Source organism: Coregonus lavaretus (assembly GCF_964263955.1).
Source record: "Coregonus lavaretus genome assembly, chromosome: 19".
NCBI classification, from domain to species: Eukaryota; Metazoa; Chordata; class Actinopteri; order Salmoniformes; family Salmonidae; genus Coregonus; species Coregonus lavaretus.
Genome location: NC_140006.1, coordinates 17,379,067 through 17,523,245, shown reverse-complemented (window position 1 = coordinate 17,523,245; position 144,179 = coordinate 17,379,067). Strand labels below are relative to the sequence as shown.

At 41.8% G+C, this 144,179-nt stretch overlaps 4 protein-coding genes across 4 annotated transcripts; 2 read left to right on the top strand and 2 right to left on the bottom strand.

The window, feature by feature from the left end:
• Nucleotides 1-15,419: 15,419 nt before the first annotated feature.
• Nucleotides 15,420-18,297, bottom strand: LOC311146382 (5-beta-cholestane-3-alpha,7-alpha-diol 12-alpha-hydroxylase-like). The gene has a single exon (XM_084182877.1). It carries the CDS (start codon nucleotides 18,249-18,251, stop codon nucleotides 16,722-16,724), a length of 1,530 nt encoding a protein of 509 aa, XP_084039003.1. The 5' UTR covers nucleotides 18,252-18,297; the 3' UTR covers nucleotides 15,420-16,721.
• A 2,120-nt stretch (nucleotides 18,298-20,417) lies between these two features.
• Nucleotides 20,418-25,110, bottom strand: LOC311146383 (5-beta-cholestane-3-alpha,7-alpha-diol 12-alpha-hydroxylase-like). Its single transcript, XM_084182878.1, has one exon. The coding sequence runs from the start codon at nucleotides 23,082-23,084 to the stop codon at nucleotides 21,555-21,557; it is 1,530 nt and encodes a 509-aa protein (XP_084039004.1). The 5' UTR covers nucleotides 23,085-25,110; the 3' UTR covers nucleotides 20,418-21,554.
• Nucleotides 25,111-86,786: 61,676 nt separating this feature from the next.
• Nucleotides 86,787-105,834, top strand: ccdc13 (coiled-coil domain containing 13). The gene is made up of 16 exons (XM_084183178.1): nucleotides 86,787-86,868; nucleotides 89,968-90,188; nucleotides 90,542-90,690; nucleotides 92,324-92,466; nucleotides 93,968-94,054; nucleotides 94,249-94,362; nucleotides 94,448-94,552; nucleotides 94,697-94,867; nucleotides 95,149-95,325; nucleotides 99,432-99,638; nucleotides 99,869-99,966; nucleotides 100,172-100,234; nucleotides 101,989-102,135; nucleotides 102,645-102,799; nucleotides 102,929-103,022; nucleotides 104,519-105,834. The coding sequence occupies exons 2-16, from the start codon at nucleotides 90,004-90,006 to the stop codon at nucleotides 104,691-104,693; spliced, it is 2,070 nt and encodes a 689-aa protein (XP_084039304.1). The 5' UTR covers nucleotides 86,787-86,868; nucleotides 89,968-90,003; the 3' UTR covers nucleotides 104,694-105,834.
• A 10,004-nt stretch (nucleotides 105,835-115,838) lies between these two features.
• On the top strand, nucleotides 115,839-143,853 carry LOC311146552 (transmembrane inner ear expressed protein-like; the record flags this gene model as incomplete). Its single annotated transcript, XM_084183070.1, has 4 exons — nucleotides 115,839-115,958; nucleotides 133,028-133,145; nucleotides 135,866-136,015; nucleotides 143,588-143,853. The coding sequence occupies 4 exons, from the start codon at nucleotides 115,839-115,841 to the stop codon at nucleotides 143,851-143,853; spliced, it is 654 nt and encodes a 217-aa protein (XP_084039196.1).
• Nucleotides 143,854-144,179: the final 326 nt, after the last annotated feature.

Sequence of the window (144,179 nt, the reverse complement as noted above, 5' to 3'; positions counted from 1 at the left end):
AATTAGTCTCTTCCTGATCGATTCTCCTGCGTTTCCTGTGGTGTTGGGGCTTCCCTGGTTGGCCGCTCATGACCCCACTATTTCGTGGCAACAGAGGGCTCTCAAGGGATGGTCACGTCAGTGCTCAGGGAGGTGCTTCTTCACCAAATTAGATCTCAGGAGCGCATACAACCTGGTGCATATCTGGGAGGGGGATGAGTGGAAGACGGCACTATGAGTACCTCGTCATGCCGTCATGCCTCTGGGCACTATGAGTACCTCGTCATGCCGTACGGGTTGATGAATGCTCCATCAGTCTTCCAATACTTTGTAGACGAGATTTTCAGGGACCTGCACGGGCAGGGTGTAGTGGTGTATATAGATGACATTCTAATATACTCCACTACACGCACCGAGCATGTGTCCCTGGTGCGCAAGGTGCTTGGTCGACTGTTGGAGCATGACCTGTACGTCAAGGCTGAGAAATGTCTGTTCTTCCAACAGTCCGTCTCCTTCCTAGGGTACCGCCTGTCCGCGTCAGGGGTGGAGATGGAAAATGACTGCATTTCAGCCGTGCGTAATTAGCCGACTCCACGGTAAAGGAGGTGCAGCGGTTCTTAGGGTTTGCCAACTACTACCGGAGGTTTATCCGGGGCTTTGGTCAGGTAGCGGCTCCCATTACCTCCTTGCTGAAGGGGGGACCGGTGCGACTGCAGTGGTCAGCTGGGGCGGACAGGGCTTTTGGCCACCTGAAGGATCTGTTTACCTCGGCTCCCGTGCTGGCTCATCCTGAGCTTATGTATTTCCTTGCATGGAAATTAGATTTGTTGCTTTTCGAGTAAAGTTAGTCTATTACTCAGTTCTGTGTCCTGCGCCTGACTCCGTCCTAACGCTGCACACTGACACCTGACAGATAACACAATAATTTAAAGAATATATGTGGTGCATAGCCTCATTGAAATCCACTTACTAATGCATTGTTGTATGTTTTTAATTTTTAATTTTGATTGGTCAAAAAATACAATGTATTGTGTTCACAGGTAGGGAGAGAATACACCATGTGCTATATACAAAGAATATAATCGTATTCCTAAATGCAAGAGGTCATATTCGTTGTTAATGGTACAGTTTGTAATTTCGCCATTGCGTCTGTTTTTACCAATGGAGGTTTAAACCACTAGGAGGCATCCATGTATCTGAATGGTCATGCAGGCATTGCTGCCTCAGGGTAGTTGGCCACTGCAACAATATGACAAAGAGCTATCTTGTATCACTACACAACCCTTAGCCTGTAACAAATGCTACAGTAAACGTGTGGTCAGTATTAGGTAATCTGATCATATCAAGCCTACTTAGTAAGAGAATTAACAAGCTTTTGCTCTGCTTGGACTGTAGCTACACTGGAGGGTTTCAAACGTACGTGTTGTTGAGATTCATGGGTCGCAATTGAAAGCTGGTCACTAATTACACATCTACAGCAGATGTTTATGCAAAAGGCTAGAGAAACACATTAGCTATACTTAAATAATGTGTTGAATCTGATAGCTTAGTCTATGGTGCATCTTTCACACAGTCAAAGCCTTCCCACTGGACACACCATGTCATTTCAATGTGGATAATTGGGTAATTTTTGGTTGAAACATTGATCAATGAGATTACAACCTATATTCACCCACTCAAAAAGAGAGCCAAAAGTTTGTTGGATTTCCAATGTGTTATCACTATGCTTTTAACCAAAAACAATGTCTGATTTTTGGTTTAGTTGTCACTCAAATGTCTATCACTGCTCTTTCAACCAATTAAAAGCAAAGTTCAAATGGGAATACAATGTCAGATATTTTGTTTATAGATACAACATACAGTATTAATGTGTTATCACTATGCTTTTCTCTAAAAGCACAAACAAATGATCTGGATTGCAGTGTGCAAGTGATCAAAGCTGTTCGAGATTCTGCGCAGATTATTACAGCAATTGTGAAGATCTCACAGATCTGCGATGACCTATGCATGCTATCTTGAACATGCACACTTTATATAATTACATAAGAAGATATTATGGCCATGGATGTGTTACTAATTTTAAGGTTAAATGTTATATTAGTTTGTAAGGTAGCCGTCACTTTAGGCTATTTACTGTAAAGGTCATATTGAATTGTGTTTGGTTGACAATGCAACAGAATATCAACATTGAAAGGAGATGTATCTACTGCTTGGATAGTTCCATCTGAGCCACTGGCTTAACCCCATTCTTCAACTTTTATATTTTTGGTTGAGTTGGTGACATGAATCCAACATATAATTTGTTAACTTGTCAACAATAAGCTATTTATTTTATTTCAAAAGTGATATTGAATTGTGTTTGGTTGTCAACGCAAGGAGATTTATCTTCTGCTTGGATAGTTCCATCTGTGCCACTGACTTAGTCTGGCTTTAATTCTAGTTTGTCTACAAATTAATAATTGATATGTTAGAATCACGTCTCCATCTCAACAAAAATCTAAGTTAAAGAATAGGACTCAATCAAATCAGACTTTAAATGCACTTTAATCAAAGTTTGATTTGATTGAGTCCTATTCTTTAACTTAGATTTTTGTTGAGATGGAGACGTGATTCTAACATATCAATTGGTTGGCCTGAGGTGAGCCTACACTGAGTATCTTCAGCCCAGGCTGTACAGTAGGACACTGCATGCAATACTGTGAGCAAGGGAGGCCTAGTGACATGCAATCGCCAGTGTAGAAATGCCAGCAGAATAATAAATATGAATCTCAATAGGTTTTGTTGCCATTGAGTAACTATTACCTTGTCAACACACAGCACATGTCTAGAGATTGGCCATACTGAGAATGTTGATTACATACAGACAGACTATCAATGAAGTCATTGAACATGTGCATAACATTACTGAAATGCCCTAATGCTGTATAGCAGCAATGTCCGGCTGAAAAATATGCGAATAGCAATGTGTTTTCTGAGAAGAGAACATTTATTTGAACTTTGTCTGAATTCAAGTGTGCTTCAGAGTGTCAGTTCAATGACCTTGTTGCTTAGCTAATAAATGTACTTTTGTATTGTGCCAACAGGTAACTGGAGGATAACCTGAGGTACCCTTTAACTGGCTGATGACCCAAGGCACCCTTTATCAGGGGCTGTAGAAATACATTGATTTATTCCCCTTTATTCCCCTTCGATTGTAAATAATGTAAATGACCTGGTCTGGTCTAGGAGAACCCAATAAAGTTTTGTTGGATATAACATGTGTTATTCACGTTATTCACACATTTTTTTCCCCGTAGAGGGCGGCTGCCTTATCGTCCTGGTGCCTTTTCTGGCATAACTGCCTGGAGAGTAAACAATATTGTATTTTTCATATATTTAAATATAACTTCTATAATTTTCATATCACATAAAATATCTATAATGATAAAGGAAATATATTAAATATTCTGTAATAAAATAATTAAAACAAAGTAAAAAATATTATTCTGCACATTGCAAGTCAAGAAAGTTTGACTATAAAACCATATGATTATTATAATCGAAATTGCATTACAAGTACTACATGCAACGATAGACTGATGGGACAATACAAAATGATTCTCCACAAGGAGATTGATTCTCCCCCAATATGCTTTAGTGCACTCATATCTAACTACAGTACATAGCATGACATAAAAAAAAAAGACATCACAAGAGCCCCCTGAGGTTAAACAAGAGCATCACAAATGGATAATGGAAAACAGTCACACCTACCTCTCCATGGGGCCGGCAAGGTTTGACCAGACTAGTAGTCTTCACAGTGGAGCATTCTGGGATGGCTTCCATAGACGTTGCTTAGCTTCGCCGAGGCTCGGAAGCAGGATGAGAGAGAGAGACAATGGCTCATTTTTCTTCAAAACTCCTCACCACCAAGTACAGGCAGGACACTCAGGACTGGCCCCATTGTTCTCTGGCTTGGTCAGTCAGTCGCCTTCCTGACTGGCGCCCTAGCTCTACTACTGTAGCTCTACTATTTGTTTATTTCATCCAGGATGACTTCTGTTCTGTTACAGCCATTCATTCAACCAGAAGGTTTTTACTGATGCTGCTCTGAACCTCGAGTACAGAGCCTTGTGACTTTACTAACAGTGTGTGTGTGTCTCACAGAAGAAGCAACTCAGATGGAAAGAATAACCTCTACCGTTTTCTCTAAATATGTACAGTAAAATAGATAACCATTATGTATTAATGTGGAGAAACGTAAAAGGTGAATAGTAATCTGTCATATGCAAATGAGGAGGTTCTATTTCAATTGTATTCAAATGAATACTGTGGTATTTTCAGCTCTCTTTCCAAGGTATAGTTTCTACAGTTTCTAGAATTAACGATGTATACATTTCATACATAATATACATAAATGTTCGGCCATAAGACAACCATTAAAATTAAATCAAATGAATGCCCTATCCAAGATAAAGTACCGACCAACATAACCTTTTTCTCTTATGGTTTAGACAGGGCTGTCAGAAAGATTAGAAAATGTCAGAGTATGGATTTATCCAGAACAAAGATAATCAAAATTAATATAAATGACAGTGTGTCTTTCAAAGGGCACAACATGCGTCCAAGATTGTTATGTTGTTTAAAATTCAAGCTGTTCACTGTTGTAAACAGGTCTTCTACAGTACCTGGCCTAGTTGCCGGTGCTCAGTTATAAGGTGCCAATGGAAAAATGGGAGTAAATATTCTCTGTTGGAACAGATAATAATCTTGTCCCTGGCATCACAACATAATTACACTGTTTGTGATGTTTTCAGTAACCATGGCCCATATTGTTGAACACAATGCAGGCAGCACTATGGAGGCTGAAGTACTGTATATTTCCCTGCCATCTTGGGCTGCCCAACATTAATAAGAAGCCTAATGCAAGGTGACTGCTCAGTCTAACCCTATTAGTGGCCTGTTGTGGGGTCTGTTAGAAGCCATTCCAGGCTAGTAGTGGTCTATTTTAGAAATATGTTTTTATTTCTTTCCCCAAATTATCTATCACAGGAAACCCCCTTGTAAGAAAAATTAAATTAAATTAATACAAACAGACCATAATGATGAATCACAAATAATTCTCAATAAACAATTCAGAATGTGACCTCTGCAATGGGTATAGCCAAATAGTGTGTGCAAGTTATTTTAAGACATTTCATTTCACTGTAGCTATTTATGAGGTAATATTCACCAAATCCAAATGTGTCATGATGAGTGTGTGACTCATGATCCTTTGTGCTCGTTTTGTAAACAAACTCAGATTAACTCAATATGAATTTGAGCCTTGAATGATAGGCCATAATGTTGAACTAAAACAAGGATATGCCATGCCACCTTCTCAACCAAAAATATTAATATTCTACAAATAATTTGTTGATGTATCAGACTGAGACAGAGACCCATACACTTTTGGTTGCTGTTCACAAGTTCTCTACGTATGATGTGGAGTATGATGTGAACTTGAAAGTTCAGATGTAATCACACAGCTTGCCCATTGAGTTGTTTTGATTGAGTTACATTTGGTTGAGTTGTCAACTAACGTGAATTCAACATGAAATCAACAAAACATTTCACCATGTCATTGGATTTAGGTAAAAAATTGGGTGAAAAAAAGACGAAATGCCCTTATGTTGATGACTTTTTGCAAATCCAATCAGTTTTCCACGTTGATTCAAAGTCTGGTCTCATAGACTAGACGTAACATAGTAAGTGTATATTCGAGACACAGTATGTTATGTTACGTTTGGTACGGTTACATAAGACAGATGGTTACTTAAGGCAAACACGAAAGTAGGGTGGTTGGTTCGGGGTGGATGGGTTGGCGTAGAACAAGAACATCTAGCAACCCAAAGGTTGCGAGCTTGAATCTCATCACGGACACCTTTAGTATTTTAGCTAATTAGCAACTTTTCAACTATTTACTACTTTTGCAACTACTTAGCATGTTAGCTAACCCTTCCCCAACCCTAACCTTAACCCTTTTAGCTAACCCTAACCCGAAACTTAACCCTTTAACCTAAGTCCTAAACTTAACCTTAACCCTAACCCCTAACCTTAACCCCTTAGCCTAGATAATGTTAGCCAGCTATCTAACATTAGCCACCTAGCTAGAATTCGTAATATATCATACATTTTCAAAATTCGGAACCTATAATACATTTTGCAAATTCGTAACATATTGTACGTTTTAGCAAATTTGTAACATATAATACAAATTGTAATTCGTAACATATCATACAAAATGGGTGATGAACATCCACAAATTAATATATACCATATGAAACGTAACATCATACAGTACCGTGTAGCTCAGTTGGTAGAGCATGGCACTTGCAATGCCAGGGTTGTGGGGGGACCAGTATGAAGAAATGTATGCACTCACTAACTGTAAGTCGCTCTGGATAAGAGCGTCTGCTAAATGACTCAAATGTAAATGTAAAATACTAAATGGACTGTCTCAGATTTACATACAGAATAATATGAAATGCTCTGAGACCAGGTTGTGATTCAATGCCATCACAAATATTTTTTGGATCGAAATTACGTGGAAACGTTGATTCAACCAGTTTTTGCCCAGTGGGAGAAATCAAAACAGAAACTTGAAAACACATGGATGCAGATGGGGAGCATTAGTGCTGGTTTCTCCTTCTTGTGCTTTCCAAGTAAATTAGATTTTACATCCTGTTTTCTGGCCAATTCCCACCCACAGCCACAAAGGGGAGGTGTTGTAGAGACAAATCTCCAATCTGCCTTTGCTCTTAAAGAACCACTGAACACGCCGATTGGCACGTGTGTTTTTCTGTTGCTCATTAGAAAAACAAGATATCAGTCTTGGAGGTGTGTTTACTGACTGATTCCGTGTTTAGTTAATGATGTTTGTTCCCCATGAGAAACTGTAGATGTGGAGGCCTATTTCGCTTCCTCAAAATCCCCAGAATGAATCTAAGATAACTCAGGAAATCTGTATTTATGTAACATATACGCTGGGAATCAGGAAGCAGGTGCAGAAGGTGAGTTTAATAAAGCCACGATACCGATGACCAAACATGAGAAGCCTACAGAAAGAGAGAAAACAATACTACCTAATGACTGATGTCAACTTAGGGCTAAATAAAGGATGAGTAATCACGGAGTAAATGATGACCAGGTGTGCTTAATTATGGGGAGCAGGTGTCCGTAATAATAGTTGTGAGGGCAGGTGGTTAGTAGACTGGAGACTTCGAGCGCCGGTGGGAGGGAGCAGGGGTAGGCGTGACAATTTCATTTGGACATTTTTGCCAAGGATGTTTTAGTTGTGCAATTTTAGATCTAACTAACGTGTTTGTTGCAGTATTTCTCAAGTTTAAAAAATGCAGGACGTGTTGTCTAATGCAAACAAAGTCATAGCTGCTGGGCAGGTCTATCTCACTGTCTATGCTATTGGATAGAGAGCAATCACTGCAGCTGTTCACCGCATGTTAGTGAGCAAATCAAAACCTAACTTTCATTTACCCGTTGTGACGCACAGATGTTCCAAACTCCATTTTAGACGAGACTGACTTTAGGACCAATATTATCCTATTTACACTTTGCAGTCAATTTTGACACTAGAATAACTGCTTCTGACTCATATCGATGCCACATAGACGGTTATCAAAGGGATTCATTGCTTTTTAAAGGCAGTCACTCTTTAAGGGTACAAATGGGTACAAGTCTCACTGAATAGGCCTAGTAGCGGTTTGTGGTTCAGGGTGGATTAAACTGAATGCTCCCCAAATTATGTAATTCTAGTTACTTTTTCTGAGTAGTCCATGTAGAGTGTGCATTTGGGAACAACTTTAGTAACCTCAGACTGATTTAGACATTTGCTTTCGTATCCACAGTGTGGCCTAGGACATACTGTGCCTTCTGAAAGTATTCATACCCCATGACTTATTCCACATTTTGTTGTGTAACAGCCTGAATTCAAAATAGATTAAATATGTGTTTTTTTTGCCCATCTACACACAATACCCCATAATGACAACATGAAAACATGTTTTTAGAAATTTTAGCACATTTATTGAAAATGAAATACCGAAATATCTAATTTACATAGGTATTCACACCACTGAGTCAATACTTTGTGGAAGCACCTTTGGCAGCGATTACAGCTGTGAGTCTTTCTTGGTAAGTCTCTAAGAGCTTTCCACACCTGGATTGTGCAACATTTGCCCATTATTCTTTTCAAAATTCTTCAATCTCTGTCAAATTGGTTATTGATCATTGCTAGACAACCATTTTCAGGTCTTGCCATAGATTTTCAATTAGATTTAAGTAAACTGTAACTCGGCCACTCAGGAACATTCACTTTCTTCTTGGTAAGCAACTCCAGTGTAGATTTGGCCTTGTGTTTTAGGTTATTGTCCTGCTGAAAGGTCAATTAATCTCCCAGTGTCTGGTGGAAAGCAGACTGAACCAGGTTTTCCTCTAGGATTTTGCCTGTGCTTAGCTCCATTCTGTTTCTTTTTTATCCTGAAAAACTCCCCAATCCTTAACAATTACAAGCATACCCATAAAATGGTGCAGCCACCACTATGCTTGAAAATATGGAGAGTGGTACTCAGTAATGTGTTGAATGGGGTTTGCCCCAAACATAACACTTTGTATTCAGGACAAAAAGTGAATTGCTTTGCCACATTTTTTGCATTATTACTTTAGAGCCTTGTTGAAAACAGGATGCATGTTTTGGAATATTTTTATTCTGTACAGGCTTCCTTCTTTTCACTCTGTCAATTAGGTTAGTATTGTTGAGTAACTACAATGTTGTTGATCCATGCTCAGTTTTCTCCTATTACAGCCATTAAACTCTGTAACTGTTTTAGAGTCACCATTGGCCTCATGGTGAAATCCCTGAATGGTTTCCTTCCTCTCCGGGAACTGAGTTTGGAAGGACGCCTGTATCTTTGTAGTGACTGGGTGTATTGATGTAAGGGTTGGTTTGAGGTGTGACCCAGGTGCGGTGCAGGATAGACAGTAGGCAGTAGGCAGAGATGGTGAAACAAGGATTTTTACTGGTGGTCCCGAAGCCAAGATACAAAACAACGGACTTAACACGATAAAAGAAAGGTGGAGCAAATAAGTCTCCAAAAACAGACTGACAGCCAAAATATGAAATAAAACTATGACTGAAATAATAAAAAAACAGGGAGAACACTTCTCGAGTACCTGTACATATTTCTCTGATCAGACACTGATTAGTACTGCTGAGCATAGAGAAAACTGAGCACGGGAAGTGAGGGCATAAATACACAGGTGAACAGGTAGACACAGGTGACACCAATAGGAAAATTATTACAGAACAGCGCGCCGAAGAAGATGGCTGCCGTTTTACAGCCCTCTAACCAATTGTACTATTATGTGTGTTTTTCCGCGTTATTTGTAATTTATTTTGTACATAATGTTTCTGCCATCGTCTCTTATGACCAAAAAGAGCTTCTGGATATCAGGACAGCGATTACTCACCTCGTATTGGACGAAGATTTTTTATTCAACGAGGCGGCCGCAAAGGATATCATACAGACACCCGACAAGGCCCAAATCCCCATCATGCGCATGAGGAAGAGACGGAGATATCGTGGACGTAGATCGGGGTGCCTTGTAAGGATCCGACGGCGAGCGAGTAAACTGCCTCTTCCATCAATCCTATTAGCCAATCTTCAATCATTGGATAACAAATTGGATGACCTAAGATTACGGTTATCCTACCAACGGGACATTAAAAACTGTAATATCTTATGTTTCACCGAGTCGTGGCTGAACGACGACATGGATAACATACAGCTAGCGGGCTATACGCTACATCGGCAGGATAGAACGGCTGACTCCGGTAAGACAAGGGGTGGCGGTCTGTGTATATTTGTAAACAACAGCTGGTGCACAAAATCAAATACTAAGGAAGTCTCGAGGTTTTGCTCGCCTGAGGTAGAGTATCTGATGATAAGCTGTAGACCACACTATTTACCAAGAGAGTTTTCATAGCTGTCTATTTACCACCACAAACCAATGCTGGCATTAAAGATTGCACTGAATGAGTTGTACAAGGCCATAAATCAACAGGAAAACGCTCATCCAGATGCAGCACTCCTAGTGGCCGGGGACTTTAATGCAGGGAAACTTAAATCCATTCTACCTCATTTCTACCAGCATGTTAAATGTGCAACCAGAGGAAAATAAACTCTAGACCACCTTTACTCCACACACAGAGACGCATACAAAGCTCTCCCTCGCCCTCCATTTGGCAAATCTGACCATAACTCTATCCTCCTGATTCCTGCTTATAAGCAAAAACTAAAGCAGGAAGCACCAGTGACTCGGTTAATAAAAAAGTGGTCAGATGACGCAGATGCTAAGCTACAGGACTGTTTTGCTAGCACAGACTGGAACATGTTCCGGGATTCTTCAGACAGCATTGAGGAGTACACCACATCAGTCACTGGCTTCATCAATAAGTGCATCGATGATGTCGTCCCCACAGTGACCGTACGTACATACCCCAACCAGAAGCCATGGATTACAGGAAACATCCGCACTGAGCTAAAGGGTAGAGCTGCCGCTTTCAAGGAACGGGACTCTAACCCGGACGCTTATAAGAAATCCCGCTATGCCCTCCGACGAACCATCAAACAGGCAAAGAGTCAATACAGAACTAAGATTGAATCGTACTACACTGGCTCTGACGTTCCTCGGATGTGGCAGGGCATGAAAACTATTACAGACTACAAAGGGAAGCACAGCCGCGAGCTGCCCATTGACACAAGCCTACCAGACGAGCTAAACCACTTCTATGCTCGCTTCGAGGCAAGCAACACTGAAGCATGCATGAGAGCACCAGCTGTTCCGGATGACTATGTGATCACGCTCTCCGTAGCCGATGTGAGTAAGACTTTTAAGCAGGTCAACATTCACAAGGCCGCAGGGCCAGACGGATTACCAGGACGTGTACTCCGAGCATGTGCTGACCAACTGGCAAGTGTCTTCACTGACATTTTCAACATGTCCCTGACTGAGTCTGTAATACCAACATGTTTCAAGCAGACCACCATAGTCCTTGTGCCCAAGGACTCTAAGATAACCTGCCTAAATGACTACCGACCCGTAGCACTGACGTCTGTAGCCATAAAGTGCTTTAAAAGGCTGGTCATGGCTCACATCAACAGCATTATCCCAGAAACCCTAGACCCACTCCAATTTGCATACCGCCCCAACAGATCCACAGATGATGCAATCTCTATTGCACTCCACACTGCCCTTTCCCACCTGGACAAGAGGAACATCTACGTGAGAATGCTATTCATTGACTACAGCTCAGCATTCAACACCATAGTGCCCTCTAAGCTCATCACTAAGGTAAGGATCCTGGGACTAAACACCTCCCTCTGCAACTGGATCCTGGACTTCCTGACGGGCCGCCCCCAGGTGGTAAGGGTAGGTAACAACACATCTGCCACACTGATCCTCAACACGGGGGCCCCTCAGGGGTGCGTGCTCAGTCCCCTCCTGTAATCTCTGTTCACCCATGACTGCATGGCCAGGCACGACTCCAACACCATCATTAAGTTTTCCGACGACACAACAGTGGTAGGCCTGATCACCGACAACGATGAGACAGCCTATAGGGAGGAGGTTAGAGACCTGGCCGTGTGGTGCCAGGACAACAACCTCTCCCTCAACGTGACCAAGACAAAGGAGATGATTGTGGACTACAGGAAAAAAAAGAGGACTGAGCACGCCCCCATTCTCATCGACGGGGCTGTAGTGGAAAAGGTTGAGAGCTTCAAGTTCCTTGGTGTCCACATCACCAACGAACTATCATGGTCCAAACACACCAAGACAGTCGTGAAGAGGGCACGACAATGCCTATTCCCCCTCAGGAGACTGAAAAGATTTGGCATGGGTCCTCAGATCTTCAAAAAATTCTACAGCTGCACCATCAAGAGCATCCTGACTGGTTGCATCACCGCCTGGTATGGCAACTGCTTGGCCTCCGACCGCAAGGCACTACAGAGGGTAGTGCGTATGGCCCAGTACATCACTGGGGCCAAGCTTCCTGCCATCCAGGACCTCTATACCAGGCGGTGTCAGAGGAAGGCCCTCAAAATTGTCAAAGACTCCAGCCACCCTAGTCATAGACTGTTCTCTCTGCTACTGCACGGCAAGCGGTACCGGAGTGCCAAGTCTAGGTCCAAAAGACTTCTCAACAGCTTCTACCCCCAAGCCATAAGACTCCTGAACAGCTAATCATGGCTACCCGGACTATTTGCACTGCCCCCCCACCCCATCCTTTTTACGCTGCTGCTACTCTGTTAATTATTTATGCATAGTCACTTTAACTCTACCCACATGTACATATTACTTCAACTACCTCAACTAGCCGGTGCCCCCGCACATTGACTCTGCACCGGTACCCCCCTGTATATATAGCCTCCCTACTGTTATTTTATTTTACTTCTGCTCTTTTTTTCTAACACTTTTTTTGTTGTTGTTTTATTTGTCCTTTTTTTAATTTTAAAAAATAATAAATGCACTGTTGGTTAAGGGCTGTAAGTAAGCATTTTACTGTAATGTCTGCACCTGTTGTATTCGGCGCATGTGACCAATAAAATTTGATTTGATTTGATTTGATTAGTCCAGACTGTGAGTGAGGAGGTACCTAAGGTTGTCGGAGGATGACACCTAGTGGGTCGTTCTGGAACTGCGACCCCCCTCCTGTAACATATTGATACACTATCCAAAGTGTAATGAATAATTCACCGTGCTCAAAGGGATATTCAATGTCTGTTTTAAAAAATATATATCTACCAATAAGTGCCCTTCTTTGCGAGGCATTGGAAAATCTCTCTGGTCTTTGTGGTTGAATCAATGTTTTTAATTCACTGCTCGACTGAGGGACCTTCCAGATAATTGTATGTGTGAGGTACAGAGATGAGGTAGTCATTTAAAAATCATGTTAAACACTATTATTGCACACGGTGAGTCCATGCAACTTATTATGTGACTTAACGTCCAAAGCGGAAGTCGCGTCACAGGCTCTCTTTCCATTTCCCCTGAAAACCAGATGCATGAGGTTGTTGCCGACTAGCAGAGAGTGCCCATAGACAGGCAAAACATTTTTTTTAAGGCCCAGTGTTTTATATATATTTCCACACTATGTGGTTGGAAAAAGACCCGATACCTGTATTTTGGTTACAGGGTCTAAAAATGCAGGCTTCATGACTAGGTCTCGAGGTGGGATTTAATATACCATGTTTTCTTACCCCCTACCGCTTTCAGATATACAAAAAAGCAGGTAAAAAGGGTGGGATGGTAAAAAACAAGTGGGATATTTGTCTGTGTATGAAAGGGATATAACACTTATACCACAACCAGCATATAAGCATATTTTATTAAATTTACAGGAGGAAAAACACAAATATTCAATGCTTGACGTTACCATGTTATAAAAACAGCAATGATTCTTATATTGCAACTTTTTGACTTAATCATAGGCTGTCCTTGAGGGTCAGAATATGAGTGAACCAGACTAAAAAGATAATAAAAGCAAGAATACAGTACACAGCAGTAGCTTTAAATAAATTAAAATTAATCTCCTACATGGAGTTGGTTTTGAACATCTGTTAGTTTCTTTTGTTGTTGTAAGATTTTATGATTATTTTTTAAACAATACAAAAAATACACATATATCACACAAAAATCAACTACATCACACCTGCCCAGACCCACATGCTCACACCCCCCAGCATCACTCTCCGGCCACATGGCCTCCAACTGCACCATTTTGTTTCTCTCCATTGCCCACACACTTTCAACATTTAGATAATAAAGAATTTGACCTTTCCATTGTGTTAATGTTGGAGGATTGGTTGATTTCAGGTTAAGTATATGTTTTTTAAAGAAGTTGACGAGAAAAGTATCATCCAACGCATTAGGTATCTCACTGCACCCTCATATGCCATGTCGTTAAATATGCGGACAGACGGATTAAAAGTACATCAATCAATCAATCAATCAATTTTATTTTATATAGCCCTTCTTACATCAGCTAATATCTCGAAGTGCTGTACAGAAACCCAGCCTAAAACCCCAAACAGCTAGTAATGCAGGTGTAGAAGCACGGTGGCTAGGAAAAACTCCCTAGAAAGGCAAAACCTAGGAAGAAACCTAGAGAGGAACCAGGCTATGAGGGGTGGCCAGTCCTCTTCTGGCTGTGCCGGGTGGAGATTATAACAGAACCATGCCAAGATGTTCAAAAATGTTCATAAGTGACAAGCATGGTCAAATAATAATCAGGAATAAATCTCAGTTGGCTTTTCATAGCCGATCATTAGAGTTTAAAACAGCAGGTCTGGGACAGGTAGGGGTTCCATAACCGCAGGCAGAACAGTTTAAACTGGAATAGCAGCAAGGCCAGGCGGACTGGGGATAGCAAGGAGTCACCACGGCCGGTAGTCCCGACGTATGGTCCTAGGGCTCAGGTCTCTCAGTTGGCTTTTCATAGCCGATCATTTAGAGTTGAAAACAGCAGGTCTGGGACAGGTAGGGGTTTCGTAGCCGCAGGCAGAACAGTTGAAACTGGAATAGCAGCAAGGCCAGGCGGACTGGGGGCAGCAGGGTGTCATCATGCCCGGTAGTCCTGACGTATGGTCCTAGGGCTCAGGTTCTCAGAGAGAAAGAGAGAACGAGAGAATTAGAGAGAGCATACTTAAATTCACACAGGACACTGGATAAGACAGGAGAAGTACTCCAGGTATAACCAACTAACCCCAGCCCCCCGACACATAAACTACTGCAGCATAAATACTGGAGGCTGAGACAGGAGCGGTCCGGAGACACTGTGGCCCCATCCGAAGAAACCCCCGGACAGGGCCAAACAGGAAGGATATAACCCCACCCACTCCGCCAAAGCACAGCCCCCGCACCACTAGAGGGATATCCCCAACCACCAATGTACATGTACATTGTAATACTTCTGACAGTCAACTTTATAACTCCTCCTATAACTTTTGAACTTTATAACATTCCCAGAAGGCATGGATCTTTTAGTCATTGTTAGTTTTACAATTAATGTGACTTAATTGTAGCCATTGAGCTGTAGAATTTGTGAATGTTGTCTCTTGTATAATGCATTCTATACATTTGCGTTAACTGCAATTTCATTAGCTATTGTGCCAATATAATTTATTTTTAAGTCTTGGTTCCAATGGTTTATATTTTTTTTTCTAAGAGATTGTTAGTTGGATAGGCTCTCTGCAAGGTTTTATATAGCTTACCTATCATATTAATATCCTTTTCTGACTCAAATAGGATTCCCTCAAGATTGCTCTGATGTCCAAAAGATTTCAAATCGAAATTTTGTGATATAAAACTTTGAAGTAGCATGTATTTGAAAATATCTACATTGGTCAATCCAAAATTGCTTTTTAATGCTGTCTTGGAAATAAATGTATATATTGTACCAAGTAATTGTTACAGTAAATTTTAAAATAAATGTACAGTTTCTATGCCTTTAGTTTTCCATTTGGACCAATTTATCGGTGAATTCTGAAAACCTATCCAAGGATTGTTCCATAGGGTTGTGTTTTTAGGGAGTGATATTGTTTCTTGTAGAATACTTTTCATATTCTTCCATGTTGTTTTAGTGTTCTTAACTATGAAGTTGTTAATTTTCTTAGCTTTATCCATTGAAAATAGATACATGAAAATATTCTGGGGATGAGCAGGCGCATCTTCAATATGCAGGCGCATCTTCCTCTTTAGTGCATTTAACTATATAAGGCAAGTAAAATCCTTGGCGAGTTGATACAATTCCAAGTCTGGAAGATGTGAAACTTTCCTTTATATTCTATTAGTTTTATTTGCCCATATAAAGTCTGTTATGACCAAGTATACTTTTTGGGGTAATTGGTATTACCTAGAATACGTATAAAATGTTTAGGAGCCATGCCATTCTGAATAGGTTTATTCTACACTCTAAGAAAAAAGGTGCTATCTAGAACTTAAAAGGGTTCTTCGGCTGTCCCCATAGGTGAACCCTTTGAAGAACCCTTTTTGGTTCCTGGTAAAACCCTTTTAGGTTCAATGTAGAACCCTTTCTACAGAGGGTTCTAAATTGAACCCAAAAGGGTTCTACCTGGAACCAAAAATAGTTATCCTATTGGGACAGCGAAGAACCCATTTGCAACCCTTTTTTCTAAGAGTGTACCTGTTAGATGTACTGTATGGGAAGATTGTTCCATTTAACAAGGTCTGCTTTCATATTGTTGAGTAATGGGATAAAGTTATCTTTATATATTTGTTGTTTGTTGTCACTTATTAAGCATCCTAAGTATTTTATATATTTTGTAGTTCACTTAAAGATAACATATGTGCATTTCTAATACTATCTGTAAACCCTTTCCTATTACTCACCGGCTTTACAATATTTTTTTTTCTTCTGTCCATGTCAGCTTTAAATCTACTTTCCAGTTGACTCTAAGCATAAACAAAAATAATCCTTCCAGTCATTTTCAAAGAGAGAAAAGGTAGAGGATTTTTCATCTAAATTAACACAGTAATTATATCCAGTTATTGTAATACTGTACCACTTTTTGCTGTACCACATGTACTCTAGATAAATTAAAGTTTAGGCACATAGTTTATAACAATCATCAGATGAACAGTTGTCAAAACGTTGTCAAAGGCTGGTTTGTGTCATTCAACCATTTTTAAAACCTGAGTCTGTATCTAAACTGGATGTCTCTGGTTGGATGCATGGACCCAAAGCCCCAGCGCTTGACGTCAATATCAGGGATCTTTTCATCTGGGTTCTTGAGCTCAAAGTCAAAGTATGTGAGCATGAGAAAGACAAACTGCTTCAGCTCATTGGTGGCGAAAAAGCGTCCTGGGCACATGGTGTTCCCAGCACCCCACGGCATGTTGTAGTACTTCAGTTTTTTCCCACCTTTGTAAAAGTCCGTCTTTTTGTCCCCCTCTGCAGTCAGGAAGCGGTCATACTTATAGGTGAGTGGGTCAGGGTGGACTTCCGGGTCTATCTGGACGGCAGTGTAAGGAAACAGGGCCACTCTGTCTCCTTCTCTAATGCGGTACTCGTTTCCGTTGGCCATCTTTAGGGACATGTCCTGGAGCACGGCCCTGGTGAGGACGGGGGCGGAGGTGAGGCGGAGGGTCTCCTCCACAGCGCTGTCCAGGATGGGCGTCTTTTGCAGCATGTCCCGGGTCAGGTTGATGAGGGGGCCTTCGTGCTTCACCTCCTGGCCCGTCTCCTTCAGCACCTCCTCCACCTCCCCCCGCACAGCCCTCATGGCGTCTGGGTGCTTCATGAGGTAGAAGAGCAGCCAGAAGGCAGCAGGGCCTGTGTTGCCCTGTGAGGCCCAAAGGAGAAGAAACATGTACCTGTCCTGCATGAAGTCCTCCATGCCGTGCTCCTCCCTCTCCTGCTGCTGCTCACTCACCCAGATGCTGATGTTCTCCTTGGTCCTCACCTTCTGCACCGACAGCATGTTCCAGAACAGCCTCTTTAGCCTCTCAGCCTCTCTCTTCTCCCCTGGAGGCAGGACCCCATAGGCCAGATTGGGGAAGAGCTGGTCGTACTTACGGAACTCACGGAAGAGCTCTTCGGACTCCACTCTGTCGACCTCTCTGGCTTTCTCCACGCTCCCTGTGGATTTGGGTGTCTCATTACCGAACAGAGCCAGGTAACCTGCCCTGAAGACAATGTTGTAGCTGTAGTTGAACAGACCGTCCTCATTCCAGGTCTTATGGTTATTATCCCCTGTCCCTACACTGTGCAGCATCAGATTCTGTAGGTTGCTCATCATGGCCTGTGTCATGACCACTAAACCGTCCCCCATCAGGTGCTTGTTGCTGGACATCTGAGGAAACCTGTGGTCAGAGTGATAACCGAACACTTTCTGCACCAGCTGCTGTGCAAACTTGCTGAAGTCCAGATTGGTGCGGGCCTCCTTCACAACCGTCCCGAAGGACCGAGGGTCCATGAGGAATGTGAAGTAGAATCCTCCCAGCTGCACGGTGAAAATATCCCCATACTTCCCCTTCATTCTCTCCAGGAACTTTGCTGTGTCCCTGCGGAACTCTAGGACATGGCCCAGCCAGGGGATGGGGCCCCGGTCCAGGGGAGGCTCCCCGGGTCGACGCTGCCTGACAGCCCCCAGGAGGTAGAAGCCGCCCAGGACAGAGGCTATCAGAGAAAGAACGATCAGCAGCAGAAAGGCCATGGTCCTTACCTCTTTGTTCTCACACAGAAAATCTGGGCCCCGGCTAGAATTCGTTTTTTTTATTGAGTACATGGACAGATCAAACCATGACATAATGAAACTACGACATGCTTGTCAGCAGTTAATGACTAACTAGATTGCACAAAAACTAGATCCAACCACAAATGGTACAGAACAGTCTTTGCTGTTTCCAGTTCGATCAAATGTCAATACGTATGAAGGTCAGTACAATTCAAAGAATGAATTGCATATTACAGGAAGTGCTAAATATTTTGTAATTTACAGTCAGTATGTTTCATAATCCCTGTCTTACCTACAGTATTTGAAATATAGGAGTGATAGTACACATGTCTTAAATGGTTAAAACACTTTTACAGTGATAAAAGTAAAAATATAGTATGTTCTTTTTTTCTCTCAACAATGTTAGGCCTAGCTGTTTATGTGGTTCAGCTGTAAAGGTGCTCCCAAATGCACTCTCTACATGGACTACCCCCCCCGAGTAGTCCATGTAGAGAGTGCATTTGGGAGCACCTTTAGTAACCTCAGACTGATTTTAAAAAGAGACAGAATCTAGATAAGCACAGGCAACATCCTAGAAGAAAACCTGGTTCAGTCTGCTTTCCAACAAACACTGGAATATGAATTCACCTTTCAGCAGAACAATAACCCTAAAGCTCAAGGCCAAATCTACACTAGAGTTGCTTACCAAGATGACATTGAATGTTTCTGAGTGGCCTAGTTACAGTTTTGACTTAAATCTGCTTGAAAATATATGGCAAGACTTGAACATGTCTGTCTAGCAATGATCAACAACCAACTTGAAAGAGCTTTAAGCATTTTTTAAATGTATTAATCACATGAAATAAATAATAATCTTCCAAAATGACTTTGTCAAAGCAACAAAATAACTAGGGCTTCACAATGATGTTTTATTATTCATTAGTAAAAAAAAATGTTTTTAAAAAGTCTTCCATTTTGACATTACAGAGTATGTTTTGTAGATTGTTGACAAAAAAATTACAATTAAATGAATATTAACCCCACTTCGTAACACAACAAAATGTGGAAAAAGTCAAGGGTTGTGAATACTTTCTTAAGGCACTGGGTCGTTCCACGAAAAGTTCTTTTGCATCCCTTTGATATGTTAAGTAGAAATTGTTCACCAATATTGCATTTTAAAATCCAGTTATATTAAATGAAGTGCCCTTTAATATAGACCACATTGAGAATTCAATAAATCTGAGTTTTAATATGATAAAGACTTGCTAAAGTGCCAAAATTCAGCATTTGGAGATGTCCCTCCGTGCACCCTCTGTGACTTCTAGGAAGATTTTGACCTACTCAACCCCCAAAACTTTGTTTTCACCATCATTTTAAATCCCTAGTTATTTTGTTGCATTGACAAAGTAATTTCGGAAGATTATTATTTATTTCATTTGATTAGTAAATAATGAACGTCTTTCCCTCATTTTAAGGTCAACCCTGTTACATGAAATGAACTCTCTATTTAACATGGTGAAACTGTTCCTTTAAAATATTTATTTCTAAAGAAACATTGAATAGTCAAATAGTAGTGTAAAAGCTGGTGAGCTGGTTCTACTCTTTTTGGGCAATTTTCTGGTGTTTCGTGGTGGAAACTGAGTGGGTCAAGCATAACATGTCAACCCTGTTACCCATAGATTAACCTAACATAGCAGGCGTAAAAATAAACGTTCTTTCTGGTCCTGATGAGAAAAAAATAATGTTGGGGGAGGTGCACTGTTGAACCAATCCAGTAAATGTGGAGGAGGAGTGTCACCTTGTTAACGTCCAAAAGCTGAAGTCGCGTCACAGGCTCTCTTTCCATTTCCCCTGAAAACCAGATGCATGAGGTTGTTGCCGACCAGCAGAGAGTGCCCATAGACAGGCAAAAAAAAAGTTTTAAGGCCCAGTGTTCTATATTTCCACACTATGAGGTTGGAAAAAGACCCGATACCTGAATTTTGGTTACAGGGTCTAAAAATGCAGGCTTCATGACTAGGTCTCGAGGTGGGATTTAATATACCATGTTTTCATACCCCCTACCGCTTTCAGATATACAAAAAAGCAGGTAAAAAAAGGTGGGATGGTTAAAAAAAAATGGGATTTTTGTCTGTGTATGAAAGGAATATAACACTTATACCACAATCAAGCAATAAGCATATTTTATTACATTTGACAGGAGGAAAAACACAAAGATTCAATGCTTGACATTACAATGTTATAAAAACAGCAATGATTCATATATTGCAACTTTTTGGCACAATCATAGGCAGTCATAATTTATAACATTCCCAGACGGCATGGATCATTGAGTCATTGTTCGTTTTAGAGTTAATGCATGACTCTGCCATTGTGCTGTAGAATTTGTGAATTTTGTCTCTTGTATAATGCATTCTATACATTTGTATATACTAGATTAAGCGTACATTTCCGTTAACAGTAATTTCGTTAGCTATGTTCCAACATTCCCTCCGTCTTGTGCCAACATCAGTTCTTTTTATGTCTTGGTTCCAATAGTTAATTTTTTTCTAAGAGATTGTCAGTTGGATAGGCTCTCTGCAAGGTTTTGTATATCTTACCTATCATATGAACATCCTTTTCTGACTCAAATAGGATTCCCTCAAGATTGCTCTGATGTCCAAAAGATTTCAAATCGAAATTTTGTGATATAAAACTTTGAAGTTGCATGTATTTGAAAATATCTACATTGGTCAATCCAAAATTGCTTTTTAATACTGTAATGGAAATAAATGTATTTCCTATTACCAAGTCATTTACGGTTTCTATGCCTTTAGTTTTCCATGTCGACCAATTTATCTGTGAATTCTGAAAAGCTACCAAGGAATTTTCCCATAGGGTTGTGTTTTTAGGGAGTGATATTGTTTCTTGTACAATACGTCTCCTACATGGAGTTTGTTTTGAACATGTGTGTGTGTTTCTAATGCTATCTACAAATCATTTCCTACTACTCATCATTCAAAATATTTGTTTCTGTCCAGGTCAGCTTTCATTTTAAAATGTCAAATTTCCAGCTGATTCTAAGCATAAACATTCCAGACATTTTCAAAGAGGAAAAGTAGATAATTTTTATTCTCTGAATAAACAAAACAATTATATCCAGTTATTTTAATACTGTAACATTTTTTGATGTACTATGTACTCTAGACACATTTATGTTTAGGCACAAGCTAGTTTATAATAATCAAAGTCAGATTAACAGCTCGTGAGATGGTAGTTTAAAGTCAAAGCATTGTCAAAGGCTGGTTTGTCAGTCACTCAGTTTTAAAACCTAAGTCTGTATCTAAATTGGATGTCTCTGGTTGGTTGCATGGACCCAAAGCCCCAACGCTTGATGTCAATATCAGGTATATTTTCATCTGGGTTCTTGAGCTCAAAGTCAAAGTATGTGAGCATGAGAAAGACAAACTGCTTCAGTTCGTTGGTGGCGAAGAAGCGTCCTGGGCACATGGTGATCCCAGCACCCCACGGCATGTTGTAGTACTTCAGTTTTTCCCCACCTTTGTAAAAGGCTGTCTTTTTGCCCCCCTCTGCGGTCAGGAAGCGGTCATACTTATAGGTGAGTGGGTCAGGGTGGACTTCCGGGTCTATCTGGACGGCAGTGTAAGGAAACAGGGCCACTCTGTCTCCTTCTCTGATGCGGTACTCATTTCCGTTGGACATCTTGAGGGACATGTCCTGGAGCACGGCCCTGGTGAGGATGGGGGCGGAGGTGAGGCGGAGGGTCTCCTCCACAGCGCTGTCCAGGATGGGCGTCTTCAGCAGCATGTCCCAGGTCAGGTCGATGAGGGGGCCTTCATGCTTCACTTCCTGGCCTGTCTCCTTCAGCACCTTCTCCACCTCCCTCTTCACAGCCCTCATGGCATCTGGGTGCTTCATGAGGTAGAGGAGGAGCCAGAAGGCAGCAGGGCCTGTGTTGCCCTGTGATGCCCAGAGGAGAAGAAACATGTACCTGTCTTGCATGAAGTCCTCCATGCCGTGCTCCTCCCTCTCCTGCTGCTGCTCACTCACCCAGATACTGATGTTCTCCTTGGTCCTCACCTTCTGCACTGACAGCATGTTCCAGAACAGCCTCTTTAGCCTCTCAGCCTCTCTCTTCTCCCCTGGAGGCAGGACCCCATAAGCCAAATTGGGGAAGAGCTGGTCGTACTTACGGAACTCACGGAAGAGCTCTTCGGACTCTACTCTGTCGACCTCTATGGCTTTCTCCACACTCCCTGTGGATTTGGGTGTCTCATTACCGAACAGAGCCAGGTAACCTGCCCTGAACACAATGTTGTAGCTGTAGTTGAACAGACCGTCCTCATTCCAGGTCTTATGATTATTATCCCCTGTCCCTACACTGTGCAGCATCAGATTCTGTAGGTTGCTCATCATGGCCTGTGTCATAACCACTAAACCGTCCCCCATCAGGTGCTTGTTGCTGGACATCTGCGGAAACTTGTGGTCAGAGTGATAACCGAACACTTTCTGAACCAGCTGCTGTGCAAACTTGCTGAAGTCCAGTTTGGTGCGGGCCTCCTTCACAACCGTCCCGAAGGACCGAGGGTCCATGAGGAATGTGAAATAGAATCCTCCCAGCTGCACGGTGAAAATATCCCCATACTTCCCCTTCATCCTCTCCAGAAACTTCGCTGTATCCCTGCGGAACTCAAGGACGTGGCCCAGCCAGGGGATGGGGCCCCGGTCCAAAGGGGGTTCCCCGGGTCGACGCCACCTGAAGGCCCCCAGGAGGTAGAGTCCCCCCAGGACAGAGGCTAGCAGAGCCAGAAGGATTGGCAGCAGAAAGCCCATTGTCCTTTCCTCTTTGTTCTCACAAAGCACATCTGCTCCCCGGCTGAAATTTATTTTGTGTTTACGTTACCCATGACTCATACTCCTCCCCCTCCCCTATCACAGTGAGAGTGCCATTAGTATTCTAAGCACTAAGCACTTTTATAGACTCAGTAAGGATGTAAGTATTGTCTAGTTTTTTTGACATTTATTTGACACACGTTCCCATGAAACTTGTCTAGAACATTAATATCTTATATTGTATGTTTGGTGTGACGTTGATGGAATATTCTCCTAACCCTCTGAAAACAGGACACAGGAATGTTCTTGCAACGTTCCCATGAAACGTATCTAGAACATTAATATCAAGGAAAAGCATTGTTTATACATAGCTCTGCCTGATGCATATTTATTTAGATGGCTCATGGCCAGGACCATACTGGTTTCAGTTAGGAGCCTACAGAGAGATTAAATGGTAGTAAAAACTTAATAGATCACATGTGTAGAGAGAACCTCTCTCAGATTTGTAATAGTGTTGCATTTTGGGCATTTATGCTGTATCATACCATAAAGAGCAGTGGAGCCAGCCCCGAAACAAGATAATTGAGAAGTGAGGTAAGACTGAAGAAGACATGCACATGTAAATATTTCCAGTGGAGCATACCCAAGATATACCCAAGTCCTCCTGAATTCTTAATGAGACATGAGTGCAAAAACAAAACAATAACCCTAAAATGGTCATGCCATCTATTTGCAACCATCTACAGCCTTTGATGAGATCTGATGATTTTATGGACAGAGGCATACAACTATAATGGCCATGCTCCTTTAAACAATCCATCATTCAAATACTGTTGTTGTTTCTATGTTTCTCCGTTGTGACTAAAGTGACTTTTCGTAGCAGGTTAGGAGAGCATTTTCGTTAACCCTAACCCTTTTCCTAACCTTAACCTAATTCTCCTAACCTACTATGTTAATTCTCCTAACCTGCTATGAAAAAGTAACTTCCAGTCGTAGCTGTATACTACCTAGTCAGAACCATGTTTCTCAACCTCTGACTTTTGTAACATCCAGACCTTGTTGTGTAGGCTACAGTTCTCTACATCTGTTGTTGTTTTACTCTCCCTTTGTATTCGCTTTCGTTAAAGACCTTGTTCCCCTACAACGTTCCAAAGAAACCCACAGACATACAGAGCGATGTGTAACTTGAGTCACTGACAACACACACCGGCATCTCTATCTGGGATTAGTGTAGAGCAGGGGTCGGCAACTAACCCCCCCCCCCCCCCTCCTAAAATCACCAGGAATTCAGCAAAACAATTTTTTTCTGCTTCCACCTTTGGTCTCAGGGAGTATGGAACAGATCTGGCTTCGCAGAATTGTGGGTTTACATCTTCTCTCAGTACGAACTTGGCTGTGAATCCTTTGACCGTTCCCATCTGATCACGGAAAACTGTCATATTTCTTCAGCAAGTGTTTCAGTGTTTGGTCTGTGCCTTTCTCTTTAAGCTGGGAAATTGTAATTATACATTTTCAAGTCACACCAGTTACATTTTATTTTGGACAGCCATTCCCTGACAAATAATGGGGGAATAGTTCCAGGCACCACATACTGCTGCTGTTTTCGCTCTCCATATATCACTCTGACCTGCAAAACAACCATTGGGCTCAATCTCTCTCCTGAGTATGTCTTCAGCAACACATTTGTTTTCTTCGGCTGGATAGCCTTGAAGTGGTCATTGTACAGTTGTGAAAATTATAGAGCTCCATTTTGAGAGGTGTGCTTCTGTTTTCTGGCCTCACCCATATTATGCTACTGCTGGGAGAAGTCACTGGCCGTGTCCGAATACCCATACTTGCGTAATAAATAGTAGGCCATTTGAGTATGCGAAAACATTATGTTTAAACATAATGGTCCTCTGTAGCTCAACTGGTAGAGCACGGCGCTTGAAACGCCAAGGTAGTGGGTTCGAGCCCCGGGACCACCCATACACAAAAATGTATGCATGCATGACTGTAAGTCGCTTTGGATAAAAGCGTCTGCTAAATGGCATATTATATTATTATATTATTATATTATTATTATTATATTATATTATATTATTTTATTATTATTTAATAGTATGCATCATTTAGAAAATCAAGTATACTTTAAATGCCCAGATGTCATACTCATTTCGGCACACTTTTCCACAATGCATTGGAAGAGGTGGACTTCGAGTGATAGGCCCTAGATCTCTTCAAGTAGCCAAACAACAAAACTAAGGCTACTTAATTGGGAAGATTCCAGAAGCGTCTGCGGTGGTGTTCAAATGTAGAATAAGTAGATTTTGTTCTCCTTAAAATTATCACGGGTATTGCGTCGGGTATTGCATCTTTGAAAACATAAATATTTTTATTTTATTTAATCCAAAGTGGATTTCTGTTTTCTCACAGAAAATTGTTTCTTGTTTTGTTGGCCTTCGTCAGAGCTTTCACTAAACCATCTTATGATTTCTGAATGTGTCGGCACCAGGGACTAGGGATGTGGCTGCGTTATTGATGTCATGTTAAACAGGCCTTTTGATTTGAACATATGGATTGTTTTAATTTTGTACGCTAGGCTACCTATTTAATTATTTAATTTATGGATCAAGACATAGCAGTCATTTTGATCTCGTTCCCAATGTTCAGTGCTTTAGTTTATTATGTTGATGTCCAGCTGTTCTGAATTTGCGATGGTCCCGACTGTCAACGTTTTTCTGTGCAATAGCCTTTCGATTTGAACATTTGAAAAGTTTTGGTGTGTGTACTAGGCTATTTGATTTAATTTCTATATGTTACAACACTTTGGTTTCACTAATAAACATGTTGAAATGGAACCAAATGATGTTCCTGTCTTCAGTCCTTTTTAAATAGGATAGATGGGTTATATGGTCTAGTACGTTATAGGTTGAATGTGATAGTCTGCCTATAAACAGCCAGAGTAGGCCTATAACTCTGTTCCTATTCTATTCAGCATTTAGAGAAATTAATCAAATTGGAAATTAGCTATTATAAGGCTGATTAATGCGATGCATGTCTGTTGAATTTGTCAAAATCCACCCGCACTCTGCCCCGCCCCACCTACTCAGCCAATCAGGAGCCGCTACTGCGTTGCGGCTGCGGCATACTGCATACCTTTTACTAAACGGTGCGTGGCAAATAGTATGCGACGAGGAGTAAATAGTATACAGTTTAAGTATGTAGTACTCTAGTATGGGTATTCGGACATGTTCATCTGACTCACAACCACTGTTTTCTAGTGCATTCAAAGACCCATTCATTTTTTCAGTTTTCCTGTTCGGACTGTATTTTGCTCTTCATGCTCTTTGAATGTGCCCCCTTTAATTGCATTTTTGGCAAATTTCGTCTTGAAATTACAGTCCTCTGCTTTGTGACAGGATTGTGGAATCTCTGTCACACCTGCATTTTTCAGCCTGTTCTGTTATCATTATATGTAGCTGAATATAATTCGACAGGCAGCTAAACACCTAGCCATTATCAAACCTCTGGAGACAGGATTTCCTTTTATCTTCAGTTTATTGAGTCAGGAAAGGGTGAAACTAAAGAAAAGGAGACAATCACCAAAATTGTCATGTAGGTTTTGTTTAGAAGTAACCTCCAATAGTATGATATTAAGCCTTAACAAATGACAGCTAAATACAGCTACAACCAAAGTTCCTCAATGTATATTTAACACAAAACTAGCATAGACTTACATAAGAAAACAACATGAAAGTACAGTATGTAGATTCAACATGTAAACCAACAGTGCCAAGGCTAAGTGTAAGAATGGCGCCGGAGAAGATGGCTGCCGTTTTACTGCCCTCTAACCAATTGTACTATTATGTGTGTTTTTTCACGTTATTTGTAATTTATTATGTACATTATGTTTCTGCCACTGTCTCTTATGACCAAAAAGAGCTTCTGGATATCAGGACAGCGATTACTCACCTCGTATTGGACAAATATTTTTTTATTCAACGAGTCGGACGCGAAGGATATCCTACAGACACCCGACAAGGCCCAAATCCCCGTCATTCGCATGAGAAAGAGACGGAGACATCGTGGATGTAGGTCGGGGTGCCTTGTAAGGATCCGACGGCGAGCGAGTAAACTGCCTCTTCATTTAATCCTATTAGCCAATGTTCAATCATTTGAAAATAAATTGGATGACCTATGATTAAGGTTATCCTACCAACGGGACATTAAAAACTGTAATATCTTATGTTTCACCGAGTCGTGGCTGAACGACGACATGGATAACATACAGCTGGCGGGATATACGCTACATCGGCAGGATAGAGCGGCTGACTCCGGTAAGACAAGGGGTGGCGGTCTGTGTATATTTGTAAACAACAGCTGGTGCATACAATCTAATACTAAGGAAGTCTCTAGGTTTTGCTCGCCTGAGGTAGAGCATCTCATGATAAGCTGTAGACCACACTATTTACCAATATCATTTTCATCTATATTTTTGTAGCTGTCTATTTACCACCACAAACCGATGCTGGCACTAAGATTGCTCTCAATGAGCTGTATAAGGCCATAAGTTAACAGGAAAACGCTTATCCAGAGGCAGCGCTCCTAGTGACCGGGGACTTTAATACAGGGAAACTTAAATCCGTTTTACCTAATTTATACCAGCATGTTAAATGTGCAACCAGAGGAAAATAAACTCTAGACCACCTTTACTCCACACACAGAGATGCGTACAAAGCTCTCCCTCGCCCTCCATTTGGATAATCTTACAATAACATTTATATTTACATTTTAGTCATTTACCAGACGCTCTTATCCAGAGCAACTTACAGTTAGTGAGTGCATACATGTTTATTTTTTTTTCATACTGGTCCCCCGTGGGAAACGAACCCACAACCCTGGCGTTGCAAACACCATGCTCTACCAACTGAGCTACACAGGACTAATCACAGCACCACTTGTCCATAGATCCTATGGGTCCTATACAGCACCGCTAGCCCATATATCCTATGGGTCCTATACAGCACCACTAGCCCATATATCCTATGGGTCCTAATCACAGCACTGCTAGCCCATATATCCTATGGGTCCTAATCACAGCACCACTAATCCATAGATCCTATGGGTCTTATACAGCACCACTAGTCCATAGATCCTATGGGTCCTATACAGCACCACTAGCCCATATATCCTATGGGTCCTATACAGCACCACTAGCCCATATATCCTATGGGTCCTAATCACAGCACCACTAGTCCATAGATCCTATGGGTCCTATACAGCACCACTAGTCCATAGATCCTAATCACAGCACCACTAGCCCATAGATCCAATGGGTCCTATACAGCACCACTAGTCCATAGATCCTATGGGTCCTATACAGCAGCACTAGCCCATAGATCATATGGCTCCTATACAGCAGCTAGGAACTGTCCCCTGACAGACAAACCCTCTGGTGAAGGCTTTGTTCTGAAACGCCTTGTGAAATTATAGTGACATAATAACAGCAATGTAAATATGGCTATGGTAGCGAGTAGCAACACCTACATTTTCCTCTGTAGTGACAGCTTGGCAGTTTGGCAGCTTGGCAGTTTTACAGTTGGCAGCGTGGCAGTTTTATAGTTGGCAGCTTGGCAGTTTTACAGTTGGCAGTTTTATAGTTGGCAGCGTGACAGTTTTACAGTTGGCAGTTTGACAATTTGGCAGCTTGGCAGTTTGCAGCTTGGCAGTTTTGCAGTTTTACAGTTGGAAGCGTGGCAGTTTTAGAGTTGGCAGCTTGGCATAGTTGGCAGTTTTACAGTTGGCAGTTTTACAGTTGGCAGCGTGGCAGTTTTATAGTTGGCAGCTTGGCAGCTTTACAGTTGGCAGTTTTACAGTTGGCAGTTTTACAGTTGGCAGTTTGGCTCCAGTCAAACAAGCATTTCCACAGGCTGTAGATGTCTGATGCCATTTTCTCAAGATTCTATATGTAAAATCGGTGTGCACTCAGTTCGCAAATTACAGCTAGCACTCTGTTTGGAGCGGGGGCATCAATTGGGTGTGGCAGGATATGGCAGTACCCTAACTCAACTCCAACCATTTTAAATAGGCTACTAATATTCCAATCCAGTTTTTAGTGGTATAAAAGGCTGACTTTAGGACCATGCCGATGCCTGGGAGCGGGAGGGAAGGATGGATGGCTGACTTAATGGAGAGCTCATTGATGCAGCATCAGGGGACAGCGTGACTTATTCTCAAAACAGTGCAGAGGTAAAGATGGCTCTAGTAGATGGCTTTGGCTACGTAACTGCTAAACTAGAGGTTTAATCCCGGTGCTGAGCTAGTGCATAGCAGCTAATTATTGTATGTGTTTGTAGAATGTTAAGTCTCCTGTTGACTGAGGTGAAAATGGCTGGAGTCAATTTAGCTTGTTTTGGCTGTTCTCCAAAGTGCATTTTAGAGTTTTTAAATTGTGTAGAAATGCAGTAAATTAGATTAAATGTTTGTTTTTTTATCACTTTGCCATACCCTAGGTTTAGCTGAAATGACGCCCCTGGTTCTGAGGTGTTCTCAGCTAGCATACGCTAATGGTGTGTCAGAGCCTCTACAGCGCTCTTTATAGCCAAGCGTTCCCTTACACTAACTTACAGCAGAGGTGGTGGTGTGGTGCCTGATGATGGAGTCCAGATGTTTCTAGAAGGAATGTGTGCTGTAATGGTCTATGGCGTTATAAAGTGAGAGATGTTAGTCCGACCGCCATGGCTCCGCCCTGTTTGACTAGTTACCAGGGTTCTCAGCTCTCTGTGTTTTCAGAACCACATTACTTCACGACCATGAATGCTCTATTTATTCTGGTTTTGTCTGGTAAACCAATATGGAGATGGAAAGTCAAGATGGCTGACAGTTACAGTATAAAGTAATAAAACAGAATTGTCACTGGTTTGAACGAGAGAGTATGGGACAGAGACAGGAAGGACAGTCAACCAACTGATTAAAGCCAATAGGGGAGTCTTCAAGCAGATTGCATGCTTGTTTGTCATTCACTAACTTTTGACTGGGTTGTTTGATTGTTACTGAGGTACACCAAAGACCCTGAGGTTGTGTTGATATAGATTTGGAAATCTGTTTGTTTTAGTTTGCTTCAGGACATCAACAAGAGTGACTGGGCCTGTGTCCACAATAGCACCCTATTCCCTATAGAGTGCACTACTTTTGATGGTTCAAAGTAGTGCACTGCCATTTCGGACGCGACCTGGATCAGATAGTTAGATAAATCCAATGGTCTCTCTCCCATGACCTCATAACCCTCAGCTTGAGTGAAAACACCTGTCAAAACACACGTCAGTCATCACCTTCTAACGGAGAAACCAACATAAATGACCTGGAAAGTCTCTCTCTCTCTCTCTCTCTCTCTCTCTCTCTCTCTCTCTCTCTCTCTCTCTCTCTCTCTCTCTCTCTCTCTCTCTCTCTCTTCTCTCTCTCTCTCTCTCTCTCTCTCTCTCTCTCTCTCTCTCTCTCTCTCTCTCTCTCTCTCTCTCTCTCTCTCTCTCTCTCTCTCTCTCTCTCTCTCTCTCTCTGAGGCCATTTCCAAACCGACGACTTTCCAGTTAGAGAAAGAAAATGAAGAACCATAGATCTTATCTCCCCAACTCAACAAACAGGTTATGGGACTGGTTTTGTAACGGCAGAGAAAGGGCCTGTCCCAAATGACACCCCATTCTCTACCCAGTGCACCACCCCTGACCAGAGCCCTACGGATCCTGGTCAAAAGTAGTGCACTACATATAACCCTATCCTCCTGATTCCTGCTTATAAGCAAAAACTAAAGCAGGAAGCACCAGTGACTCGGTTAATAAGGAAGTGGTCAGATGACTCAGATGCTAAGCTACAGGACTGTTTTGCTAGCACAGACTGGAATATGTTCCGGGATTCTTCCGATAGCATTGAGGAGTACACCACATCAGTCACCGGCTTCATCAATAAGTGCGTCGATGACGTCGTCCCCACAGTGACCGTACGTACATACCCCAACCAGAAGCCATGGATTACAGCTAACATTCGCACTGAGCTAAAGGGTAGAGCTGCCGCTTTCAAGGAGCGGGACTCTAACCCGGACGCTTATAAGAAATCCCGCTGTGCCCTCCGATGAACCATCAAACACGCAAAGAGTTAATACAGGACTAAGACTGAATCGTACTACACCGGCTCTGACGGTGTGTGAGTAACACTTTAAAGCAGGTCAACATTCACAAGGCCGCAGGGCAGGACGGATTACCAGGACGTGTACTCCGAGCATGCGCTGACCAACCGGCATGTGTCTTCACTGACATTTTCAACATGTCCCTGACTGAGTCTGTATTACCAACATGTTTCAAGCAGACCACCATAGTCCCTGTGCCCAAGAACACTAAGATAACCTGCCTAAATTACCACCGACCTGTAGCACTCACTTCTGTAGCCATGAAGTGCTTTGAAAGGCTGGTCATGGCTCACATCAACACTATTATCCCAGAAACCCAAGACCCACTCCAATTTGCATACCGCCCCAACAGATCCACAGATGATGCAATCTCTATTGCACTCCAAACTGCCCTTTCCCACCTGGACAAAAGGAACACCTACGTGAGAATGCTATTCATTGACTACAGCTCAGCGTTCAACACCATAGTGCCCTCAAAGCTCATCACTAAGCTAAGGACCCTGGGACTAAACACCTCCCTCTGCAACTGGATCCTGGACTTCCTGACGGGCCGCCCCCAGGTGGTAAGGGTAAGTAACAACACGTCTGCCGTGCTGATCCTCAACACGGGGACCCCTCAGGGGTGCTTGCTCAGTCCCCTCCTGTACTCCCTGTTCACCCATGACTGCATGGCCAGGAACGACTCCAAAACCATCATTAAGTTTGCCGACGACACAACAGTGGTAGGCCTGATCACCGACAACGATGAGACAGCCTATATGGAGGAGGTCAGAGACCTGGTCGTGTGGTGCCAGGACAACAACCTCTCCCTCAACATGATCAAGACAAAGGAGATGATTGTGGACTACAGGGGAAAAAAAGAGGACTGAGCACACCCCCATTCTCATCGACGGGGCTGTAGTGGAACAGGTTGAGAGCTTCAAGTTCCTTGGTGTCCACATCACCAACAAACTATCATGGTCCAAACACATTAAGACAGTTGTGAAGAGGGCACGACAAGGCCTATTGCCCCTTAGGAGACTGAAAAGATTTGGCATGGGTCCTCAGATCCTCATAATGTTCTACAGCTGCACCATCGAGAGCATCCTGACTGGTTGCATCACCGCCTGGTATGGCAACTGCTCGGCCTCCGACCGCAAGGCACTACAGAGGGTAGTGCGTACGGCCCAGTACATCACTGGGGCCAAGCTTCCTGCCATCCAGGACCTCTTACCAGGTGGTGTCAGAGGAAGTCCCTAAAAATTGTAAAAGACTCCAGCCACCCTAGTCATAGACTGTTCTCTCTGCTACCACATGGCAAGCGGTACTGGAGCGCCAAGTCTAGGTCCAAAAGGCTTCTTAACAGCTTCTACCCCTAAGCCATAAGACTCCTGAACATCTAATCATGGGGCCCGGACTATTTGTATTGCCCCCCTCTTTCTCTCCCCATCACAATGTTGGAGAGGCATATATGGGCTCATAGAACACTTCCCTTTTTGCAGGGAACCATTTCCATGTGTTTGCTCTCAAGGAAGATGGAGGGAATCACTCTACCCTGTGTGCCCTCCGTGCCACGGCTCTCCCCCGGCTCTCATTCAAGCAGCCAGGGCAGGAAGACAGATTGTCAGTCGCCACCAAGCACTTTCTCCATGTTCCAGTTTCAACACTGCCCCTTTCATTAAAAAAAGTATACTCTGTATCCAGGCGTCATGCCAAGGACAAAGAGCAAAAATACAATGAAAGGCCGACTCATTCCCTTGCCACCAGAGGGTCTACTGACCTGTGTGCTACTCTCCACAAGAGCAGGGAACTAGCGCACATTCGCAGTCCAGCCCTGGGTCTTGTCCACAGTCAAGAAGATGTACAGACTGCAGTTCGCTCTGAGACCACCCGTTTTCAACAGAGTTTTGGAATCAGTTGTGACTGGCGACTCGGCATGCATACTAGAGCAGGAAATCTCCTTTATTAAGCAAAGGTACTATCAGGGCGTTACTAGCGGCAGAGAGCAACCTCGGCTTCTACTCCCGGTACTTCTGGTTCCCCAAAAAGGGAGAGGGGAACGCCCCATTCTGGACCTACACTCCAAAAAGCAAGTTCTGCAGGCTCTAGTTTAGTCTAATCTTGATTATTGTCCAGTTGTGTGGTGCAGTGCTGCAAGGAAAGACCTAGTTAAGCTGCAGCTGGCCCTAAACAGAACGGCAGGTCTTGCTCTTCATTGTAATCAGAGGGCTGATATAAATACTATGCATGCAGTCTCTCTTGGCTAAGAGTTGAGGAGAGACTGACTGCATCACTTCTTCTTTTTATAAGAAAGATTAATGTGTTGAAAATCCCAAATTGTTTGCAGGGTCAACTTACACACAGTCAGACACACACAAACTTACCCCACCAGGCATGCCACCAGGGGTCTTTTCACAGTCCCCAAATCCAGAACAAATTCATGAAAGCGTACAGTTTTATATAGAGCATTATTGCATGGAACTCCGTTCCATCTCATTTGCTCAAATAAACAGCTAACCAGATTTTTAAAAACAGATAAAGCAATACCTCACAACACAACGCCTCTCCCCTATTTGATCTAAATAGTGTGTGTGTATGTATTGATGTGTAGGCTACGTGTGCCTTTAAATATATACAGTGGGGAAAAAAAGTATTTAGTCAGCCACCAATTGTGCAAGTTCTCCCACTTAAAAAGATGAGAGAGGCCTGTAATTTTCATCATAGGTACACGTCAACTATGACAGACAAATTGAGAAAAGAAAATCCAGAAAATCACATTGTAGGAGCTTTAATGAATTTATTTGCAAATTATGGTGGAAAATAAGTATTTGGTCACCTACAAACAAGCAAGATTTCTGGCTCTCACAGACCTGTAACTTCTTCTTTAAGAGGTTCCTCTGTCCTCCACTCGTTACCTGTATTAATGGCACCTGTTTGAACTTGTTATCAGTATAAAAGACACCTGTCCACAACCTCAAACAGTCACACTCCAAACTCCACTATGGTCAAGACCAAAGAGCTGTCAAAGGACACCAGAAATAAAATGGTAGACCTGCACCAGGCTGGGAAGACTGATTCTGCAATAGGTAAGCAGCTTGGTTTGAAGAAATCAACTGTGGGAGCAATTATTAGGAAATGGAAGACATACAAGACCACTGATAATCTCCCTCGATCTGGGGCTCCACGCAAGATCTCACCCCGTGGGGTCAAAATGATCACAAGAACGGTGAGCAAAAATCCCAGAACCACACGGGGGGACCTAGTGAATGACCTGCAGAGAGCTGGGACCAAAGTAACAAAGCCTACCATCAGTAACACACTACGCCGCCAGGGACTGAAATCCTGCAGTGCTAGACGTGTCCCCCTGCTTAAGCCAGTACATGTCCAGGCCCGTCTGAAGTTTGCTAGAGTGCATCCAGAAGAGGATTGGGAGAATGTCATATGGTCAGATGAAACCAAAATATAACTTTTTGGTAAAAACTCAACTCGTCGTGTTTGGAGGACAAAGAATGCTGAGTTGCATCCAAAGAACACCATACCTACTGTGAAGCATGGGAGTGAAAACATCAAACTTTGGGGCTGTTTTTCTGCAAAGGGACCAGGACGACTGATCCGTGTAAAGGAAAGAATGAATGGGGCCATGTATCGTGAGATTTTGAGTGAAAACCTCCTTCCATCAGCAAGGGCATTGAAGATGAAACGTGGCTGGGTCTTTCAGCATGACAATGATCCCAAACACACCGCGCGGGCAACGAAGGAGTGGCTTTGTAAGAAGCATTTCAAGATCCTGGAGTCTCCAGATCTCAACCCCATAGAAAATCTTTGGAGGGAGTTGAAAGTCCGTGTTGCCCAGCGACAGCCCCAAAACATCACTGCTCTAGAGGAGATCTGCATGGAGGAATGGGCCAAAATACCAGCAACAGTGTGTGAAAACCTTGTGAAGACTTACAGAAAACGTTTGACCTGTGTCATTGCCAACAAAGGGTATATAACAAAGTATTGAGAAACTTTTGTTATTGACCAAATACTTATTTTCCGCCATAATTTGCAAATAAATTCATTAAAAATCCTACAATGTGATTTTCTGGAATTCTTTTCCTCATTTTGTCTGTCATAGTTGACGTGTACCTATGATGAAAATTACAGGCCTCTCTCATCTTTTTAAGTGGGAGAACTTGCACAATTGGAGGCTGACTAAATACTTTTTTTCCCCACTGTATATATATGTACAGTGCCTCACAAAAGTATTCATCCTCCTTGGCTTTCTTCCTATTTTGTTGCATTACAACCTGTAATTTAAATGGATTTTTATTTGGATTTCATGTAATGGACATACACAAAATAGTCAAAATTGGTGAAGTGAAAAAAATAACTTAGTTTCAAAAAATTCTAAAAATAAATAACGGAAAAGTGGTGAAGCCCCTAAATGAGATCTGGTGCAACCAATTACCTTCAGAAGTCACATAATTAGTTAAATATATTCCACCTGTGTGCAATCTAAGTGTCACATGATCTGCCACATGATCTCAGTATATATACACCTTTTCTGAAAGGCCCCAGAGTCTGCAACACCACTAAGCAAGGGGCACCACCAAGCAAGCGGCACCATGAAGACCAAGGAGCTCTCCGAACAGGTCAGTGACAAAGTTGTGGAGAAGTACAGATCAGGGTTGGGTTATAAAAAAATATCAGAAACTTTGAACATCCCACGGAGCACCATTAAATCCATTATTAAAAAATGGAAAGAATGTGGCACCTTAACAAACCTGCCAAGAGAGGGCCGACCACAAAAACTCACGGACTACGCAAGGAGGGCATTAATCAGAGATGCAACAAAGAGACCAAAGATAACCCTGAAGGAGCTGCAAAGCTCCACAGCGGATTGGAGTATCTGTCCATAGGACCACTTTAAGCTGTACACTCCACAGAGCTGGGCTTTTTTCGGAAGAGTGGCAAGAAAAAAGCCATTGCTTAAAGAAGAAAATAAGCAAACACGTTTGGTGTTGGCCAAAAGGCATGTGGGAGACTCCCCAAACATATGGAAGAAGGTACTCTGGTCAGATGAGACTAAAATTGAGCTTTTTGGCCATCAAGGAAAACGCTACGTCTGGTGCAAACCCAACACCTCTCATCACCCCGAGAACACCATCAGCATGGTGGTGGCAGCATCATGCTGTGGGGATGTTTTTCATCGGCAGTGACTGGGAAACTGGTCAGAATTGAAGGAATGATGGATGGTGCTAAATACAGGGAAATGATTGAGGGAAACCTGTTTCAGTCTTCCAGAAATTTGAGACTGGGACGGAGGTTCACCTTCCAGTAGGACAATGACCCTAAGCATACTGCTAAAGCAACACTCGAGTGGTTTAAGGGGAAACATTTAAATGTCTTTGAATGGCCTAGTCAAAGCCCAGACCTCAATCCAATTGAGAATCTGTGGGGGGGGGGGGGGGGGGGGGGGGGGGGGGGGGGAATTAAATCATTTTTAATTCCAGGTTGTAAGGCAACAAAATAGGAAAAATGCCAAGGGGGGTGAATACTTTCGCAAATCACTGTAGTGCTGTCCTTGAGCTGTTCTTGTCTATTAATGTTCTGCATTATGTCATTATTTCATGTTTTGTGTGGACCCCAGGAAGAGTAGCTGCTGCTTTTGCAACAGCTAATGGGGATCCTAATAAAATACAAAAAAACGGCTATCTGAAAAAGTTCACGTTCCGTATGCTTACATTCAATGTGCTGTCTCGCTATAGTTCTCGAGGTGACTGGTTCACGTCAGTCGACCTGCAGGACGTTTATTTTCACAAAAGCATCCTGCCAGCACACAGACGGTTTCTAAGGTTTACTTTTCAAGGCACAGCCCTCAAATACCTCGCTGTCCCATTCGGGCTAGCGCTAGCTCCCAGAACTTACAGCAACTGTTTACAGGCAGCTCTCACACCCCTGAAAAACAAGGGGCTGAGAGTCTCCGCCTACATAGACGATTACCTGTGTCGTATCGGGTGAATGGTGGCAATTATTGCTGTCAACAAAGAGTCCGCTTATGCTGCACAATGATTTAGAGGCTTTTATTAATATCACAAGGTTACAGCATAAGTTACAGACCCGCGGTGTCCGGAGAACGGCGTCCCAGATTGTCATGGCCGTTCTGCCCTTTCTGTAGTCTAGCCCCTATTTATAAACAATGCAAAAAGATGCTCCCTCTTCTGGCCAATCACCAGTCTCCCCTGTCTACAACACACTTCCTGTCTGTTGTATGTGACGTTACACTAAAACATTCCCTTTTGATACTAACATAAACAACATTCCATTTCTTCATGAAAAACATTTAACAAAGACATAATCTTCATATACGATATTCCCCCCTTCGAGACGAACTAAGTCTCGAAAACAAACAGAATAGGATTATGACCAGTAACAATTTATCTTATTGAGTATCTTTAACATTAAACCAAAAACCATTCTCCTCTAGAGTGTATATACCTTTCTATGAAATATGAATAACTGTTTATGAAGTATGAATACATTACTATGAACTATGAACAAATCTTTATGGAGTGTAAGAGCGAAAAACTGTCCGGCAACCTTCCATCCATCAATCAAGACAGTAAAATTCTCTCACGGTCCCTCTGCCCCAGGCAACCACCTCGGTACTCCAGATAAACTCATAAACCATGTAAATGCATTTGAAACTATGATGCAATTAAATACACATGTAAGCCCCTGCAAACAAAATCCTATCCAAAAACATCCACTTGTAAGGCTGGTCAACCCATTGGACCCTACAGTGAACCTCTCCCTGCCTAAATTCCCTGTCCCTAAACATCACCGAAATAAACAAAAACATCTAAGATCCTCACATGTATTCAATAACATCAAATATCATTCTACAAAAATTAATACCTAAGAATATGACACAATTATGTATTACACATGTCTATATTTCATTGCAGACAATGGAATGTAGTCCACTACACTTCATCTCCCCGTAGTCTCCTCTTCCAATGGACTGTTGATGATGGAATCGGCCACACCCTCCTTGTTTCATCTCCTCCAGTCATATTGTCCCTTCATATTGTCGTTGTTTGAGTATTTCAATCTCCATATGTTCCCCAAATGCTTCTGGAAGAAAAGGAAAAACCAAACAGTATCTTTTGCAAAACAACACTTTCAAATTAAACATCAATATCAACTAAGAATATAAAAATGATATATAAATGATGTATGAATCACATTAACCTCTTCCCCCCTTGATTCATAAAATCATACCAACATCACCCTAATATTGAAAAAAAAATAATAATAATTTGAAAAATCATCAAATAATCAAAAATGATATTTATCCATTCAGTTCCACTGGTCCATCTTCATCCAGATCAGGAACAGTCAACACCGGCATCTGAGTGTTGTCTCCAGGCATCACTCTCCAACCTATCTCAATATCATAGCTTTCTCAAAGGTCAGTAACAAATTACAAACATCACACAGTGCTATCAAAGCTGCCATTAAATGTAACCCATCACTGCCCCTACTGGCCTACCTGATCTTGCAACCAAGTCTTCTCAGATCTCCCAAACGCATCCCTTATATTCTTCAATGCATATATAACCCTAGTGATAATATCTGAACTATCTGGACTCAAAGTATAACTATTATCATCAATAGGATCTTCCCAAATGTTACACCATACCATGGAAAAAGTCCCCCCTTCTCCCTTAGATTTATCCTTCAATGATAGGCTTGAAGACTATGACATGTAGCCATGTCTCTTTTCATCCAATTTCAAACCTAGCTTCAGATTTCTGTGTCCGGTGCTACCCCTCTTATAATGGTAGAAACCTCATATGGAAGCTTCAACGTTGACATGTAACAACATCCTGTCTATCCATAGGGTAAGAATATATATGCTTTATCACCACAAACCCTCCAAATATCTCTAAAATTCCCCATAGTCACATTGTCAGGCAAAAGCTAATCTTTTAACCATCAAAGTCCTGCTGTTCCTACTAACTGGTACATAAAAAGTAACATATTTCTCATTACTACCCTTAAGGTCATGCATACCCAAAGTTATCATATAACATCACAATCTGATATTCCCATAAACATACCCCTTACCTCATATGTTTTATTAGAACAAAAACAACTTTTAGCCCTCAATGGTTACACCTCCAATACTTCAGTTACGCTGTTACCTGATTTTTCTTTACCATCCAACAAATTCACACAAGTTAATTCACTTAACCCAATAACACCTAAACCTAGGCTTAAACAAATGTTTTGACAACGACATTATTTTATCTGTTACTGATTATTGTTGCTGATTCTACAGTCATGACAACGCATAAGATTGACACATACTTGATAGAGGTCGAGCGACCGTCTCTAACATGTTTGTTGCTGGAATTCTCAACAGACATGGACCCTCAAGATTCCTCACTGATCTTACAGAATGAGTTAACCGCTGGAACCAAAGATTCCTACCTGCCATCTATCTCTAACTTTCACAACAGAAGAATCAAACCACATGCATATAGTTTCTCTCTTCCCTAACGAGCGGTACTGATCAGATACCTCTCCTTGTCTGTCATTAAAATCAAAGACCTCATCCTGTACTTCCATGATAGTATCACTATTTCAGATGAATCTATATTCTCTACTACTATCTGTTCTCCTATTTTAACCCTATTCGTCTTGCTATCATTGACAGCACTCTCCATCCGTAACATAACCCCTGAGTCCTTCTTACTACCCCTTTAATTTCAGAAAAGTTGTTGTCGGTGTCATACTTCCTACATTTGCTATTGCCATCGTATCATTAATCCCTTCCAAAGCTACCATTAAAGTAGTTGATTTATTAACCTTAATTATTTCTAGTGGCAAAGCTACCGATATCCTATGTGTATTATTCACTGTTGGAGTGACTACTGTAACATATTCTTCCTGAACTCCTTTGGTGACTGTGGAGGCTACAACAGACCTCAACTCTTCCATTATAAGCGTTACTTTATGAATTACATAGCCTTTTAACCAATAATTCTTAACCGGAACAAATTTTAATGCTTGCACTAGATAAGTACACATATACTTCTTCTCCATAACTATCTCTAATAAGTATTTTTTCCCCTAAAATTGGATTTGTCGGCCCATCATTTTCTAAATGGCCCCCCCGGGGTCTTAAGCGGTACAGTGCCCTAATGAATGCGCATATCTGCCTTAATTGTACACCTGCCAATACTTAATTCCTACCGTTTTATGCTCTAAACTTCCAATTACCTGCCGTTTACAATGGAATAACATTTTAGGCAGCCTCCTAGTCGACAGCAACAACGCCACCCGAGGCACGGTCATATGGTACATCTCTCCAGTGTACACAAGTCGTATCCAATCTAACAAGCTCCGAAGCGGTAAGAAAAACTCACCCTTGTCTGGCCATGCTTCAAAGCGAGTTAGCCTGGCGACTGAATGAACCAAAGGAGAGGTGCAGACCAGCCCCACGTTGGGCGCCATTTGTCGTATCGGGTGAATGGTGGCAATTATTGCTGTCAACAAAGAGTCCGCTTATGCTGCACAATGATTTAGAGGCTTTTATTAATATCACAAGGTTACAGCATAAGTTACAGACCCGCGGTGTCCGGAGAACGGCGTCCCAGATTGTCATGGCCGTTCTGCCCTTTCTGTAGTCTAGCCCCTATTTATAAACAATGCAAAAAGATGCTCCCTCTTCTGGCCAATCACCAGTCTCCCCTGTCTACAACACACTTCCTGTCTGTTGTATGTGACGTTACACTAAAACATTCCCTTTTGATACTAACATAAACAACATTCCATTTCTTCATGAAAAACATTTAACAAAGACATAATCTTCATATACGATACCTGCTTTGCTCCCCATCTCGAGAGCAAGCGTTACGAGACACAGTCAGAAAAAGAGAATAGAATACCTAGGCGTCAGCTGTAATTGTCACGCAAATGACTGCCGGTCTCATGGTAATTGACCGTTAATTAACAAACATGTTTAGCATCTCCTGGCTTCCACGCATACATGCTGCTAATGTACGCCTTTGGAACATCTACAGTTGAATAAATCAATGTAATATACCTTACACCATCACAATAAATTCCATTATTATTTAGTTGTGATAGGCCTTTAAACCCAGCAATGTCTTAGAAATCAAAACATATGGGCTGCATGATGCGACACTATATTGAGGATTTGGAAAGAGTCGCAAAAAAAGGTAATGCGCTCTGATCCTTGCACTTCCCGCAGAGCAAGAGAGACAATTGCATTGCGGCTTTCCTTGTGTGGCAAGCAAGTTAGGGGATAGTTTATCAATGGAAGATGGAATTAAAATGATATAATTAAAAGTGAAATGGGAAAGAGAGGCTACAATGACCAAAAGCCAACAGGTAGGATGCTATTTAGGCTATAATCTGAATGGAGTTGTTATGTGTAGGCTAACTGTAGTATGGGGAGAAGCGCAGTAATGTTATGGCTAGCCTCAATTAGCCTAGTTAGCTAGCTTCTCTCTGTTTGATGCAGCCAAGACAGGTACTATGTAATCATTTTAGTCATTGGGGGGATAATAAATAACTAGCAAGAAGTTAGTCTAGCGCGAGATAATAGTGATTGTGGTCTCTCCCTCTATGCCTGTTCCTGTGCTGCAAGCCTCCAGTGTCTTATTCACACACACAGCACGGCTTCCGCACCCTTATCTCTCTCTCTCGATCTCACTCTCTGGTTTAATAAAGTAGCAAAACAATTGGCTTTTCTGCTGCTTCCCTCACTCGGATTGTCCTTTAGATCCTTTGGGAACTAGTTTTCCAACTGAATTTATAGTGTGTCCGGGGCATTCCCGTGTCCATTTCGGAACGGGAGCTCTAACTCCCATCACCATTTGTCCTCATCATTCCAATTATTCCAATTCAATCATGAAGTGTTTAGAAAGTGATTAGAAGGACAATAGAGCGCTGAGTACCAGGCCATTAGCTAGGGCCATTAGCAAGTTTGGTACGCTACCCATCAGCACCATTCATTTGCACAGTTTTGGATGGGATTACCTTGACCAACGGTGCGGTCGTGACTCGTGACTACTGGTGTGGCAGTAATAAGGTGACAGCCCTAGGCGCAGAGCACACCTAATTTAACTACATGCAACACATGTCCCGGGCGTACTAAACGTAGGAGCGGACTTATTGTCCAGAGGAAATCCCCATCACGGGGAATGGAGACTCCATCCCCAAGTGGTGAAACAGATCTGGGAGAGATACGGTCAAGCATCTGTAGATCTCTTCCCATCCTACTAAAAAAGCGTACTGCCCTCTGTTGTTCATGCTAGCAGGAGACACACCATTGGGTGTGGATGCGCTGGCACTCCATTGGCCGAGGGTGATTTACGCTTTTTCTCCTCAAAGCCTCATACTCCCCACTCTAGTCAGAGTGAGGGAAGAAGGCTCCTCCCTCATTCTGGTAGCTCCTCGATGGCAAGGTAAGCTCTGGGTAGTGAAAATCATTCTCTGGCTGTACGGCGAGCCCTGGCAACTCCCATTACGCAGGGATCTTCTGACCCAAGTGAACTGAGAGAATTTCCACCCTCACCTTGACAACATTACCCTCTGGGTCTGGCCCATGAGAGGTTGAATTTTGGATGCGACAGGCTTGACTCTTGGAGTCATTGAGACTATCCAGAGTGCCAAGGTCCATTCTACATGCTCACTGTATAGAAATACGTTTTTGAGAAGTGATTTGTCCAAAAACAGATCATTCCTTACCACTGCTCTATATCCAGGGTTTAAAGCTTTTTGCAGGACCTTATGGACAGAGGGAAGGCTTTCTCCACTTTTAAAGTCTATCTAGCCGCTATCTCGGCCTGTCATATAGGCTTTGACAACGACACGTGGGAAAACTCCCCATGTTATGACGTTTTATGAAGGGAGCGCGTGCTTACATCCAGTTTCCAAGCCTTTAGCCCCATCTTGCGATCTGTATATTGTGCTTGGGGTTTTTTCACAGAAGCCTTTTGAGTCACTGGAAAGCGTGGAGGTGAAATATTGCTCCTTTAAGACCGCTTTAATGGTCGCCCTTACGTCTGAAAAGCGAGTCAGTTCACCATTTGTGCCTACAGTTTGCCCAGGGTTTTTCCAAGGTTTCCTTGTTGCCCAACCCCGCCTTTATGCCTAAGGTCAGCTGCAATTACAATGGTCTCACCTTCCAGTTTGTGGCATTCCACCCGCCGCCCTTACCTTCTGTGGTAGAATAGAATCTCCACCGCTTTGCGCATACCAATATTTGGATAGAACAAGAGCTTTGCACAAGAGCGACCAACTCTTTGTGTCCTGGGCACCTCCCTACTTTTTTTTTAACCTTTATTTAACCAGGTAAGCCAGTTGAGAACAAGTTCTCATTTACAACTGCGACCTGGCCAAGATAAAGCAAAGCAGTGCGATAAAAACAACAACACAGAGTTACATATGGGGTAAAAAACAAAGTAAAAAAATACAACAGATAATATATATACAGTGTGTGCAAATGTAGCAGGTTATGGAGGTAGGGCAATATATAGGCTATAGTGCAAAATAATTACAATTAGTATTAACACTGGAATGCTAGATGTGCAAGAGATTATGTGCAAATGGAGATACTGGGGTGCAAAAGAGCAAAATAAATAACAATATAGGGATGAGGTAGTTGGGTGGGCTAATTTCAGATGGGCTGTGTACAGGTGCAGTGATCGGTAAGGTGATCTGACAACTGATGCTTAAAGTTAGTGAGGGAGATAAGAGTCCCCAGCTTCAGAGATTTTTGAAATTCGTTCCAGTCATTGGCAGCAGAGAACTGGAAGGAATGGCGGCCAAAGGAGGTGTTGGCTTTGGGGATGACCAGTGAGATATACCTGCTGGAGCGCAGACTACGGGTGGGTGCTGCTATGGTGACCAATGAGCTAAGATAAGGCGGGGATGTGCCTAGCAGTGATTTATAGATGGCCTGGAGCCAGTGGGTTTGACGACGAACATGTAGTGAGGACCAGCCAACAAGAGCGTAGAGGTCACAGTGGTGGGAAGTGTATGGGGCTTTGGAGACAAAACGGATGGCACTGTGATAGACTACATCCAATTTGCTGAGTAGAGTGTTGGAGGCTATTTTGTAAATGACATCGCCGAAGTCAAGGATCGGTAGGATAGTCAGTTTTACGAGGGCATGTTTGGCAGCATGAGTGAAGGAGGCTTTGTTGCGAAATAGGAAGCCGATTCTAGATTTAACTTTGGATTGGAGATTCTTAATGTGAGTCTGGAAGGAGAGTGGAGGCCCTTCTCTAATCAAAGGTTATCACATTGATTGTGGAAGCTATCTATTATATTGGCCTATAATAGTAAGGGGTTACAGCCTCCGGAGGGCCTGATGGCTCACTCCACCAGAGGTATAGCTACCTCTTGGGCACTGTTTATGGGCATCTCCTTACAGGAGATTTGTGATGAGGCTTGTTGGGCATCCCCTCATACTTTTATGAGGTTCTACCAGCTAGACGTCACTGCGCCTTCTTTAGTACATACTGTCCTCAGTGTCGGGGCCTCTGAGGTTTGATACATTGAGACTACCTGGCTTTGGAAAGCATGTTTGCGATACGGGAGTTGGCTATATCCCACTTGTGAGATATCGAAATGAATAATTGAAAGAGAACTCAAGGTTAATTGTGCAAACCAGGTTCTCTGATATCATGAGTGAGATATATCACTGCATTCCCCTACTCGCAAGAGTGTGAGGAAGTTTGGCATGCTCGAGAATGACTAGAGGGTGGGGGAGGGGCTCACCTCATTTTCACTTGAGGCAAACATGTGTGATGGGTATCTTTGAGCTTCTGAGATTCTGGGGAATCCCACATGTGAGATATCTCACTCATAATATTAGAAAACCTGGGTCACACAAGTAACTTTGAGTTTCTTCAGCTCTACTACATATGTACTAACACCCTCCCTCTCGTTCTGGTCTCTCTTACGGAATTGAAAATGCTCTGCGATGACGAGTGGTTTAGGTGATCGGTGATATTGCAATATGTCCACAATCTACTTGAATGTTCTATTGGAGGGCTTCAGAAGGACAGTCAGATCTCTTAGTAAACTGTACGTTTTTGCGCCAATTAAACTCAACAATGTTGGTACTCTCTTGTTATCAGCAATGTCATTTGCAATGAAGTACTGATCCAGTCGTTCAATATAAGTTGCCCAGTTTTCTTGCTTGTCATCAAAAACATATATTTTACATTGTTATAAAGCCATTGTTCTCTTTACCTCCGGCTCTACAGGTCTTTGATCTGCCACCTCATTCTTGTCAGCATTCACTTCGTTGGCTGTGTCAATGTTTGCTAGCTGCTGTGCTACGGAGGCAAAATCATCCTCTCTTTCTATGATTTCCATCCAAATTCCTGATGCACACTGTAGGTATGTCAAGCCCTGACTCAGGGGACGCTTAAATGTTGAGTCAGGGTGTGTATGTTCTATGTTGGGTATTTCTATGTTGGTGTTCTATTATGTGTATTTCTATGTTGGCCGGTGTGGTTCCCAATCAGAGGCAGCTGTAGCTCGTTGTCTCTGATTGGGGACCATACTTAGGCAGCCTATTGGCACTAGTGGGTTGTGGGATCTTGTTCCAGTTAAGGTATGTTGTGCTGCGCTGCCTTGGACTTCACGTTTCAGTTTGTTTGTTGTTTTGTCACAAGCTTCCCACAATAAATTGGGTGAATTTTGGCCCATTCCTCCTGACAGAGCTGGTGTAACTGAGTCAGATTTGTAGGCCTCCTTGCTCGTACATGCTTTTTCAGTTCTGCCCACACACCTGCCTTTGGAAGCAACGTCAGCACAAGAACTGTTAGTTGGGAGCTTCATGAAAATGGGTTTCCATGGCCGAGCAGCCGCAAACAAGCCTAAGATCACCATGCGCAATGCCAAGCATCAGCTGGAGTGGTGCATAGCTTGCCGCCATTGGACTCTGGAGCAGTGGAAACACGTTCTCTGGAGTGATGAATCACGCCTCACCATTGGCGGATGCAAGGAGAACGCTACCTGCCTGAATGCTTAGTGCCAACTGTAAAGTTTGGTGGAGGATGAATAATGGTCTGGGGCTGTTTTTCATGGTTCGGGCTAGGCCCATTAGATCCAGTGAAGGGGAATCTTAACACTACACCATACAATGACATTCTAGACGATTCTGTGCTTCCAACATTGGGGCAACACTTTTGACAATGCCCCCATGCACAAAGTGAGGTCCATACAGAAATGGTTTCTCGAGATCGGTGTTGAAGAACTTGACTGGCCTGCACAGAGCCCTGACCTCAATCCCTTCAAACACCTTTGGGATGAATTGGAACGCCGACTGCGAGCCAGGCCTAATCGGCCAACGTCAGTGCCCGACCTCACTAATGCTCGTGGCTGAATGGAAGGAAGTCCCCACAGCAATGTTCCAACGCCTAGTGGAAAGCCTTCCCAGAAGAGTGGCGGCTGTTATAGCAGCAAAACGGGGACGAACTCCATATTAATGCCCATGATTTTGGAATGAGCTGTTTGACTGACAAGTGTCCACATACTTTTGGTCATGTAGTGTATTTAGCTGACGTTGATTGGACTAAATAGTTTTTGGTATCTTTTATTTGCCACTGTATTAGACTTAGCATCGGTGATTTGATGATGTTGAAATGTTGAAGTTAAAATGGTGCTGGAATAGTGGAGGCAGCTCCTGTTTTCTTTGCAACTGTCAAGACTTCCTCCGAAGCCTTCTCCCCTCCTTGTTCGGGCAGGCTTCGGCGTTCGTCGTCACCGGCCTTCTAGCAACTGCCGCTCCATATCTCATCATTCCATTTGTCTTGTCTTGTCAATTACACACACCTGGTTCATATTCCCCTCATTAGTACGTGTTTAAGTGTTCCCTCTGCCCCCATTGTCCTTGTGGGTGATTGTTCATTGTGAGGATTAATAGCTCGGTTGAGCTCAGTATTTTGTATTGCCGGGGTATTTTCCCCGTGTGCATCCTGAGACCATTCATGTGTGGGGTTGCTTCTCAGCCAAGGGAGTGGGCTCACTCACAATTTTGCCTAAGAACACAGCCATGAATAAAGAATGGTACCAACACATCCTCCGAGAGCAACTTCTCCCAACCATCCAATAACATTTTGGTGACGACCAATGCCTTTTCCAGCATGATGGAACACCTTGCCATAAGGCAAAAGTGATAACTAAGTGGCTCGGGGAACAAAACATCGACATTTTGGGTCCATGACCAGGAAACTCCCCAGACTTTAATCCCATTGAGAACTTGTGGTCAATCCTCAAGAGGCGGATGGACAAACATAAACCCTCAAATTCTGACGAACTCAAAGCATTGATTATGCAAGACTGGGCTGCCATCAGTCAGGATGTGGCCCAGAAGTTAATTGACAGCATGCCAGGGCGGATTGCAGAGGTCTTGAAAAAGAAGGGTCAACACTGCAAATATTGACTCTTTGCATAAACTTAATATCATTGTCAATAAAAGCCTTTGACACTTATGGAATGCTTGTAATTATACTTCAGAATACCATAGTAACATCTGACAAAAATATCTAAAAACACTGAAGTAGCAAACTTTGTAAAGACCAATGCCACGACTGTATAATACTTGCACATTATTATTTCTAAAATTCTTAAAGCTCTGTCATGTTGGATGTTGATCATTGGTAGACAGCCATTTTCAAGTCTTGCCATAGAATTTTTAGTAAAAACTAACTACAATCTAAAAATTAGGGGTTCAACAAAGGTTTTTCTAAGATCCTTAAAGTTCTTTGAAGAACCTTAGGGTTCTTGGCACTGAAAATTGCCCCCAAAAGGTTCTTCCAAGAACTCCGTAGGAGGTGGGGTTCATCTAGGAACCTCCTTAGTTGGTGGGGGTTCTTGCAGGAACCTAACTGCCCAACTGAAACATTTGGATTTTAAAGTACAGCAGGTGCAGGCACTTAACAATTTTTTTAAAGATCTCCTCAATTGAAGGACATTTTTGTCCCTTGTATGATCTAAATTGATATTGACTTATGATGATACCATCTATCTTTTCATATTTGTGCAAATCTTTCTAAAACAGAAAATGGACAGAATTCAATGGATATCAATCAACAAAGAGGTAAGAATATTTGTGCTATAAGAATATGTTGAAGGCTAGCTGTATTGGGTGCAGATGAATGAACTGCTCACTTTTGTGTCTGTGTCTGTAGGTATACAGACGAGGAGGCATACAAAGGTATGTCAATTGGTATTGGTATGTTATGCAGATCACATGTACCATCCTCCTCCCTTACCTCTTCAATGAAAATCCCATAGGCCTCTACATTATGGACAAGGTATGTGTATGAAAACCATTATCAAAACAGTTTTTTTCATTCACATTTACCACAAAAACCAAGGTATGAATACTGTTGTGTGCATGTTTTGTTAAACATCTGTATAATTACTATTTGTTGGATTCACAGACTTCACCCTCCCTACGTCTCTGATGAATATAACAGGAAACCTGTTCGATCACCACACACTGCAAAAATCATTACGGCTATGGATACAGAGAACATCAACACGCCAGAGGAAATACACATCGGACTTGGGGCTCTGCTGGGAGTTGACCTCATATTTGGATTTTTTTATTCTGCTTTGCTACTAAAATCATAATAAACACTGACAACTAAAATATTGTGTTATTGTTGTTATTGTTATGCACATTATTATTAAATAATAATAATAATAATAATAATAATAGGGGAGGGGGTGTAGTTTAAAAATTAACCCCAAAAGGTTCTATAAAAAGGTTATTTGAGGATCCATTAAAAGGGGTTCTTTGAATAACTTATAGGGGTTCCCCCACCGTTTCAATTTGAAGAACCCCTAAAGGATCCTCCAGGAACCTTTACTTTTTAGAGTGTAGGCCACTCAGGAATAAATACTGTCTTGGTAAGCCACTCCAGTGTATATTTGGCCTTGTGTTTTCAGTTATTGTCCTGCTGAAAGGTGAATTTGTCCCAGTGTCTGTTGGAAAGCACACTGAACCAGGTTTTCCTCTAGGATTTTGCCTGTGCTTAGCTCTATTCCATTTATTTGTATCCTAAAAAACGTCCTTGCCAATGACAAGCATACCCATAACATGATGCAACCACCACCATGCTTGAAAATAGGAAGAGTGGTACGCAGTGATGTGTTGTGTTTGCCCCAAAAACCCTTTGTATTTAGGACATAAAATTCATTTATTTGCCAAATTTTACTTTAGTGCCTTATTGAAAACAGGATGAATGCTTTGGAATATTTGTATTCTGTACAGGCTTCCTTCTTTTCACTCTGTCAATTAGGTTAGTATTGTGGAGTAACTACAATGTTGTTGATCCAACCTCAGTTTTCTCCCATAACAGCCATTCAACTCTAACTGTTTTAAAGTCACTATTGGCCTCATGGTGAAATCCCTGAGTGGTTTCGTTCCTCCCCAGCTACTGAGTTAGGAAGGACGCCTGCATCTTTGTAGTAACTGGGTGTATTGATACACCATCCAAAGTGTAATTAATAACTTCACCATGATCAAAGGGATATTCAAAGGGATATTCAATTCAAACTTTTGTTTCTTCTTTCCCATTTACCAATAGGTGCCCTTCTTTGCGAGGCATTGGAAAACCTCCCTGGTCTTTGTGGTTGAATCTGTTTTTGAAATTCACTGCTCGATGTGGGACCATACAGATAATTGTGTGGGGTACAGAGATGAGGTAGTCATTCAAAAATCATGTTAAACACTATTATCGGACAGAGAGTGAGTCCATGCAACTTATTATGTGACTTGTTCAGCACATTTTTACTCCTGAAATTATTTAGGCTTGCCATAATAAAGAGTTTGAATACATAATGACTCAAGACATTTCAGCTATTCATTTGTAAATAATTTGTCAACATTTGCACAGGGGAGCTGCGCAATGGTGACCCTGGCCGTGACCTCACTACCTGCAGGTGTCTCAGGGGGAGTTGAGATATGCAAGAAACACATGTCGTGTGTAACAGTACAAATATAAGCACCCCCCAAATTATTATTATAATAGAGTCTAAGGGCCCGTGGCTGGGTTTCTACTAAGATAACATATGGAATTGTTTTAGGTTTGGTCATACCAATGATAATTTAGCTATTTGATGTAGAATTTTAGGACCACTGTAGGTAACCCTCAAAAATATTGTAACATATTTCATGAAACATTGAATTTGGGTTTACTGCTATTAGCCCATAGAAATGCATTGAATAATGCATTCAGCAGATTGACATAACGTGTAGTCAACTTTGTTTTAATGGATGAAGAAATCTGATTGGTTTCTAAAAGGTCAATGGGCGGAGTTTAACAGATGCACAACTTTTGAAAACATGGCAGAAGTTTGAACTGAGAATCTTGTAAATAAAACGTTGAGTTAGAAGTTCTAATGTTTTGAAATCATTATTGTGTTACAGTAGTCAGACAAATGTGACAATATCTCTAACATACAACTGGTCTCCTGACTTGAAGCAAAGAGTAAAATGTAGCAAGCTAGCAGCAACATGCTAAGCCAATCATCGCAAGCTAGGTCGCTAAGCATTTAGCAACCTCTTGGCTACTCATGTTCAATTAATAAAGAGAGATAGCTACCTAGCTAGGTGTCAAATATACAAGTAAGTCAAACTAATATTTGCTTTCTTGAAATGTTAAGTTCAATAAGCTATATGAACTTAAGGAAACGTGGATGGACACTTATGCTGCTCCATTGGCAAGCAGATAGCTGTCTCTTACTAATATTGAGTCATATAATAGAGTTAGCTAGCTAGGTAGGTCTTAAATATACCAGTAAATCATCTCCCACTTACTTTATCAACAAATTTAGTTCAATAAGATATATAAACTTAAACATTGGAATGGACTGTTCTACTTCCCTGGGGCAGAAACGGAAAATGCTAAGCTAAATGTAGCTTAGCTGAGCAGAAAGCTACCTCCTACTAATGTTGGATTATAAAATAGAAATAGCTAGCAACTTAGGTCTCACATCTGCCAGAAGGTCAGTTCAAATCAAAGTTTATTTGTCGAGTACACAGATTAGCAGAGTTTAAAGCAGGTGCAGCTAAATGCTTTAGTTTCGAGCTCCAGCAGTGCAGTAAATGTCTAACAGTACAATACTAATACACAAATAATCCCCCCCATAAATTACAAAAGAAAGAAGAAGAAAATGTTGATTAAATAAATATCCGAATGCGCAATATCAGATTATGGGATATAGTTAACATTTGTTTTATTCTAAGTTTAGTTGAATAAGCGATATAAATAAATAAATATAAACAGTGCATTCCAATTTCTAGTTTATTAAGCTTAATCATACCAATAACTTTTGCTTCTTATAATTGTTCTCATTTACTGGCATATTTGAGACCTAGCTAGCTAGCTAGATGTATTTTAGAATTCAACATTATTATTATTATTATTATTATTTTTTTAGTCATTTAGCAGACGCTCTTATCCAGAGCGACTTACAGTTAGTGAATACATATATTTTTTTTTTATACTGTGCCTTAGACCACTGCGCCACTCAGGAGACATTAGTAAGAAGTAGCTATCTGCTTAGCCAGCTAGTTCAGTTTAGCATAGAATTTTACGTTTTTTCCCCCCTGGGAAGCAAAACAGTCCATTCCCATGTTTAAGTTCATATAGTTTATTCAACTAAATATTATGATTAAGCAAGTGGGAGCTGAATTACTGGTATATTTGAGACATAGCAAGCTAGCTATATTCTATGACTCAATAATAGTATGAGATAGCTATCTGCAAGTCTCCTGAGTGGCGCTGTGGTCTAAGGCACTGCATCGCAGTGCTAGCTGTGCCACTAGAGATCCTGGTTCGAATCCAGGCTCTGTCGCAGCTGGCCGCGACTGGGAGACTCATGGGCAGCGCACAATTGGCCTAGCGTTGTCCAGGGTAGGGGAGGGAATGGCCGGCAGGGATGTAGCTCAGTTGATAGAGCATGGCGTTTGCAATGCCAGGGTTGTGGGTTCAATTCCCACGGGGGACCAGTATGAAAAAAAAAAAAAATCTATGTATTCACTAACTGTAAGTCGCTCTGGATAAGAGCGTCTGCTAAATGACTAAAATGTAAAAATAAAAAATAAAAATGCTAGCCAACTAGCTCTGTTTAACTTAGCATTTTATGTTGCTGCCCCCGTGGTAGCATAACTGTCCATCCCTGTTTTTGTTTTACATTCATATAGCTTATTCAACTTAACATTCCAATAAAGCAAATGTTAAATTACCTACTTGTATATTTCAAATCAAATCAAATCAAATCAAATTTTATTGGTCACATGCGCCGAATACAACAGGTGCAGACATTACAGTGAAATGCTTACTTACAGCCCTTAACCAACAGTGCATTTATTTTAAACAAAAAAGTAAGAATAAAACAACAACAAAAAAGTTTTAACACCTATAAAAAAGTTTTAACACCTATAGTGCATTCGGAAAGTATTCAGACCCCTTCACTTTTTCAACATTTTGTTATGTTACAGCCTTATTCTAAAATGGATTTAAAAAGATGTTGTTTCCTCAAAATACCCCATAATGACAAAGCAAAAACAGGTTTTTAGAAATGTTTGCAAATGTATCAAATAAAAATATCTGAAATATTACATTTACATAATGGAGTAAATGGTTGGAATGGCTTGAACCATTGTAGACCTTTACTCCTGCACCACTGGAGATGTTGTACATCTCCTCCAGAGCTGCTTAGGACGTACAGTGGGGAAAACAAGTATTTAGTCAGCCACCAATTGTGCAAGTTCTCCCACTAAAAATGATGAGAGAGGCCTGTAATTTACATCATAGGTACACGTCAACTATGACAGACAAATTGAGAAAACAAATCCAGAAAATCACATTGTAGGATTTGTAATGAATTTATTTGCAAATTATGGTGGAAAATAAGTATTTGGTCACCTACAAACAAGCAAGATGTCTGGCTCTCACAGACCTGTAACTTCTTCTTTAAGAGGCTCCTCTGTCCTCCACTCGTTACCTGTATTAATGGCACCTGTTTGAACTTGTTATCAGTATAAAAGACACCTGTCCACAACCTCAAACAGTCACACTCCAAACTCCACTATGGTCAAGACCAAAGAGCTGTCAAAGGACACCAGAAATAAAATTGTAGACCTGCACCAGGCTGGGAAGACTGAATCTGCAATAGGTAAGCAGCTTGGTTTGAAGAAATCAACTGTGGGAGCAATTATTAGGAAATGGAAGACATACAAGACCACTGATAATCTCACTCGATCTGGGGCTCCATGCAAGATCTCACCCCGTGGGGTCAAAATGATCACAAGAACGGTGAGCAAAAATCCCAGAACCACACGGGGGGACCTAGTGAATGACCTGCAGAGAGCTGGGACCAAAGTAACAAAGCCTACCATCAGTAACACACTACGCCGCCAGGGGCTCAAATCCTGCAGTGCCAGACGTGTCCCCATGCTTAAGCCAGTACATGTCCAGGCCCGTCTGAAGTTTGCTAGAGTGCATTTGGATGATCCAGAAGAGGATTGGGAGAATGTCATATGGTCAGATGAAACCAAAATAGAACTTTTTGATAAAAACTCAACTCGTCGTGTTTGGAGGACAAAGAATGCTGAGTTGCATCCAAAGAACACCATACCTACTGTGAAGCATGGGAGTGAAAACATCAAACTTTGGGGCTGTTTATCTGCAAAGGGACCAGGACGACTGATCCGTGTAAAGGAAAGAATGAATGGGGCCATGTATCGTGAGATTTTGAGTGAAAACCTCCTTCCATCAGCAAGGGCATTGAAGATGAAACGTGGCTGGGTCTTTCAGCATGACAATGATCCCAAACACACCGCCCGGGCAACGAAGGAGTGGCTTCGTAAGAAGCTTTTCAAGATCCTGGAGTCTCCAGATCTCAACCCCATAGAAAATCTTTGGAGGGAGTTGAAAGTCCGTGTTGCCCAGCGACAGCCCCAAAACGTCACTGCTCTAGAGGAGATCTGCATGGAGGAATGGGCCAAAATACCAGCAACAGTGTGTGAAAACCTTGTGAAGACTTACAGAAAACGTTTGACCTGTGTCATTGCCAACAAAGGGTATATAACAAAGTATTGAGAAACTTTTGTTTTTGACCAAATACTTATTTTCCACCATAATTTGCAAATAATTTCATAAAAAATCCTACAATGTGATTTTCTGGATTTTTTTCTTCTCATTTTGTCTGTCATAGTTGACGTGTACCTATGATGAAAATTACAGGCCTCTCTCATCTTTTTAAGTGGGAGAACTTGCACAATTGGTGGCTGACTAAATACTTTTTTTCCCCACTGTAGTTGCTGGACCCAATTGGCCAGGGACGCTGATTTGGAGACACATTTTACATTACATTTACATTTTAGTCATTTAGCAGACGCTCTTATCCAGAGCGACTTACAGTTTTTTAATTTATTTTTATTTTATTTATATCGTTTTTTTATTTATTATATATATATATATTATTCTTTTTCATACCCCCCCGTGGGAATCGAACCCACAACCCTGGCGTTGCAAACGCCATGCTCTACCAACTGAGCTACATCCCTGCCGGCCATTCCCTCCCCTACCCTAGACGACGCTGGGCCAATTGTGCGCCGCCCCAAGGGTCTCCCAGTCACGGCCGGCTACGACAGAGCCTGGATTCGAACCAGAATCTCTAGTGGCCTTAGACCACTGCGCCACTCGGGAGGCTTAGACCTGCACCAGGCTAAGACACCACAGCACCTACCAGAGAAAATAGAAGCATCAAAAGTACTAGTCTTACACCGCTACCCTACACGGGTAGATCGGACCAAAATAACATTCAGTGTTATGAACAAGGGGGAAGATGCCCATGGTTTCTCGAGCAGAATGAAAGACTTCTTTTTCAATACTCTGGCATGGTATCTGATGCGGAGGGGGTTAATGGCCCCCTGGTATCAACATATGTGTGTGGGTTATCTAAGAAGGTTTCTGAGCTACTTAAGCAAATTAATCCAGGTTGGCAAGCTAAAACCCTACAGGAAGTTACTGTCCTAGCTCAGCATTGCATGGAAACTATTAAGGATAAATCCACCAAAACTGACTGTTGCTTACAGGCAGCTCGGCTGCAGTTTTACATGACAGGGGTTTCCCAACCTGGGGGCCGCGGGTGTGGCAGGGGCCGTGGGCGCGGGTGTGGCAGGGGTGGTGACACCAGAGCAGAGAGGAGTAATAGGAATATGTATAATAAAGATGAAGGCTGTTTCCTTTGTCACGACCCCAGCCACTGGAGAGATGAGTGTCCAAGGAGATGGGAACCACATAGGAGAGTGGCTAGTTCAGAATAGGGAGGCCCCTTAGGGGAAGCAACATCTTTAATACAGCAATGCCTGCAGGTAAAAGTAGACCTATCTGGCCCAAACATTATGGTAAAAATTCAAGGGAAGGAAATTCCTATGTTGGTAGATATCAGTGCTACTACCTCCACTTTTGGTAAAGGTAAGGGACTTGACCTACCCCTAACCAATAAAACTATAAATGCTTATGGGATTTCCTCCACCCAGGGGCTACAATACCTTAAAAAGGAAGTTCCCTCTATAGTGTATCTCTCCCCTTCTGAATTGGCCGATTCATTTTACAATTTTGGCGGCTTACATAGGCTTATTAACCTCAAAATAATAGACAGTGAATGTGTGAGAGACAGAAAGTGATTATCCAACAGAAATTCGTAATAAATATATAGAGTAACATTGTTAGGGTAGATTAAAATGCAAACAATGCCTTCCAATGAGAAGAAAGTTATCATGCTTGTTTTTAAACCTTACAATAGGGGTAAAAGCAGAACATTGTTTGAGAGTGATCTGTGCATATTAGCAGCAGTGATTGAGAGGGTTTGCCTAATGGAAAGAGTAGAAGGGTCCTAGTTGAAGCAAACAGATATGGAGATTTGTGAAAGTGATAAAGACAGTAAAATGGAAAGATTCATGGTACTCTATTGATTGATGTAAAATTTAACAGTCTGTGAATGGTAATACAGTGCCTTTAGAAAGTATTTAGACCCCTTGACTTTTTCCACATTCTGTTACGTTAGCCTTATTCTAAAATGGAATAAATAAATACAAATCTTCATCAATCTACACACAATACCGCATAATGACAAAGCGAAAACAGGCTTTTAGAAAAATAATCCAATGTATTAAAAATTTAAAACAGAAATACTTTATTTATATAAGTATTCAGACGCTTTGCTAGGAGACTCAAAATTGAGCTCAGGTGCATCCTGTTTCCATTGATAATCCTTGAGCTGTTTCTACAACTTGATTGGAGTCCACCTGTGGTAAATTCAATTGATTGGACATGATTTGGAAAGACACACACGTCTATAGAAGGTCCCACAGTTGACAGTGCATGTCAGAGCAAAAACCAAACCATGAGGTCGAAGGAATTGTCCCTAGAGCTCCGAGACAGGATTGTGTTGAGGCACAGATCTGGGAAGGGTACCAAAACATTTCTGCAGCATTGAAGGTCCCCAAGAACACAGTAGCCTCCATCATTCTTAAATGGAAGAAGATTGTAGCGTCATACCCAAGAAGACTCGAGGCTATAATCGCTGCCAAAGGTGCTTCAACAAAGTACTGAGTAAAGGGTCTGAATACTTATGTAAATTTGATATTTCAATTTTTTAGTTATTATACATTTGCACACAAAAAAAAGGTTTATGCTTTGTCATTATGGGGTATTGTGTGTAGATTGATGAGGGGGAAAAACAATTGAATCAATTTTAGAATACGGCTGTAACGTAACAACATTTGGGAAAGTTCAAAGTGTCTGAATACTTTCCGAATGCATTGTATGTTATTAGTGGCTTTCAGACTCTAATAATGCGATATCTTAGTAAATTGCAAAAGCTAAGGTTTCAATGCAAAAATTTAAATAGATCCAAGTAAATGTTTTAGTACTGAATATTGAGCTGATAAGCCAGCACCAACCTTTTGAAGGCCGTAGCAGATTTGTTAAACAACAGGTTTCATATTTTGACTAGTTGTTGTCCCAGGGACAGAAAGTACAGAACATGTCAATGTGACAGGTCTAGATGATAAGATTACAAGAAAGGGGCTCTGGGATTGTTTACTTTAGAAGGTGCCTATTCCGCTTAATGGGACCCTGTATCATCTGAAATGTCTCCAGTTTGATGATGTATACGCATGTTTTTATCAAGGCTTCCTGCCCAAAATGCAGTAAACTCGATTAAGATTATTACTTTTTTAGGATTGATTAAGATGTAGCATAGTGAAAGCTGTACATGTAAAAAAAATGTAATCTTCCACGACTGAGTTTGCTGATGAGTTTAACAATGATTCTGTATCTCTCCCTTTGTAAGGCTTCCTGAGGCAGGTGCTTTAGGAGAGCAGTTAGTGACACTCTATAGTACTATACAGTATAAAGGTACCCGGATCCGGCTGTTAAGGGAGCTACCAAATTAAGTAAGGCCTGCCCATTTCTTTGTTTTTTCCCTACATTTTACCACCCGGGTGGGTGGTAAAATGTAGGGCATACACACACACCCCACCCTTCTATATTTATTAATATTTATTAGATTTTTTTTCTATTTTGTTTTAGTAGATTCTTCAGGGGTTAAAAAGGATGCACCTTAAAGGGCATCTATTGTCTGAATTTTGGTTGAACACGTTAGTTCTCCTGATGAGAAATGTACTGAAAAACCCAATGTCAACCTGGTATAGAGAATGCTTTAAATGTTTTAAAACAATGAGTCTGAAGTAAAGGGAAAGAACAGACTCACTTAATGGTTTTGAATTACCTCTGTTCTGACTTTCTGGTGAGGTCTGATCACCCTCACTAGAACGATTAGGGACATTGGTTACATTTAAATGTAATATGTAAACACTGATAATTCGGAAGAAGTTTATAATATAATAGTTCTAATTGTGATTCGGACCACGAGAAGGAGAGAGAGAGCGCTGCCCCTGAATGAGGGAAACCTGTCTCTAGTCTATTTTACTATTCCTTGAATTCCCTTATGGAATAAAATTATTTCCTTATGGAGTTAAAGGGTTGTAATTCTAATTGTTATTCTGATTCGTTTATTTTTAATTTAGCTGGCAGTGTTGTTTTTTTTGGACGCATGAATCACGGTGTGTGTAATGTGTCCAAAGGGGGAATGCTAAGTGCTTGTAATGGTAAGTCAAATCAAATCAAATCAAATTGTAATTTAATATATATATGCTGGTAACGGTTGACAGTTACTCCAAATGGATTGAAACCTTCCCCACAACAAATGAGGAAGCAAGGACTGTGGCTAAGGGCCTGTTACAAGACATTGTTCCACGATTCGGTGTCCCACAAAGTTTACATAGCGATAAGGGGACACATTTCACCTCGAAGATAATGAAAGAACTGTGTGTCATGATGCAAGTTAGGAGGAATTGGCATGTACCGTTTCACCCGCAAAGTTCTGGACTTGTAGAACGCTATAATGGCGTTCTGAAAAAGAAACTGGCAAAAATATGTACTCATAGCCTCGTTTTGAATGCGTTCCACCCCAGTCCTTAAATCTGGCTTCAGTCCATATGAGGTGCTTTTGTAGCACCACCAGCATGACACTATGATGAAGTACTGTATACCTCTGACTAACTGTATTCGAGCTGTTCACTCACAGGTCTCTGCTGCCCAAACTCCAGACGACCGTCCCCATCACGATCTCTAGCCTGGAGATTGGGTAATGGTCAGGAGGCACGACAGAGGTAAAGAACCTTTGAAACCCATGCGGAAAGGACCACATCAGATCGCTCTCACCACCCCAACAGTGGTAAAGTGCTTAGGAAAGACACCTGGATCCACACCTCCCACTGTAAGTAGGTAGCAGAGCCAGAAGATGTTACTCCTTTTACTCCTACAACCAAGTAGGGGCATTCTGCTTACCCTGGGACTCGCAGCCATTGTGGCTGTGGGCATCCTCTGGGTGGTAGCAGACTCAGAGCAAGAGGAGGGTGAACGTGCTATTAACCTCTCCCCGACCTCTCTGCTCCAACGAGGCCCGGCTTCCACAGGGGGAAGGCCTGAAGTAGATGACACCACCGACCTGAACCTGGACTCTGATGACCCCGCCGACTTGAAGAGGAGAAAAAGAGGACATGAACATTATGGGGTTTTCCCTGGGTCAAACACTTTCTTACAATAACTAGTAATGTCAAGATACTACAGAATGTATCAGATTGTTGGATTTGTGGATTGTTACCAGACAGTGCTGAAACTATGCCATTATTAGCTATACCCCTTGGGGCTTATGAAATATTGATGTGGACCAAAGCAGGTAACCTTACAGACAGGAAGCTTGATTGGGTGGAGGATATGGTGTTTTATATGAGAAGATTTTAATAATCCCACCTCTCTGCCCAAGCAAGCCATCACCCTGGCCTAATCTCCTCCTGGTTATTTGTGTTATATAGCAAACATAACCCTGCTCTTACTGTTGAAAAATGTTACATTCCACCCTAACATGTCTTTATAATACATTATAAACTTAAGAATGTCAGTGTGTATGGTTAACCTACTTCCTCAGTAAATGGAACTATGTATGTGTGTGGGGGGAAAACCTACTATTATCTGCCTACGAATTGGTCAGGATCCTGCTATGCTGCCTATAATATTCCTGCTATGCGTGCTACCCCCGTACCCCCAAATCACCCTTTCTCCCACTTGTATAGGAGGACCATTATAGCCGGCCCTGCAAAACTTTTTTTCTCTGCATTACTTCCCAATTACGGCATGACAACTGTGCTTGATTCCATTCGAGAACTAGCCAATGAAGTAGAAGAATGGGGAATGCTACTGCCACTGCTTTGGAAGCACTGACTGCTGAACATTTGGCTACACGTACCATGGTCTTACAAAATAGATTGTCTTTGGATATTCACCTAGCGGATAAGGGGGGGGGGGGGCAGAGTGTTGTACTTACATTCCGGATTCCTCCAATGGGGTTGCTGAGTCTGTGGCCACTATCAGACAGGTGGTAGCTACTGTAAACAAGCAAGATAATGAGTGGGGTTGGGATCTGTTTGCATGGGTGAAAACTAGCCTGGGGAACATTGGAACTCTCGTGTGGCAAGGTCTCCTAGGCCTGGTTGGAGTCCTTGTGCTATCATTCTGCCTGTTCTCATGCCTGACAACCTTGGTGAGGAGATTGTGTGAAACAGCAATATCTCCTCCCCACCAGATGGTCATGACCACCGAAGTCCACTTCAAAGACCTGATGGACCTCGTCACTGTTTCACCCTTTATTGGGGATCCAAATTGCCCCAATGGATATGATAGTACCTACTTCCCTCGAAATGACCCCGATCCCTATGAACCTCCCTTTTCCCTGGATTGTTATTATTAATTTTAGCTTTTCAGAGTTTCACTCAGACCACCCCTTTCTGTGTAAAATGCCAATTTCTCAGAAACCAGAAGGTATTCAATTCTGTCTGACAACAGCTCAGATATGTCATGTATGGTGATGCCTATGGTTTTCATGGCATCAGAAGGGGAATTGTGGTGGAAGAATTTGGGGTGAGCGGTTGTAACTTCAAGGGATATGTTCTGTGTTGGACTGTGATATTATGCCTTTCATAGACTCCTGGTATGTCTGCACCCTAACACAAGGCCATTGTGTACCGGAACTGTTGTCGTGATGTGTGTTTTGTCCTATCTATATATATATATATATATATATATATATATATATATATATAAAAATCCCAGCCCCCGTCCCCGCAGGAGGCCTTTTGCCTTTATATCATTAAATAGTCTCTGCCTTGATCTTTGGATAGAATTTTCCACAACAGATTGTAAACTACATCAAACCACATCCACTGCATGCATGCCTGTTCGCAAAACTATGTGAAGATATGGGATCAGAGCATGACAATGTTCTATTTCACACTGAGGCTTGGTGGTTATGGAGGGGGAGTTTTGCAAAAATTGTTCGCATTGAGAGAGGAACTGTTGTCATTCACAATGGATGTAAAAAAAAAAAAAAACAGACTTGGTTGACTTTCTGTGTAATGAAAATAAAATATGTCTCCTTGTCTATGTAACATACATATTTGGGAAACTGAACAAACTGAATGCAAGCATGCAGGGGAAATACAAAAACATTCTACAGATGAGTGACCGAATCAGTAGATTCAGAGGAAAGAATTCTTATTGGAGAGAGAGAGAGTCTATCAAAAGCGAATCATGCCACCTTCCCTCAGCTGTGCATGTTTCTAACAGAAAACAGCATCAGTAAGTGTCGCACACGAGTGATGACTGCTCACCTCCAATGCTTGGAAGAGCACTTTGGGACCTACTTCCCAATCGGTTTGACTGTGATCCTGGCTCAGTTGACATGCCGGTAAGTGAAATCGAACAGCTGATCGAGCTGTCATGTGACCGAATGCTGCAAATAACGCATTCACAGGTCACTACGGAGGAGTTTTGGTTCCTGACTCAAAGGGAATAATACCATGCTGTCTCCCTCTGAGCATTAATGCTGCATTCAAGACAACTGGAAACAGAAAAAAACTAGCTCCGGCTGGGACATTTTTTTTTAACGTCATCCAACTCGGGAACTCAAGCCTCTTTCTAGAGCTCCGACTTTCTGACCTGAAGATCACTGATGTCATGATTTGACCTCGTATTTTTCAGAGTTCCCTGTTGTCTTGAAAGCACCATAAAACTAATGGTACCCTTCGCCAGCTAATATCTGTGTGAATCTGGATTCAGTGCTCTCGCCTGCATTAAAACCAAATATCGATCCAGGTTGGATGTGATAGCAGAGATGAGGTGCGCACTGTCGACCACACCCTGACTTTGAGAAGCGCTGACGCGACATGCATCAAGCACACCCATCTCATTAGTGGTGGTGAAATAAGATACAGTATCTCAGACTAATTTGCAATTGACTGTCATAGCCCCACATTAAAAGTAGCCTATGTTCTGGTGAGTTAAGACAGTCAGAAATACTGTTAGAATGTTTTTCAATTGTCTGCCATAGCCCTAAATAAGAAAGTAAACATTGGCTGTTAATTACATAATTTTTTTCACATGGTTGGGGTCGCTAGATATTTCAGATATCAAAAAGTGGTTGTGGGCCAAAAAAGTTTGGGAACCCCTGTACCACAGATATTTATTTAACCAGATCCGGTTGGCGTTTCCACTCACTACCAAATATGGTAGTGAGAGGAAGCCCAGTGGCCAGCAGTGGGAGAAGATGGAATGAGATGGATTTTGGCCTACATTCTGATAACTTACTCATCGATGAAACATTTGATCTTAATACAGTTTTCTGTTCCGAAAACTACAATCCGTTACAGAGTGAACTAAGTTTTGTAGACTTTACCCTTTTTTCAAAGTTTAAAACAATTGCATAGTTTAGGAGTGCAAAGGCAAATTGAGTTATTGTACACGTGCACTTCAGAGTAGGCTTTCCCCAACGGAAACATGCAAATGTATGCTAAAACACGACAATAGGATGTAGCTAGCTCGTGCTTGGCTCTGCCCACCTCCTTGCTTGTTCTGCCCACTATGGCTCATTTGTTCTCTTTTGAAACGACAGGTTGTGGTCTATTCTTGGTTTAGTTATAAAAATCTTTGCCTGTACTAGCTGGTAGGACACGGCACTGTGGCAGGCAGACTGCTTCTCCTCAAACGCGGCGGTGAAAGCGTTGCTGAGAGCACATTGGCTATCGAAAAGCCAATAGATTGAGGCGTGGGTCTTGATGGCTTGGGAGCTTCTCCGAAGGAATATTTCGGTTCGCTGAGTCACGAGCTTGCTGTCTCTCAGGTTACTATGACAACTATCACAACAACATGGTCAAAGTTTAATGTCTCTTGTTCCTTCCCAGCAAAAGCAATGGTGATATAAAAAGTGAATGCCTTTCATACAACATACCGCAATGAATTAGGTATATGTGGCTTTTATTTTTTAATGTTTTTATACCCCCTACCCATTTCAGATATATGAAAAAGCTGCTATAAAAATTCAGGCATGGTCAATTAGTGGGATTTTGGTCTGTGTATGAAAGGGATATAAGTAAGCAGCTTTTGGGCTAGATTCAATCTGTAGTGGCGGAAGATCCATGTTAAAATGTAAAGGGTTATTTACGATTTAGCCGAAATTTGCAGCGTTTGCCGGTGAATGCAGTCTCCAGGAATGCCAGAACTTTGCCTTTAAATTTAAATCCCGTTATAGTGCTGATCTTCCACCCTCCGGAATCAACAGCCTGGTCTCATAAAGTAGACATATTATAGTAAACGTACATCCAAGGATTCAATCTAGGGTGCGTTCGTAAATTCACTCTGGCTATCTACTCTGATTTCAGAGCACTCTCATCTGAACGTTCCAGAGCACAAAATGACTGATGAATTTACAAACGCTCAACACCTGTTGAATATGACTGGTGTCAGTTAAACGTCGGCAAAAACATTTAATTAAGTTGTTGCCAGCAGCACAGTTACAGTCACTAACACTCTGGAAAACATGAAAACAGCCTAACCAGCTCTGCTAGGGCGAGTAAAATGGTCAGAGTGAGGTGTTCTCTTATTTGTGTCTGGAAGTAGCTAGCAAGCTAGCCAACGTTAGCCAGTTAGCTTGGGTGCTTGACTGCCGTTGTGAGGTCAGAACGCTCGGATCAACCCTACTCCTTTTCCAGAGCATCCAGTGTGCCCTCTGTACACTCTGAGAGCGAAACGCTCTGAATTGACCAACGTCCAGAGCACACTCTGAGCGCACTCTGGCACTCCAGATTGAATTTACATACACACCCCTAGGCCTTACAGTACATTAAAATCTCTATTTTGGGTGTGATAAAAGTACAAATATATATATATTTTTTATTTTACGTCAGAGGTCAGTGATAAAGATCTAATAATTAGAATATTGTGTATGATAAGCTGGTCTTCTGAACATTTAATTGGCCTGGAAAAGTGAACTCTTTAAGGCACGTGTCAAACTCATTCCACGGAGGGCCGAGTGTCTGCGGTTTTCGCTCCACCCTTGTACTTAATTGATGAATTAAGGTCACTAATTAGTAAGGAACTCCCCTCACCTGGTTGGCTAGGTCTTAATTGAAAGGAAAAATCAAAGACCCGCAGACACTCGGCCCTCCGTGGAATGAGTTTGACATCCCTGCTTTAAGGTGCAGTATGTTTTATCTAAAAGATAAGAGTATTGTGAAATACTGTCTGCTATCCTTCTAAAGGGCAACTAACTCTAGGCCATTGACATAAACTTTCAGGCATTGCACAAGAATGTTCTGGATATTTGTTAATACCGTCTCTAATACCACAATGTCTTTCTGAACCTCACAAACGTGAGTGCGGTAACAATTTATAAAGAGGATTTGATGTGCTGTTGAAATGTAGACACAGTAAATGTAACAAAGTCTAAATATTATTTTTCTAAAAAGATAAAAACAGTGTACGTAGTATGGGCTCATTTGGATATGTGAAAGTCCATGGACTTCAAACCTTAAGTGTAACTGTAGGGCAGCAACCTACTACAGCACTAAGCACAGAATATCCCTTATCTTTTCACTGAGGAGCCTAGAATATATATTTTTAAATGATCTGTGTACTACAGGATAACAGTGTTAATTTCTCTTGCCTCATGCCGCCCCCATCTGGCCAATTTATAGTATACATGTGTTTTACTATACCACCACTGACCATTGGTGATGGGCATTCCGAGTCTTTCTGACTCATTTGGCTCCCAACCAGCTCTTATTTCCGGCTCATTTGGCTCCCAACCAGCTCTTAGTTCAAAATGCTTAAAAATCGGCCTAGAACCATTAATATTTTTCTAACATCCAATGCAAAGCCCAAAAGGTAGGCTATCATTATGTCAGATCGTGAAATGCGCGATAAAATAAATGTTTACCTGGCTAAATTATTAGATTACTTTTTTTTTTACGCATTGGACTAGATTAACGTGATTTTCTCACAATTTATTTTTGCTACAGTGAGGATTCACCCTCTTTGGATAATTATTTTGTAAGTTATTTGCAGAAAACTTTGTTTTGAAATCAAAAAGAAGTAATAGCAGTATGCAAATCAGGGAGCCAAATTAATTGCTCTAACTTTATTTTTTATTTATTTCACCTTTTATTTAACCAGGTAAGCCAGTTGAGAACAAGTTCTCATTTACAACTGCGACCTGGCCAAGATAAAGCAAAGCAGTGCGATAAATACAACAACAACACAGTTACATATGGAATAAACAAAAACAAAACGTACAGTCAATAACACAATAGAAAATCTATATACAGTGTGTGCAAATGTAGTAAGTTATGGAGGTAAGGCAATAAATAGGCCATAGTGCAAAATAATTACAATTTAGTATTAACACTGGAGTGATAGATGTGCAGAGGATGATGTGCAAATAGAGAAACTGGGGTGCAAATGAGCAAAATAAATAACAATGTAAATAACAATATGGGGATGAGGTAGTTGGGTGGGCTAATTTCAGAATGGCTGTGTACAGGTGCAGTGATCGGTAATCTGCTCTGACAACTGATGCTTAAAGTTAGTGAGGGAGCTAAGTGTCTCCAGCTTCAGAGATTTTTGCAGTTCGTTCCAGTCATTTGCAGCAGAGAACTGGAAGGAATGGCGGCCAAAGGAGGTGTTGGCTTTGGGGATGACCAGTGAGATATACCTGCTGGAACGCATACTACGTGTGGGTGTTGCTATAGTGACCAATGATCTAAGATAAGGCGGGATTTGCCTAGAAGTGACTTCAGTCCCGACACCAAAAACATCTGTTCAAAAAGAGCCATTCGTTCGCAAACGACCCATCACTATTGACCATACATTCTTCTTTACAAAGGGGTCACAGTAAAATGGTCCATGTTGTTTGCCTATTGACAGTCTTCTAGGGGGTATTTTAGAGTAGTCCAATCTGTCTACGTCTACTTATCAATGATTGTGTCCTGTCCTGGCAGGAATTGGAGTGGAAAGTTTGATCGGTCAAAGTTGCTTCCTGTTTTATGTTACCAATTATGACCCAATACCTCTTGGGGATACGCACAAATATCATATTTGTGCGTCTGTAACCTTCTCACTATTATTATTCACAATTCATTCAGGACTATCTGTAATCATGGTAGCATCCACATTAATGTAGAAGTGTTTAGAAACATATGTTATTATTTACAATAAAATGTAATCCAAAATGACGCAATGATAAATTTACCATTAATATCTATTAAGCACAAAATAATCTGAAACAGAACCAAAACAAACAGCAAATGCATCCAAAAAATGTGTAGAAGCAAGCTTGATGTAATCATTGCATGGTAGGAATATGAGAACAAACACTTTTGACTAAGATTTTTTATATATAAGTATTTGGTCAATAACAAAAGTTTCTCAATACTTTGTTATATACCCTTTGTTGGCAATGACACAGGTCATACGTTTTCTCTAAGTCTTCACAAGGTTTTCACACACTGTTGCTGGTATTTTGGCCCATTCCTCCATGCAGATCTCCTCTAGAGCAGTTATGTTTTGGGGCTGTCGCTGGGCAACACGGACTTTCAACTCCCTCCAAAGATTTTCTATGGGGTTGATATCTGGAGACTGGCTAGGCCACTCCAGGACCTTGAAATGCTTCTTACGAAGCCACTCCTTCGTTGCCCGGGCGGTGTGTTTGGGATCATTGTCATGCTGAAAGACCCAGCCACGTTTCATCTTCAATGCCCTTGCCAATGGAAGGAGGTTTTCACTCAAAATCTCACGATACATGGCCCCATTCATTCTTTCCTTTACACGGATCAGTCGTCCTGGTCCCTTTGCAGAAAAACAGCCCCAAAGCATGATGTTTCCACCCCCATGCTTCACAGTAGGTATGGTGTTCTTTGGATGCAACTCAGCATTCTTTGTCCTCCAAACACGACGAGTTGAGTTTTTACCAAAAAGTTATATTTTGGTTTCATCTGACCATATGACATTCTCCCAATCCTCTTCTGGATCATCCAAATGCACTCTAGCAAACTTCAGACGGGCCTGGACATGTACTGGCTTAAGCTGGGGGACACGTCTGGCACTGCAGGATTTGAGTCCCTGGCGGCGTAGTGTGTTACTGATGGTAGGCTTTGTTACTTTGGTCCCAGCTCTCTGCAGGTCATTCACTAGGTCCCCCTGTGTGGTTCTGGGATTTTTGTGATTTCTTGTGATCATTTTGACCCCACGGGGTGAAATCTTGCGTGGAGCCCCAGATCGAGGGAGATTATCAGTGGTCTTGTATGTCTTCCATTTCCTAATAATTGCTCCCACAGTTGATTTCTTCAAACCAAGCTGCTTACCTATTGCAGATTCAGTCTTCCCAGCCTGGTGCAGGTCTACAATTTTGTTTCTGGTGTCCTTTGACAGCTCTTTGGTCTTGGCCATAGTGGAGTTTGGAGTGTGACTGTTTGAGGTTGTGGACAGGTGTCTTTTATACTGATAACAAGTTCAAACAGGTGCCATTAATACAGGTAACGAGTGGAGGACAGAGGAGCCTCTTAAAGAAGAAGTTACAGGTCTGTGAGAGCTAGAAATCTTGCTTGTTTGTAGGTGACCAAATACTTATTTTCCACCACAATTTGCAAATAAATTCATTAAAAATCCTACAATGTGATTTTCTGGAAAAAACATTCTCAATTTGTCTGTCATAGTTGACGTGTACCTATGATGAAAATTACAGTCCTCTCTCATCTTTTTAAGTGGGAGAACTTGCACAATTGGTGGCTGACTAAATATTTTTTTCCCCCACTGTGTATATATACATATATATAACTCCAGAATGTTATGAAGAGTGATCAGATGAATTGCAATTAATTGCAAAGTCCCTCTTTGCCATGAAAATAAACGTAATCCCCAAAAAACACTTCTGCTGTATTTCAGCCCTGCCACAAAAAGACCAGCTGACATCATGTCAGTGATTCTCCCATTAACACAGGTGAGAGTGTTGACGAGGACAAGGCTGGAGATCACTCTGTCATGCTGATTGAGTTAGAATAACAGACTGGAAGCTTTAAAAGGAGGGTAGTGCTTGAAATCATTGTTCTTCCTCTGTTAACCATGGTTACCTGCAAGGAAACACGTGCCGTCATCATTGCTTTGCACACTAAGGGCTTCACAGGCAAGGATATTGCCGTTAGTAAGATTGCACCTAAATCAACCATTTATCGGATTATCAAGATCATCATTCCAAGCCCCCCCCCCCCCCCCCCCCCAAAAAAAAACAAAGACTTCAAGGAGAGAGGTTCAATTGTTCTGAAGAAGGCTTCAGGGCGCCCAAGAAAGTCCAGCAAGCACCAGGACCGTCTCCTAAAGTTGATTCAGCTGCGGGATTGGGGCACCACCAGTAATGGCAGCAGGCAGGTGTGAGTGCATCTGCACGCACAGTGAAGCGAAGACTTTTGAAGGATGGCCTGGTGTCAAGAAGGGCAGCAAGGAAGCCATTTCTCTCCAGGAAAAACATCATGGACAGACTGATATTCTGCAAAAGGTACAGGGATTGGACTGCTGAGGACTGGGGTAAAGTCATTTTCTCTGATGAATCCCCTTTCCGATTGTTTGGGGCATCCGGAAAAAAGCTTGTCCGGAGAAGACAAGGTGAGTGCTACCATCAGTCCTGTGTCATGCCAACAGTAAAGCATCCTGAGACCATTCATGTGTGAGATTGCTTCTCAGCCAAGGGAGTGGGCTCACTCACAGTTCTGCCTAAGAACACAGCCATGAATAAAGAATGGTACCAACACATCCTCCGAGCGCAACTTCTCCCAACCATCCAATAACATTTTGGTGACGAACAATGCCTTTTCCAGCATGATGGAGCACCTTGCCATAAGGCAAAAGTGATAACTAAGTGGCTTGGGGAACAAAACATAGACATTTTGGGTCCATGGCCAGGAAACTCCCCAGACCTTAATCCCATTGAGAACTTGTGGTCAATCCTCAAGAGGCGGGTGGACAAACAAACAACCCACAAATTCTGACAAACTCCAAGCATTGATTGTGCAAGAATGGACTGCCATCAGTCAGGATGTGGCCCAGAAATTAATTGACAGCATGCCAGGGCGGATTGCAGAGGTCTTGAAAAAGAAGGGTCAACACTGCAAATATTGACTCTTTGCATTAACTTCATGTAATTCTCAATAAAAGCCTTTGACACTTATGGAATGCTTGTAATTATACTTCAGTATACCATAGTAACATCTGACAAAAATATCTAAAAACACTGAAGCAGCAAACTTTGCGAAGACCAATACTTGTGTCATTCTCAAAACTTTTGACCACGACTGTACTTTAATACACATAAGTGAATTTGTGCCAATACTTTTGGTCTCCTAAAATGGGAAGAATATGTACAAAAAGTGCTGTAATTTCCAAACGGTTCACCGGATATGGATGAAAATACCCTCAAATTAAAGCTGACAGTGTGTTAGTGTGTCACTAACCATACGACCACATACACGATCACTTTCACGACTACCATCAGCCCAAGTCTTATCGCTGTGTGTGAGTGTGCCTGTCTGTCTTGAGTGTGGAATAAAGCGTGTTCTGTACATCTGTCTACTACTGGTCATTATCCGCCTTCGAACAGAGCCGCCGGGACAGTTGTACTTATATATATTAAACCGGCACCTGTATTGGAGTCCACCACCAGTTGGTGGCTCTTTTTCATTAGGCCTAGTGTCAATCTCATATCTGGTTGTAATTTTGACCCTATATCCCTTAAAGCCACTCTAAATCTTCTTGAAAACATCTGAATTAACATTTTAGTTAGGGTTGAACTCAACACTTCACTCATATATACAGGCTTATGAAATGTTACTTAATTGATCTCTATGTACCTATTTTATAAGCTACAGTGAGGGGGAAAAGTATTTGATCCCCTGCTGAATTTGTACGTTTGCCCACTGACAAAGAAATTATCAGTCTATAATTTTAATGGTAGGTTTATTTGAACAGTGAGAGACAGAATAACAACAAAAAGATCCAGAAAAATGCATGTAAAAACATTTCTAAATTGATTTGCATTTTAATGAGGGAAATAAGTATTTGACCCCCTCTCAATCAGAAAGATTTCTGGCTCCCAGGTGTCTTTTATACAGGTAACGAGCTGAGATTAGGAGCACACTCTTAAAGGGAGTGCTCCTAATCTCAGTTTGTTACCTGTATAAAAGACACCTGTCCACAGAAGCAATCAATCAATCAGATTCCAAACTCTCCACCATGGCCAAGACCAAAGAGCTCTCCAAGGATGTCAGGGACAAGATTGTAGACCTACACAAGGCTGGAATGGGCTACAAGACCATCGCCAAGCAGCTTGGTGAGAAGGTGACAACAGTTGGTGCGATTATTCGCAAATGAAAGAAACACAAAAGAACTGTCAATCTCCCTCGGCCTGGGGCTCCATGCAAGATCTCACCTCGTGGAGTTGTAATGATCATGAGAACGGTGAGGAATCAGCCCAGAACTACACGGGAGGATCTTGTCAATGATCTCAAGGCAGCTGGGATCATAATCACCAGAAAACAATTGGTAACACACTACGCCGTGAAGGACTGAAATCCTGTACCGCCCGCAAGGTCCCCTTGCTCAAGAAAGCACATATACAGGGCCGTCTGAAGTTTGCCAATGAACATCTGAATGATTCAGAGGAGAACTGGGTGAAAGTGTTGTGGTCAGATAAGACCAAAATCGAGCTCTTTGGCATCAACTCAACTCGCCGTGTTTGGAGGAGGAGGAATGCTGCCTATGACCCCAAGAACACCATCCCCACCGTCAAGCATGGAGGTGGAAACATTATGCTTTGGGGGGGGGGGTTTCTGCCAAGGGGACAGGACAACTTCACCGCATCAAAGGGACGATGGACGGGGCCATATACTGTCAAATCTTGGGTGAGAACCTCCTTCCCTCAGCCAGAGCATTGAAAATGGGTTGTGGATGGGTATTCCAGCATGACAATGACCCAAAACACACGGCCAAGGCAACAAAGGAGTGGCTCAAGAAGAAGCACATTAAGGTCCTGGAGTGGCCTAGCCAGTCTCTAGACCTTAATCCCATAGAAAATCTGTGGAGGGAGCTGAAGGTTCGAGTTGCCAAATGTCAGGCTCGAAACCTTAATGACTTGGAGAAGATCTGCAAAGAGGAGTGGGACAAAATCCCTCCTGAGATGTGTGCAAACCTGGTGGCCAACTACAAGAAACGTCTGACCTCTGTGATTGCCAACAAGGGTTTTGCCACCAAGTACTAAGTCATGTTTTGCAGAGGGGTCAAATACTTATTTCCCTCATTAAAATGCTAATCAATTCATAACATTTTTTACATGCGTTTTTCAAGTTTTTTTGTTGTTATTCTGTCTCTCACTGTTCAAAACCTATCATTAAAATTATAGACTGATCATTTCTTTGTCAGTGGGCAAACGTACAAAATCAGCAAAAATCTATATATATATATATATATATATATACACCTCTAATCCTAAAAGTTATTAATATTATGAAATAGCCTAGAAATAGATATTTCAGAATATTATAGCATGAAATCAAATCTAATTATATTTGTCACATGCTTCGTAGACAACAGGTGTAGACTAACATTGAAATGCTTACTGTTAATGAACCAAGTGTGTCAGTCTGTTAGTCAGTTCCATCTATGTAGAATATGTAGGTCTAGTATAGATAAGTGAGTTGTATAAAATAATCAGATTCATGAAAATCTATTAATATCACGAGATCTGAATCGACTGACTCTGGTACATTCTGTTCGGTCCTTGCTATCAAACATCCTTGGGACATCCAACTCTGACATCACTGAAGTTGACATTTAAAATGGTTAAGGTTAGGTAAGGAAAGGTAGGGGTTAAGGTTAGGGTTAGAGTTTAGGGTATGGACGCCCCAAGGATCCCTTATAGCACTAACCCATTATGTTCCAGCAAGCAGTGCATGCCCATAGAGATCTGTGCCATTATAGCGCATGTGACAGCATGGGGAGCTCCATTGAGGCTAGAACCCATGGGAATCCCCACCCAATTGACTACTTTGACTACTTCAACATAGTGGAAGCCCTCAATGGCGCTGCCCATCCTATAACAGCCTTTCATTCTCTATGTGCATGCGGCGCATTGGTGGAGCCAACTGGTTATAGAACGCCATGCCTCCCTTGTCCCGCTTCCTCCGTGTATCGTTTTGCACTCTGGGAAATGGTGTTACAGTGAATATTAAAATGTTTAAAATGGTATTATCTCAAAAATGAATCTATAACCTGATCTTGAAATACATGCGTACAAAAATGTATCTCATGGGGTAAATCACGTTTTATTTGGAGGCATGTGCTCTGTCAATCTATTTTGTAGATTCCCCCGAACTACAGTTAGTCATTGAGTAGTAGATTTTCCTCTGAGGACACTGATCTTATTTGCACAGCAAGGTCAATATCTCCCGTGAAAGGCATAATAAAGTGTTTGTAACGAAGATGCAAGAAGCAGGTGCAGTCGGTGAGTTTAATAAGAACAAACATAGCATGGATAGAGGCACAAGAGTAGCGTCTGAACATAAACCAGAAACAATACTGCCTGATGGGTGACAACAACAGAGTGCTAGATAAAGGGGGAGTAATCAGGGAAGTCCAGGTGTGCCTAATGATGAGGCACAGGTGTGCGTAATGAAGGTTGCCAGGTGTGCATAAAGATGGGTTGCCAGTACCGATGGTTAGTAGACCGGTGATGTTTAGCACCGGAGGGAGGGAGCAGGAGTAGAATTGACAGTGGTCCATAAACAAGGGATAGTAAGATATATAGATTTAACAATTCATTTGAGATGTTTGAGGTTTTTCTTGGCTAAACGCATGAGAGAATTCATTGGAAAAGTTGAATGTTACTTACGTCACTTGTTGGATTGCTGAGTTGCTCAATGAAAGGACAGTATGCTGTCTGCTCGCTGTGTAGACCTACATAATTTTTCCTGGTCCATTATCTTCAATAGAAGTTTGACAAAATTAAACGGTAACAAACATTTATTTTAATTTCAGATATCCCTCTCTAATAATTATACATAATTTTTCATAAGAAACATTTCCTTTTGTTTGACCTTCATTTGAAAGTGTCCTCGACTTATATTTTATAGGCTACTGGCTTTTCTAAGGTTGAATGATGTTATGTATTTATTGCTACATTGTTACAATCTCCAAAATCATTTCTAATGTAAAGATGACATCGAGGTTTTACTGTACTTTCCAAGAGAACACCATGTCACTGATATCTAAACTTCTATTTCAAGTCCCGTGTAGCTCAGTTGGTAGAGCGTGGCGCTTGCAACGCCAGGGTTGTGGGTTCGTTTCCCACGGGGGGCCAGTATGAAAAAAGTATGCACTCGCTAACTGTAAGTTGCTCTGGATAAGAGCGTCTGCTAAATGAATAAAATGTAAGTTATTCATCATTAATTTGGTGTTGTAGGTTTTACAAATTCAAATACTGAGACCTATGTCCCAATATTTTCCAAGAATATGATTTGCAGCCTATTTAATGTAATTGATGTAGTGAGACAATCATTGTGAATTCTAGATTCATGTTCTAAAGTAATTCTCATATTTTATTTCTGATTTCAGCCAAGATGTCTGCAGTTGAATATGATGGAGAATCCTTTTGTCGCAATTGGTGATTAGTATACAACACACACACACACACCATATCATCATAGTTTAGTTATACATATTTTAGTTCTGGATTTCCGAGACTAGGTATAATTGACTCGACATCCTAACAACGCATTTGCAAGTTTAGCTTTAAAAATTAATCAGAAAATCTAGAGATATATTTGACTGCTTATCAAAGTTAGCAGGCTAACTTAATGATCTTGCTTTCTGAAACATCTCACTGGTATTAAAACTTAAAATCTGTATATATACACACTGAATAAAAATATAAACGCAATATGCAACAATTTCAAAGATTTCACTGAGTTACAGTTCAAATAAGAAAATCAGTCAATTGAAATAAATTCATTAGGTTCTAATCTATGGATTTCACGACTGGGCAGGGGTGCAGCCATGGTTGGGCCTGGGAGGGCATAGGCTCACCCACTTGGGAGCCAGGCCCAGCCAATCAGAATGAGTTTTTCCCCACGAAAGGGCTTTATTATAGAAATAAATACTCCTCAGTTTCATCAGCTGTCCGGGTGGCTGGTCTCAGACGATCCCCGATCCCGCAGGTGAAGAAGCCGGATGTGGAGGTCCTGGGCTGGTGGGGTTACACGTGGTCTGCGGTTGTGAGGCCGATTGGACGTACTGCCAAATTCTCTAAAATGATGTTGGAGGTGGCTTATGGTAGAGAAATGAACATTAAATTATCTGGCAACAGCTCTTGTGTACATTCCTGCAGTAAGCATGCCAATTGCACGCTCCTTCAAAACTTGAGACATCTGTGGCATTGTGTTGTGTGACAAAACCGCACATTTTAGTGACCTTTTGTCCTCCGCACAAGGTGCACCTGTGTAATGATCATGCTGTTTAATCAGCTTCTTGATATGCCACATGTCAGGTGGATGGATTATCTTGGCAAGGAGAAATGCTCACTAACAGGGATGTAAACAAATGTGTGCACAACATTTTAGAGCAATAAGCTTTTTGTGCATATGGAACATTTCTGGGATCTTTTATTTCAGCTCATGAAACATGGGACCAAAACGTTCCATGTTGCGTTTATATTTTTGTTCAGTGTGTGTATGTGTGTGTGTATATTAAAATATATATATATATATGTGTGTATATCTATGTGTGTGCAGTACCAATCAAAAGTTTGGACACACCTACTCATTACAGGGTTTTTATTTTTACTGTTTTCTACATTGTAGAATAATAGTGAAGACATCAAAACTATGAAATAACACATATGGAAAAAAGTGTTAAACAAATCAAAATATATTTTATATTTGAGATTCTTCAAAGTAGCCACCCTTTGCCTTGATGACAGCTTTGCACACTCTTGCCCGTTAATGACAGGTGTATATAATCGAGCACACAGTCATACAATCTCCATAGACAAACATTGGCAGTAGAATGGCCTTACTGAAGGGCTCAGTGACTTTCAATGTGGCACCTTAATAGGATGCCACCTTTCCAACAAGTCAGTTCGTCACATTTCTGCCCTGCTAGATCTTCCCCGGTCAACTGTAAGTGCTGTTATTGTGAAGCGGAAATGTCTAGGAGTAACAACGGCTCAGCTGCGAAGTGGTAGGCCTTACAAGCTCACAGAACGGGACTGCCGAGTGCTGAAGCACGTAGCGCGTAAAATTGTCTGTCCTAAGTTAAAACACTCACTACAGAGTTCCAAACTGCCTCTGGAAGTAATGTCAGCACAATAACTGTCTGTCGGGAGCTTCATGAAATGGGTTTCCATGGCCAAGCAACCGCACACAAGCCTAAAGATCACCATGCGCAATGCCAAGCGTCGGCTGGAGTGGTGTAAATCTCACCGCCGTTGGACTCTGGAGCAGTGGAAACTACGTGACTTCCGTCTCGCTTCCGCATTGTCTCCGTGCTGCTGTGCTGTTTGTTGCTACTTGGCTACCTGCCAAACTATTCACGTTTTACTTTTAATAAACGTTTAATCAATCTCTGTGTTCAACAAATTTACCAACTTTTTAGTTTTGTCCTCACTCATCTTTTTTCGTTAAACTTTTTCACCCCGGACGTTTTATCCCGAGACAGAAGAGTCATTTTCCTGTGCGTTTTAGCTGCCAACTTTACTTTATTTTCCTTTCTTCCATCGCAACTTTTTTCCCTTATTCAACTTTTTCACTCCGGACGCTTTATCTGGACATGGTTCGTCAACATCTTCAACAGCCGAAGCTAAGTAGTAACATTAACATGATGTCTTCTAATTGCAGTCGCTGTACTCATAATATACAGGAGAACGATCGCCTTACGGCGAGAATAGCTGTGCTACAAGCCCAGCTTCAGACGCAATCGTTAGGCAAGGGTAATTTCAGTGTAGGAAAGGAAGAAACAGCGTCTGTGCCACCAGTAAGTACAGACAGTAACGTTAGTATAAATCCCCCCGCACAGTCCCCGCAGCCGGACAACTTTCTCATGGCTTCTGGAGGGAAATACTGTTGGAATGCTCAACCGGTGTCGCTCATTCAGCCGACAGAAACCTTCAACCGGTTTTCCCCATTATGTAGCGAGTCGGAGTCTGAGTCTGAGTCTTCTCTTGTCTCTACTCCTCCCGTTACGGGGTCTGAGACGCCGAAGGCTCCCACCATTAGCTCTGACAAATTGAAAACCCTAGTCATTGGCGACTCCATTACCCGCAGTATTAGACTTAAAACGAATCACCCAGCGATCATACACTGTTTACCAGGGGGCAGGGCTACCGACGTTAAGGCTAATCTAAAGATGGTGCTGGCTAAAGCTAAAACTGGCGAGTGTAGAGAGTATAGAGATATTGTTATCCACGTCGGCACCAACGATGTTAGGATGAAACAGTCAGAGGTCACCAAGTGCAACATAGCTTCAGCGTGTAAATCAGCTAGAAAGATGTGTCGGCATCGAGTAATTGTCTCTGGCCCCCTCCCAGTTAGGGGAAGTGACGAGCTCTACAGCAGAGTCTCAGCACTCAATCGCTGGTTGAAAACTGTTTTCTGCCCCTCCCAAAAGATAACATTTGTGGATAATTGGCCCTCTTTCTGGGACTCACCCACAAACAGGACCAAGCCTGACCTGCTGAGGAGTGACGGACTCCATCCTAGCTGGAGGGGTGCTCTCCTCTTATCTACCAACATAGATAGGGCTCTAACTCCTCTAGCCCCACAGTGAAATAGGGTGCAGGCCAGGCAGCAGGCTGTTAGCCAACCTGCCAGCTTAGTGGAGTCTGCCAATAGCATAGTCAGTGTAGTCAGCTCAGCCATACCCATTGAGACTGTGTCTGTGCCTCGACCTAGGTTGGGCAAAACTAAACATGGCGGTGTTCACCCTAGCAATCTTATTAGGATAAAGACCTCCTCCATTCCTGCCATTATTGAAAGAGATCGTGATACCTCACATCTCAAAATAGGGTTACTTAATGTTAGATCCCTCACTTCAAAGGCAGTCATAGTCAATGAACTAATCACTGATCATAATCTTGATGTGATTGGCCTGACTGAAACATGGCTTAAGCCTGATGAATTTGCTGTGTTAAATGAGGCCTCACCTCCTGGTTACACTAGTGACCATATTCCCCGTGCATCCCGCAAAGGCGGAGGTGTTGCTAACATTTACGATAGCAAATTTCAATTTACAAAAAAAAAAATGGCGTTTTCATCTTTTGAGCTTCTAGTCATGAAATCTATGCAGCCTACTCAATCACTTTTTATAGCTACTGTTTACAGGCCTCCTGGGCCATATACAGTGTTCCTCTCTGAGTTTCCTGAATTCCTATCAGACCTTGTAGTCATAGCAGATCATATTCTAATTTTTGGTGATTTTAATATTCACATGGAGAAGTCCACAGACCCACTCCAAAAGTCTTTCGGAGCCATCATCGACTCAGTGGGTTTTGTCCAACATGTCTCTGGACCTACTCACTGCCACAGTCATACTCTGGACCTAGTTTTGTCCCATGGAATAAATGTTGTAGATCTTAATGTTTTTCCACAAAATCCTGGACTATCGGACCACCATTTTATTACGTTTGCAATCGCAACAAATAATCTGCTCAGACCCCAACCAAGGAGCATCAAAAGTCGTGCTATAAATTCTCAGACAACACAAAAATTCCTTGATGCCCTTCCAGACTCCTTCTGCCTACCCAAGGACGTCAGAGGACAAAAATCAGTTAACCACTTAACTGAGGAACTCAATTTAACCTTGCGCAATACCCTAGATGCAGTTGCACCCCTAAAAACGAAAAACATTTGTCATAAGAAACTAGCTCCCTGGTATACAGAAAATACCCGAGCTTTGAAGCAAGCTTCCAGGAAATTGGAACGGAAATGGCGCCACACCAAACTGGAAGTCTTCCGACTAGCTTGGAAAGACAGTACCGTGCAGTACCGAAGAGCCCTCACTGCTGCTCGATCATCCTACTTTTCCAACTTAATCGAGGAAAATAAGAATAATCCAAAATTTCTTTTTGATACTGTTGCAAAGCTAACTAAAAAGCAGCATTCCCCAAGAGAGGATGGCTTTCACTTCAGCAGTAATAAATTCATGAACTTCTTTGAGGAAAAGATCATGACCATTAGAAAGCAAATTACGGACTCCTCTTTGAATCTGCGTATTCCTCCAGGGCTTAGCTGTCCTGGATCTGCACAGCTCTGCGAGGGCCTGGGATCGGGAGAGACACTTAAGTGTTTTAGTACTATATCTCTTGACAAAATGATGAAAATAAACATGGCCTCTAAACCTTCAAGCTGCATACTGGATCCTATTCCTACTAAACTGCTGAAGGAGCTGCTTCCTGTGCTTGGCCCTCCTATGTTGAACATAATAAACAGCTCTCTATCCACCGGATGTGTACCAAACTCACTAAAAGTGGCAGTGATAAAGCCTCTCTTGAAAAAGCCAAACCTTGACCCGGAAAATATAAAAAACTATCGGCCTATATCGAATCTTCCATTCCTCTCAAAAATTTTAGAAAAAGCTGTTGCGCAGCAACTCACTGCCTTTCTGAAGACAAACAATGTATACGAAATGCTTCAGTCTGGTTTTAGACCCCATCATAGCACTGAGACTGCACTTGTGAAGGTGGTAAATGACCTTTTAATGGCGTCAGACCGAGGCTCTGCATCTGTCCTCGTGCTACTAGACCTTAGTGCTGCCTTTGACACCATCGATCACCACATTCTTTTGGAGAGACTGGAAACCCAAATTGGTCTACACGGACAAGTTCTGGCCTGGTTTAGATCTTACCTGTCGGAAAGATATCAGTTTGTCTCTGTGAATGGTCTGTCCTCCGACAAATCAACTGTACATTTCGGTGTTCCTCAAGGTTCCGTTTTAGGACCACTATTGTTTTCACTATATATTTTACCTCTTGGGGATGTTATTCGAAAACATAATGTTAACTTTCACTGCTATGCGGATGACACACAGCTGTACATTTCAATGAAACATGGTGAAGCCCCAAAATTGCCCTCGCTAGAAGCCTGTGTTTCAGACATAAGGAAGTGGATGGCTGAAAACTTTTTACTTTTAAACTCGGACAAAACAGAGATGCTTGTTCTAGGTCCCAAGAAACAAAGAGATCTTCTGTTAAATCTGACAATTCATCTTGATGGTTGTAAAGTCGTCTCAAATAAAACTGTGAAGGACCTCGGCGTTACTCTTGACCCTGATCTCTCTTTTGACGAACATATCAAGACTGTTTCAAGGACAGCTTTTTTCCATCTACGTAACATTGCAAAAATCAGAAATTTTCTGTCCAAAAATGATGCAGAAAAATTAATCCATGCATTTGTTACTTCTAGGTTAGACTACTGCAATGCTCTATTTTCCGGCTACCCGGATAAAGCACTAAATAAACTTCAGTTAGTGCTAAATACGGCTGCTAGAATCCTGACTAGAACCAAGAAATTTGATCATATTACTCCAGTGCTAGCTTCCCTACACTGGCTTCCTGTTAAGGCAAGGGCTGATTTCAAGGTTTTACTGTTAACCTATAAAGCGTTACATGGGCTTGCTCCTACCTATCTTTCCGAGTTGGTCCTGCCGTACATACCAATACGTACGCTACGGTCACAAGACGCAGGCCTCCTAATTGTCCCTAGAATTTCTAAGCAAACAGCGGGAGGCAGGGCTTTCTCCTATAGATCTCCATTTTTATGGAACAGTCTGCCTACCCATGTGAGAGACGCAGACTCGGTCTCAACCTTTAAGTCTTTACTGAAGACTTATCTCTTCAGTAGGTCATATGATTGAGTGTAGTCTGGCCCAGGAGTGTGAAGGTGAACGGAAAGGCTCTGGAGCAACGAACAGCCCTTGCTGTCTCTGCCGGGCCGGTTCCCCTCTCCACTGGGGTTCTCTGCCTCTAACCCTGTTGCAGGGGCTGAGTCACTGGCTTGCTGGTGCTCTTTCATGCCGTCCCTGGGAGGGGTGCGTCACTTGAGTGGGTTGAGTTACTGACGTGATCTTCCTGTCTGGGTTGGCGCCCCCCCTTGGTTTGTGCTGTGGTGGAGACCTCTGTGGGCTATACTCGGCCTTGTCTCAGGATTGTAAGTTGGTGGTTGAGGATATCCCTCTAGTGGTGCGGGGGCTGTGCTTTGGCAGAGTGGGTGGGGTTATATCCTTCCTGTTTGGCCCTGTCCGGGGGTTTCTTCGGATGGGGCCACAGTGTCTCCGGACCGCTCCTGTCTCAGCCTCCAGTATTTATGCTGCAGTAGTTTATGTGTCGGGGGGCTGGGGTTAGTTGGTTATACCTGGAGTACTTCTCCTGTCTTATCCAGTGTCCTGTGTGAATTTAAGTATGCTCTCTCTAATTCTCTCGTTCTCTCTTTCTCTCTGAGAACCTGAGCCCTAGGACCATACGTCAGGACTACCGGGCATGATGACACCTTGCTGTCCCCAGTCCGCCTGGCCTTGCTGCTATTCCAGTTTCATCTGTTCTGCCTGCGGTTACGAAACCCCTACCTGTCCCAGACCTGCTGTTTTCAACTCTTAATGATCGGCTATGAAAAGCCAACTGAGAGACCTGAGCCCTAGGACCATACGTCGGGACTACCGGCCGTGGTGACTCCTTGCTGTCCCCAGTCCGCCTGGCCTTGCTGCTATTCCAGTTTCAACTGTTCTGCCTGCGGTTATGGAACCCCTACCTGTCCCAGACCTGCTGTTTTCAACTCTTAATGATCGGCTATGAAAAGCCAACTGAGATTTATTCCTGATTATTATTTGACCATGCTTGTCACTTATGAACATTTTTGAACATCTTGGCATGGTTCTGTTATAATCTTCACCCGGCACAGCCAGAAGAGGACTGGCCACCCCTCATAGCCTGGTTCCTCTCTAGGTTTCTTCCTAGGTTTTCGCCTTTCTAGGGAGTTTTTCCTAGCCACCGTGCTTCTACACCTGCATTACTAGCTGTTTGGGGTTTTAGGCTGGGTTTCTGTACAGCACTTCGAGATATTAGCTGATGTAAGAAGGGCTATATAAAATAAAATTGATTGATTGATTGGAAACGCACTCTCTGGAGTGATGAATCACGCTTCACCCTCTGGCAGTCCGACGGACGAATCTGGGTTTGGCGGATGCCAGGAGAACGCAACATGCCCCAATGCATAGTGCAAAGTTTGGTGGAGGAGGAATAATGGTCTGGGGCTGTTTTTTATGGTTCGGGCTAGGCCCCTTAGTTCCAGTGAAGGGAAGTCTTTAACGCTACAGCATGCAATGACATTCTAGACAATTCTGTGCTTCCAACTTTGTGGCAACAGTTTGGGGAAAGCCCTTTCCTGTTTTAGCAGATTTGGCCACTAATCAAATCAAAATCAAATGTTATGTCACATGCGACGAATACAACCGGTGTAGACCTTACCGTGAAATGCTTTCAAGCCCTTAACCAACAATGCAGTTTTAAGAAAAATATTAACTAAATAAACTGAAGTAAAAAGTAAAAGAGCATCAATAACAATAACGGGGCTACATACAAGGGGTACCGGTACCTAGTCAATGTGCAGTGGTACAGGTTAGTCGAGATAATATGTACATATAGGTAGGGGTAAATTGTCTATGCTAAGATAATAGATAAACAGCGAGTAGCAGCAAGGTAAAAAAGGTTCAATGGAAATAGTCCGGGTAGCCATTTGATTAGCTGTTCAGCAGTCTTATGGCTTGGGGGTAGAAGCTGTTAAGAAGCCTTTTGAACCTAGACTTGGTGCTTCGATACCGCTTGCCATGCGGTAGCAGAGAGAAAAGTCTATGACTAGGGTGGCTGGAGTCTTTGGCAATTTTTAGGGCCTTCCTCTGACACCGCCTGGCATAGAGGTCCTGGATGGCAGGAAGCTTGGCCCCATTGATGTACTGGGCCGTACGCACTACCCTCTGTAGCGCCTTGTGGTCGGAGGCCGAGCAGTTGCCATACCAGGCTGTGATGCAACCAGTCAGGATGCTCTCGATGGTGAGCTGTATAACTTTTTGAGGATCTGAGGACCCATGCCAAATCTTTTCAGTCTCCTGAGAGGGAATAGGCATTGTCGTGCCCTCTTCACGACTGTCTTGGTGTTTTTGGACCATGATAGTTTGTTGGTGATGTGGACACCAATGAACTTGAAGCTCTCAACCTGCTCCACTACAGCCCTGTCGATGAGAATGGGTGCGTGCACGGCCCTCCTTTTCCTGTAGTCCACGATCATCTCCTTTGTCTTGATCACGTTGAGGTAGAGGTTGTTGTCCTGGCACCACACTTCCAGGTCTCCTACCTCCTCCCTATAGGCTGTCTCATCGTTACCGGTGATCAGGCCTACCACCGTTGTCGTCAGCAAACTTAATGATGGTGTTGGTCTAAGGCACTGCATCGCAGTGCTAGCTGTGCCACTAGAGATCCTGGTTCGAATCCAGGCGTAGCCGGCCGCGACTGGGAGACCCATGGGGCGGCGCACAATTGGCCCAGCGTCGTCCAGGGTATGGGAGGGAAGGGCCGGCAGGGATGTAGCTCAGTTGGTAGAGCATGGCGTTTGCAACGCCAGGGTTGTGGGTTCGATTCCCACGGGGGGCCAGTATGAAATTTTTTAAAAAATAATAATGTATGCACTCACTAACTGTAAGTCGCTCTGGATAAGAGCGTCTGCTAAATGACTCAAATGTAAATGTAAATGTGTTGGAGTCGTGCTTGGCCATGCAGTCATGGGTGAACAGGGAGTACGGGGGGGACTAAGCACGCACCCCTGAGGGGCCCCCGTGTTGAGGATCAGCGTGGCAGATGTGTTGTTGCCTACCCTTACCACCTGGGGGCGGCCCGTCAGGAAGTCCAGGATCCAATTGCAGAGGGAGGTGTTTAGTCCCAGGGTCCTTAGCTTAGTGATGAGCATTGAGGGCACTATGGTGTTGAACGCTGAGCTGTAGTCAATGAACAGCATTCTCACGTGGGTGTTGCTTTTGTCCAGGTGGGAAAGAGCAGTGTGGAGTGCAATAATCATTGCATCATCTGTGAATCTATTGGGGCGGTATGCGAATGGGTCTTGGGTTTCTGGGATAATGGTGTTGATGTGAGCCATGACCAGTCTTTCAAAGCACTTCATGGCTACAGACGTGTGTGCTACGGGTTGGTAGTCATTTAGGCAGGTTACCTTGGTTTTCTTGGGCACAGGGACTATGGTGGTCTGCTTGAAACATGTAGGTATTACAGACTCAGCCAGGGACAGGTTGAAAATGTCAGGGAAGACACTTGCCAGTGCATGCTCTGAGTTCACGTCCTGGTAATCCGTCTGGCCCTGCAGCCTTGTGAATGTTGATCTGTTTTAAGATCTTGCTCACATCGGCTACGGTGAGTGTGATCACGCAGTCATCCAGAACAGCTGGTGCTCTTATGCATGCTTCAGTGTTGCTTGCCTCGAAGAGCGCAAAAAAGTCATTTAGCTCGTCTGATAGGCTTTTGTCACTGGGCAGCTCGCGGCTGGGCTTCCCTTTGTAGTCCGTAATAGTTTGCAAGCCCTGCCTCATCCGACGAGCGTCTGAGCCGGTGTAGTAGGATTCAATCTTAGTCCTGTATTTACGCTTTGCCTGTTTGATGGTTCGTCTGAGTGCATAGCGGGATTTCTTATAAGCGTCCGGGTTAGAGTCCCGCTCCTTGAAAGATGCAGCTCTACCCTTTAGCTCAGTGCGGATGTTGCCTGTAATCCATGTCTTCTGGTTGGGGTACGTACGGTCACTGTGGGGACAACGTCATTGATGCACTTATTGATGAAGCCGGTGACGTGGTATGCTCCTCAATGCCATCGAATGAGTGCCGGAACATATTCCAGTCTGTGCTAGCAAGACAGTCCTGTAGCTTAGCATCTGCGACATCTGACCACTTCCGTATTAAGCGAGTCACTGGTACTTCCTGCTTGAGTTTTTGCTTGTAAGCAGGAATCAGGAGGATATAATTATTGTCAGATTTGCCAAATGGAGAGCGAGGGAGAGCTTTGTACGTGTGTCTGTGTGTGGAGTAAAGGTGGTCTAGAGTTTTTTTTGTACATGTAACATGCTGGTAGAAATGAGGTAAAATGGATATGTTTCCCTGCATTAAAGTCCCTGACCACTAGGAGTGTCGCCTCTGGATTAGCATTTTCTGGTTACAGCTCGTTGAGTGCGGTCTTAGTGCCAGCCTCGGTTTGTGGTGGTAAATAGACAGCTACGAAAGATATACTAACTCTCTTGGTATATAGTGTGGTCTACAGCTTATCATGAGATACTCTACCTCAGGCGAGCAAAACCGAGACTTTCTTAATATTTGATTTTGCGCACCAGCTGTTCTTGACAAATAGACACAGACCGCCACCCCTTGTCTTACCGGAGGCAGCTGTTCTGTCTTGCCGATGCACAGAAAAACCAGCCAACTGTATATTATCCATGTTGTCATTCAGCCACGACTCGGTGAAACATAAGATATTACAGTTTTTAATGTCCCGCTGGTAGGACAGTCTTGAACGGAGCTGATCCAGTTTATTCTCCAATGATTGCACGTTGGCCAATAGGACGGATGGTAGAGGCGGGTTACCCACTCGCTGCCGAATTCTCACAAGGCACCCCGACCTTCGTCCCCTGTATCGGCGTTTTCTCTTCATGCGAATGACAGAGTTTTGGTCCTGGTCGGGTATCTCGAGTAAATCCTTCGCGTCCGACTCGTTAAAGAAGAAATCTTCATCCAGTTCGAGGTGAGTAATCGCTATTCTGATATCCAGAAGCTATTTTCGGTCATAAGAGACTGTGGCAGAAACATTATGTACAAAATAGGTTACAAACAACGCGAAAAAAAACGCACAATTGGTTAGGAGCCCATAAAATTGCAGCCATCTCCTCTGGCGCCATTCTGGTATTCAGATCTCACAAGTTGTAGAAACAGATTTATTTTGATACATTTAGTCTTAAAGCTTCTCACGCTAAAGATGTGACATAATTGTGTTGCTATATGTACACTTTACCCTTTAATAGTTACAATAACTACAGTACAAAGCTACAATGTAATTTTATGAATGATGTACCAGTTTCTTTTAAATTTAGGAATGGCCTAGTCTCAGAGGTTTTAAACCTCACTAGCATCATATTTTATGATAGCAAGGTGCTGTAACTTAGCCCTGCTTGGCTAAGGACGGTGGACGTTAAGGTTAGCTACCTAAGTCAGCTAATTTAGCTAGCTAACATTAGCTATTATAACAGGCAGGGGATGTTGATGAATAGTTTCAACTTACCTTTGTAACAACGTTCTGCGTTGATCTACAACATAACAATAAACAGCTTGTTAAACATTTTAGATATCTGTGGTTATAAGCTTTACATGTCACTGTTCGCGAAACGTTTGTGCATCTGTTTTGGTATTTTTTACACTGCCTTGTTTCAGTCCTCTCCGGCAACTGAGTTAGGAAGGATGCCTGTATCTTTGTAGTGACTGGGTATTTTGATACACCTTCAAAAGTGTAATTAATAACTGCACCATGCTCAAAGGGATATTGTTAGGCTTTGGTTTTTCCATTTATGTTTTGAGGTTGGACTTTTTGCATGTATAGCATTTTAGCACGTAGGGTGCACCAATAAAATGCAAATTAGTTACTTGCAAATCATACAATGTGATTTTCTGGATTTTTGTTTTACATTCCGTTTCTCACAGTTGAAGTGTACCTATGGTGGAAATTGCAGACCTCTACATGCTTTGTAGGTAGGAAGGCCTGCAGAATCGGCAGTGTATCAAATACTTGTTCTCCCCACTGTATTACTTCAACTACCTCAACTAGCCGGTGCCCCCGCACATTGACTCTGCACCGGCACCCCCCTGTATATATAGCCTCCCTACTGTTATTTTATTTTACTTCTGCTCTTTTTTTCTCAACACTTTTTTTGTTGTTGTTTAATTTGTACTTTTTTGTTAAAAATAAATGCACTGTTGGTTAAGGGCTGTAAGTAAGCATTTCACTGTAATGTCTGCACCTGTTGTATTCGGCGCATGTGGCCAATGCAATTTGATTTGATTTGATTTGATTGGTGTCACCTCGTTAGTCAGTATGTGTTCCACCTGTGCTGGTTTGCCATACATACATACAAACTAACGTGTGATAATACTGATGAATACACTGACATATGGGTTTGAGATCCAATGATGTGGGCGCCTACTCTACTGTGTGTCTATGATTTGATCATCCGTGTGCCTGGCAAAAACAGAGGCAGACTTGCATGTGCCACCTTTATTCCCCACATCCATGCTCCCCCACCAGTTGCGCGGTACGTGCCTCCAAGGAGCAACACGTTGCCATGGATACAGTAGCATTCATCGGACAAGGAAGTGTACGAATACCAAAACAGATGCACACACGTTTCGCGAACTGTGACATGTAAAGCTTATAACCACAGATATCTAAAATGTTTAACAAGCTGTTTATTGTTATGTTGTAGATCAACGCAGAACGTTGTTACAAAGGTGAGTTGAAACTATTCATCAACATCCCCTGCCTGTTATAACAGCTAACGTTAGCTAGCTAAATTAGCTGACTTAGCTAGCTAGTTAGCTAACCTTAACGTCCACCGTCCTTAGCCAAGCAGGGCTAAGTTACAGCACCTTGCTATCTTAAAATATGATGCTAGTGAGGTTTAACACCTCTGAGACTAGGCCTAAGCATACTATAAACGAAGTGAATTGTTAATTATTAAAACATATTTTGTTTGGATGTAGGTCTAGTGTCTTGTAACCTTAACCACCCCACCCCTCCTCTCTCCACTAAGTTACAGTTTATACAACGGTTGTAGACCGAGGTAAAATTAGTTTTATGTAGGATATTTTGTGAATATTCGGGGTTCTCTTATCAATAGCTATTGAACCAAGCATGCCATGGCTATGAAGATGGAATATTCTGAATCGGGTGGATGGAGAAATATCCACACCTTTTTATTATTTATTTTTTATAATAAGATTTTTGGATTTCAATCTTAAATAGCTCTTATACAAACTGTGTCATGACTATGAAAATGATATATTCAGAATCAGGGGAGGATGGACCGAAATTAACTTATTGTTTGTGTATATATAACTAATTTAGTGGAACGCCTTCTATTTCAGTGCCAGCAATATGGGAGGGAAAGGGAGATATTGTTATTAGATTTAAGAGGTAATGGTGTTGAAGAACTTAAATGAACTGCTGATAAAATCTTCAGGGGATGTAGTATTTAATTATGTATTTATTTTTCGAGAATAATGTGTAGGATTTACACCTTCCCTGTAAAAAAAAAAATGCTGTGGATTTTTGTCCATCCTCCCCAGATTCAGAATATACAATGCATTCTGAAAATATTCAGATCCCTCAACTTTTTCCACATTTTGTTACGTTACAGCCTTATTCTTAAATGGATTCAATCCCCCCTCATTAATATACACACAATACCCCATTATGACAAAGCAAAAACAGTTTTCTGAATTTCTTAGCAAATGTATTCCAAATAAAAAACGGAAATATCACATTTACATAAGTATTCAGACCCTTTACTCAGTCCTTTGTTGAAGCACCTTTGGCAGCGATTACAGCCTCCGAGTCTTCTTGGGTATGACACTACAAGCTTGGCACACCTGTATTTGGGGAGTTTCTCCCATTCTTCTCTACAGATCCTCTCAAGCTCTGTCAGGTTGGATGGTGAGTGTCGCTGCACAACTGTTTTCAGGTCTTTCCTGAGATGTTAGATCAGGTTCAAGGCCGGGCTCTGGCTGGGCCACTCAAGGACATTCAGAGACTTGTCCCGAAGCCACTCCTGTGTTGGCTTGGCTGTGTGCTTAGGGTCGTTGTCCTGTTGGAAGGTGAACCTTCGCCCCAGTCTGAGCAGTCTGGAGCAGGTTTTCATCAAGGATCTCTCTGTACTTTGCTCCCTTCGTCTTTCCCTCAATCCTGACTAGTCTCCCAGTCCCTGTAGCTGAAAAACATTCCCACAGCATGATGCTGCCACCACCATGCTTCACCGTAGGGATGGTGGCAGGTTTCTTCCAGACGTGATGCTTGGCATTCAGGCCAAAGAGTTCAATTACATTTTAGTTATTTAGCAGACACTCTTATCCAGAGTGACTTACAGTTAGTGAGTGCATCAATTTTTTCATACTGGTCCCCTGTGGGAATCGAACCCAAGCAAGCGCCATGCTCTACCAACTGAGCTACAATCTTGGTTTCATCAGACCAGAGAATCTTGAGAGTCCTTTAGGTGCCCTTTGGCAAACTCCAAGCGGGCTGTCACTTGCATTTACTGAGGAGTGGCTTCCGTCTGGCCACTCTACCATAAAGGCCTGATTGGTGGAGTGCTGCAGAGATGGTTGTCCTTCTGGAAGGTTCTCCCATCTCCACAGAGTAACTCTGGAGCTCTGTCAGAGTGACCATCAGGTTTTTGGTCAACTCCCTGACCAAGGCCCTTCTCCCCCGATTGCTCAGTTTGGCCGTGCGGCTAACTCTAGAAAGAGTCTTGGTGGTTCCAAACTTCTTCCATTTAAGAATGATGGAGGTTACTGTGTTCTTGGGGACCTTCAATGCTGCAGACATTTTTTGGTACCCTTACCCAGATCTGTGCCTCGACACGATCTCATGGCTTTGTTTTTGCTCTGACATGCACTGTCAACAGTGGGACCTTATATAGACAGGTGTGTGCCTTTCCAAATCATGTCCAATCAATTGAATTTACCAATCAAGTAGAAACATTTCAAGGATGATCAATGTAAACAGGATGCACCTGAGCTCAATTTTCAGGTATCATAGCAAAGGGTCTGAATACTTATGTAAATAAGTTATTTCAGTTTATTTAATTTTATACATAAACAGTTTTCGCTTTATCATTATTGGGTATTTTGTGTAGATTGATGAGGAGAACAACTAATTTAATCAATTTTAGAATAAGGCTGTAACGTAACAAAATGTTGAAAAAGGGAAGGGGTATGAATACTTTCTGACTGCACTGTATACTTTTCTCAGTCATGGCACGCTTTGTGTAAGAGATATTGAAGATTGAAAACTAAAAATAATAATAAAAAATGAAATTTCAACCAAAACAAAGCCGTGGATTTTTGTCCATCCTCCCCAATTATGAATATATCATTTTCATAGTCATGGCACACTTTGTTGAAGAGCTATTGAAGATTGAAAGCTAAAAATAATAGTAAAAAAAGAAATTTCACCCAAAACAAAGCCGTGGATTTTTCTCCATCCACCCCTGATTTAGAATATACCATCTTCATGGTCATGGCATGCTTGATTCAAAAGCTATTGACGAGAGAAAACCGAATATCCAATATAAAACTAATTTGACCTTGATCTGTTCTAGCTCCTGTTTGTGTTTCATGGAAATTAGCATGTAACTGTAACCTTACACATTGACATTTCAGATTCATGCCTATCTCAACTGTACCTGCCTATGTAACTACCATGTAAATATATATAATTAAGAATGCATTACCTAATTTAAATGGCCCCAAAAATAGCAGTGTTAGTTAGCTAGCTACCATTTTTTGGTATGTCACCCAAATTAAGTGTTAATATTTATTTTCAACACCAAGGGACTGCAATTGCTGTGTTGGACACTTCGGTACAACATGGAGGAAGATGATGGACTGAAGGATAACCTCCGTCTACAGTTCCAGGCTCTGCAGGAGCAGCAAGAGAAGCGTCTCCAGAGAAGACTAGAGAAACAGAAGAAAGATCAGAAGGCCACTGAGATCCTGCACGACCTGAACCTGTCCCAGCTAGACATTCATCACGCGGATGATCGTAGTAAAAAGTGAGCTCTATGAAATATTATAAAGTTAGGTCTATATTATTAAAGTTAGACAAAGTTTCCTCTCCAATACAGCCTAACATTATGCTTACCGTAGGCATTGGAGCATTATGAATTCATTATATGTACCTATCTCATTATTACCCAAATGGATTAGTGTTTGAAACAATTATTTTGGACTAAGGCTTTCATTAGCTTTGGAATAGCAATTGTAGCACAATGCAAGTTGTGGGTCTTTAGGGGAGAACTTTCATAAGCCGAAATAAGACTGAGTTGTTATTGTCGTTTGTAATTGGAGGGAATTAATCATCCTCCATATTAAAATGTTGAATTTAATGGGTTTTTAATCCCCACAGGCTGTTACAGAATGAAAATGAACAGTTGCAGGACCAGGTGAGGGAGCTGAGGGATGGAAATGGCCGACTATTCAAACTAGTGAGTGAGAAAGACTTTGAGATTAAACATCTGAAGAAGAAGAGGGAGGAAGACAGGCTGGCCTTAGCAGGTATTGTACAGTATATTACAAAACTTGAATGAACAATTCATCTTTTAGGTTGATAAACATTGGATTGGACTACATTCAAAGTGAAATTATGATACAGTCTTGGGGAAAAAATTATTTGATCCCCTGCTGATTTTGTACGTTTGCCCACTGACAAAGAAATGATCAGTCTATAATTTTAATGGTAGGTTTATTTGAACAGTGAGAGACAGAATAACAACAAAAAGATCCAGAAAAAACGCATGTCAAAAATTGTCTAAATTGATTTGCATTTTAATGAGGGAAATAAGTATTTGACCCCCTCTCAATCAGAAAGATTTCTGGCTCCCAGGTGTCTTTTATACAGGTAACGAGCTGAGATTAGGAGCACACTCTTAAAGGGAGTGCTCCTAATCTCAGTTTGTTACCTGTATAAAAGACAACTGTCCACAGAAGCAATCAATCAATCAGATTCCAAACTCTCCACCATGGCCAAGACCAAAGAGCTCTCCAAGGATGTCAGGGACAAGATTGTAGACCTACACAAGGCTGAAATGGGCTACAAGACCATCGCCAAGCAGCTTGGTGAGAAGGTGACAACAGTTGGTGCAATTATTCGCAAATGGAAGAAACACAAAATAACTGTCAATCTCCTTCCTGCCTGGGGCTCCATGCAAGATCTCACCTCGTGGAGTTGCAATGATCATGAGAACGGTGAGGAATCAGCCCAGAACTACACGGGAGGATCTTGTCAATGATCTCAAGGCAGCTGGGACCATAGTCACCAAGAAAACAATTGGTAACACACTACGCCGTGAAGGACTGAAATCCTGCAGTGCCCGCAAGGTCCCCCTGCTCAAGAAAGCACATATACAGGGCTGTCTGAAGTTTGGCAATGAACATCTGAATGATTCAGAGGAGAACTGGGTGAAAGTGTTGTGGTCAGATGAGACCAAAATAGAGCTCTTTGGCATCAACTCAACTCGCCGTGTTTGGAGGAGGAGGAATGCTGCCTATGACCCCAAGAACACCATCCCCACCGTCAAACATGGAGGTGGAAACATTATGCTTTGGGGGTGTTTTTCTGCCAAGGGGACAGGACAACTTCACCGCATCAAAGGGATGATGGACGGGGCCATGTACCGTCAAATCTTGGGTGAGAACCTCCTTCCCTCAGCCAGGGCATTGAAAATGGGTCGTGGATGGGTATTCCAGCATGACAATGACCCAAAACACACGGCCAAGGCAACAAAGGAGTGGCTCAAGAAGAAGCACATTAAGGTCCTGGAGTGGCCTAGCCAGTCTCCAGACCTTAATCCCATAGAAAAAGTCATGTTTTGCAGAGGGGTCAAATACTTATTTCCCTCATTAAAATGCAAATCAATTTATAACATTTTTGACATGCGTTTTTCTGGATTTTTTTGTTGTTATTCTGTCTCTCACTGTTCAAATAAACCTACCATTAAAATTATAGACTGATCATGTCTTTGTCAGTGGGCAAACGTACAAAATCAGCAGGGGATCAAATACATTTTTCCCTCACTGTATATGTTTTTGTCTTTGTTTTATTTTTACTTTCAGAGCTCCATTTGACTTTGAATGTTGTCTAAAGTGGCATATGTCCTTTTTTATTAACTTCATGACTATCTTGTCCAAGGCACATCTGGCTTGGCGGGTGATGCGGCAGCTACCAAGATTGTTGAGCTTTCTAAGAGGAATCGAGAGTTTGCTTCTGAAATGGAACGAGAAAAAGTTAAAGCAAAGCAAACCAGCAACAGGGTAAAAGAGCTTGAGAAAGAGGTAAATGGGATGTTTAAAGAACTTATCAATATTAACATTTCACGTTGCTAAAACAAAGAATCAACAACTCTAACAAACAGAATTCCATCTCATATCCAGTCTGTTAATTGACAATGACATTTGGATACAAAATCCAAATGTTATACATACAGTGCTATGAAAAAGTATTTGCCCCCTTTCTAATTCTCCACTTTTGCATATTTGTGATACTGAATGTTATCAGATCTTCAACCAAAACCTCATATTAGATAAAGGGAACATAAGTGAACAAATAACACAACAATTATATATTTATTTCATAAACAAAGTTATGCAACACCCAATTCCCCTGTGTGAAAAAGTAATTGCCCCCTTACACTCAATAACTGGTTGTGCCACCTTTAGCTGCAATGACTCCAACCAAATGCTTCCTGTAGTTGTAGATCAGTCTCTCACGTCACTGTGGAGGAATTTTGGCCCACTCTTCCATGCAGAACTGCTTTAACTCATTGACGTGTGGGTTTTCAAGCATGAACTGCTCGTTTCAAGTCCTGCCACAACATCTCAATTGGGATTAGGTCTGGACTTTGACTAGGCCATTCCAAAACTTCCAATTTGTTGCTTTTTAGCAATTTTCATGTAGACTTGATTGTGTTTTGGATCATTGTCTTGCTGCATGACCCAGCTGCGCTTCAGCTTCAGCTCACAGACGGATGGTCTGACATTCTCGTGTAGAATTATAAATAACACAACAATTACATATTTATTTCATTTATTTAGAATTCTCTGATACAGAGCAGAATTCATGGTTCCTTCTATTAAGGCAAGTCGTCCAGGTCCTGAGGCAGCAAAGCATCCCCAAACCATCACACCACCACCACCATGCTTGTCCTTTGGTATGATGTTCTTACTGTGGAATGCAGAGTTTGGTTTTCGCCAGGCATTACTGGAACCATGTCGTCCAAAAAGTTATACTTTTGAATCATCTGTCCATAGAACGTTCTTCCAAGAGTCTTGATGATCATCCAGGTGCTTTTTGGCAAACTTGAGTAAATATTTTGGACGAGATGGGTCCCATTATGCCTGGCGAAAACCAAACACTGCATTCCACAGTAAGAACATCATACCAAAGGTCAAGCGTGGTGGTGGTGTGATGGTTTGGGGATGCTTTGCTGCCTCAGGACCTGGACGACTTGCCTTAATAGAAGGAACCATGAATTCTGCTCTGTATCAGAGAATTCTAAATAAATGAAATAAATATGTAATTGTTGTGTTATTTGTTCACTTATGTTCCCTTTATCTAATATTAGATCTGATAACATTCAGTATCACAAATATGCAAAAGTAGAGAAAATTAGAAAGGGGGCAAATACTTTTTCATAGCACTGTAAATGCCAGAGACTTTCCACTTGTTGACTCAATCGGCCATGTGTCAGCGGTATTGCTTTATAGACTGAGGATGTAAGCTCTTGACTGAATGGATAAATAATTAAAATAATTGCAATTATGCTAAATCCTCTAGCTCCAGGCTGCTTTGTTGCTTAGTCCTCCTGGGAAAAAGATGGATGTAAAGCCACAAGACATAAGGTCATCTCAGGACTTCCTGGAGGTAATTAGTCTTAATGACTGATCATCATTTTTAAGCCATGAACTTAGAAATGCTTATGTTGTTGTAGCTTTGATTGAAATGCAGCTTAGCAAAACTTTTGTACATGTTTATTCTAAGGAAACCTGGCTAATTGTATTGGTGTCAATATTGTGACTTTTCAGTGACAGCTATGACTGTGTTCCTCTCACCAATAGAACAGTCCAGTGGTAAAATCTCTACAGGAAAAACTATCTGCTGCCCAATTCAAGATGACAGAATATCGAAACCAGATTCAAGCTGTCAAGCAGGAATTGAAAATAGCTCAGAAGGTGTGTATAGAGCCGTTTGTTAAAAGCTGAAACATTTCAAAGGCTATGACATACAATTCCAGGCCTGTTTTTGTTCCTACTGTAGGTGTTATCCAGTGAGGTAGGAGAGGAAGTCAATATCCAGCAGCTACTGACCAGCTCAGGGAACTGGAGAGGTCGCTCCCAGCAGATACTGGCTCTCCAGAGCAGGGTGAGCTGACTGACTGCTGTCATTGGAAGAGCTTTCGAGGCACAGAATATTGATCACATAATAAGATGTTAATTGACATACAAGGTGATTTGTAGACTGCAGTGTAGCCATCTCAATGTTTCTCCGTTGTTTTTTTGTCCCCAGGTTCGGGACCTGGAGCAGCAGCTGAGCCAATCAGCTCAGAGGAAGCAGCCGTCAGTCGTCAGCGTGGAGGAGGAGCTACTGGGGGGCGGGGGCATGCAGAAGACACCCCCCGAGGACAGGAACCTCAGCTACATCCGCAATATGGAGAGGGAGAAGAGAGAAACTCTGGAGGTAGGAAGAGCCAGACTTGATTGACAATTGATTGACAGTTCAATCAAACCTGCATTGTGGTATTTACACAGTAGCTCTTTTGAGATAGAATCATAGAATGGTTTTGGTACTGTAGACTCCTACTTCCACTACTACCAGGTTGGCTCTCCTTATAGGTAGATGCTTTCAGTTTTCAGAATGTATGTGTCCGTTGGCAGTAGTTTTTAAACTAAACATCGTTACGATGGGTTGAATTGAACTCTAGTCTTAGTTCTGCTTCTCTCCTCCTGACGTGTGGTTAGAGGATGACAGGGGACTATGATTCCCTCATGAAGGACCACAAGGATGTGAAGAAGAAGCTGGAGGGCTCCAAGGCCAGAAACCAAAACCTGAGCACTGAGGTGAAATCACTGAAGGCCCAGATCTCCACACTGCTGGACAAAGGAAAGCATGATGATGAACTGGTGGATGCCTTACTGGTATGTAAGCAGACCTGGGTTCAAATAGTTGTCTTTGAACTGCTTTGAGCGTTTGATTGAGCCTGTCTCGAGTGCCAGATGGGCATGGTTTGCACTTTTGCGACTTTTCCATTCTAAAGATAAGTTTCAAATACTAGTATGAACCCATGTACAGTATATTGGTATATCATATTAGAACTTTGAGTGCATCATGGTAGGAATTTTGACCCGAGTTAAGCGCGCATAAATTGAACATAATTGCCTTTTTATGCACTTTTCGCTCTCTACCCGTATTCTGACCTTGAATATAGGCATGAGAATAGCATGCTATTCACCCGCTATTCGTTTGGGGTGGAGATCAGAGAAATGAAGGTGTGGCGGAGGTGTGTCTACTGATACGCCATATTCTGACCTTGACTTAATTCCCTAATAATTCCACCACCTTTACGCGCGATGAAGTGATGAATAAGGTTGCGCTACCTATCGGTTTAAAGTGGAACAACATCTACTTAAATTTTTCTGATAGAAATAACACCGTTCTCCATGCACTGTAGTTTACAAATTGATAAGAGCTAAGTAAATGAGTTAGCTGTTAGGATAAGGCAATTGTAGATATAAATGACAATTGTTTTTTGATCTATTTTACCTTATGATTGCTGGAGACAAATGTGAAACCAGTCATATGGCAGCTAACTGAAGCATATCAACATATCACCTTTTCCACAGTGAAGTTTATGAAAAGCTGGCCTTATAACTTGCAGGGATGAAATTTGGAGACCCAAGCTATAGGCTTCTGTAGCCATACGCAAATGCCAGTATAGCGCCAAACCTACCGAGTTGATTTATGATTTCGAGAATGTTTTAATTATGTGCCCTGACTTTTCACTGTAATGTTTTACAATTTGTATCGTGTTAAATATCACCCACTATCGGTAGCCACCGTCAGTTATACCCACATACTATTATTATATATATTTATAACTGTCACCTTAGTGTTAGTATCCTTACATTTTGCATCATTCCATTACATCGTTAGTTTACCTTTCTTTCCTCTTGTCACGTTTGTGTGGTTGTTCCTGAGGATCGCTAGCAATAGTGGATCATATTAGGCTAACGCATTACAAGCAATAATTTGGGGCTAAATGACTAAAATGTAAATGTAAATGTAGCCTATATGAATAATTATGGAATGCAGACCATGCGTAGCAGTTTAAACCAGTGCACGGTTCACAACAACTGGACCATTGTAATCACAGTTCCATGGTTAGTGAGGTTGATTAGGGGAGATTTATAGGACTACTGTTCAACCCCTATTGTACACTTTTCTCACCTTCCAATATTTAATGGATTGAACAATTAAATATGGCAATTTCAGGGTGAATCAAACCACTGTATTTTTTATTCACCAACATATTTTGTGAGTAAAGGCTCTCCAACCCTGTTTTTTAAAATTATTCATAAATACTTTCCTAACCCTAAATAATATACAAGATCAGAGAATTTTTAAATCTACCAATTGGTACTAAAAAGTAGATGAATATGCGTGTATTTTCATGGTTTTCTTTCATTGATCACTAATATTCTGAACCGTTCTCTCCATATACACTGACTGTACAAAACATTCTTACTGTACATACATCTTCCTAATATTGAGTTGCACCCACTTATGAACCCAGAACAGCCTCAATTCGTCGGGGCATGCATGGACTCTACAAAGTGTCGAAAGCGTTCCACAGGGATGCTGGCCCATGTTGACTCCAATGTTTCCCACAGTTTTGTCAGGTTAGCTGGATGTCCTTTGGGTGGTGGACCATTCTTGATACACACGGGAAACTGTTTAGCGTGAAAAACCCAGCAGCATTGCAGTTCTTGACACACTCAAACCAGTGCACCTGGCACCTACTACCATACCCTATTCAAAGGCACTTACATTTTTTGTCTTGCCCATTCACCCTCTGAATGGCACACATACACAATCCATGTCTCGATTGTCTCAAGGCTGAAAAATCCTTCTTTAACCTGTCTCCTCCCCTTCATCTACACTGATTGAAGTGGATTAAAAAAGTTAGATCAATAAGGGATCATAGCTTTCACCTGGATTCACCTGGTCAGTCTATATAATGGAAAGAACAGGTGTTCCTAATGTTTTGTACACTCATTGTATGCTAGTGAGTCTGTCGAGAAAATTTTAATTGAATGTACACCAAATTTAAAGGAATGGCTTTAGATACAGTAAATGTACTGAAAACCCTATTGAATGAAAACTCCATGAAAAAATATGTTGGCCAGCAAGTGGGAGTGTTTTCAGCGGTTGAATTCAATTTATTCAATGCACGCAATGGAACCACGCCTGAAAAGCCTGTTACGCACCTGCATAAGGTAAGTCTGAATACCAGCTACTGAGAAGTATGTAGGAAAGGCGTGCGTAGCAAAGGCGTACATTTACTAAGTCTGAATCAGGCCCCATAATATTTAGATGTATTCAGTCCAGATGATCATGGTTTGTTAGGGTATGTATAGTAAGTTTAGAGACATCTGGTTAGGTGCTCCCTTCAGGATAAATGTAAATGAAATCCTACCCTAGCCTGATTAAAATACCATCTGGATAATTATGTCTGATAATAGTCTTGGTTATAAACACTACTTATCAGGTACTCTTTACCGCAGTATGTTAGCAATGAGGCTCTTTATCTACTTCCCCAGAGTCAGATGAACTCATGGATACCATTTTTATGTCTCTGCGTGCAGTTTGAAGGGAGTTGCTAACTAGCGCTAGCGCAGTTGCTGACTAGTGTTAGCATAATGACTGGAAGTCTATGGTATCTGACTCTGGGGAAGTACAGTACCAGTCAAAAGTTTGGACAGTGTTTTTCTTTATTTTTACTATTTTCTACATTGTAGAATAATAGTGAAGACATCAAAACTATGAAATAACACATATGGAATCATGTAGTAACCAAAAAAGTGTTAAACAAATCAAAATATATTTTATATTTGAGATTCTTCAAATAGCCACCCTTTGCCTTGATGACAGCTTCATGTTTTCAAGTTCACTCATCGGATTGTTCTATAATTGAACGAGTCCCTGCATACAAATACCTTGGTATTTGGATTGACAATGATTTATCGTTGAAAAAACATACAAATGACCTTGTTAAGAAACTTAAGATTTAAAGATTTCTTTTTTTTTACAGAAACAGGTATTGTCTCTCACTAGTCAGCAGGAAGCAGTCAACATTTCTACCTGTTCTACCTCTACTCTTAAACCCCTGGATGCCCTTTTTCATAGCGCCCTTCTTTTATCCGGGGAGAGTTTTAGTACTCATTACTGTATTCTTTACTAAAAGTTTCGCTGGACCTCTTTGAAGTTCCGTAGATCACATCATTAGTCTTTATTTACAAAGCCCTGCTCCACAAGCTTCCGACTTACCTAACTTAATAATAATATGCCATTTAGCAGACGCTTTTATCCAAAGTGACTTACAGTCATGTGTGCATACATTTTTACGTATGGGTGGTCCCTGTTCACTGTTAAGGTTTACATTTACAAGTTATCAGACCTATTTACAGGGTTGGTTAAGTCTGGTGACTCCTTTGGTGTCTACAGAGTTAGGTAAGTCAGCATTTAGTTTTCTTTATTCCACATGTTTGGAATGATCTCCTAAATACATTTCAAATAGATGTGTTGGTGTCCTAGGGCAGTTCAGGCAGCGGACAGAGGATTTTTATAATTAAAAATAAAGGTAAATAAATAATGCTGTAGACCTACTTCATTTGCCAACATCAAATACATATTCATATCACAGAGTAATCCATCAGTTTGATGCATCAGTTACTCTTTAGTTAGTAATATGCTGATGCTTCACTTCACTTACCAACACATACAGTAGTACACTGAAGTGTATAGAGTGAAGTGTCCCCTAACTGTAAGCCGTCTGCTAAATGACTAAAATGTAAGTGTCCCTTGACATGTCCTCCCCCTCTTTGCCCCTAACCCTGTCTCCCTGTCCCCTTCCTTGCCCCTAACTCTGTACCCTTAATCCTGTCCCCTCTCCCCCTGTCCCCCTAATCCTGTCCCCCTGTTCCCTGACCCTGTCCCCATGTCTGTCCTGTCGTGGGTACTGTAGAAGCAGCAGAGCCAGCTGCAGGAGGTGCTGGGCAGGCTGAGCCAGCAGGACGCGCAGACCAAAGAGAGCCAGCAGAACCTGGGGCAGCAGCTGAGCAGTGAGGCCCAGAGACACACATCCCTCATTCATCAGCTCAAACACATGGTCTCCGAGAGGGAGGCCAAAGTCAAAGAGCTGGAGGAAGAGATACAGCAACTGTCCTTAATGGTAAACTGACTGTGATTCTACAAGGAAATAAAAATACTTCTAGTGATGTCAGTGCTATTGACTGAGAGTTTTGTCTTCAGTGTTTTGGGCAAGTTCCATTTATTTCCAGTCCCTTCCGATATAGAAAAATGTAGCAATAATGCTTTATGGTAGCATTTCTTCATATGCAACTGACCTATGGAATTCAGGGCTGGAATTTAAACAGAATGGATTTTGTAAATGTGTTGCAGAGAGAGGATGGCGGTCAATCAGGCCCCAAGACTACCACTGGCAGTTTCCGGCCATTGACAGCAGGGGGAGACAGCAGTAAGAGGATAATCTCAGCCCGGTATGTGTGCATGTGGAAGTCATAAATATAAGATAATCTTGTGTCATAAATGTCAAATATTATAGTACATCATGCATATTTCCTGTATATGTGACTCATATACCTTGCCTACAAATTATTCAATTATCAGTTGATAGTGTCATTGATTGTGCAATGACTATATTGATGTGTTATTGATCTCAATTGATGTTTTTCTCCCATATAGTTCAGTATCTAAACTTGGACATAAACTAGTGGAGTCAGCAGCTGGGATCAGTTTAGAGGTCAGGTAAGTCTTAGCCTCCAAACATCTGGTACAAATCATCTTACAGTGAGGGAAAAAAGTATTTGATCCCCTGCTGATTTTGTACGTTTGCCCACTGACAAAGACATGATCAGTCTATAATTTTAATGGTAGGTTTATTTGAACAGTGAGAGACAGAATAACAACATCAAAAATCCAGAAAAACGCATGTCAAAAATGTTATAAATTGATTTGCATTTTAATGAGGGAAATAAGTATTTGACCCCTCTGCAAAACATGACTTAGTACTTGGTGGCAAAACCCTTGTTGGCAATCACAGAGGTCAGACGTTTCTTGTAGTTGGCCACCAGGTTTGCACACATCTCAGGAGGGATTTTGTCCCACTCCTCTTTGCAGATCTTCTCCAAGTCATTAAGGTTTTGAGGCTGACATTTGGCAACTCGAACCTTCAGCTCCCTCCACAGATTTTCTATGGGATTAAGGTCTGGAGACTGGCTAGGCCACTCCAGGACCTTAATGTGCTTCTTCTTGAGCCACTCCTTTGTTGCCTTGGCCGTGTGTTTTGGGTCATTGTCATGCTGGAATACCCATCCACGACCCATTTTCAATGCCCTGGCTGAGGGAAGGAGGTTCTCACCCAAGATTTGGCGGTACATGGCCCCGTCCATCGTCCCTTTGATGCGGTGAAGTTGTCCTGTCCCCTTAGCAGAAAAACACCCCCAAAGCATAATGTTTCCACCTCCATGTTTGACGGTGGGGATGGTGTTCTTGGGGTCATAGGCAGCATTCCTCCTCCTCCAAACACGGCGAGTTGAGTAGATGCCAAAGAGCTTGATTTTGGTCTCATCTGACCACAACACTTTCACCCAGTTCTCCTGTGAATCATTCAGATGTTCATTGGCAAACTTCAGACGGCCCTGTATAAGTGCTTTCTTGAACAAGGGGACCTTGCGGGCGCTGCATGATTTCAGTCCTTCACGGCGTAGTGTGTTACCAATTGTTTTCTTGGTGACTATGGTCCCAGCTGCCTTGAGATCATTGACAAGATCCTCCCGTGTAGTTCTGGGCTGATTCCTCACCGTTCTCATGATCATTGCAACTCCACAAGGTGAGATCTTGCATGGATCCCCAGGCCGAGGGAGATTGACAGTTATTTTGTGTTTCGTCCATTTGCGAATAATTGCACCAACTGTTGTCACCTTCTCACCAAGCTGCTTGGCGATGGTCTTGTAGCCCATTCCAGCCTTGTGTAGGTCTACAATCTTGTCCCTGACATCCTTGGAGAGCTATTTGGTCTTGGCCATGGTGAAGAGTTTGGAATCTGATTGATTGATTGCTTCTGTGGACAGGTGCCTTTTATACAGGTAACAAACTGAGATTAGGAGCACTCCCTTTAAGAGTGTGCTCCTAATCTCAGCTCGTTACCTGTATAAAAGACACCTGGGAGCCAGAAATCTTTCTGATTGAGAGGGGGTCAAATACTTATTTCCCTCATTAAAATGCAAATCAATGTATATAATTTTTGACATGCGTTTTTCTGGGTTTTTTTGTTGTTATTCTGTCTCTCACTGTTCAAATAAACCTACCATTAAAATTATAGACTGATCATTTCTTTGTCAGTGGGCAAACGTATAAAATCAGAAGGGGATCAAATACTTTTTTCCCTCACTGTATCTTTCTCAATAACTGTCCTATGATAATAACTGTTATTAGATGTACAATAAAACCTGTTTTTGGTGGACTACACCTACTGATTCAATTTACCACTATTATCTCAGAGATGCAGCAGCTCCTTCGGGTTGTCAGAACTGTTCAGAGGAGGTGAGGTCCCTGAAGGCAGAGTGTACAGCGTTTCGGACCCTTTGTGAGGCTGCATGTGTGGAGAGAGATAGGCTCCTAGAGCTAGTCAAGCTCCAGCAATCCAGGTATTACATCAACTCCCATGGATTTCATTTCTACAACACACATTTCTGGGTGTATTGTATACAGTATGTTCGTTTAGTTTCCTTTCCTGTCCTTTACTAAATTATATGGGTGGGTGTTTAGATTGCTATTATTGGGTGTTGGCCTTTTGTTGTCAGATGTTAAAAAATGTATTACTGCTTTCAAACCATTGTATGAGTGTTTTCTCTCAACCTCTCTGTTAACCTTTGTGTTTTTACATCTTTCCGGCATGGAAATGTAAGCCTCCTTACTTTGTAATGACCAGATTACAGTACCTGATAGGAATTTTCATGATGATCATGCAGTTTTTAAACATAATACCGCAATCATGACTACCTTCGGTTGGCAGAAATAAAAGTACAGGCTTTGTTACTGGCTTCACCTTACAGATATATAAAAAGAACACAGCATTTTAAAGTTGGCAGGTTTTTGTCTTGGTATGAATGGGATATAGTACTAAGAGACTGGGCTGGTGTGTTTGATGGGACAGGGAGGAGGAAGGGAAGCAGAGGTGCCTAGGGGCAGAGCAAAAATTCCAAGGAGAACGCAGAAGGGCCGTAGCCCTAGAGCAGAAGCTAGAGAAGGCTAAGATGGATCTGGGCAAAGGATTGACTCCCAGAAAAACTAGCAACAAGGGCACTGGAGGTAAGTCTCAGGGTAGGCACACTGATCTATAACAGTAACACAGTGACAAGGCTGAGAATGGGATTTATATTGATCCATAACTGCTATTTCTGTCTTATTTTTGTTGTTATTTATTTTCTACCCTCCCAGGAGCCTTGTCTAGTGGGAGACCGAGGGAATCATCATCCCCTCGAAGCCCTCCTGACCATTCCAGGGAGGCCCAAGTCATTGAACTAAGTACCCAGTGAGTCTGACTTACAGTGTTTTTTTGTCTTCTGTTCTTTCTCTCCTGGAAGTCCTGGGTGGTGACCCTGTCTGTCACAGTCTGGAGATACAAACTGTCAATCTACACTACCGTTCAAAAGTTTTAGAACACCTACTCATTCAAGGGTTTTTCTTTATTTTACTATTTTCTAGATTGTAGAATAATAGTGAAGACATTAAACTATTAAATAACACATATGGAATCATGTAGTAACCAACAAAGTGTTAAACAAATAAAAATACATTTTATATTTGAGATTCTTCAAATAGCCACCCTTTGCCTTGATGACAGCTTTGCACACTCTTGGCAAAGCATAATGTTTCCACCTCCATGTTTGACGGTGGGGATGGTGTTCTTGGGGTCATAGGCAGCATTCCTCCTCCTCCAAACACGGCGAGTTGAATTGATGCCAAAGAGCTCGATTTTGGTCTCATCTGACCACAACACTTTCACCCAGTTCTCCTCTGAATCATTCAGATGTTCATTGGCAAACTTCAGACGGCCCTGTATATGTGCTTTCTTGAGCAGGGGGACCTTGCGGGCGCTGCAGGATTTCAGTCCTTCACGGCGTAGTGTGTTACCAATTGTTTTCTTGATGACTATGGTCCCAGCTGCCTTGAGATCATTGACAAGATCCTCCCGTGTAGTTCTGCGCTGATTCCTCACCGTTCTCATGATCATTGCAACTCCACGAGGTGAGATCTTGCATGGAGCCCCAGGCCGAGGGAGATTGACAGTTCTTTTGTGTTTCTTCTATTTGCGAATAATCGCACCAACTGTTATCACCTTCTCACCAAGCTGCTTGGCGATGGTCTTGTAGCCCATTCCAGCCTTGTGTAGGTCTACAATCTTGTCCCTGACATCCTTGGAGAGCTCTTTGGTCTTGGCCATGGTGGAGAGTTTGGAATCTGATTGATTGATTGCTTCTGTGGACAGGTGCCTTTTTATACAGGTAACAAACTGAAATTAGGAGCACTCCCTTTAAGAGTGTGCTCCTAATCTCAGCTCGTTACCTGTATAAAAGGCACCTGGGAGCCAGAAATCTTTCTGATTGAGAGGGGTCAAATACTTATTTCCCTCATTAAAATGCAAATTAATTTATAACATTTTTTCTGGATTTTTTCTGGATTTTTTATTTTTTATTTTTTTATTCTGTCTCTCACTGTTCAAATAAACCTACCATTAAAATTAAACGTACAAAATCAGCAGGGAATCAAATACTTTTTTCCCTCACTGTATAACATACAAGAATACTGAGTATGACATACTAGAAATACTGCACATGTACTGTATAAGCCCAATTGGGAGTCAGATACATTGTACATGTATACATTGGAGTTTTACTTTCTATGAAGAATAAGAACAGCTGGAAAAAACGCAGAGGGTATTCAAACTTTACAAACTCCTAAATGAGTGAAGCACACAACCATGTTGATGTAAGTGCTGTTGTGTGTTTCCTTCCCTCTGTCCCCCAGGCTGGCGGTGCTGCAGGGGGAGAACGAGGCTCTGAGGGCTGAGCTGAGGAGCACTCTCCAGGCCAAGGCTGAGGACCTGCAGCTCTGCAGTGACATGATGAACCGAGTCAACCACGTCTTCCTGCAGGCGCTGCGACAACACAAGCAGGAAGAGGACACAAACCAGGAGAGTTAGTTAGCTAGCTATATTAAAGGCCCTGGCTGCTGAACCTGCTGGACTTCAACAATGTCCCAAAAAAAGCTTTAGTTCCTCTTGTCCAGTCATATCAGCTCTGAGGAAGGACAGAAATGAAACAGGCCTGTCTGTTTCAGCAATACAATGTAATTACTGGTTCCTGGTTTCCTGACTGCTTCCTGCGAACTCTGTTGACCACGAAAAGACAATTACCTGCTTTGATTGCCATCCCGGAGGACCTGAGCCCTAGGACCATGCCTTAGGACTACCTGGCCTGATGACTCCTTGCTGTCCCCAGTCCACCTGGTCGTGCTGCTGCTCCAGTTTCCACTCTTCTGCCTGCGGCTATGGAACCCTGACCTGTTCACTGGACGTGCTACCTTGTCCCAGACCTGCTGTTTTCAACTCTCTCTCTCTACCGCACCTGCTATTTCAACCTCTAAATGCCCGGCTATGAAAGGCCAAGTGACATTTACTCCTGATGTACTGACCTGTTGCAGCCTCTTCAACCACTGTGATTATTATTTGACCCTGCTGGTCATCTATGAACGTTTGAACATTTTGGAGAAAAATCTGGCCTTAAAGGCCATGTACTGTTATAATCTCCACCCGGCACAGCCAGAAAGGGACTGGCCACCCCTCAGAGCCTGGTTCCTCTCTAGGTTTCTTCCTAGGTTTCTGCCTTTCTAGGGAGTTTTTCCTAGCCACAGTGCTTCTACATCTGCATTGCTTGCTGTTTGGGGTTTTAGGCTGGGTTTCTGTATAGCACTTTGTGACATCTGCTGATGTAAAAAGGGCTTTATCAATAAAATGTGTTAGATTTTTTATTTTATTTATTGATGTAGTGAATATGAGCAAGCCTATCAAAGCCAACTAGGCACCTGCGGACCAAAAGGCTTATCAACTTTGACATGAAGATGTCACACGGTGGTTCCTACTGTTGATTGCATGACTGGTCAGTGCATATAGAATGTGTCTGTATGATTTGATGTTTATGTATGGACTAAATGTCACTGTCATATCAAAATAGTGTCCTCGTTTTAGCACCTGTGTTTGTAAGATATAGTATAGAGTGCCGTAGTGTGTTTGCATTCCACTAATAGAGTCATCAACATGTAACAATAAAGGACATTTGACACCCAAATATAACATGTTTTTTTCACCGTCACAGCTAAGATGCTAATGATTAGTTAAGGCTCTATTAAATCCATAGCGCTGAAGATCCGCTTTATAGCACGATTGACAATTAAAGGCAATGTTCCCGCGGTCTCGGAGACTGCATTCATGGTAAACGCTGCATATGTCGGCTCAATCTAAAATGACCTTTACATTTCAACATTGATCCTCCGAGATACTTGAATCCAGTCCTTAAACTTGGCTACAGTATCACACATAAATATTTGACAGCCCCAAACCAAATAGTAAATAAAGTAAAGTCCCTCAATAGTTCAACCTTATTCAAAGCTATCGCGGCTAATCACTTCTGACTTAAAACCAGATGTGGGGGAATAGTGGTTGAAAAAGAATGCAGACCTTAAGCTACACAAACTCCCCACTCTGCCACTCTTTAGGTTCCCTAGAGCATGTTCCCAATGCATACTGTATATACAGTGATCTCCAATAGTATTGGGACAGTGACACATTTGTTGTTGTTCTGGCTCTGTACTCTAGGACTTTGGATTTTAAATGATACAATGACTTTGAGGTTAAAGTGCAGACTGTCAGCTTTAATTTGAGGGTATTTTCATCCATATCGGGTGAACCGTTTAGAAATTACAGCACTTTTTGTTCATAGTCCCCCCATTTTAGGGGACCAAAAGTATTGGGACAAATTCAATTATATGCGTGTTAAAGTAGTCCAAAGTTTAGTATTTGGTCCCATGTTCCTAGCACACAATGATTACATCAAGCTTGTGACTCTACAAATTTGTTGGATGCATTTGCTGTTTGTTTTGGTTGTGTTTCAGATTATTCTGTGCCTAATAGAAATGAATGGTAAATAATGTATTGTGTCAATTTGGAGTCACATTTATTGTAAATAAGAACAGAATATGTTTCTAAACACTTCTACATTAATGTGGATGCTACCATGATTACGGATAGTCCTGAATGAATCGTGAATAATGATGAGTGAGAAGGTTACAAAAAGTACAGTAATTTCTAAATGGTTCACCCGATATGAATGAAAATACCCTCAAATTAAACCTAACAGTCTGCACTTTAACCTCATCGTCATTGTATTATTTCAAATCCAAAGTGCTGGAGTACACGAGCCAAAACAAAAAAAAATTTGTCACTGTCCCAATACTTTTGGAGCTCACTGTATATATATATATATATATATATATATATATATGACCTGTGCATCTCATTCCACTAGTGGATTCCAAAAAGCTGTCTACTGGACTGTGTATCCTTGTGGGAGTGGCCCCTACCCCTAACCTAACATCCGAGTTATTTTCTTACTATGTTAGCCAAAAGGATTTCAGCAGAACCCCCTGCTCCCCCTCTACTCTTCCTCCCTCCCTCCACCCCTCCACATCACGCTTAATTTAAACCCATGGCTGAGTTAGTGTGCTGCTTGAAATACCACACTATTTCTCCCAGAACCCTGTGGGAGATTGGCGGGTCCCGGCTGGACTGAGCGAAAGAGAGAAAAAGTGCCACAAGACAAAAATATCAGACTTTGGGACGTGATGAAAAAAGCCTTTATACTGCGAGAAACAAAACACTGCTTGTGTTGCAATGCACACCTCCTAGGATTGAAGGTGAGGCACTCTCTCTATGTAGTGTTCTACTACCAGCGTTTTAGTTAGCTATGACTTTGACTAGGTAAGACAGCAAAGAAAGCAAAGGGCTTTACTTTTGGCTCTCACTGCAACGGTGCTGGTTTTGTATAAAAGGAACTTCACAGCTTTTGTTGATGGAGCAAATAGTTGTTATATCCAATAAATGCATCATCACAATATAGAAACATCCTCAAATTATGTTTCTAGACTACTCAATGGATGATGTGTGCATTCTGAATATCCCTCAATAACCAATTTACATTTGACACTTGTGCTGTACCAAACATGCATGATCGTGGTTGGGATCCCTTTTCAAGTCAATCTGTACAAATTAAACCATAATTTCCTCTAAAGTAATTGCTCACTTCAGTTAGCTCATATAAGTTGCATATGAATATAGTTATATATAATATGAAATTGTATTCATATGCAATTTATATGAGCTGTCAGTCACGCCTGTGTCACCAAGGAATAAACAAACCCCCATGTAGTCTTAGCATTAATATGTCTATTCCTGATTACTTTAGTACTTAAAGGGGTGTCATCACTTTCAAATAAATTACATTTTAACCAAACAGTTTTTATATTGTTGTATGAAAGTTGGATTACGCAGAAAGGTGTAGATTTATTCCAAAATGCCTAATAACCCACCAAGCCAAACACAAACTTGTGTAAACACAGAAGTACATAAACAGGCTGACCTATTTGTCATTCCAGGTTTCAATGACTCCTTTCTCCATCCTTCTCCTCAGAGGTATTCCCCCTCGTTCTGGACCAGTGCTACCTCCAGACCATTGACTGCATCCAGAAACTAAAGTCAACAACCCAAGCTGTGAACGCAGAGGTTAAAGTTAGCCATCAGTATTTGAGGGATACTGTGTGTGTGTGAACATTTCTCCAGGACCTGAAAACGAATGGACAGTATGTGTGCCCCTCTATGAGTCCATTCATTCCCACTGTAGCAACTTTCTCATTTACATGCAATGGAAAGAAAATAAACACGCTGCTTCAGCTGAGTCCTAATCTGTTCATTTACAGTAAGTAGGGAGGAAAGCAAGCCAAGGCCGTGGTTTTACAACAAAGGTGTAGGTTACACTGTAACGGAAAACTAATTTATACGGTAATTTTAGGTATTATCAACAGTTTAAAAAACTAACGTTTTCTTGCAGCATACTGTAAATGATGGTGCATGGTGGGAAATTGTTTGTATTTCGAATGGTACTGTAATTTAACTCCTATGTGGTTATAGTGCCCCATCAATTTAAAATGTGTAGACAGGTTAGCTGACAACGTGCAGGGTCACAATTTACATTCAGTGCATATCACTAGACGGCAGTATGGTCAATACTGTATTTTCATTTTCCACCCCTGATGAAACTATGTTGACAATGAATTATCATTTAATTTCATCTGATTTCATTACAGACAAAATACATTCATTTGTGCAGCTTTCTTTTTCTAAACAATACAATTATTATCCCTTCAATTGTCACTTTTTATTCATAGCCTCCCACTGGGCCCAGACGTCAAATCAACTGAAATGATGTGGAAACAACGTTGATTCAACCAGTGTGTGCCCAGTGGGCTATGTGTTCCAGACTAATATTTTAACATGTACAGCACTCACTGCTTTTATTTGCAGGAAGAAAACATTTCTCTGAAATAATCAAAGATAATATGTTTTCTGAGCATTCACCCAATGGCAAATGTGCCAGTCTACAAATAAACACATTTATTCTGAAAATGAATGGAAGCACAACATTGTGTGTGACCAAACCCCAGGCTGCAATATACCTGTCTGTTATCTTGGACAGTTCCTCTGCTCTGTCCTCATATGACCCTCTCCTCTAGTTCTACCTGTTTTTCAAAGTTATTTTATTAGATGTCAGTGGGCGCACACCTTGTCAGCTGACCGCAACTCTATCATAGTAGCCTTCACCGAAGCTACTATCATAGCAATCTTTATAGAAAATTACCTTTAACCTATTTCACCTTTCACTGAGCAGACTCCACACACGTTATTACCAATAATCCTACTCATGTCAAAGTGGCATGTACTTTTCATGGCTGAGGATTTAAGGATGAGCAGGCTGGGCTCAAGCTGCCTGGAAGTCTGAATCACTGACTTCTTTATGTCTGCCACAGCAATAGCTATAGCCACTGAGGCAGATGTCCTTTTTACCCCTGTTGACATGTGAAAGCAGCCATGAGTCATCTCTTAACAAGTGAAGCAGGATCGATGGGGATCAGGCCAAGCGCCTGTTTTTGCTCAACTCCTCTACACACTGCTCCATGGCACCACACCAACAAATGTATGGCGGATATGACTGGTGTTGTGTTATATCACGGTGCCATGGCAAAACAGATACAGTGGTATTACCTTGTTTATAGCAAATGACAGGAAGAGAAGCATTGAGGGAATACTCTTTTTTACATTTACATTTTAGTCATTTAGCAGAAGCTATTATCCAGAGCAATGTACAGTTAGTGCATTCATCTTAAGATACCGTGGAGTTGTCAACCATGATGGAGAGGTCTTTGAGCGGGCAGGCCTTCCCCGGGAGGAAGAGCAGCTCTGTCTTGTCGAGGTTGAGCTTGAGGTGGTGGGCCGACGTCCATGCTGAGATATCTGCCAGGCACGCAGATATGTGTGTCGCCACCTGGGTGTCAGAAGGGGGGAATGAGAAAAGTAGTTGAGTGTCATCTGCATAGAAATTATAGGAGAGACCATGAGAGGATATGACGGAGCCGAGTGACTTGTTGTATAGAGAAAAGAGGAAAGGGCCTAGAACCGAGCCCTGTGGGACACCAGTAGTGAGAGCATGTGGTGCAGACACAGATCCTCTCCAGGCCACCTGGTCGGAGCGACCTGCAGGTAGGATGCAATCCAGTAGTGTGTAGAGCCTGCGATGCCCAGCCCTGAGAGGGTGGAGAGGAGGATCTGATGGTTTACGGTGTCGAAGGCAGCGGATAGATCTAGGAGGATGAGAACAGAGGAGAGAGAGTCAGCTTTAGCAGAGTGACCCATCTTGAAGCCTGACTGGTTAGGGTCAAGAAAAAAGATAGAGTTGGTCAGAGACAGCACACTCAAGTATTTTGGAAAGAAAAGAAAGAAGGGATACCGGTCTGTAGTTTTCAGAGCTGTCAAGTGTTGGTTTCTTGAGGATGGGAGCAACTCTGGCCATATGGAAGTCAGATGGTCAGGGATGAGTTGATGAGGGAAGTGATGAATGGGAGAAGGTCTCCAGAGATAGTCTGGAGAAGGATAGAGGGGATGGGGTCGAGTGGGCAGGTTGTCAGGTGGCTGGACATCACTAGTAGCAGGATTTCACCTGGAGAGAGAGGGGAGAAAAAGGTCAAGGCGTAGGGTCGTTCTGTGTGAGTGGGACCTGTGGATCCAGTAGGCTGAGTGAATGAGGAGCGGATGTCATCAACCTTTTTTTCAAAGTGGTTGACAAGGTCTAAAGTTATTTTCATTTGTATTTTAAGAATATAGGATAGAGGTATTTTTACATTTTTGCATGTTTCTCTTGATATTTTCTTTGGTTATTTTGGCTTCTTAAGCTCTACTAGTCGTCCTACACACTAAGAAAAGTGGGTTCCTCAAGTATTCTTTGAGAAGGGTGATGATTCTATGTGGAACAATAATGACTCAAAGAACCCTTTTGGCCTCTCAATGGTTCTTTGCAGTCCACAAAAGGGTTCGTTGCTGTTTTAGTGATAATGAAAATGTAGGTGTGGCGTCTCATTCGAATATTTGGGGGAATGGTTTGCGCACAGATCTATTTGTTCAACCGTGCATGAGAATGTCATTCCAGTTAATGTAATCTGTTGTGTTATGCCATTACATGTTAAATATGACTATGGCCAGTGTCAGTGTCTTGTGAAAGACATGTATGGCCTTGTGTCATTTAAGAACTGATGTCTAAATCAATGGTTCTCAAATCTCTCCTCAGGGACCTTCAGCAGTTCCAGATCTAGAACACCTGATTCAACTTGTCAAGTAACACAATAATATAGCCTATGGAATTTTTACAATACTGTATAATATGGCTAAGCAGAAAAAATAACCCTTTATGGTTCTTCACATTTAAGTCATTTAGCAGACGCTCTTATCTTTAGCAGACGCTCTTATCCAGAGCGAATTACAGGAGCAATTAGGGTTAAGTGCCTTGCTCAAGGGCACATCGACAGATTCTTCACCTAGTCGGCTCGGGGATTAGAATCAGCGACCTTTCGGTTATTGGCACAACGCTCTTAACCACTAAGCTACCTGCCGCCCCATTTGAGATTGAGAAAGGTTATTTATAGAACCATTCTTCATAATGGTTCTATAAAGAACCATTAAAAAGGATTCTATATACAGAAGCCCTAACAAGGATTGTAACCATAGCAGAACCCTTTCTTGGTGCTATATAGAACCTTTTATTAATGGTTCTTTATAGGACCTTAGGAAAGGGTTCTTGATAGCATCATAAATGTTCCATTTAGAACCTTCAAAAAAATTGATCTGCATTTCACTGTTAGTTGTTTACGAAGCATGTGACAAATAACATTTGATTTGATTTGATTTAATGGAAGGAGTCTTCAGCATGCTGGCATTACTGGGAACAACACATCAAATCAGCTGTGCTACAGTATGCCTCCTATTCATATATCTTATTATTTGATACAAGGCTGACTGTCCACTGTCTAGTGTCTACACAAAGTACAGCACAGGCCTGGAGTGGAGAACTGGCCGCGACAGCAATTCTGAATGAAATATACCATTGACATCCGTTCAATTGTTTTGCTGCTGTTGCATCTAGTATCCATGCAAATGTACAAATGTTTCCTCAAATACCATATTCATGCTGTGGATATTGACTCTCATATCATCTTAGAGCTCAGGGGGTCATAAAACTAGGTGATGAAATCTTTTTTTCTGGTATTTTCTTTCAGTGAATAGCCTTTGTGAGAGATGCAGTCTGAGTTCAAGTGAGGTAGACAAGCGGCAGATATAATTATTATCCGAAAGCGTTAGTAGGAGGTGATGGGAGAGAAGCAGGCAGACATACTGTCATTGTGCTTTTGCTTATCAACCTATGACAGCCCTACAATAGCAGGTAGACTAATGTTTTGTGTCTGTAATGCTTTTACATGTTTCATCTGATTAAATCTATTTCAGTTTTCAGAATTGAACACAATGGGTTATGGGGTTGGGAAGATTTCACTGAATCATAGTAGTGATGTTGTTTTTTGATCCGTCCCACAAATGAAAATCTCCAGTAATGACCCTTCATCCAATCTGCTGGTGTCGTTTAGATTATTTTAGCCCAGTTATTCTCCCATCTAAAGCCTTGTTCACATTTCAGTTTGAAATTACTCAAATCCTATTTTTTGGCATATCCTATTCTAATCTGTTCTTTTTCCTGCAGTCTGAACAGCCAAAAAGCACATGGAATCAGATATTTCAAGACACATTTCAAATCACCTTCGTAGGGGGTTTGAAGCCAGATACAAATCTGATTCCTGGCCATGTGACATGTCTGAATGGTCAAATCAGATTGATTTGCCCTGAAGTGGTTTTTAGACTGATATTGGCATATCTTGTTGCTTGCTAGCTACTCTGTTGACAGTTTGACAAGAACATGTGGTAGCTAACTAGCTTGTTAATTGTTTACAAACAAATTAGTGAATTTGCTAGAAAGCTAAACAGATACCTAGCTAGCTAGTTGACTGCTGTGGCTAGCCCCAAAAAATACTTGTTTTGAAAGTTGGATCATCTTATCCTTTGAGGCTTTAAAAGTGTTCTTACACTATGATTTTGAACATTCAAAGCAGCTGGGAAATGTCCATGGCAGGCATTGTTGTCACCTTAGCTTGCTACATAACTTCTGAGTGATAGGAAGCAGGAGCACCACCACCAATCAGCCTACCCCACTGCGCACACACCCGTCATTGCTATGACAACTAGCGTAGCCATGTCAGCAAATGACTGCTGTCTGAACACACACATATCCGATTTGGCCACTTGTAACTTGCTGTTTGGACAGTTAGTACTCCAAAACGGATTTGAAAAACAAAACTGATTTGAGCATTAAGGCCTGCAGTGTGAACAAGGCTTTACTGTCAGAAAAATCAGGCCTGATTTTGTCGCTTCAGAGGTGTGACTAATTGCCCCTGTGAACTCAGCAAGCGTTTCTATTGGACAATTAACTCATCATGTTATCTAAGTGATGTGTATTTAAAGTGAGACTCCATTCTCCTTTTCACCTCATTTAACACCTGACTGCCTTTACAAATCAACGATTCCCTTTGAAAATGGCCTATGTGGCATCGATTTGAGTCAGAAACAGTTATTCTAGTGTCAGAATTGACTACAAAGTGTAAATAAGATCCTTTTGGTCATAAAGTCAGTCATGTCTAAAACGGAGTTTGGAACATCCGTGCATCACAACAGGTAAAATGGGTTTTGATATGACGATGTCCATTTGCCCTCTAACATATGGTGAACAGCTGCAGTGATTGCTCTGTATCCAATAGCATAGACAGTGAGACAGACCTGCCCAGCAGCTCTGACTTTGTTTACATAAGACAACACGTGTCACATTTTTTTACTTAAGAAATATTGCACCAACCACCTTAGTTACATGTAAAATTGTGCAACTAAAAAATCCTCGACAAAAACTTCAAAATGTATTACAGATTTCTTGAGTTATCTTAGATTCATTCTGGTTATTTTGAGGAATTAAAATAGGCTTCCACATCTACAGTGTCTTATGGGGGACAAACATCATTAACCAAATGCGGAATTGGTCAGGAAACACACCTCTGTGACTGAAATCTCATTTTTGTAATGAGCAACAGAAAAACACACATGCCAATTGGCATGTTCAGTGGCTCTTTAACAAAAGTCACATCTCAATAGGTGGTCCAAGTAAGTAATGACTGATGTCTTTCCTGACCTTTCCTTTTTTGTTCTCTATTGTTCCTCTATTGTTCCTCAAGCAAGGGAGGAGGCCAATGACATCAGGCATTCCCATCTTACCAACTCCTTGAATGCCCTACTCCTTGAAGTTTGCAGTTGTGTCCAAAAAACACTATTTTGCTGAAAACATATATTTTTTTACCCTTTAGTGTGTGCACTTTACTGTATGTATGCTTGGGATATTGCTTTTCAACAGTATACGTTAACAAATCGCTGGAGGACGTCTGTAAACCTCTTTCTTTTTGTGTTCCAGGTGGCTGTCCAGAGGTATTGATGCAATCGCAGGCATGGTGAATCATTTGTGTCAGAGCTAACATGGCAGCAGTGTTCGGCTTTTTGACATTCCCAAGCCCCTAGAAGATCTAACAGAAGCTCATTGGTATCTCCTAGGACACAAAACACTCAAAAGGGATTGAGAAATGTATTGCAGTTATTTACCACATTGTAAGGGCAATTGCATGTCAGAGAGAGGTATTGGACACCTTTATGAAATCCTTAATTGTGGCTTGTCTTACATGACAAGATGCAACCTATTTCAAACTAAGAGTTTCACATTCAACGTAATATTAGGAAGGTGTTCCTAACGTTTGGTATACTCAGTGTAGCCTACTGTAAGTGACTCCTTAGCCAGACAAGAAAAGCAGTGGCTTCTAGCTATAGACGCAGCAACCAAACCTGTGAAATGGACCAGTCAGGTTTGTGTAAATATCTGGTCAGTATATTGCCCAAGTGATTGATTATATTTATCTTTCTGTAATTTCAGCACAAAATACCTGTCAACAGCCCATTGGAAAAAGCACAGCGTCGGTTCGAACACTGTGTTCTGAAGCCAGACACCTACAACCTACGCTTCTGTATTACATACTGCCACACAGAGGACAAGGACAGTATAACTAAAAGATTGTCATTCACCGCTCTATGTTCCCCTGACTGTCCTACACAAGCCACTGCCCTCACAAGCAGGCAGCTTCCTCCCATCCCCCACACAGAGCAGTGCTATAACCTCCCTACCTCCCTTTCCAGTATGGGCTGTAAACTACACCAGGCCTATTAATTAATGAATGACCCTGACTGAATGGGCTGGCTAGTGGCTAGTGGAGCTGCCTACAGGAAGATGGTGTGATGTGTTTTATAGGTGTGTATGGTGCTCTGTGTTGGGAGGGAATACAACAGGGTAGGAGAGGCAGAGGCAGTGCACCAGATGAGAGGATGCCTCTGTCCCCGGCAGCAGCCCTCACTGACCATCAATCACCCAGGGCCATTGTGGTCCTGTCCAGGGTAGCCTACGGCACAGCCACCCAGCCCAGCCACCCAGCCAGTCAGGCAGAGGAGAGGAGAGAGGGGGCAGGGAGCTGTAGCCTGCAGGGAGAAATTAAGGGGGAAAGAATGGCAGCTGGGGAACAGCCTCCTTCGTGTCCCCATCCCCAGCCGGCACTGCTGGGCTTGGGGGCAGCTCTACTCTCCTTCTGCATCTCCGCTGTGCTCTCCCAGGTCCCGGATCCAGAGGTAAGAAGGCGTTCGTTCATACAGGTCTCTGTCCACAGATTAAGGCTCATCAGGTTCCTGCTTATGAAGGTGTGGGTGTCCCACTCGCTCTTTCCACTGTTTAAAGGATGGTTGCTTGTTTTCATGTGATTAATGAATGGGGCTTATTCGCAATAGAGATATGGTGTTGGGCAGCCCCATAGACAATAATCAATCTACATGTGTTGTAGCTCAATATTTTATGGTGTAGTGTTCTTCTCAGAGTAGCATGGACGGGTTGTTACAGCATATACAGACGTAATGATCACCATGTGCCGCCATGTGTATTTCCGGAAGCTGGGAGCGATGCCATAATCCCCGGTATGATAAATGAAATACTGTGACAGGCTCTTGAGAACACCAAGGCATAATATAGAGAGGAGCTAATGCATTGTTTTGAAATGTGAGACCTCATGTTGTACTGCATACAGGGTTTTGTACAAAAAAAGCAACAGTATTCCAAGCTAGATCAGAGAATATACATGAACGTTTCAGAAACATCTGTCTTGAAATACTGACAACACATGCACTGTTCTCTCTGATGGATACCCAGACTCACAACTAGGAAGAGAGAAATAATCATTTCTGTGTTAATATGCTGCACCAGCAGGGTCAGCAACATTGGACGTTTGTGGGCGTTTAGTGATGAAATCCTCAGGCGAGGAAGTTCAGCTTTAATATTGATATACAGTATATCCCTGACTTTGCTTCAATGGATAAATACATTCTGAAAACTCCAGAGTTCTCTCATAGTTTTCCCAAGGTGGTCAGCTGCATTGATCTGCATTTATCACAGTCTTTAATATTCAGATGTTGATTTCAGAAGATTTCAGCAGAGTGATTTATATAGGAGTGACAGATCCAGTAAGAAAAGCTGATTCATGGACTGCGATAAAATAAATGTCACAAGCTGAATTATGGGGGGGAATTGATTGTAATGAAATTGGAAATTGGAACCAAGGTCTATCATAATTGTTTTTCAAAGCAATTACTGGAAATGTGGGTTCCAGTATAGTTTGTGAGTTGTCTAATTTTCAGATTGTTAAAACTAAAATATCTTCATTTTATTCGGAGGGAGAGTTCATTATGTGTCTGAGAGAGAGTTAAGTAATGGAAAATCTTGGAGATATATTATTTTTATTTAGATAAATTACAGAGAAAGAGAAATGGCATGCACATGACACCTCTCCCAAATGATTTGATTTACAATACAGATGTGTAAATTGGCAGGTAGCCTAGAGATTAGAGCGTAGGGCCACTAACCGAAAGGTTGTTAGTTTGAATCCCTGAGCCAACAAGGTGAAACATCTGTCAATCTGACCTTGAGCAAGGCACTTAACCCTAATCAATCCAGGGTTGCCATCAATAATGGCTGATCCCTGCCTGTGACCCCACTCCCAGGGGGAGTTGGGATATGCAAAAACACATTTCCGTCTCACACATGTACAGGTTACCCACTTGTACATACAATGAAATAGGACATACAGTGAGGGAAAAAAGTATTTGATCCCCTGCTGATTTTGTACGTTTGCCCACTGACAAAGAAATGATCAGTCTATAATTTTAATGGTAGGTTTATTTGAACAGTGAGAGACAGAATAACAAAACAAAAATCCAGAAAAACGCATGTCAAAAATGTTATAAATTGATTTGCATTTTAATGAGGGAAATAAGTATTTGAACCCCTCTCAATCAGAAAGTTTTCTGGCTCCCAGGTGTCTTTTATACAGGTAACGAGCTGAGATTAGGAGCACACTCTTAAAAGGAGTGCTCCTAATTTCAGCTTGTTACCTGTATAAAAGACACCTGTCCACAGAAGCAATTAATCAATTAGATTCCAAACTCTCCACCATGGCCAAGACCAAAGAGCTCTCCAAGGATGTCAGGGAGAAGATTGTAGACCTACACAAGGCTGGAATGGGCTACAAGACCATCGCCAAGCAGCTTGGTGAGAAGGTGACAACAGTTTGTGCGATTATTCCCAAATGGAAGAAACACAAAATAACTGTCAATCTCCCTCGGCCTGGGGCTCCATGCAAGATCTCACCACGTGGAGTTGTAATGATCATGAGAATGGTGAGGAATCAGCCCAGAACTACACAGGAGGATCTTGTCAATGATCTCAAGGCAGCTGGGACCATAGTCACCAAGAAAACAATTGGTAACACACTACGCCGTGAAGGACTGAAATCCTGCAGCGCCCGCAAGGTCCCCCTGCTCAAGAAAGCACATATACAGGCCCGTCTGAAGTTTGCCAAGGAACATCTGAATGATTCAGAGGAGAACTGGGTGAAAGTGTTGTGGTCAGATGAGACCAAAATCAAGCTCTTTGGCATCTACTCAACTCGCCGTGTTTGGAGGAGGAGGAATGCTGCATATGACACAAGAACACCATCCCCACCGTCAAACATGGAGGTGGAAACATTATGCTTTGGGGGTGTTTTTCTGCTAAGGGGACAGGACAACTTCACTGCATCAAAGGGACGATGGATTGAGCCATGTACCGTCAAATCTTGGGTGAGAACCTCCTTCCCTCAGCCAGGGCATTGAAAATGGGTCGTGGATGGGTATTCCAGCATGACAATGACCCAAAACACACGGCCAAGGCAACAAAGGAGTGGCTCAAGAAGAAGCACATTAAGGTCCTGGAGTGGCCTAGCCAGTCTCCAGACCTTAATCCCATAGAAAATCTGTGGAGGGAGCTGAAGGTTCGAGTTGCCAAATGTCAGGCTCGAAACCTTAATGACTTGGAGAAGATCTGCAAAGAGGAGTGGGACAAAATCCCTCCTGAGATGTGTACAAACCTGGTGGCCAACTACAAGAAACGTCTGACCTCTGTGATTGCCAACAAGGGTTTTGATTTTTGATTTTTTTGTTGTTATTCTGTCTCTCACTGCTCAAATAAACCTACCATTAAAATGATAGACTGATCATTACTTTGTCAGTGGGCAAACGTACAAAATCAGCAGGGGATCAAATACTTTTTTCCCTCACTGTACATAAGCACCCCTTATTTGATCTTTGTGATGTATACTTGCTTGAAGAAAGACATCTGGTTCGGTTTGAATATTTGAATTAGGACAGAATTATCTCAACTAAGCCTGTGTGTCCCGAGGCAGGTTTGACACTGAAACATCAACAACCATAGCAACTGCAAGCTTCAGCCAGAATCAAGTCTCCCACTGGATCTGAGTTGTTTCAATATGTTTACCAAAGTTCTGTCTTATCCACTAATCCCACCACAATAAATAGGAGAGCGAGGGAGGACATTGAGTATTACATAATCATGTTGAACTACTATGAACTCACTACTTCAGCTCTAACACAAAGCTCCCAAAAGAGCCCACTGTAACACTCAGCCCAGTAAGACCCTGGCTGTGTCTGAAATGGCACCCTATTCCCTGTACAGAGCCCAAGGACCCTGGTTAAAAGTAGTACAATATGTATGGAATACAGTGTAGATGAGCTTTGGTCAAAAGTAGTGCAATGTATTAATTCCGTGCCATTTCGGAACCATCCCTGTCTGTCACACTGCAAATGAGAGACAACATACCAAGACACAAGAAACACTGAGAAACATTACAACATTGCAATTCCAAGAAGTACAATTGTCTTACAAAATATACAGTACATCAAGGCAATGGTCTTTTAGTAGTTGACCTACAAACCTCATGGCAAGATTTTTTTTCTAATAGAAACATGTATGCTGCCCAGAAGAGTTTGTCCTGGGCCCCATTGAGTATGTTTACGCGCATACTAATAATTCAATATTAACCCTCAAACTACCAACTGGGTTCATTTTGACCCCATAGGCATATTTTTGTATCATATAGCCCAAAAGTGGTTTTTTAAATTCTTCAAATTTTTCATGACTTTGTCAATCAACTTGTTCTTAATACATTCAAATCATTGTTTAGTGTTACTGTATCAATATGGACTTTTAAAAAATGTAAACATCTAATTCCTCCTATAGTAATTTGATAGAAAGGATTTTTATTTTTATCTAGTTTTCCCTGGAGACATAATAACAACGTATCCATACCACCAGAGGGTGGAGGGGGACCTGTATCAGTAATTTCCACTAGATAGACAGATCATCTGCAAAGATATAGCTCCACATGTACTTGCCTAAGATTGGGTTTTTCTATACCATCTATCATATGACTGTGTAAAAATTACCTTATTTTTTTGCGTATAGAAATCTGCCAATGGTATACAAAGTCTGCCAATAGTATACAGTGGGGGAAAAAGGTATTTAGTCAGCCACCAATTGTGCAAGTTCTCCCACTTAAAAAGATGAGAGAGGCCTGTAATTTTCATCATATAGGTACACGTCAACTATGACAGACAAAATGAGAAAAACATTTCCAGAAAATCACATTGTACGATTTTTAATGAATTTATTTGCAAATTATGGTGGAAAATAAGTATTTGGTCAATAACAAAAGTTTCTCAATACTTTGTTATATACCCTTTGTTGGCAATGACACAGGTCAAACGTTTTCTGTAAGTCTTCACAAGGTTTTCACACACTGTTGCTGGTATTTTGGCCCATTCCTCCATGCAGATCTCCTCTAGAGCAGTGATGTTTTTGGGCTGTCGCTGGGCAACACAGACTTTCAACTCCCTCCAAAGATTTTCTATGGGGTTGAGATCTGGAGACTGGCTAGGCCACTCCAGGACCTTGAAATACTTCTTACGAAGCCACTCCTTCGTTGCCCGGGCGGTGTGTTTGGGATCATTGTCATGCTGAAAGACCCAGCCACGTTTCATCTTCAATGCCCTTGCTGATGGGAGGAGGTTTTCACTCAAAATCTCACGATACATGGCCCCATTCATTCTTTCCTTTACACGGATCAGTCGTCCTGGTCCCTTTGCAGAAAAACAGCCCCCAAGCATGATGTTTCCACCCCCATGCTTCACAGTAGGTATGGTGTTCTTTGGATGCAACTCAGCATTCTTTGTCCTCCAACTCAGCATTCTTTGTCCTCCAGAGTTTTTACCAAAAAGTTCTATTTTGGTTTCATCTGACCATATGACATTCTCCCAATCCTCTTCTGGATCATCCAAATGCACTCTAGCAAACTTCAGACGGGCCTGGACATGTACTGGCTTAAGCAGGGGGACACGTCTGGCACTGCAGGATTTGAGTCCCTGGCGGCGTAGTGTGTTACTGATGGTAGGCTTTGTTACTTTGGTCCCAGCTCTCTGCAGGTCATTCACTAGGTCCCCCCGTGTGGTTCTGGGATTTTTGCTCACCGTTCTTGTGATTATTTTGACCCCACGGGGTGAGATCTTGCGTGGAGCCCCAGATCGAGGGAGATTATCAGTGGTCTTGTATGTCTTCCATTTCCTAATAATTGCTCCCACTGTTGATTTCTTCAAACCAAGCTGCTTACCTATTGCAGATTCAGTCTTCCCAGCCTGGTGCAGGTCTACAATTTTGTTTCTGGTGTCCTTTGACAGCTCTTTGGTCTTGGCCATAGTGGAGTTTGGAGTGTGACTGTTTGAGGTTGTGGACAGGTGTCTTTTATACTGATAACAAGTTCAAACAGGTGCCATTAATACAGGTAACGAGTGGAGGACAGAGGAGCCTCTTAAAGAAGAAGTTACAGGTCTGTGAGAGCCAGAAATCTTGCTTGTTTGTAGGTGACCAAATACTTATTTTCCACCATAATTTGCAAATAAATTCATTAAAAATCCTACAATGTGATTGTCTGGAGAAAAAAAATCTAAATTTGTCTGTCATAGTTGACGTGTACCTATGATGAAAATTACAGGCCTCTCTCATCTTTTTAAGTGGGAGAACTTGCACAATTGGTGGCTGACTAAATACTTTTTTTCCCCCACTGTAAATACTTGATAGAACAGCAATACAGAACTCAGATACGCTCTGCATCTACACAGAGCGCTGTATTGGTGTGTACTCTCCAAAAAGTATTTATTCTAGGGAAAATATAAAAAACTAATATAATATTATTAAAACTAAACATAATATTACGTTTTACATATCCTCAGAGGGTGGAGGGGGACCTATTGGAGTGATCTTGACCTGATAGACAGATCACCTGCACAGATGGAGCACTCGCCTATGGTTATAACTGGTTATAACTGGTTTTAACTAGGTATGATCGTGTATAAAATCTAATTACCTTAGATGTATGCTTAGTTGCAGTCAAAACAGCTCAGAAATGTCAGTCAGTGGTAGCTCAGTTGGTAGAGCATGGCGCTTGCAACGCCAGGGTTGTGGGTTCATTTCCCACGGAGGGCCAGTATGAAAAATGTATGCACTCGTTAACTGTAAGTCGCTCTGGATAAGAGCGTCTTCTAAATGACTAAAATGTAAAATGTAATAAATACTTGGTAAAACTGTAATACAGAAACCAGCTAACCTCTGAATGTACACATACAGTAGTGCTGTATTGGTGTGCATTCTCTGTAAAATAGTTATTCTATGGAAAATAACTAGAATACCCTCCTATATTCAAATGTGCAACTTGTTATGATATTTTGTGGATGCTTTTTTAAGCATCCTGCCTAGGCCCTACCGCTCCCATTGTTTCACTTGCAGCGACGCTAATGCTCACTGTGGGGTAAGTAAATAAAGAAAACTAAGCCATATTGTTGGTCATTGTCTCAGGATCAATGGATGAATCACTTTTTGTCAATGAAATTAAGCATTGTTAAACATTTTGGTGTACTGCCCATTTAAATGGCTGTCGTGTTTACCACATAAATAAGGATTTTTTTTTTTTTTTTTAATGTTAAATCTGGATTTTAGTACTAACGTGGATTGTACTTTGAAAATAAGATGCACATTATATAAGGTAAAAAGTATATTTTAGTTTTACTGGGTATCAAAATTAAATGTCATTTTGCTAAAATAACATACTTACATTTTTATTTCAGATAACATTATTTACATGTTTAATGATGTTTTGATAAGAATTAAGTCGATATTTTGCTATGATTGTTTCTTTTTGGGGTCAGAATTTGCTAAAATAACATACTTACATTTTTATTTCAGATAACATTATTTACATGTTTAATGATGTTTTGATAAGAATTAAGTCGATATTTTGCTATGATTGTTTCTTTTTGGGGTCAGAATTATCCCAGTTGGTAGTCCTTGTATGTAAAATATGTTGGTAGTTTGAGGGTTAAACTGATTATGACAGGAGGATGAATATGGTATTAGTCATGTAAAGACCGTATTCTGCTTATCTTAATTGGCATAAGGTCATAATCGAAGTAAGCATACGCCGATTAAAACACCTGGATTTCTGAGCAGTCTTTCAAATTATTAGGACATATAAACCCCCTAATCGGAGTTCCAGCAGCGTATTTGATCTGAGCATGTGCTTGCACAAGCAGCGCGAGCCTCCCTCTTTTGCAGAAGTGAAGTGAGTTTAGAAAAACTGAAAGTATGCATATTAGAAATAGTTTTCACATAACTTTATATGTCCGAACACATGCCCGCTGTGGTAGAACAGTTACCCATTGCCATCATATTGAAGCAACCTTAACCCAACACCTAGCAACCTCTTGGCATAACGGTTAAGGTGTTGGCTTGACAGTCGCTGGACTTGGGTTCTAGTCCCAGTCGAAGCTACCCCCCAAATTCACTACACTGGTGTCAGAAGTGGGATGGTGACAGTGAGGCCATCGGAGAGGCGTGTACACATGATGGACTTGGTATAGAGACATTGTCTCATGGTCCGCTGGAGGTTTTGTCTAGTTCCCAGTTGGTCCCGGGGACATTTTTTGGACTTTCTTGGGATTTTGGGTCATGGTCCTGATTGGTGAACCACTGATCCAGTCACACCTCTTTATATTTTGGCAATGCCACACCCACACACAGTGCATTCAACTTACATATTTGACATGATTACATTGTGTATGTTCATTCATACAGTAATTATTATGTAACATGTCCTGAGTGGCGCAGTGGTCTAAGGCACTGCATAGCAGTGCTAACTGTGCCACTAGAGATCCTGGTTCGAATCCAGGCTCTGTCGCAGCCGGCCGTGACCGGGAGACTCATGGGCGGCGCACAATTGGCCCAGCGTCGTCCAGGGTAGGGGAGGGAATGGCCGGCAGGGATGTAGCTCAGTTGATAGAGCATGGCGTTTGCAACGCCAGGGTTGTGGGTTCGATTCCCACGGGGGGCCAGTATAAAAAAATATGTATTCACTAACTGTAAGTCGCTCTGGATAAGAGCGTCTGCTAAATGACTAAAATGTAAAATGTCAATGTCCTCACCTGGGATTTGAACTCTCAACCTCTTGGTTCACAGCATTCCGACCTTCCTGCTACGCCACCATGTCTGTATCAGTGACTGATTTCACCTGTAGGCCTATTCCTACACTTTGCACTTCAAAGTAAATCTCAGCTCTGTAAATACACTGTAGAAAAAACGATTATATTTATCGCAGTGATTTAGGGGTAACATTAAAACAGAATAATATGTCCCACCAACAATAGACAACTATACTGAAAACCCAAACTCAAATTGCTGAAATAAGTCAATTAAATCAATTAGATTTTTGTCATATTATATTATAACCTAAATAGCAGTGCAGATGTGACTATTTTGCTAAGTGCAGATATGCAATATAGATAATGAATGTGTAGGGGACTTCTGAAATTCTGCAGACTTGGTGGCTTGTAGAAAGATCTGCATACCCTAAATCCAGAGGTTGTGAGTTTAAATCCCAGGAGGGGTCAATAGTGATCATGTCAAATGTAATCATATTGTCATTTATTAAACACTATTTTAACTGAACAGCGTACCACTTACCTTAAAATCCCCATACCATTTAATTGCTTTACTTATCATGGTTTGGGACACCTGAGACCATCACGTGGCAAAAACCTCCAGGGGACCAAACCGGGAACTAGACAAAACCTTGTTCAGGTAACCTTCAGGGGACCATGACACAATGTCCCAAGAACATCCTAAAAATGTCCCCTGGTCAAACCGGGAATTATAAAGAGGTTCCCCATAGAACGTTCCATTGGGACCATCACGCAATGTCCTAAGGACTAGTAAAATGAAGTTCCTGAGAAAGTCCTAAAAAAGTCCTGACATGGTCCTCAGTGACGTCCTGGGAACTTTTTATTTTACCTTTATTTTACCAGGGAAGACATATTGAGACCTAGGTCTCTTTTTCAAATGTGCCCTGCAACATACAACACAAATATACACATTATACACAAAATATACATATATTAAAATACAAAAACACAGTCAAAAGAAGCACAAGTAAAACATCACAAATCCAGGAAAACAGTTACATTCCTCCACAAATAATTCCCCAATAAATACTCTAAACTGCCCGAACGACACCAGAACATTAAGATGAAATGTATTTAGAATTTTGTTCCAACAATACGGTGCATTAAAACAGAAAGCAGATTTAGCTAGCTCGGTGGAAACCCTAGGAAGAACATCAAGAGTTAACCAATCCTGTGAACGGGTTAGGCAACTCGGGTGTCTATACTTCAACAGAAAAGTTGAGATGGAAGTTTATGAAGTAGGGCCTTGTAAACGAAAAGGGAGTAATGTAGAGATCTACGGGTCTTTAGCGAAGTCCAGCCAACATTTTGATACAGGATGCAGTGATGAGTATCAAAACTGTCACCTGTAACAAAACGAAGGACACTATGGTAGGTTTAAGAGTGGTAGCAGCTGCACCATGATAAATAATATCACCATAATCAAGAACAGATAAAAAGGTTGACTGAATAATCAGCTTCCTTCTGCTTAGAGAAAGGCACGATCTGTTTCTGTAGAAAAATACAACTTTAAATCTTAGCTTCTTAACCAGCTCATCTATATGTTTTTTAAATGTCAAATCCATATCAGTCCAAATGCCTAAGTATTTATATGCGGGAACACGTTCAATTGAGAACCATCTAATGAGTGAACATGTAGCTCATCTGAAACATTCTTACAAGAGTTTAAAAACAACATGTATTTCGTTTTAAATCAGCAAGGGATTCCTGCATAGCTATAAAATCTGACTGTAGTTTTGACACAGCCAGATTAACAGTCGAGACAATAGCATACATAATAGTATTATCCACATATAGATCAAGTTTACATTTTTTAATAGATTGACCAATGGTGTTTATATAAATAGTGAAGAGAACCGGTCCCAAAATCGACCCCTGTGGTACACCTTTATGCACTTCAAGAAATTCAGACTTAACTCCATCAATCACGGTGGCCTGAGTTCTGTCACTAAGATAATCATGAAACCATGAACAGGCGTCAGAGCTCATGCCTATCGAGGACAACTTATTCAATAAAATAGTATGATCAACAGTATCAAAAGCTTTTGACAGGTCCACAAACAAAGCAGCACATTTCATTTTAGTGTCTAAAGCATTGACAAGATCATTAACAACTAAAGTGGTTGCTGTAATAGTGCTATGCCCAGGCCTAAACCCTGATTGGTTTACATCAAAATACATTTCTCAGATAAAAAAAGAGCAAAGTCGTACATTTACCAAGGATTCAAGAAACTTAGCTAGACAATGAAGACTTGAAATGGGGCAGTAATTATTAAGATCACTACTATCCCCGCCCTTATGGATTGGCAGCACAAGAGCTGATTTCCATACTTTTGGAATATTTCCTGATAACAATATTGAATAAAACATTTGGGTTATTGAGCCAACAATGATGGGCGCTGCACACTTAAGCAGACCGGGATCCAATTGGTCGGCCCTTGTGGATTTCTTGTTGTCTATTGCTAGCAAAGCATCCAGGACTTATTTTTCTGTAAATAGCCTAAAAGAAAAGCTTTGACTATCATTTATCTGATCATTCAGCAAGTTTCCCCTATCAGAGAGAGAGGGAGAGAGAGAAACTGATAAACCGAGAGGAGAGTGGGATAGTGGTTGGTTTTAGATGGTTTTGCGCACAGCACCCCCTTTTATGAGGTACGCAAACACTTACAGCGAACTAGACAAATGTCCCCCAGAGAACGTTCCATTGGGCCATCACGCAACGTCCTAAGAACTAGTAAAATGAAAGTCCTAAGAACGTCCTAAAAAGGTCCTGACATGGTCCTCAGTGACATCATGGGAACGTACAGGGAACTAGACAAAGGTCCCCCAGAGAACATTTCCTTGGGACCATCACGCAACGTTCTTAGAACGTTCTCAGAACGTCAGTGGGATAACGTCATGCCGAAACCCTTAAGGGACCTAATGAGAAAGTTGCCGAATGTCCTCAGGATGTCCCCTGTTTACTGGGCATCTACGTAAATTACAATGGCTTTAAAACAGCTCAAAGCAGCTCAAAACATTGGGCAAGATTGTGTGTGGGGTCCTCTATGATGCGCATAGCCTTGTCCCTTGCCCGTTTATCATAGAGGCCCTGAATTCCCCTTGTCCTGCAGCCCGCAGAGCTTGGACCCTAGGTTCACAGTCCGTCTGAGGATACTCTTATTAGCCAATGACAGCCCACCGTACCAGGCCAGGAAACAGAAAGTCAGCACACTCTCTATATGGCAGGTGTAGTAGTTGGAGCGTATCTGGGTGTTGACATTCAGTTGTCTCAGTCACAGGAGGTACAGTCGTTTTTTATTGATGTTCTGGGTGTTGCCATTAAAAGAGAGTGTGCTGTCCATGATGGTTCCCAGGTACTTAAAACTCCCTACTCTCTCTACTTCTTCACCACCCAGGACTAGGTGGCTCACTGGGTTTGCCTCCCTCTAGAAATCAATGAGCAGTTCTTTTGTTTTGTTGATGTTGAATGTGAGGTAGTTGTTATTGCACCAGTCATGAACCCTGTTTACTTCTGTTTGGAAATGCAGTGTGTTATCTGAGCCGTTGACAAGGGAGGTGTCATCTGCATATTTCACTGCCAAGCAGTCCCTGTCGGAGCCTCTCAGGTTATTGGTGTATATGGAGAATAGCACTGGAGAGATGATAGTTCCTTGGGGGGAACTGGTAGATGTACAAAGAGGAAGGGATGTTGTGTTGTTGAACTTGACATACTGCCCCCTGTTCAGCAGGAAGTCCAGCACCCACAAGGTAATGCTGGGGTCCACCTGTAGGTGGGAGAGTTTGTCACAGAAAAGGTGAGGCTGCATGCAGTTAAAAGCAGAGAAGTCCAGGAAAAGGATGCACACATAAGAATGAGGCCTCTCCAGGTGTGTCACTGCACTGTGCAACACCGTCAGTACAGCATCGTCCACTGATCTGTTCTTCCTGTATGCAAACTGCATTGGGTCAAGGGCTCCATCAAAATGAGACATGAGACGTGTGAGTATCAAGTGCTCAAGGCACTTCACAACGACTGACGTTAACGCCACAGAACGATAGTTAATCAATGTTTTGATAAGGTCATAGTTTTACATCTGGTTTCATTGAACGTTACATTACATTGTACTGGTCAAATGGTCAAATGCACATCTAGTGTAATATTTCATCCTGATCGTTATTGGAAAAGCACAGACGCTTGAATCCTCCTTGCCAAGTTCAATCAAATTGTACTGAAAAAATCTATAGAAATTGTTTTTGCTGAAAGGATATCCTTCGGTGAATGTTTCAAATATTGCACTCTGAATTTCCCAAAATAAATAGCTATCTCAGTTTTCACATAAACGCCCCATTTGCTTGAAAGTCATCTGGGCTAATGCACAAGTGTTGTTTGGCCCTCTTCCCAGATGTATTGTTCTGTGAGATGAGATTGTTTACCACGATAGGAAACGTAATAAGTGTCCGTATCCTGACCCATCATATATTTGTTCTGTAGATATGAACTATGGGGCTGCTAGATGTAACCCCTGCTTGTTGTTCCATCAAAACAAGGCGTGATAGAGGAGCACCAGAAAGGATACCTCCAAGGCTGGCCCTAGCCTTTTGGGGGCCCTAGGTGCGATTTGGTTGAGGGGGGCCGCCCGGGAGAGAGAAAGAAATGTAGTTTTAAAGTTAATTTCCTGCAATTCTACACATTTTGTCATGGGGCGTAGAGAACATTTTGCCATTTTATAAAAGATTTCATGCAATTCTACTTGTTTTGCCATTGGGAGGAGAGACACAATTCAGTTTTACAGCTAATTTCCTACAATTCTACACATCTTGCCATGGGGTGGAGATAATTATTTTGCAGTTGTAAAGCAAATTTCCTGAAATTCTACATAATTTTGCAACAACTTTTGCCATGTTAATATGACATCTGAGTGAGAGTGACTAATAAAATCAATGGGGGCCCCCTGGAGGTCAGGGCCCCTGGGCACATGCCCTTCGTGCCCGGTTGGTAATTCGGCCATGATTACTACAAGTTTAGATAGCTGGGTAGACTAACTTACCAATATAAAATGTTTAGCTGACATGGGCTAATTGAGTGACACACAATGACTGACATACTTTAACAAGAGGAAACCTGCTGATGCACAACCAAATTTTGAAATTGCACCTTGTGTATTCTACTATTTTAACACTCAACAGTAAGTTGAGACCTTAACTGAGTTCTTTAAAACTTTTTGGGGGGTTGGGGGCCCCCTAGCGGCCGGGGACCTAGGCGACCACCTATGTCGTTTATGCCCAGGGCCGGCCCTGGATACCTCACTGTGACTGTGGTGTGGTAGAGTAATGAGACAGCCAGGACCTGTGCGTGTGTGTCTGTGTGTGTGTGTGTGAATGTGTGTGTGTGTGTGTGTGTTGTAGAGGAAGGGTGATGGCTCTGATTGACTGCAGCACACCATAAAGCAAGGTATTGATTTTGAGGTGAAATTCCAACACCTTCCTTAACACACTGTAATCACATCACGCTTTTATTTTTATAGACTCTATTGACTTAACACACATTTCACACATGATAAATAATTTAAAGGGGCAGTGCAGTAAAAAACGTGATTTCCTGTTTTCTTTATTATATTTCCACACTATAATGTCAATATAACACTCTAAAATTGTGAACATTATGATAATGCCTTTTTAGTGTAAGAGCTTTTGAGAAAATCAAACAAAAAATAAGTGGAATTTCAGCCTGTTCAGGTGGGATGGAGTTTTTGGCCCACAGCATGACATCACAATCTGATCATTCTGATCAATGACCAGTCATCTTTCATTTGCTTATGTATCCTTCTACTTTGAAGGGGTAAGCGGGGTATGCTCTAGAGTCTAGACAATCCTATCCGCCAATTAGAGCTGTGTATGTAAATATATTTACATTTGTATCAACACGCCCACACGATCAGACTGAGCATTGCAATGGCAATACGAGGCTCAAGGAAATAAATGATAAAAAAACATTGTGAGGTTCTTTCATTAAATAAATACACACAGTGATTTATTAAAAATATAATGAAAAGACTGCATGGGAGCTTCAAGGCTTGTCACCAGGGCTTTGAATTCATCATAATGATGACTATTAATAATACAGTATAACCTCGGATTGTAGCCTAATTGTGATGTCAAGGATGTGGACTACAAACTTTGAGGCAGATCTAAGAGCGTTGAGATCGTATCTTTCTCTATTAATGTCTTGTTGTTTAATATTTCTTGTTTCTTCATAATGCGTCTTGTACTGTGTATGAATAATTTGACCTACAGTTCAAAACCCCAGTCAGTATTATTTAAATCATCCCTAGGAAATTCAAATGAGCCTTGTGATTTACATAAATTCACAAGAAAACTGCAACTCTCTTTCTCTCACTTGATCTCACACCTAAACTATAGCCTACTGTAGCTTTTCAAAACAAATTCCCCGTTCACTTTTTTTTTGAATAAGCAAATCTTCCTTCTGCAATATTATTTTACTAGGGAACTAACACTTCAATGCTAACATCAATGGCAGCAGGCAGTGAGTTCAGCATGACCAACAGTGAAATGCTTACTTACAGGGCCCTTCCCAACAATACAGAGAGAAAAAAAGAAAAATAATAGAAAAATAATAACACCAGGAAAAAATGCACAATGAGTAACTATAACTTGGCTATGTAAACAGGGTAGCAGTACTGAGTCGATGTGCATGAGTACAAGGTAATTGAGGTAGATATGTACATATAGGTAGGGATAAAGTGACTAGGCAACAGGATAGATAATAAACAGTAGCAGCAGCGTTAGTGCAAAAAGGGTCAATGCAGATAGTCCAAGTAGCTATTGGTTAACTATTTAACTAACTATTTAGCAGTCTTATGGCTTGGGGGTAGAAGCTGTTCAGGGTCCTGTTGGTTCCAGACTTGGTGCATCGGTACCGCTTGCCGTGCGGTAGCAGAGAGAACAGTCTATGACGGGTGGCTGGAGTCTTTGACAATTTTTAGGGCCTTCCTCTGACACCGCCTGGTATAGAGGTCCTGGATGGTAGGGAGCTCGGCCCCAGTGATGTACTGGGCTGTACGCACTACCATCTGTAGTGCCTTGCGGTCGGAGGCCAAGCAGTTGCCATACCAAGCGGTGATGCAGCCAGTCAAGATACTCTCAATGGTACAGCTGTATAATCTTTTGAGGATCTGAGGGCTCATGTCAAATCTTTTCAGCCTCCTGAGGGGAAAGAAGAGTTGTCGTGCCTTCTTCAAGACTGTGTTGGTTGTTGTGGACCATGATAATTCCTTAGTGATGTGGACACTGAGGAACTTGAAGCTCCCAACCTGCTCCACTACAGCCCCATCGATGTGGATGGGGGCATGCTTGGCCCTCCGTTTCCTGTAGTCTACGATCAGCTCCTTTGCTGACTTTGAGGGAGAGATTGTTGTCCTGGCACCACACTGCCAGGTCACTGACCTCCTCCCTGTAGGCTGTCTCATTATCGTCGGTGATCAGGCCAACCACCGTCGATGGTGTTGGTACCGTGCGCGTATCTTTAATCACTGGTTTTCTGTCTGTCTGCTACAGCACTGCATTTCACCATTTTCTCTAGACTTATCTGACATGAAAAAAGTGTTGAAATGTGAATACTCAGACTAACAACACTACAACCTTCAACACTTTAGAGACTCTTTTAATTGTGTTTATGATGTTGTATAAAGTCAGCAAAAAACATGCTTCCAATCATTTCAGATCAATATCTCTAAAACAACATCTAAAGATTTTGAAGGCTGTTGTCAAGGTGTTCCTACTAGTACGACTGAGAAGGAGTACAGTGTATGTTCAGATTAAACGTGTCCTTTTCCTCTCTATCACGTGAACAGAACAGTGTTTCGATCCCTCTGATTAGGGGGAGAATTCTGTATGTTTTTTTTAATCTTCACTCTTTGTGCCAAGATGTGTGATTAATTCTCCTCAATCAGTGCCATTCACTCAGTGAGGCAATTATTTTGTTTTCATTGTGTTCTTACAGTATTTCTCAGCATTCAGTAGCTTTCCAGCATTTTATTACCAGCTTAAGTTTTCAGCCAAAGTTATGAAAAAGGTGAACGAGTTGGAACAAGACAGGAGATAGGCCAAGTGTAAAAGAAAAGTGTTCAAAGAGATTGGTCTATTTTGTGATTTGTTGTTCTTGCTCGGTTCAATGCTGTTGTTTTGTTTTCCCATTTTCTTTTTCAGATAGTCATCTTTCTATTTCTGTGAAAGTTGATTGGGATTCAATCCATTGTTATCCATTGTTGAGATGTTTTTTTTGGCAGATTTAAGTGAATGTTTTTGGCTTGTGGCGGTAGCACTCACTCACAAGTGGCCTCAGGTTGACTGACATATTCAGAGGACTAAGGAGTCATGAGGGGTAACACCAGACTGGCATGTTTCACATTCTGCATGATCTACGAGATCCTCTACTTCAGGGTTTTATTCCAAGCCAAGCCCTTCTTCCCTGTTTCAGGGTTTTCCCTATCCATACACTGACATCAACTTTTCTTTTAAACTTCTGTATTTCCTCCAACTGTCTTGCCACCGTGTCTCTTCAGAAACTGAGCGGAAGTGAATAATATTATTCTCTCAATCAGATTGATATTTGCTTCAATTGCGGTATTTGTCCAAATAGCATTTAACTAACTGTCATGAAGACAATCAAACAGCAGAGTGATTTGCAGAGTACCTGTCTAGATGACACAATAATGTACTCATGCAAATATTGTCTCTTTTTCCTCTAACAGCTTTTACCGACAGATCCCCCAAAGAAGCCAGACCCAGTCACTTCAGAAACAGTTGTATTCTGGGGACTGCGGTTATGGCAGGTCATTGGCATCTTCTCTATGTTTATTCTAGCAGTCAGTAAGTATTTCTCCAAACCTGTCATAATAGTATATCTGCCAGATATTAAAGACTATTTATTAAATAAATATTTACATAAATGCACAAATACCTATCAATTTCACATCAATCCTCCATCTTCCAATTCTATTTATATAAATCACATTAGTAAAATGAATGTATAAGTCATTCAGTCAAGGCACAATGCTTCAGCTCAGCTATTTGTCTGCATAGTCCAACTAATTTGCATACTGAACAGATAGATCACATGATATATGGAAATGCATATCATTTGCTGAATTGTCATGGTTATTGTGAGGGAGGGCTCCAAATGGTCATGGTATCATCTGTTTATGTTTGCTTTATCGACCACATGATGCATGGTTCAATAAGGGGAGGAGGAGGACAACACTGCACAAGACAAAAATTGCATTCTATTTGAGTCATAATTCATTAGGCTTCTAAACAGTAATAACTAAACCATGTTATGAAATAGACCGAATCAACAAAAAGGAAAGTAGTCTGATAATAGCTGATGTTGAAGTGTCACTTTACAGTAATATACAGTGAGCTCCAAAAGTATTGGGAGAGTGACAATTCTATTTTTTTTTTTGGCTCTGTACGCCAGCACTTTGGATTTGAAATGATAGTCCTAAATGAATCATGAATAATGACGAGTGAGAAAGTTATACACACAAATATCATACCCTGAAGACATGCTAACCTCTCACCATTACAGTTACAGGGGAGGTTAGCATTCTTTGTGGGGGTCATGATATTTGTGCGTCTGTAACTTTCTCACTCATCATTATTCACGATTCATTCAGGATTATCCATAATAATGGTAGCATCCACATTAATGTAGAAGTGTTTAGAAACATATTCTATTCTTATTTACAATAAAAGTGACTCCAAAATGACACAATACATTATTTACCATACATTTGTAAATGACACTATTGGGCACAAAATAATCTGAAACACAACCAAAACAAACAGCAAATGCATCCACCAAATGTGTAGAGTCACAAGCTTGATGTAGTCATTGCGTGCTAAGAATTTGGGACCAAATACTTTTGACTACTTTAATACACATAAGTGAATTTGTCCCAATACTTTTGGTCAAGGGACTAAATACATGAAGTGCTGTAATTTCTAAACGGTTCACCCGATATGGATGAACATACCCCAAAATTAAAGCTGACAGTCTGCACTTTAACCTCATAGTCATTGTATCATTTAAAATCCAAAGTGCTGGAGTACAGAGTAAAAGCAACAACATAAAAACTGTCCCAATACTTTTGTAGCTCATTGTAAATGGTAATAGCTGTAAAACTGTAATGTGACACCGTTGAGTAGTGTCTAGTTCAATACATATTCAGATGTACTTCAGATGCAGTGAGGGAAAAAAGTATTTGATCCCCTGCTGATTTTGTATGTTTGCCCACTGATAAAGAAATGATCAGTCTATAATTTTAATGGTAGGTTAATTTGAACAGTGAGAGACAGAATAACAACAAAAGAAAACAGAAAAACGCATGTCAAAAATGTTATAAATTGATTTGCATTTTAATGAGGGAAATAAAGTATTTGACCCCCTCTCAATCAGAAAGATTTCTGGCTCCCAGGTGTCTTTTATACAGGTAACGAGCTGAGATTAGGAGCACACTCTTAAGGGAGTGCTCCTAATCTCAGTTTGTTACCTGTATAAAAGACACCTGTCCACAGAAGCAATCAATCAATCAGATTCCAAACTCTCCACCATGGCCAAGACCAAAGAGCTCTCCAAGGATGTCAAGGACAAGATTGTAGACCTACACAAGGCTGGAATGGGCTACAAGACCATCGCCAAGCAGCTTGGTGAGAAGGTGACAACAGTTGGTGCGATTATTCGCAAATGGAAGAAACACAAAATAACTGTCAATCTCCCTCGGCCTGGGGCTCCTATGACCCCAAGAACACCATCCCCATCGTCAAACATGGAGGTCGAAACATTATGCTTTGGGGGTATTTTTCTGCTAAGGGGACAGGACAACTTCGCCGCATCAAAGGGACGATGGACGGGGCCATGTACCGTCAAATCTTGGGTGAGAACCTCCTTCCTTCAGCCAGGGCATTGAAAATGGGTCGTGGATGGGTATTCCAGCATGACAATGACCCAAAACACACGGCCAAGGCAACAAAGGAGTGGCTCAAGAAGAAGCACATTAAGGTCCTGGAGTGGCCTAGCCAGTCTCCAGACCTTAATCCCATAGAAAATCTGTGGAGGGAGCTGAAGGTTCGAGTTGCCAAACGTCAGCCTCGAAACCTTAATGACTTGGAGAAGATCTGCAAAGAGGAATGGGACAAAATCCCTCCTGAGATGTGTGCAAACCTGGTGGCCAACTACAAGAAACGTCTGACCTCTGTGATTGCCAACAAGGGTTTTGCCACCAAGTACTAAGTCATGTTTTGCAGAGGGGTCAAATACTTATTTCCCTCATTAAAGTGCAAATCAATTGATAACATTTTTGACATGCGTTTTTCTGGATTTTTTTGTTGTTATTCTGCCTCTCACTGTTCAAATAAACCTACCATTAAAATGATAGACGGATCATGTCTTTGTCAGTGGGCAAACGTACAAAATCAGCAGGGGATCAAATACTTTTTTCCCTCACTGTACAAGTAAATAATATTCCACATGGGAAATATATTTTTATCTTTTATCTCTCTCTTTCTCGCCCACCTTCTCCATTTGCAAGTCATCACCCTATGCTGCATCTTCAAATGCCGTATCCCCAGGACGAAGAAGGAGATTGAGGCGCGACATGCTCAGAGAGTAGCAGCTAAGGACTACGCCAACACACTGGAGACTGTGCCTCCTCTCAACGAGCTCACAGAGATCCCAGGAGGTAAGTGATGCACTTCTCAGATCCTCTCTACCTCAACAACAGTATGATGCACATTTAGGACATCCCTACTCCCTATGACAAAAGTCCCAAGGAGGTAGGTGCGGTGTACATTTTAGGACATCCCTACTCCCTATGACAAAAGTCCCAAGGAGGTAGGTGTGGTGTTCATTTTAGGACATCCCTACTCCCTATGACAGAAGTGCCTACTCTTGACTTCCTATGAACTTTAGCACTTTACAAATAGAATAAAGTCTCACACTCATCTCTCCTTGGTGACATAAATCCACAGCAAGGCTAGATTAAAGTGAGACTTTATTTTTAATTTGTAACTTTTACCTTCCATTTGTAAGCACCTCAACTAGAGGTGTGTGCACCTTTTATTTACTTACTCTACTCTAAGAACTACCCTGTTTTTAATTTTCAGAGAGCTTTTCAAAGGAGAGTAGACAGGGAACTGCTAGGCCTTTTGATAAAGTAGGAGATCAATAGCGCCTTGACATGGTTTTAAAACGACTGGGCTCCTGACAGCTTTTGTATTAATTAGTTTGATGTTTCTCTCAAATTTCATTGCATTATGCTAATGATCATCACTTTCTAACCATGCAGAGCTAAGATATGTTTTTCTCTTATTTCCGTCGGACAACAAGCAGAGAAATCACAGATCTCTGTCTGACACTATGGATGCAAACTGTCTTTTGACTTAGTTTAATGTGACATATTTTCCCTGTCTTATCTGATTGAAGATGTACATTGAGTCAACATACTCAGATAAATAGTCTTCGCCTCACAGGGAGATACAAACACACTCTGGCTGAATGAATACAGTAATATACACTGAGGGTACAAAACATTAGGAACACCTGCTCTTTCCATGAAATAGACTGACCAGATGAATCCAGGTGAAAGCTATGATCACGCTCAACAGTTTCCCGTGTGTATCAAGGATGGTCCACCACCCAAAGGACATCCAGCCAACTTGACACAACAGTGGGAAGCATTGGAGTCAAAATGGGCCAGCATCCCTGTGGAACGCTTTCGACACCTTGTAGAGTCCATGCCCGGCCGAATTGAGGCTGTTCTGAGGGCGCAACTCAATACTAAGAAGGTGTTCCTAATGTTTTGTGCACAAATAATATATGCCATTTAACAGACACTTTTATCGAAGCGACTTAGTAATAATATGCCATTTAGCAGACGCTTTTATCCAAAGCCACTTACAGTCATGCGTGCATACATTTTTTTGTGTATGGGTGGTCCCGGGGATCGAACCCACTACCTTGGCGTTACAAGCGCTGTGCTCTACCAGCTGAGCTACAGAGGACCACAGGAATATAGGATATCTAAACTGCCATTGGCTTTACAGTACAGTTTAATTATAGGGCCTCTATGTCAATGTCTGTCTCTTCCTTTGCAACGGCTCTAACTTTCATGCCTTCTCTTTGGTTTCTTCCTCCCTCAAGCGTTCCCTTCCCCTTTACCTGTACCTTCCTCTCAAAACCCTGTCTTTCATCCTCTCTTCCTTGTGTTCTTCCCTTTCCTTCCTCTTCTTCCTCCTCACTTTCCCCCCTCTCTTCATCCTCCCTATTTTCCTCCCCCTCTCTCTCCTCCCTGTCCTCTTTCTCTTTCTACTCTCTATCCTCCCTGTCTTCCTCCTCCTCCTCCCTCTCTTCCTCTTCATTCTGTCCCTCCAGCCCTCCCGGACACTGCGTCCCTCCCGACGGTCTCTGAGCAGGTCCAGGCTCGCAGCGCCAGCAGCAGCCAGCTCCCAGTGGTGAGAGAAGAGGAGGAGCTCACTGTCCCCCTCACTCAGCCCGAGATGGGATGACTTTCCTCCTCTTTCCTTCTTATCTCTTCTCACCTTCCCTCTCTCCACATTCCTATTTATATTCTGACAAAGAGGGCAATCCACTAGAGGGAACATTGGAGCATGCAGCTCAGCATTCAGTAATTCACAGAAAATGATTGAATAGCTGAATAGAATAGTTCATTTAATAGATCAGCGTTCATCGCTACTTCCCAGAAAGAATGACTTGGACATTGTGGAGAATGTTGCCTGCTGAAGAGTTATAATTGTATGTGTTAAGTACTTAAAATGGGTTTTCACTATTGTTGATATACTCATCCTTGTCGATCACACATTGATTGTACATTGGAGACAGAACTGCAAGTCCAGTATTTGGTAGCCAAATTTTGGATGATGAAAAAGTAGAGATTACTCTTTAAGGCTTCTGTCGTTGATGTTGCATGTCTACGGCTGTCATTCGTTGTTTTAGTTTTTCTCTTTTTCCTTCTCTGACTCAATCTTTAATCTTGGTTTTGAATAAATATATATTCGATTTTATGTAAGCTTATACAGTAACATCCGTGACAACCAACCATGGTCCTGGAGAGCTACAAAGCTACACAGCTTTTTTCTCAACCTAGCACCAACAATGTCTTAATTATTAGTTGAATCGCATGTTTTAGTATGGGGACAAAAACGTCCTGCACACCATGTATAGTTCATCCATGTCTAAGGTTGGTGGTCACTGACAAACTGTACTTGTCATTTATCTATTTCTTTCTGTCTGATCCAGGTGTGTGTGTTTCTGTACATGCCATCTGTCCTCTTGAAGTATCACACAGGCTTACATGGACATACATAGGTCTAGAATGAGAGACACCACAATATCAGTATTATTATTTTACAATTATCATGGATAAAATGTATTTTGGGACTGACTGTGTATTGGGATTACTACCATAGTGAGCATGTCAGTCAGAGACAAGCTTCATCCATTAGAGAAATAATAATCTATTTGAAAACATAATGTCACATCCAGCAGTATATTATAATGCAGCATCAGGAGATACTAATATGCATTTATTTATGCAGCAAAACCTCTGCCGTGAACGTATAAGTATCAACCATGTGCTGAGAGAGAGAGAGAGAGAGAGAGAGAGAGAGAGAGAGAGAGAGAGAGAGAGAGAGAGAGAGAGAGAGAGAGAGAGAGAGAGAGAGAGAGGGGGAGAGGGGGAGAGGGGGAGAGAGGCAGAGAGGGAGAGGCGAGAAAGAGGCTGTCTGGCATTTATGAAGGAAAAGGATAAACAGATATGTTTTATAATCATGGAGACTCATGAACCCCACACAGCTCTATCTGTTTACCCCTGGATTCATCCACAAGAGATAGTGAATTTGCCAGCAAATAATGAGTGTTCCAGGGCCGCCTTCCACTAATTATGTCAAGTATGCAATTTAAAATATGCAACTCTGTGACGCCTGACCTGATTAGCATAGCTATGTGCTGCTGTGTGCAAGTATTTGTGGAGAGTGTATGCGACTTTCCTGGCCATATAATCCAACATATTATTGAGAACATATTCAGTTAGAAAGAGAAAAAGTTATTACTATAATATGACTTAGTTATTACTATATACTTGTGGTTATCGCATCTCCTGATCTATAAGATACCATTCTGGGCATTGACCACAATGTTTAACTGGATAAGAAAAACAATGTTTTCATCCTCAATTCATCTACAGCAAAGTGTCTCTGAGAATACTGAGATAACTTCCCTCTCAGAATTGTTACTCACCACTCTACCGACATGACCTAAAAACAATATTGTTTCAGGCAGTGATAATGAAAAAGATAATCATGTCTGTGAGAATATTTGACATTTGCAGGAGACGGTAGAGCAAACACCGGACAGGAGGCAACGCTGAGGAGAGGATTAGGGACTAAGTACAACCTTCCACTCCCAATTCTTTGTCATATAGATAACTAGGAAAAAACGATTAAAATGAAAAGTAGACATTGTTCTAGCACACATTGATCCGTTACGCTCTGAGTTGTGTCAGTTCTCTGCTGGCTCAAGAGCCTCCTGATGCGTGCCGTCAGACAGGGTCCACTTAGAACTGACTGATGCAAACTTCTCACGTCCTCACACCTTTCTTTATACAGTAAGAGAGATGCAGGACGGACTGACACACACACATACATATGCACAAGCACACACACACACAGGCACACACATGCATGGTCACAGATCCACACGCACACATTTCTTACACATCTTATTCCCACGCAGAAACATAGGGTCATCTGAGAGATATTACATGTTACCCCAGGAAACCCATTATGGGCGGTAACTATAGAAACAAGGTAGCTTTATTCAGGTCAGGGGAATTTAGCTAAATGTGTCAGCCTATTTGCAATGCACCTCCTTGTTATTGCGTTTCAATTATAGATTTCGTGTGTTGCACTTGGATTCAGTAGCGTCTATGAACAACATGATTATGAAGCCATAAATGTATGAAAGCGTGTATACTTTCTGTTGTTCCGTCCTTGTGATGTCTGTAGTTCCGTCCTTGTGATGTACTTGTCTATTAATGTTATGTATTATGACATGTTTTTTGTTTTGTGTGGACCCCAAGAAGAGTAGCTGCTGCTTTAGCAGTAGCTAACGGGGAGCCTAATAAAATACTAAATCTGAGGGTTATTCTAGTTGCCAACCGATATCCTCATGCAAAAAGGGGTCAGGAGTGTGAGTGTGCATGTTGCACCTCAGCCTCCGCCGGACGGACAGAATATCACCACCAGAGAGAGAGTGTGTTGTTTGTGTTATCGGACTGAGAAAATAACACCATCAGCAAGAGGAGACGTAGCCTTGGGACGTCACAGTGGGATGGAGGAAGATAAAGTGGTCACAATTGACATCAAGTGGCTTGACTCTATTTACATGGTAATTACATAGGCTAGTACAGTGGATTGTATTTATGACTGTTTGCGCAATTTGATGGGTTTTGTAGTTCATTAATCTGAAATCTAAAGCAATAATTCTGGGGTGAGAGGAGGCGGTAATTCATTTGAGTGTGTTCATGAATCTAAAATGATGTGTGTGATTACATATACCACAGATGGGTATTACAGATAATAATTACTAGTCAGAATTTAACAATGTACTTACTCTACCCTGTACCTATGTAAGGTACAGTATAAATACATAATTAATAGAGCCACTTAATGTGAAGCGTTACCCAAAAGGGTTATGTCTACACTCTCTAATGCATTGTTTCCCAACTCCAGTCCTTGAGTACCCTCAACAGCACACATTTTTGTTGTAGCCCCAGACAACTTGCCAACTAATCATCAAGCCCTCAATTAGTTGAATCAGGTGAGTTTGTCTGGTGCTACAACAAAAATGTATGCTGTTGAGGGTGCTGGTGGACTGGAGTTGGGAACCACTGCTCTAGTGGTGCTGTATAAAGAGAATCACCTCTGCTTCCCTAGAAGTGGTTTCCCCTTGCCTGCTTGGTCAATTTAGTGTCTACAGATGTCTGCTCCCCTGCTACTGCACTAAGAAGGTGTGGTAAAAAGCAACAGTATCTTCTCCCTCTCAGCAGTGTTTTTCCCTAGAGCAGGAACTAGCACACTGGGGGTTCACCATGGGTGTCATGGAGGGGAGGAACGGAGGCATGCGGAGGAAATCCTCACGATCCTCACAGCTCTAGATTGTGACAAGTGGGAGCTGTTGAATTTCTCATTATAGAAGTCCTCTCATGCCTGGAGGGGATGTTGTAAGACATGCACACAGTCTGTCTTAATGCTGTTTCACATGCTTGGTTGGATTTGATGGCATGTAAATAGCTGTGTCTTTATTTAAATCTTTATTTAAATGGGTATATCCTCTATCTCCAAATGGTGTTTGACCTTAGAAAAAATTAAATACACGTGTAAGGATATGCTGGATAAAGGAAGGGATATACCCAGTGGCGGCTCCTGAAAAAATTCTCAGGGGGGGCAATTTTTCTGATGATTTAGGTGACCTACACACATTTTAAAAAAGATATGTCCAGCAACAACATGAAGACAGGGGCAGCATATAAGTCAATACCAGAAGCATTTATTGACTGATCTCAAAAGTGTTGGCTTACAAAAGCAAAATAAGTTATCACAGTAAAAATAATCAAGGGTGTACTTTCACATTCCTCAACACTGCATAAACAATATGCATTTCCATAAAACACCTCATCTAATTGTGCCACAAAGTTGACAAGTCCAAGAAAAATACCAGGGTTGGTGGAGCCCTCAGTTTCATCTTTGCCTCGCAAAGCTAACTCAAACACTCCGCAAAACTTCACACACTGGATTAGCCGGCTGAGGATGTGGCGGTTCTTGCTAACCTCATCGTTGTGGCGGCGGACAGCTAGCCTGTATCCCTCATCCAGTTGAGTGGCAATGTTCACTCTCCCCAAAGCAGACAATCTCAAACAGCTATCCATGTGGGTCTTTGACAGCTCATGTTTCTTAATCTTTTCTGAAAGATGGTGCATGTCCGTTACACCAGTCGCTGTCCAAGCGGTGCTGTCTGCCGTGCCGCCTTCAGGGTGAAAGAGTAAGCAGGGGTAGCAGAAGACTGCATTAGCTACATCGCAGCCTGCTATCCAGGTTTTTCGTTCGTACCAATTTTTGGAAAATCCTCGGGTGTAGGACTTTCCCCCTTTAGTAGAAACCTGTTGAATTATTAAATTTGGTCTGGGAGGTCCTAATTGTTTCGTTGCCAATTTATCTTGATTTGTTCGCCGACAAAAAGGAACTTCTTTCAAAGAGACAATCGAGTTGCACTGAACGCTAGCCATCTTGACAGTAGTACGTGAATTGATTGACGCTGCTACCCGCTCTTTTCTTAGTTACGTTCATGGTTATGTTACGTAAGTGCAAGCCCTCCCGGAACCCATAGAGATTGTATTGAAAGCTCTGATATTTGAAAAAAAAAGATTTTACATGAGAGTCTATGAGAGACTTCTGGGGCGATTTTCAACCTGACTGAAATCGCCCCAAAAGGGGCGGGGCCATTTGAAGCACGACTTTAGCCTGATTGGACATTTAGTGGCAGATCAGACGTCTAGATTAGAACACTGATAACTACTGTTGCCGTGATATAATTGATTAGAACAAATATCCCTTCCTTTTCCCGTTTGGCAGTGCGTCGTCCATATCGCCCTAATGAACACACCGCCCCTGGATATACCCATCTACCTTTTCAATTATTTCCATATATTTTAGATCTATTTGCTTTGCAGTAAAGTCTCATTCCTTGACTTGTGTTCACCTTACATTTCAATTCGTTCTCAGAGGTGGAGCAAACGAAACTCATTGCATAGAACATATTTTGATGTTGTGCAGTACAGAGGACATCTAGATTGTGATGTTTGTCATTATCAATTACCAGGATTATGAAATCCTCTGGAGGGCAGTGTGCCTATAGTACTTCACAGCCTTCTGGTAGATTGAAACTTTAATTCATCAAATATTTGTTGATTTCAAATCCCCATAATTTGTTTCCCAACCAGTCCAGTACACTTATGAAACCTCATTAGTAGAAAAATAGGCTACGTTTACTAGAATGTAGAGAGACAGATGCACATTCATTAGAATACTATGACCCACTTAAGGTAGGGTTCGCTTTGCCGGGATTATATATTTTCCTTACCACATATTATTGCAGGCAGGGGTCTTGATGATAACAAATGTTGTTGTTGCAGCCTCTAAGTGATTGTTTCCTCTTGTGCTTTTTGTCCTTCCACCAGCTGTAGTTGTGGAGAAAAAAGAAGAGGTGACAACAATCTCAGGAAAAGTGGACGGTGAAAAGGGGGAAAAGAAGACCAAGGAGAAGAAAGAGGGCAAGGGTGCCAAGGAGGGAAAGGTTGATGAAAAGGAGGGATCTGCTAAGAAAAAAGGAGAAAAAGGGGAAAAGGGTGAAAAAGGGGGAGGGAAGAAAGGAGGAGGTAATAAAGAAGGAGGTGCAAAAGGAGGTGCAAAGGGGGGAGCCAAGAAACCTCCTGCGAAAAAGTAAACACTGGGTCTGAAACATTAATTGTGCTAAATAACTTTTCATAAGTAATTTTTTTACGTTGTCGATTTTGTATTATTTTTTTTGTAAAAATGATTGTATATAATGAGAAAAAGTACATATTAACTATAAAAAAATCTTTCAACTGTATTTACATACATTGTTCTTGATCAACAAGAACATAATTAGTATGTGATTGGATTCATGTTGCAAATTCAATGAACACTTAATCTACAGTAGAATTCTACATTTTAATGTCTTATTCACAATACAATGATGAACATCTTAAACCCAAGTTTACATTTACAACATTGACTTCACACAACCGA

Excerpts from the sequence above, each read along its gene's own strand:
- LOC311146383 (XM_084182878.1), bottom strand. The coding sequence starts at position 23,084 with ATGGGCTTTCTGCTGCCAATCCTTCTGGCTCTGCTAGCCTCTGTCCTG.
- ccdc13 (XM_084183178.1), top strand. The coding sequence starts at position 90,004 with ATGGAGGAAGATGATGGACTGAAGGATAACCTCCGTCTACAGTTCCAG. Across the intron at positions 94,363-94,447 it reads AATTGAAAATAGCTCAGAAG|GTGTTATCCAGTGAGGTAGG; the intron begins GTGTGTATAGAG and ends TTCCTACTGTAG. Across the intron at positions 99,967-100,171 it reads AAGAGGATAATCTCAGCCCG|TTCAGTATCTAAACTTGGAC; the intron begins GTATGTGTGCAT and ends TCTCCCATATAG.
- LOC311146382 (XM_084182877.1), bottom strand. The coding sequence starts at position 18,251 with ATGGCCTTTCTGCTGCTGATCGTTCTTTCTCTGATAGCCTCTGTCCTG.